This window comes from Gymnodraco acuticeps, unplaced genomic scaffold, assembly GCF_902827175.1.
Source record: "Gymnodraco acuticeps unplaced genomic scaffold, fGymAcu1.1, whole genome shotgun sequence".
Taxonomy (NCBI): domain Eukaryota; kingdom Metazoa; phylum Chordata; class Actinopteri; order Perciformes; family Bathydraconidae; genus Gymnodraco; species Gymnodraco acuticeps.
The window spans coordinates 1-144179 of record NW_022989865.1 but is presented as its reverse complement, the minus strand read 5'-3'; the positions used below and the strand labels follow the sequence as shown (position 1 = coordinate 144179).

General features: G+C 43.0%; 2 protein-coding genes across 2 annotated transcripts in view; both read right to left on the bottom strand.

Moving 5' to 3' along the window:
* Nucleotides 1-17592, bottom strand: part of cdk1 (cyclin-dependent kinase 1) — an 18834-nt gene extending 1242 nt beyond the window's left edge. Inside the window, exons 1-7 of the mRNA XM_034195868.1 lie at nucleotides 17470-17592; nucleotides 16802-16843; nucleotides 16255-16411; nucleotides 8426-8549; nucleotides 6854-7024; nucleotides 6568-6731; nucleotides 5769-5910 (exon numbers count right to left, since the gene is read on the bottom strand). Coding sequence (XP_034051759.1) covers nucleotides 5769-5910; nucleotides 6568-6731; nucleotides 6854-7024; nucleotides 8426-8549; nucleotides 16255-16411; nucleotides 16802-16841 — 798 coding nt within the window. The 5' untranslated portion in view covers nucleotides 16842-16843; nucleotides 17470-17592. The remainder of the gene's footprint in view (nucleotides 1-5768; nucleotides 5911-6567; nucleotides 6732-6853; nucleotides 7025-8425; nucleotides 8550-16254; nucleotides 16412-16801; nucleotides 16844-17469) is intronic.
* A 54217-nt stretch (nucleotides 17593-71809) lies between these two features.
* Nucleotides 71810-141941, bottom strand: LOC117532482 (heterogeneous nuclear ribonucleoprotein L-like; the record flags this gene model as incomplete). Its single annotated transcript, XM_034195835.1, is given in 12 exon segments — nucleotides 71810-74962; nucleotides 77850-77948; nucleotides 78100-78157; nucleotides 80067-80268; nucleotides 82220-82341; nucleotides 82615-82832; nucleotides 98704-98775; nucleotides 140011-140083; nucleotides 140666-140762; nucleotides 140863-140948; nucleotides 141608-141735; nucleotides 141832-141941. Coding segments are annotated over 12 exon segments (1321 nt in total), but the record flags the coding sequence as incomplete, so codon positions are not given.
* Between the last annotated feature and the right edge of the window lie 2238 nt (nucleotides 141942-144179).

Here is a 144179-nt window from a genome sequence, read left to right as displayed (position 1 = left end):
AACAACAATGTTTTAACAAATCGTATTAAATAATCTGATGACAGAACTGTAAACAGAATAGCTGAAACTTTAACTAAATAAATAACTCAGTTAATCATTAACCCATGTTTGTATAATTGAGTTAACTCCGTGTGTTGCTGCTAGCATACATAACACCTGACGTGGAAACGTTACTCGTGGATGGGGCTACAGAGCTGCTAGAAAGACAGTGGAATCCGGTGCATTCCTCCGTCTGAATGTGGTGCACTTTTGATAAATGTTTAGACACATTGCTCGTGTTACCGCCCTTACATGCTAAACTCTCTTGGCAAGGAGCATTGTCCACCTCAAGACGGGTAACATTTAACCACACCTTGGAGCGCTTCTCTCCGCCATCTCCTCCGTGTGTTGCTGCATGTAGCAGCTGCGTGTGTGTAAACTGCCCCGCCCCCCTCGCACACAGACGGGAGAGAGAGATCTCGTCTGGATTGGAAAGATCAAAAATACACCGACCATAGACGCATTTCTTTGACTTTTTGCATATTAGAAACGAGTTGGCGACACTAAGACTGAGATAATGTTTTTGTAGCAATAATACATGACCTTTCTCAACTCGCTACTCTGAGGGAAGTCGCTTTCATATGCCTTGTGAACACTCCGATAATGCCTCTCCACGTTACTTTTCTTTGGCAGAGCAACGCTTGCTTTAAAAATAAGGCAAATAACCTTTGAATGTGACATCACAACAAAATATTCTTCCTCCCATTCTGGGTGGAAGTGGTTTGTCTTTAGCTTCTTGCTCGGTCCCGCACTCATTTTGTTGTTTGTCTCTGGTTTGTCTCTTTAACTTAATTTGAGTTTTGCTGGCACTTGACTGATTTTGTATCGCTTTGCATTCTGGGTTAACAGACTGGAAAGCGATAGGTCGCTTTTTCTGTCAATTAAGTAAACTCCTGAATTAAGTGGCAGGGAGGCCAAGGGAGGAGGGATCAAAACCTGTTTTGTCTATTTTAACGGAGCTGGATTATTTTATTTTTTTATTATAAATCTACCAGCATTGCCCCCGCGGTCGACCGCGGTCGACGTACTGGGCACCTCTGATATACAGTATTGATTGTCCTTCCTCCTTATCTTCCAACCATTTGGACGCAGACTTGCATTTCCCCATAACGATGTTGTTTAACAACCGGCGTAAACGGGCCTTTGCGCGCTATCAAGCAGTGAGCGTGCGATGTCCTGTTCAGATGACGTCAAATCCAACGGGATGCCATAAATAAACTACACAGAATCACACTACACACCTACGCAATGATTACATTCAGGCAGACTGTAGAATACAACCTCTTTGGACGATTCATATACTTATTGAAAACAAGCTACAACATTTAATACCTTGGAAAATGCTGTTTAATACTTTTTAATAGCCTTAATTTTTGCTAAATTGATTTATCAATAGGGTTGGGTACCGAGAACCGGTTCGGAACCGGTTCCAACATCTTGATTCCAACGGCATCATTTAGAAATGTGAATTTCGGTTCCGCTTTTCGATGCCTGAGGAAATGTTTCTCGCCGCTCTCCGTAGCCTACTGTATGACTGCGAAGGGGCGGGAAATGTAGCGCTGTACCCAAAGTGTAGCGTTGTACCCATAGTACAACGACAACAACCCACACATTGCGGTTGTACCTACACTTCCTACAGCGTAACCTGAGACCAGGGCCGGCCCGTCGCACCGGCGTTATAGATGTTCGCCTAGGTCGCCAGATCTGGGAGAAATTTTTTTTTTTTGACCGTTGGTGCTCATCCTAATTTTCGGCCTTGATGTAACAACATTCATAATTAAGTAAATGTAACACCCTTTTCATCGCGGTTACACTTTTCATTTGCCCTGTACGATGGGCGCTGAAAGTGATGAAAATGGGGGCTGTTGGCTTATCTGGCGCCCGCAGCTCACAGCCAAAGTGCGAGTGAGCGTGGGAGCGAGCGAGGGAGAAAGGGAGGGCGCTGTTGTTATTAGCATCTGGTGCTAGCTGCTCTAACGGAAGAAGAAGATGTTTCTACAATGATGTGGAGGGAGAGTCCTCTCCAGTCAGACTGATAACTACAGCTCAGTGAGGTAAAGGACTCTTGAGTGTTTAGATAGTTCAATTTAGTCTTAGTTATCTCAGTGGGTCTCAAACGTTTTGATCACAATTTATGTAAACACATATTTCCAAGGCACTCCTTTATAATTATTGGGATAAAACAGGTTTGAAATCATTCCAATGTATACTATAGGACAGTAAACCAGACATATCGTTTTAAACTGGAGAGATACAAAAATATGCATTAATAAAATAGTAAAATAAGATATGAATGAACAACAAAAATAAAATACGTTACATGTATTTGTTATTTATTTGTTGTATTTGTTGTAGGTTATTGGTTATGTTCACATACTTATTTGATTATTAAAATGTAAACCGATCTTTTTCATATGGGTGTTTAGTAGGGGTGTAACGGTATCCGTATTCGTCCCGTACCGTCACGGTTCGGCACACGACGAATACGCCTTTTTTTTAATGAGTGGGAAAAAAGTCTGTCATTCAGGGCAGTATCCACTACACTATATATAATCCAGGGGGCGGTATTGCGCCTAAAAGCTGTTTGCCAGCCGCCCTTAAACAACAAATGAAGAACAAGAAGAAACACAACAACAAAATGAACAAAATACAAGAAGAAAAGTTAGTATGGCGATTTCAGATAACACAGGAGCTAGAACCCACCTGCTTCTTTTAAATCAGCTGTGTGGGAACATTTCGGGTTCCCTGTGGACTACAATAACGATGGAGTGTACGAGTGGTGGATCGGACGAGGACGGTGTGTCGCCGTTGTTCTACAGTGGTGCGGTATGCTAATGGGAACACACGCCAAACATGCTAAATCATATCAGAAGGCATCACCCAGATTTGCCAATCACCGGAGCCCGGCAAAAGACAGCAGCAGTTCAGCAGCTGATCCCCGCTGTTTTTATAAACCAATAGACATGAAAGCCGTGAGACCAAAATAAATAACGGAAGCTTTTGGCATATGTTTTTCAACGACTTTGCGCTCTTGAAACACTTTCTTATTATTTATGATGTCATATTTTCAAGACATTCTTTTTAGTTTTACAGCTTGATGAAACCTTTTTGTTTGACATCAACCATTATAGATAATATGGCCATCTGAGTGTACTGTGTATGGTTTGTTTTTAACTGTTTAATACAGTTCATTATTAAAAAAAGAGTTTTTTTTTTTTTTTGCTTTTTCTTGTTGTACCGAACCGTACCGAACCGTGACCTCCAAACCGAGGTACGAACCGAACCGTGACTTCTGTGAACCGTTACACCCCTAGTGTTTAGAGTTGTACCCCCTAGATCTAGTCTCTAGTAATTCTGCTTAAAGTGCACCAGATTGAAGTATTTTACTTTAAAATGTTCAAACATTTCTTCCCGGTATGCCTGAGAAGGCAGATACGCTTGTTTTTCTCAACAAGAACTGTTTTTAAATGGGGGGGGGGGGGGGGGTTTCCTTTAAAAGTTGGACTGTTGTAGCTTCAGTGGTTCTCAGGTTACAGTTACATAGCAGTGAATATAAACAGACTGATTAATGTGAATATTACTGGAAACTAACCTGTGTAAAAGTTTCTCGAATAAATGTAATTTTTTTTGGTGGAAGAAGCATGTATCATTTTTTTACCGGCCCCTCAAAGAATCGGAATCGAGAACCGTTAAGAACCGGAATCGAAAAGTAGAATCGGAATCAGAATCGTGGAAATTCAAACGATACCCAACCCTATTTATCAACTTTTAATACTTTTTAAGACCCCGCGGACACCCTGACACAACTTGAGATCGTATTTCGCAGAAACATGGAGGACTAAATTAAATGTTAAAAAATACATCACCTTCTCTTTATCGTACATGTTATTTTCAAAACAACAAAGAGCTGATGAACACACTGAATTTGGGAGAACAAATCCCCAACACCAGGGACGTGCACAGACATTTTGGGGGGCGGGTGCTCAAGTGAGAAAAAGGGTACTTCTCATAATCATTTATAAAAAGTGTTTTAAAACAAAAAGTTAAATATAGTTGCACATCTCTGACTTACTGACCAATGTATTTTAATACCCTCACACTCACGCAATTGTTTAATACTCAACAGAATTCTACAAAATAATCAGCTAACACAGAGACAATGGTCTTCTTTAGTATTCACTACGCACAAGAGCAGACAACAAACTAGTACAATTATTAATTATTAAATGAGCAGCCAACAATACAAATTATGAAGTTACCGTTTAAGGACATTACAGGCAAAAAGATCGTTTTTTCATGTACTTGTTATTTTGGTCTATTTTGCTTCCATGTTTTCTTTCACTCTAATGGAAATAAAACTTCCAAGAAACCCATATAAATGGTGTTAGTTTTAGCATGTCTGAATTCATCTATAGACTTAAAGCTAATCTGCATCTAAACATAACATTTCAGGGGAAAATACTGACTTGACGTAAGTAACTATCTGGGAAAGTTGTGGGGTGATGTGTTTTTTTGTTTGATCCTTTTCACCTGCAATGCCTTGGTAACTGCATGCAAATTAGCGCATTTTAATTAAGCCTAGTTAATGCCTAATTTGCATATCAATGTGGCGATTGTAATGACGTTATTAGATACACGTTTTACTATATTCGCTTTACGTGTCTCCCCTTAAAGGTGGGGTAGGTCATTTTGGAGAAACCAGCTCGAGTGCGCTAGAATTTGAAAATACACAACCCGAAAAAATCTGCCACTTCCTTACAGAGCCCCTCCTCCAACACACACGAACGCGCAAATGATAAGTTTGCATCGCTATCGGGATGTTAAGAGCATTCCATGGAATATAACAAAAAGTGTATCTCGAGCCGGTTTCTCAAACTTACCTACCCCACCTTTAAGTGCAGTACATTAGCCTGTATGCCCATGATAAATTGTCTTAGCTAAACCTTGAGCTAACTTATCCATTAGCTATTAGCCATACCATAGTTAACTATATTTGTTATTGTCTTTTAGCTAATTAGCTGTAAACTCGAGGCACTGGCAGTTTAGTCATTTATTCATCACCACTCACTTTCAAACAAGACAAGAAAAGCCGGCATAACATGGGACTGTAAAGTGGGAGGTGCTGCTACCTGTCTGTCGGAAGTGACTGCCGATGACTGTCCACAGCGCTGTGCGCGAGACGTAGAGGGAGGGAGGGTAGAGAGAGCATCGGAACTTCAGTCTAATCTCCCGTCCTGATATTTTAATTTTGTATTCAATCAATATATTTTTGGAAAGGGAAACTGTGCGCAAACAGCAGTAGATATATATATTCATTTATAAAAATAAAAGGGGGAAAAAAGGGCACTTTCTCTGGAGGAAGAAAAAGGGCAGGGGCTCAAGCCCACTTTGATGTCTATGTGTGCACGTGCCTGCCCAACACATAAAATGGAGCCCCCCAGAGGAGCACCTGAATGCACCATTAGCCTTGGTGCCACAACATGTATCAACATCTGTGTTTACGGAAATCAAATCAATTTTTTCCATTAGCAATGTTAAATATGGAAAGTTTGTGGGGCGGGTAGGAAATGTTTTCACTTCTTATAATGCATCCAGGATTTTTGAACAGTGTTAGTTTTGTCAGAGAGAGGCTGGTTTAAGTTGCTTTAATTTCTAAATAGTTCCTAACTTATATTCAGTAGTTGTCCTCAGATGTTATGTTTTTATATATTGTTAACTCATGTCCTTACCGCCAGGAGGTCCAGGCCATTCTTATCCAGGTTCTTCACCATTGACGACAGGTTGCCAGACTTCCATTTAGGGAAGGTGTTTTTGTAGTCAGGTAGGCTCTCTACCTCTGGCCACACGTCGTTGTTGGGGGTTCCCAGGGTCCTGGAGAGAATAGAAAGAGAGGATTCAGAGGGGGTACATGGTGGGCCTCAGGGCACCGGGACCCTCAGGAGCGAGAGCTTGGAGGAATCATTCTTCAGTATACGAATGAAAGCCTCAGGTGTTAAGCAGTTTTTGTCCCGGGGACAAGGCTCTGGAGAGTTCAGAACTTTCAGGGAGGGAAATGCCAGGCTCAGTCTACATAATAAAGGCTTACTATTGAAGCCAACTGTTGCTGAAATTGGCAAGTTAATGCTAAACCCACTCATTTTATTTGTGTAAAAGGGGGCCTTTTTATGTATTGAAGAAAAATACTAAATTTTGCATTTGTGTGTTTACAGAGTGAGTGATAAAACATGGTGTTATTTGCCACACTGCCTGCATTTACTGCACAGCAGATGCGTGTACATCCTGGAATCAGCACAGATATCCATCCAGTCTCAGTAAAGAAGGAACAGTGAGATATCTTTGGGTGTGTGGATTATTTATGCGTACATGTAGATTAGATGACGTCAGAGCCCATCACTACTGTAAGTACTAGATTTCAATAGCAGATACTTACTATTCTCATGTACTTGCAGATTTTTCACATTTTGCTTCATGTTTGGAAGTGAGATACTAACATAGGGACATGCATGAAGCAGATGTTTGATGCTCTACCTGAAGATCCTAAAGAGCTGGTCTATCTCAGAGTCTCCATGGAACAGAGGCTTCTTAGTGGCCAGCTCAGCAAAGATGGTCCCAGTGCTCCAAATATCCACGGGGGTTGAATATCGGGGGGAACCCAGGAGAACCTCGGGAGCCCGGTACCAAAGAGTTACCACCTGGAACACAAACAAGAGTTCACTTGGCACAGTGCTCATTGTGAAGCAGGATGCTTGTTGTTTGTCACTTCGACATTGCAGTTTCACTCCATGAATCCTGTGCTGTGTGAATGGATTCTCACCTCATGGGTGTAGACCCTGACAGGAACACCAAATGCCCGAGCCAGGCCAAAGTCGGCCAGCTTGATAACACCCTTGTTGTCTATCAGAAGGTTCTGGGGTTTAAGGTCTCGGTGGAGGACACGGCGACAGTGACAGAAGTAAATGCCCTCCAAGATCTGATAAAGGTAGCTCTATAGGGTGGAGAAGGGAGGAGGACATGGTTACCAGTGTGAGAGTGAATGAGCAGAAAAATACCATGATAGCTGCAGCATATTTGCCAATAGAGTGGTGCAGGGATTAGTCCTAAAGCCGGACATGAGTTAGCATTTTATAACTTCCAGGTTCTCATCTAGAAGTCAACGTATTTTTGAACGCGTTTGTAGTTAAGATTCCCAAAATAAGGTCTGTAGTTAACACAAACTGAAAATATTTTCACTTTTTTTTTTATCACCTTAAACATGCGAGTTAATTCGCCAATGGTGAATGTTAGAAGCTTCTACTTGTCACAAAAAATAGTGGTTGCCAACATGTTTCTAAATGAGACCACTAAACCTCATCATACATTAGCCGCCTTTAGCTTAGTGGTATGAGCATTCATGTGATTGTGCTGTAGGTCATTTAAAGCATGTTAGCTTTTCGTAATAGCAGTTACTTTTCAAAAATCATAAAGTGGTGTTAATATGTTGAGATCATCCCACTAAACTCAACATGTAATTATTATTAGCATTGGTTTTCCACAGAGATTACTTTCTTTAAATCATACAAAGTCCCATTGCTTCTTGTCCCTCGCAATGGGACTTCCAAGGTGGTGTACAAATATACTTAATCACTCAAATGAACAGGTTTTTAAACATAATCATTTAGTTTATTTTGCTAATTATTTGTTTTATTGTGATGAAAGATGCATACATTACCATGGGAACCTGTTATCAGTAACATGTCTACTTTGGTAATTGCTCATTTGCAGGTGAGATTCTGTGGCAGCAAAGATTTTAGAGCAGTACAGAAATAGCATGTAGTAGCTGAAATCATTATACCATGCAGTGTTTCCCCTAGGTTTATTGCTTTTTTAAATCCTCTAGAGCAGAGAGAGGAGCTGTGGACTATTGTTATTGATTAATGCATAAGTGTTTCTTAGGGTCAAAAACACTAAACTCACAACTTAAAATGAAAGCGTTAGTTTATTTTAATATAGTTTATTTAATAAAAGAGCACATGTTCAATGTGAATAGTGACAGTAGATATAGATTAGTTGCTATATATATAAAAATAAAACAAAATTATAATTGTTTTTTTAAACACCTTGAATTTCCCCTACAATGGTAGGGGAAACACTGCCATGGATGTTTTTAAAAGCTGCACATTTATATCATATGTATAGCATTTAAAGTATAATTTGAGAAACATTGAAGCATTTCAAAAAATATTTCTCTGGGAGATGGCGTTACACTTGAAGCATTTTAGCTCACAATGTTTCTTGTGGTTTTTCTTTCATTTCTTAATCTAATTCAAAAGAAAGACATAGAGCTGCAATAATATAGCTGAAAGACAAAGAAGAACTGCTGATAGAGTTTGATCACAAACACAGGTACCTTGACCAGCATAGGCTCCATGTACTGGCCTGAGGGGATAGAGTCCAGGTATTTCTTCAGGTCCATGGACAGGAACTCAAAGATGAGGTAGAGACGAGACTCCTGCATCAGAACATCCAGGAGTCTGGGATAAATACAATGACTGGTTTATTCCCAACCTTTTTCAACTCAGGGCCCACTTAAGCATCACATTCAACCATAAACAATACGGGGGCTAAATAAAGTTCTGATTGGTCAATTCAGAACATGTGACACGTTGTTAATCCACTAGAACAGACCGCTGTCTAGGACTGTAATGACCGTTGCTAAGGAGAGTCGAGAAAGAGAAAAGAAAAGAAGTTCAAATAAAAATCTTAATAATGAAAATGTTTCCACACAAATCATATTTCGCAAATTATTTGGCGTCAAATATTGAATTTACACCCTTTAATATTTTATTTGGGCTTTTAGATGAAGACCGCACACAGGTAATAAATATAACTATTCTTCTGGCTAAAATACATATTTATTTTTAAAACTCAATCAATGAGTAATATTAATTTAAGGAGTAGATTAAAAATACAATTTCTTTTGTAAATAAATAAAAACAGAGGATGTGTGATGGATAATGATCAGGGTGGATATGCGAGTGTGAAGAGATATATTCTAGTAGACCTCAACAATGGAATTATGATCAGTGGAAATGGCCATGACATGGGACCTTTAAAATAATAAGTGGCGACCCTTTTTCATTTTTGATTGTTTGTTATGTGGATTTGTAGTATTGTGTTACTGTATGTTCAATAAAGCTGTATTTTTGCTAAATGTTGAGACATTGCCACTGTATGTACTAGGCAGGGCCGATTTCTGGCATGGCCTAGGGCGCCAAATCTGGGGGGCGCTGCGCTGGTAGCTCTGGGAGGGAAAAAACATTTTTGACCGTTGGTGCTCATCCACATTTTCGGCCTTGATGTAACAACATTCATAATTAAGTAAATGTAACACCCTTTTCACCCCGGTTACACTTTCCATTTGCCCTGTACGATGGGCGCTGTAAGTGATGAAAGTGGGGGATATTGGCTTATCAGGCACCCGCAGCTCACAGCCAAAGAGCGAGCGAGCGAACCGGTACCGGCGCTGTTGTTATTAGAATCTGGTGCTAGCTGCGCTAACGGATATAAGAAGTAGATGTTTCTACAACCAGGGTGGAGGAGAGCTCTCCTGTCAGACATTTAACAAGCCTCGTCATTGGAGGCAGTCGCAATTTCTACAGGCTCGCACTACCTGTTAGCATCTGGCATCTGTTAGCATCTAGCTCTCCTGCTTACAAACTTTTAGCCATCCCTGCTTATACAAGTAGTAGTTTTAGTTGTCTGCGATCTGCGGAGGCCTACTCCCACCTGTCGAGTACAGCTGTACTGAGGTGTTTTTCGTCGGGAGACGTCGCGAAGAGACGGAGCGGCTCCACCTGTTGCTGCCTGCGATCTGCGATTTACGGAGGCCTGCTCGTCGCGAAGAGACGGAGCGGCTCCACCTGTTGCTTTCTGTGATCTGTGATCTGTGATCTAAGGAGGCCTGCTCCCACCTGTAGAATACGGCTATACTGGAGAGGTTTTTACCCCGGAGTCGTCGCGGAGAGACGGAGTGGATCCACGCTTCGGGCTTGGCCTGCTTCCACCGGGCGTGTGCTGCTGTGCGGAGGAGGATTTTACCACAGCTGGGGCCTGCTTTCCACCTGTCCTGGTTCTGCTGTTGCAGAGGCCTGCTTTCACCCCGGGGATACCACGGAGGGACCGGAGCACTTCCACGCTGCTGTTTTTGCCTGTCCTTGGCTGCTGTGCTGATTTTGCTCCAGGAACATCGCGGTTACTGTGTGCTGGTCTGGGAAAATGGCCCATATCGGGATTCTGCTGTGCCTGTTAACTGTTTTGGACTATGAGAAGATCTCTAGTCATTCTGAGAAGTCTACTGGATTCAGGTCTGTTCTGCCACCCGCAGTGGGCATCCCCTGCAAAGGTTCGGATGTGTTGCACAAACAATTACCGGTTGCCTTGTCACAGACAATCTGCTCGACAAAATTTGTTTGTCTTTTTTGTTTTCCTGCGATGATGGTTCTTCAGGACTGCTTCATAAGCTCTAATCACACTCTTCCAGTGTTTCTAAAGTAGATGACAATGTATGCGTGTCGTTTAAGAGGAAAATATGCCTGGTTTTGTTGTTGTTATTACTGTCAGGAAATGTACAACCTAACCCTGGTCCACCCAGTAGTAGTCAGATTGCTACTCCTGCTGATTTTGTCCGCATCTGGGCGAGCTCGACTGACGCTGACGTCATTGTTTTATCAGAAACATGGCTAAATAAATCTATTTTGGCCTCTGACATTGCCTTAAATGGTTATAATGTGTATCGTTCCGACCGGCCTAATAAAAGGTGGTGGCGTTGCCATTTATGTTAAGAATAAGTTCAGTGTAACCGCTGTAGTTTCCAAATCTATCAGTAAGCAATTCGAATTTTTAGCCTTAAATATAGAAGTGGCAAAGGGGCAACAGGTCATGGTGGTGGGCTGTTACAGACCCCCCTCAGCTGGCAAGGACTCCTTGTCTTCGCTAGAAAATCTTTTATCGCAACTAGACTACAAGGAAATAGTGCTACTTGGAGATTTTGATTGATCTCATTTTAACTAATGCTCCCTATAAATACTTATCTGTGGGAGTGTTTGCGAATGATCTGAGTGATCACTGTGTTGTAGCCACAATTAGGGACACTAAGGTTCAAAAGGTTAAACCTTGTATTATTATTAAGAGAGACATAAAACATTTTGTGGAGCAGGGTTTTGTTCATGATCTGTTTGGGTTTGATTGGGGAAAAATCGATCTGTGTGCTGATGTAGAAACCGCATGGTCTTATTTTTATCTTGGTTTTATGGAGATCATTGATAGACATGCACCCCCGCGTAAATTTAGAGTGAAGGGACGAGACAATCCTTGGTTTTCTGCTGAACTGTCCAGTCTCCTTCATGAGAGAAACAAGGCCTGGGCAAAGGCTAGGCAATCAGGCTCAGAGGTAGAATGGCTGCGTTTTAGGCAGCTAAGAAATAGCTTCACTTCACATGTCAAAAGTGCAAAGTCGAAGTACTATTTGTCAGTTACCACAGAAAACCTAAATAATCCTAGGAAATTTTGGAAAGCCATAAAATCGATATCCACCGGTGAGATCGTTATGAGCTACCTCCGTGCCTTACCACAGCATCTGGCTCTATATCGGACAGGGCTACTATGCTAAATTGCTTTAATGAGCATTTTGTGTCCTGCGGTTCTATGTTTGATTCTGTGAACACCCCAATATGTGACTCTGAACAATGTGGTCTGGAAAACCCTTTCAGTTTTACTCCTTTTACTGTTAATGTTGTTCATGAAGCCTTAACTAAGCTAGATCCTAAGAAACCGGCTGGCCCGGACAACGCAGAACCCTTCTTTTTAAAGATAGCTGCAGATTTTATTGCTCTTCCTCTTACTACTCTTTTTAACCTCTCCCTCAGCACAAATGCAATTCCAAAAGTATGGAAGTCAGCTTATGTCTTGCCTTTACTAAAAGGAGGGGAGGCAACTATTTTAAATAACTATAGGCCAATCTCTAAATTGTCAGTTCTGGCGAAGGTGCTCGAACGCCTAGTGAGTGAACAGGTAAAGGAGTTTTTATGTACAAATGATATCCTGTCTAAATATCAGTCAGGCTTCAGAAAACAACATAGCACCATCACTGCCACAATGAAAGTGGTGAATGACATTACAAGTATTTTAGATAATAAGCAGAGTTGTGCAGCTCTATTTATTGACCTTTCCAAAGCGTTTTAACACCGTTGATCATCGCATCTTAAAGCAGAGGCTACTCAGTATAGGCATGTCCAGCCATGCAGTGGGTTGGTTTGTGAACTACCTATCTGAAAGGTCCCAATGTGTTCACTTTGATGGGCTGTCTTCTGAGTGGTTAAACATTGCTAATGGTGTTCCTCAAGGTTCTGTTTTAGGTCCACTTTTATTCTCCATATATATCAACAGTTTAGGTGAAAATGTGGATGATGCTACTTTACATTTTTATGCTGATGATACCGTGATGTATTGTGCAGGTCCCTCCATTAAGGAGGCTGGTGTTAAATTACAGGCTGTCTTTAACATTATTCAGACTCAGCTTGCTGAACTTAAGCTTATTTTAAATGTTGATAAAACCAAGGTAATGCTATTTTCAAAAGCTAAAAAGACACCAGAGCCTATTTTGGATGTTGTTACTATGCAAGGACAAGTACTTGAAGTGGTTACCAGTTATAAATACCTAGGTATCTGGCTTGATGATTGTCTTACTTTTAAACTTCATGTCAATAACCTGCTTAAAAAGCTGAGGGTTAGACTAGGTTTCTTTTTCAGAAACAAGTCCTGTTTCTCTTTTGAAGCCAGGAAAAGGCTAGTCACTGTGACCTTTTTACCTGTGCTGGACTATGGTGATTTGTTGTTTATGAATGCACCTGCCTATTGCCTGAACAAGTTAGATGCCGCCTATCACAGCGCACTGAGATTTGTCACAAATTGTAAAGCACTTACTCATCACTGTACCCTGTATGCCAAGGCAGGTTTGCCATCACTTACTGTACAGAGGCTCAGTCATTGGTACACGTTTATTTATAAAGCTTTGTTGGGTAAACTCCCGTATTATATCTGCTCTCTGATAACACAGAGAGTTGCAAGCAGCTATTGTCTGAGATCGCATGATGTAGTATTGTTAGATGTGCCAAGAGCAAGGACTGTCTTAGGTAAGACAGCTTTTATGTGCGCAGCTCCATTTGCTTGGAACAATCTTCAGCAAGAATTGAAACTGAGCAATCTCATTCCTCTGCATGTTTTTAAAGCTAGGCTAAATGAAATGCTTGTTGATACTATGGGCACTTGTAAATGTCTATAACTATGTAAATGTATCCTGTAAATATAATGTATAATGTCCTTAATTGTTTTATGTTTCATGTGGAACCTATAGTATTAACTTGAGTATTTCCATTTTATGCTAGTCTGTACTTCTACTCCACTACATGTATTTAATACCTTTAGTTACTTCACAGATGTGGATGAATGATGTGAAATCTAATCAAGTGTTGAATCAGACTTTAGTTCCACCTGGAGTAAATCCACCAGCTACCCTGCAGTATACAAAGCCATTCAAACTAGCTGCACCTTCACCAGCTTTGAGAACACTTTCATGATCAATCATTATAAAACATATCATATCTATTATTCTGAAATGGACCAATCTGCACAATCACTACTTTTACTGTCGCTACTTTCACTATATTTTGATGAGAATACTTTTCTACTTTTACTTGAGTAACATTTTGAATTGACATGTAACAGAGTATTCCTCCACTGTGGCAGAGTCCTCATCGGGTCGGGTACCCGACGGGTGACCCGCAAAAAAAGTGATTCGCGGGTGGGTTCAAACGCTTTTTTCCGGGTTCGGTTCTGGGTAAAACAAAGATGATGCGGGTCGGGTCGCGGGTGTTGCATAATAAATATATTAAAATAATAATAATTTAGTTTAATGTTTAAATCCTCAGACCTCTCCCCCGCGGGACCGCGCATCAATCTGCTGCTGAGCGCGCCACATTCGAAATGGCTGAGGTGAAGCTCTCTAGCGGAGAATACAGCATTTTCAATAACTCTTCCTCAAGAGAGAAATCCAACGTCTGGGAGGCTTTTGTGTCATCCTAGATGGAGAAAATAACCAACATCCCACGCTTTTTGAGACAAATATGCAACTGCGTGTGTTAATAATTGCACGTTTTCACTGCTCATATTAATCATATTAATATGCGAGTTCTGGTCGGGTTGCGGATCTTGTGCCAACGGGTCGGGTTGTGGAACTAATTGGCAATATGTGCGGGTAGCGGGGCAGGTTCGGTATTGCACGTCGCGGGTGCGGGTCTTGAAAATCAGACCCGTGCAGGACTCTGCACTGTGGTACTTTTACATAAGTACCAGATACAGTTTTCTGTATTTGATATGTCTGTGTTATGTGTAAGAATGTGTAACGTTGCTGCCTTCTTGCAGGGCTCGAGCTTAAGGACGTCCCATCGTCGAAAAAAATAGTGTCGGGGAGGATAGAAAATTATTTTGGGACGAGAGTTCAAATAAAAAATACCCTGCTAACTCTACTACAAACGGCGATGAAAATGAAACCGACTGCACGTTTTGTGTAGCACACAGTTATTAAACGTCCTTGTCAACATAAACACACACAAAACATTTAGCAACCCGCGAAATACCCCCACACACACACAGTAAGTAGCTACAGCTGTGCCCGCAAATTCCTGGCCCGCAAATTCGCAGGTCTAGCTATGTAGGCTACTGAGTGTGTGTATTTCGCGGGTTGAGTGATGTACAATGGCATCCCGTGGAGGAATTCTGAAATGTTTTACCGTTAATCACAAAAACGCACAGCAGAACCAGACCCTGGAGCGCCGGCCTCTTTATTTACTTACTCCTCTTCTTCCCCTATGGGTAATAAGGCTGAGATGAGAACTCTCCATCGTATTTAGTCCTTAGCAATATGCTGCGCCTCTCCCCATGTAGGGATGGGTACCGAGCCCCGGTATTAAACGGATTGATTGTAAGATAGCACAACTAAACAGAGTGCAGACAGACTACTGAAGCCTCCTCTCCACATGAACTTCAACCTCTCTGTGAAGGTCAGGTTTAATGCAGTATGCTGCTTTGTTGCTTCTGGACTCTGTGCTCTTTCATTCCAGTCAAACTCCTCAGAAACCAGTATTTGACCAATAAACAAAACAATTGACAAAACTTTGAACTATGAAATATATTAAACTTTGGTGAGCTTCAGCGGGGTAATGCCATATAGGAGCTCCCTCACAAATACCCAGGGGTTAAATTGGGCTGGGGCTGTCCGGTGCTAAGCCCGGCACATAGGACGATGCTCTGACGTCATCACCCTCACACATTTGTCATATGTTTACAAAAAACGATATATATGTTAAGACTTTTCTCGTTCTTAATATAGACTATATTTAGAGTCAATATGTGTTGACCTTACTTTAAAATAGCAGATCTCTGTGACCGGATATAGTTTGGCTTAGACCCCGGCCCAACGAGGACGCATACAGTAAAACGCATACGCAAACGCAAAAAAGTCTTCCGTTGACACGCATTCGATTCATTAACGTGTCCGTTCACACTAGACCGCTGGAAATGCTGGAAACGCTGTAGTACATATGCCAGGCCTGTAAGTGGCGCTGCTGCCGCCACAAAATACACCAAAAGCAGCGAAGAAGACCCCGGAGCATGGTTGTCATGGTTGCCCTTCTGTTTATTCTCCGCAGTGGACGGCGTGTTCTCCTGCTGTATATCTCTCAGGTACCACCAGCAGATTAAACCCCCCCACTATGCATGGGGCCACCTTGAGGGGGTTTCAGTAAATTAAAGGGTGTTTCATGTTGTCGTTGCTGTGGACCTTCTTAATACCTTGGAAAATGCCGTTTAATACTTTTTAATAGCCTTAATTTTCACTAAATTGATTTATCAACTTTTAATACTTTTTAAGACCCCGCGGACACCCTGTTTATGTTAAAGGTCACTTTGAATGATTTTAACTAATGATAATGTAGAAAAACTAACATTTTAAATTCGGGACGGTCCACATTAATTTCGGGAAGGTTCTGGGAGGATGGTGAAAAAAGTTAGTCGAGAGCCTTGCCTTCTTGGCCAGGTCAGCATTGTAAATGAGATTTTGTCTCAATGTTTTCACCTGGTTAAGTACTTATTCTACTTCTGTTGTTGTGTGACCCATCTTACCGCACTACGTTGGGATGCTTGAGCTCCTGCAGCAGAGACACCTCTCTGACAGCAGTGCTGGGAACCCCCTCCTCCTCACTCTCCAGGCGGATCTTCTTCATCGCCACCACCTGCCCGGTGGCCTTGTGTCTGCCTTTATACACCACTCCATAGGTACCTGCACAACAACATGTTCACAGTTATGTTATTCTCTCAAGCATAGCCAGAGAGACTTTAGGAAAAAATACTTTAGTCTTGAACTTGTTGATTATAGGATCTACAATGGGAACAAAGCACTTATATACTAATAAAGGACTGGCTTATCTAAAGCCAGTTGAGTAGCACTTGAAATGTTTGGCTCTATGAAACCTGATGTACTTATATGATTCTGTTTTCTTCAAGGTTGTGTCTTCCTGGTCGAACGCAGTTATTGTAAGTCGCTTTGGATAAAAGCGTCGGTTAAATGTAATGTAATGTAATTGAAGGGAGCTAAGTGATCATGTACATGTACTTCCCCAGACAGGCAGCAGAAGCAACATAGTTGAAGGGAATACAAATATAGACAAACCTTCTCCGATTTTCTCTATCTTCAAGTAGTCTTCCATCATGCCTGAAAAAAACAAAACCTGTCATGTCAAAAGTGCCATTGCACCAGATATCATCAGTTATTCCCAGCTCATTTTTTAATCACATCAGTGAACTACCATATTAAAGTCAAAGTGACTCTTCTCTACAATGTGGCCTAAAAAACCGAACTAGAATGCGAAGGCTAAGACACCGTGTAACTAACTGTTAGTTCAGCCATGGACACATATATGTATCATACGCTTTTTAACTTGGAGATATTAGTTACTAAAAAGCCTAAATAAACGGACGTTGGTAGAATAATCGTGTAGTTAACATTACACGTTACTTTAGATGAATATGGCTCAGAACACGGTTTACATTGCCCCAGTCGTTAGCTGTTAACTAAAGCTTTTGTTTCTATTAGAATAACGACAGTGAGAGGTTACCTTTATGGATTTGATACTATAAACTGCCAATGTTCTTTATGTTGAGCAAGCAACGTAAGGTCACCAACGTTAGCTTAGCTAATGCTAAAACGTTACCTTCTATTCGTTTTCAGGTGGCAGCTGACCGTTTTTCAGGCCAGATGCAAATTATCCGAGTTTTCAACTGACCTGACGAATAGCTCAGTTCATATTTAAACCTGTATACAATTAAAATAATAGTTACCTGACTGTGCGTCGTTTGATGAGGTATGTACTCTGCACACAGACGGCTGCTGAATGCTGACTGACTCTTTTGAATTGCTTGCAGGAAAACAGCGGTTCAAAACAGACCAATGAGCTACACTCGATGGATTTGAAAACCGCCAATCAGGGAACGGAGTTCAGTCACGCGGACTGAGCGGGAGACGACGCGCCGACGTGACGTAACGTAACGTAAGGCAGTTCTTCTGTCTCCCTCCCTGCTGCCTCCCGGTTGTGGCTGTCACTAGTTTGGCCGTGTCTCAATTCAGGGGTTGTATCCTTCGGGGTACGCAGCCTACACGGTCCACGGAGGACCCAGCCCACGTAGACCGGGTAGGCTGGACCGACCGGCCTACGAAATTAGACGGTCTAGCCTACGGAGGGCTTCGTATTTACGTCACGTGATACGCGCTGTTCGGTTGCGCTGCTCCAGCAGCCTGCTAGCAAATTCTAACTCAGCTGAAAAGGATCCAGAAACTTTACTTGTACATCTTACATTTTTTTGGAGATCACCGGCGGCGATGAATTAAAGAGGACCATGGCCAGTTAAATACGATGAAGCTGTTCCTTTAGCCCCCACTAATGTTACATTAATAAGTTAACAAGTACATTATATATAGCTGATGTAATTTAATATTATTTAATATTTAAAATAAGTCTTAATTTTTCTGTACTAATAAAACTATGTTGTTTTTTTTTTTAAATGAACAAAAGCATGTTGTATAGATTGATTATCAACAATAGTAGTGTTCTAATCATAATAGCTGTGATTATAACAGTTTATATTCTCCTTCTTCCCCTAACCCTGCCCAGATGATGTCCCACTGACCCCAGGTCAGCACCTCCAAGTCCAGCAGCACTGTGACCCCCCGCTCTGCTGAAATACTTAAAATGTTGAATTAAACATTTTCTATGACCTTTTTTTTGTATTAATAAAATTAAACTGAAGACAGTTTAATGACCTAGAGATACCCTATTATTCCACTGCTTATGTAGGCCTACACATGTTGTAAATAATGGTTAAAACCTTAGTAAATGAAATAAACAATGTGTTTAACAATTACAATTTAATATTGTATTTTCATGTTATCACAAAGTAGAGGTGAGAATATATCCATCCTCTCTCTGCAGCTTCATGTCTTCTATTATTATAACTTTCATCATTGAGACAGAGGAAATCAATCATGTTATTTAACATCACCAGCAGTAACACAAATATCAGCAAAAGTGTGTTTATGGAGTTGTTTATTTGTATTGTATGTGCAGCAAGTATATAGAAGCAGCTGTTTGGGGAATCAGACAGACTCAAGCTATAATCGTTAGATATCTATTAAAGAAAGGACACATACAAAATCTAATTCTGAAAGTAAGACACAAGTCTAGGACGGCAGTGAGCAGAGGTCTGGGTGGAGGATGTTCCTGATCGCCGTTTTGCTTTCTCCAGCACCTCGGGGGTCCAGGTAGATGGAAGCTCTGTCCTGATGATCCTCTGGGGTTAGGGGTCCTTCTCCAGCACCACGGGGGGTCCAGGTGGATGGAAGCTCTGTCCTGATGATCCGCTGGGGTTAGGGGTCCTTCTCCAGCACCTCGGGGGGTCCAGGTGGATGGCAGCTATGTCCTGATGATCCACTGGGGTTAGGGGTCCTTCTCCAGCACCTCGGGGGGTCCAGGTGGATGGCAGCTCTGTCCTGATGATCCGCTGTGCACTTTTTTTCAGTACTGTTCTTATTATACGACAATGGTCACCATAGATATATATAAACACTAGATGACTCACCCGCACTGCTGGCCAATGGAGACCGATGAGACCGACGTTGCCACATGGCGGCCATCTTGCCACAGGCAGCTCGCTCATTCATAACATTATGTCTATGGTGCACTATTGAAATAACCGTAGATTGCTCAATTTTCAAACGGTTTGGTTCGTTATAAACATCAAAGATGTAGTTATGATACTGCATACTTATAATTATAATCATTAACTTGTTTTTTTCAACATGTCTTGTTGTCTCCTGTATCATAGCCATAATAATAACGTTTATAATAAACCAAACCGTTTGTAAATCAGTCAAGATTTCAGCGAGTTAAGAGTATTTGTGTGCAGATCACTCACCTTACAACAGCTGTAGCAGTAGTTGTTAACTGTGGTAAGATGGCCGCCGGTGAGCTACGCTGGCGACTCCCCCTTGAGCCATCTAGTGTTTATATATATCTATGATGGTCGCAACCGAGCCCCAGGAAGTCTGATGAGAATATTCGTGCTGGTCAAACGGCGGTACTACACTTCCTTTAGGTTGCTGGGCCCGGAAACACTTTTTCCCATTGACTTACATGGGGAAAGAGTGGTCTGTAAATCGTTGGATAATTTTTTTTAAACTAAATAAACTACCCAGTATGAACGTTTGTATAGCCCTTATTAAAAACATTCGTTGCTCAAGTTGTAAAAATGTACTAATAACGTTATTCTGAGAGTTATTTCCCTCGGCATTATGAACGCGCATCTAACCCACGGGACCGCGCCGCCCGGCACGTTCATGTTACGTGTTCAGTACTACATGAGTTTCTCTTTACCCATGGATGCACAATAACAACGGACCATATCGCCTTACTGCCAGCCCACGGAGCTGTAATAATGGATATATTGCACGTTTGCTGTAATTCATCATTTGTAAAATATTATACTACATGGGCTGTATGATGTAAATCTTGTACCGTAAATGTTGTATTAAATAAAGTTAATATTACCAACGTAGATTAACGTTCCTGTAGCTTCTTATTGCACTTGCAATTGTTTTAGTTACTTGTGGGCTACTTAACATGAATAATCACAGTTACTATCCTTTTACTCCATCACATTTCAAAAAGAAATAGGCTATTGTTATTTTAACTCCACCACAGTAATCCATCATCAGCTTTACTTTTTAGATAAAGTTTTAACTCACAATTGATCATAACAGGCTTCAACATATACATTTGTATATATTACCAAGTGGTTTCATGTACAACCCACACAAGTATCATGCTAAATGAAGCTCTGTTGCTTGGATATCACTAGATCCTGATGTCAGCGTAATATAAAAGTACATAACGATTGATGTGTAACTTAGCATAATTGACTAGCTAGCCGCTAGCTGCTAACTGCCGCCTCGTTAATATAAATCCAGTACCATGCTGTCATGAACGCGCGGTGCTGTTACGTGTACGCAAATTAACGTGCTTAATGTGAACGAGCCTTTTGGGCGGCGTGGTTAAAGTTGCGCATGCTCTATGAGTGCACATACGGGTACTTCTCAGGCATGCCGGGTAATCTGTGACGTTTCGCTCTCTCAAAAGTTGGGCCATTTTGTCATCATGCGCTAATGAGCAACTCTCATAGGAATGAATGAGGCCCCGCCTCCCACGCTGTATCCAGTTCTTATTATACATCCATGGTCACCTGCCCGATCGGTACTGCGCATGTGCGAGATGGTCCGCCATATTGGACAACTCCGGACGGCAACCCAAGATGGACTTTTGACACAGTGGCTTTTAGCAAAGCTCAAAAAGAAAACTCGAGAGAGATGAGTTATTGTTATTACAACGTGACTTCACTATTATTTAACAACTCTTTTTATTGGGTTCTTTTATTTGGGGTTAAGTACATTGTCAGAATAAGTGAGAAATGGATTTAACTTCTGTTAGACAGCTATCATACTGAATACATATTTACTGTGAATGTATGCAAACATGTATGGCATAGCTGTCTAACAGAAGTTAAATTCATTCCTCACTTATTCTGACAATGTACTTAACCCCAAATAAAAGAACCCAATAAAAATAGTTGTTAAATAATAGTGAAGTCACGTTGTAATAACAGTAGGCTTGTTTGAGACAAGCGAGACCTGCGCAGTTGCGATCAACGTCTTGCTAGTGCGTTGCATGATGGTTAGTCATTTTGTCCGACTTGCTCTGGAGGCTCGCCTACATGAGACGTTGAAATCTCGCGGGACAAAGACGCCCGCAGCCTTGAGAGCGAGGCGTGGCGAGGCGGCGCAGTTCCTCTCCACGGGCTGCGGAAGCGAAATGCTTGATGGGAAACGACTCGCTGGTATCTCGAGCTGAGCACTTATTGGTGGTTTTTACCCCGTGCTGCTGATGAAGCTCTCCCATTGGCTCGGCAAAACTTTTTTTTTGTTTTGTGTCAGTTTTACATCGCCACATCCATTCCCATTTTTCATCATTGTTCCACAATGTTTATCATCATGACATTAATATCTATATATTTGTATACTATACTTGCACTGCTTACCGTTTTAATACTTTATATATCTTAGCATATTCATACACACTGTTCATACTGCTCACAGGCTGATATCTAGTGTATTCATACCCCTCACTGTTTATTCATCATTCAATTCATTCTATATTTTATTCTGTCTATTGTGTACATTACTTTTCACTTCACTGCTTGTTGCACCTGGTTAGAAGCTAAACTGCATTTCGTTGTCTCAGTACCTGTAATATGTGCAATAACAATAAAGTTGAATCTAATCTTGAGCAGGAACAAATGTATTTACTTAGTGCATATCTGACATTAACGATTAAACACACGTGTGCATTCTTTATAAATGCAAACCGAGTCAAACCGACTCCGGAGGTGGCGGTATGCACCTTCAAGCTGTTTGCAATCCGCCAAAAAACCGAGAGAAGAAGAAGACGAAGCCGACTCCGAGCTGTCCGACTTCAGGCGAGCTTTTTGAGACCTCCCCCGGCTGCGATCGGCTATTCTCGTCTACTTTCGAGGCGAGCCGCAACGCGTCTCAAACAAGCCTAGTGTGTTGTCATGCGTAGAAATGGTGAATTACTGAGTTTAGGCACGTTAATAACGTTTTAATGAAGTTGACTACAGTATATTCATATTTGTCAGTGCTTTCATGTTAATTCGGCGAACATAAACATAAATGATCGTGGTGAAGATGATGATTAAATTGGGATAAAAAATCGGGTAGTGAGAGCTACTGAATTTCCTCCCGTAGTATGTGATATAAAAACAAATCGATTATTTGTGTAGTTGTAAACTCAAGTGGATGAAACTACATTTATTAGTGCTTTCATGTCAATTCGGCGAACATATGATACATTAAATGATCGTGAGGATGATGATTACAAATCGTTTGTTTGAGCTGGTCTGCATTTCCTGATGATAAAACAAACCGATGCTTTTTGTAGTTGTAGTACACCAACATGGATTAAATGTGTGTTTTTTTTTACCACAATGTTGGGGAAATTAATGGATAAAATGCACGGATTATTATTATTATTATTATTATTCCCACTCCGATCGGGACACTAGGTCCACCGTTTCCCCGCAGCGAGGCTCCCCCGTTGACAGTTTACGTGGGCTGGGTGCAGTGGCGGACTGGCCATCGGGACGAATCCCGATGGGCCGGTACTGAAGTGGGCCGGTCGGATAAGTCACTAGCACATCCTCCACTCCCCCCGTTGACAATTTACTAGCGGTACCGAAGTGGGCCGGTCGAGAGTCCCGGGATGATTTTTAGTCCCAGTCCACCACTGGCTACATGACCGTATGATCGCCCATATTGACGCACCTAATTCCTAAACTTCTAACAGATACAACATAAACCAATCCTTCAGCCTCATATGAGCTCTCAGACACGTTCAAAATTAAACTGTCATCGCTGTCTGAGCTTGCTGCTGTGTGCGCCATCGTGCGTTTACATGCAGATGCTGGGATCCTGAACGGTGCAGCTGGAGCGCTGTGCCCAGGGCCGCCTTAATGCACGGGCTGACCTGGGCTGAAGCCCAGGGGCCTACGGAGATCAGGGGCCTATCATGAGCCAATAAAAAAAAAAAAGTTTTTTATTTCGGATGTTTTTAAAAAACATTTAAATAAACAAAGTCTTGGCTTTCAGAATATGAAACTTTTATTTCCAAAATCACACGATAAATACATTTTTGAAGCTTGTAAAGGGAAGATGACAGCTCTCACTCGCCACTCACTCCCCCTCCCTCCGGCTGAAATTATGAATGTAAGGGGTATAGTAATCATAGATAACATGGCAGGGTCCATTACAGTTTGTTTTCATCTGGTTTCAAATAAACAAAGTCTTGGCTTTCAGAATATTAAACTTGTTTCGGCAAATTCAGATGATAAATACAACTTCGAAGCTTGTAACGGCATAATTACAAGCGGAGAACGGAGTAACTTGACGTCACCGCAGGCATAACAGCAGCCGGTGTTTCTCGTGAGTGTTTTCCCCGGGAAACAAACACAATACACACAAACGCAAAAATACACAAACACACACGTATACACAGTCACACACGTGAGCTTCCCCCAGACCAGTAATCCAAACGAAAATATCTTCCCTCCGTAGTATTTTGATCATTTGCTCCGCTAATCAATCAGATCGATGGATTCCAGAGATTTTTCTCAAAAATGATGACTCCGTAACGGTCAGTGGGCACCACTTAACAGCCAATCAGAATGAGAATATGTTTCACATGTGACTTACTTAGGAGTGACAGATGAAGGTTGTTTAGGAGAAAAAGTTTGAGAAGAAAAAGTTTGAGAGTGGCACTCGGGAAAGGAAATTGTTGAGGGAAAAGGAGTTTCGAGACAAGCAGCTATTACAAAAAATGCCGAAGCCAGGATGAGGAGGAAGGAGGACAGATGAGTTCTGTACCGAGCAGTAGCGGTGCCGGCCGTGGGGCCTCGGAGCCAAGTAGGCCGTCTGGTTCTGATAGCGATGGAGTAGCGGGAGAGGAAAAACAGACAGGAGGGATGTTGGAGGAGATGGAGAGGACGACGAGGACTTGCTACGTGGAGGGGAGCCAACGGCAACCAGACAAATACACGAGGGAGGTCCGATACGTCACTCATCTGGAGGAGATGACCAGGCGCGCGTAGAGCAGAGTGGAGAAGTGCGATCACAGAGCCTGCCGAGGCTATAAATGACTTTGATTTGTTGTTTAAATAGGGGGCCTACAAAACCTATCAGCCCCAGGGCCTGATGGCAGGTTAAGGCGGGCCTGGCTGTGCCCGCAATGACGTCACACATAATTTGGCGGGACTTGAAGAATCCCAGAGAAGATCCAGAAAATGGTCAACATTGAAGGGCAGATTAATTGTTATCAAAGTACAAATATCCAAAATCAGTTCAGTAACGGTTTTCAAGGGGACACTATTTACTCAAATTGATGTGTTTGGATGATGGGGGAAACTCGTGTCACAGGCTCTTTAAATCAACGTTGAATTATGGTCAAAAATGTTGATTTTTGGTTAAGGTTGAAGATTGATGTGGATCAACCTTAAATGTTGAAAATATGTCATTGAATCAACGTTGTAATGTGGTCGAATGTAATGATTGAAATGCCAACATTGAATCAATGTTGAATCTATGCTGTTTGCCTTTTCTTTTCTTTTTTTCTTGATGGGGGAGGGAGGGGGGTACTCTGTAGGGGGGGGGGGGGGGGGTAGTCTGTGTGTGGGGGTGGGAGAAATATCCCACATAAATCCGAAAAAGTGTTGAGGCCAAAATTGACCACCCATAAAACAGTTTCAGGCAATTTCGATTCGATTGGTAGTACTTTGTAGTGACACTATTTTGGGTCCCTAACATTCATTGAGCTAGGGACCCCCCCCACTAATTTGATGACGCTGAGTCGAATGGTAGGTGACATCAATGGTCTACAACTTTTCAATAAGAAGTTACAGATTTTTGAAATAGTTGCAGATTTTGCTTCTTTTTTGTTAAACTTTTTTTTATTTCAATTAAAAAACACTTTTTCAAACTCAGAAAAGGACGTTGAATCGAATGGGCTAGGTCTCGATTTTCTAGGACCTTGGGAAATACCAAAGATCACCGAAAAGATTGGAGTTTGACCCCTGTAAAAAAATGTTCTTTTTTTTTGTTTAGTCTTTTATCAAAATATATCTATTCCGACTTACTTTTTGACGCTGAATCCAACGGTGCTAGTCTCGAAGTTGTACGACCCCTAGTGGCCAAGATAATCATAAATAACTGTCTCAAAGGCTTGGAAACATATTTTTTCAAAATCAAACATCATATTCTGGGTCAGCGCGCTGCCCCGCACGTGCCCATATAACTTTCGTCAGCAGTATTATTCTTATTTTACCGGTTCTGCACTTTCGACCTGTTTTTGAGGGGCTTGCGACACTATTCATGTAGCGACATTCGGCAACGCCACCAGGACGGGTGAAAATGTTGACATTCTGGATTCGATGGGTGAAACATTTCAAACTTGCTCTCTAGCGCCACCTGTGAACATTCAGTTTTTCGAACAAATTTACAAAGTCCCAGCAGAGCGCAACTCTGACGGACCTGAAATTTTGCACACTTATCCGGGTGCAGCAGCTCTACATATTATCTCAAAATCCCCATCAAATCCCGAAGCTCCGCCTACTTTGATTTTTTGTAATTAGCATAATGTGAAAAACAGTGAAATATTAACTGAAATTCCAATTTCTTGATTTTCCACATCAAACTTAGTGCACAGCATCAGTGGAGGGTCAGACACATTACTGTCCAAAATGAGCACGAGGTGTGAAAAAATGTGGCCGACATCAATCAAAACGTATTAGCAAAAGGGTGTGGCCTACACATAAATGCTCACAATTCATCCAAAATGTATCCAAATATCACAGATTTCGGTGGATAGGTTCAGTGTGTCTTGGGGAATAGGCACAACAAACAATGTTCATTTCGGACAATAGACAAAAACACAACTAATTTATATCTCAAGAACCGATGGACTAAAAAAATATATGTTGTCATAGACATACTGGCAGGTTGAGTATAAACTGAGATTTAAAGGGTCACAACCAATGAAACATGTGGGCGTGTCCTATTCAGTTTTTTCTCGAAATCGAAGGGTTAAAAAATGTACCGAGCCATAAGTACGGGAAAAAATGAGTTACAGCCTTTAAATTCGGAACGCATGTCACAGCCCACAACCTTTTCCAGACTGTAGAAAAAAATCGTACGTTTTAGCAAATATGGCTCAGTAGCGCCCCCTATTGTGCGGTAGTCAAATATAGTTTCTTCGAACTACCCGAAACTTGGCACAGAGATTCCTCATGGAAATGCGGACATATTTCAAAATAGCTTCCATTATCCCCGCCCCCCATGAAGTCGGCCATTTTGAAATATGTCCATTTTAAGCGCATTTTCGCATACTTCTCCTAGGAAAATGATCGGAAAAATTCCAAACCAGGACAAGATCAGCCCATATCCAATGTGATGCTAAATTGCGAATGTATAGTTGACAGCTCAAACGGGGAGCTCGTAAGCTAACAGAACATGTACCAATTTTGACGATTTAAATGCCACAAAATCGCTAAAATGACTTTCGGACGCTAAACTTGGAACACACGTCACAACCCACGTCTTTTTCCAGACTGTACAAAAAAAACGTACATTTTTGTACACCAGCTCATTAGCGCCCCCTATTGTGCGATAGTCACATATAGTTTCTCCAAACTACCCAAATCTTGCCACAGACATTACTGATGGAATTGCGGACATATTTCAAAATAGCTTCCATTAGCCCCGCCCCCCAGAAAGTCGGCCATTTTGAAAAATTGGCGTTATTCATGCATTTAAGCGCATTTTCGCAAACATCTCCTTGGGAAAAGATCGGAAAAATTCCAGTCCAGGACAAGTTAAGCTCATATCCAATATCATGTTAAATTGCGAATAAAATAGTTGCTAGCTCAATCGGGGCGAACGTAAGCTAACAGAGAATGTACAATTTTTGACGATTTACATGTCTCAAATGACTCCAAACTACTCGCATATGTGACCCGCTCTATCGAAATCAGTCGGAAGTCGCAACGGCTCATTTCAAAATAAACGTGGATTTGCGTAAAAATCTATTTTTTCGGGGTTCGGGTGTTTTGTTTGATTTTAATTAAACAAAGTCTTGGCTTTCAGAATATGAAACTTTTATTTCCAAAATCACACGATAAATACATTTTTGAAGCTTGTAAAGGGACGAAGACAGGCACCTCTCCCTCACAATCTGCTCTTCCGCAGCGCCGCCCCCCTCCCTCCAGCGGAAATTATGAATGTAAGAGTATAGTAATCATAGATAACACGGCAGGGTCCGTTACAGTTTGTTTTCATCTGATTTAAATTAAACAAAGTCTTGGCTTTCAGAATATTAAACTTGTTTCGGCAAATTCAGATGATAAATACAACTTTGAAGCTTCTAACGGCATAATTACAAGCGGAGAACGGAGTAATTTGACGTCACAGCAAGCATAACAACAGCCGCTGTTTCTCGTGAGGGTTTTCCCCGGGAAACAAACACAATACACACAAACGCAAAATTACACACACACACACACACACACACACACACACACACACACACACACACACACACACACACACACACACACACACACACACACACACACACACACACACACACACACACACACACACACACACACACACACACACACACACACACACACACACACACACACACACACCAGAGAGGAGAAAACTTTGAAAGCCTTTTTCTCAAAATGATGACTCGGTGACAGTCATTATATAATGTGACATATTTCGCTTAATATTTGGAGTACAACAACAATCATGATATCATTAGAAAGCTAGGAATCTCTTCTTTACAGCAGTGTATACAACTCAAAATGTGTCTTCGGGTCAATGCGACTGATTTCGATGGAGCAGGTCACATATAGTTTCCAGATATTCACGAAACGCTGTATGCACATTGCTATTATGATGGCACACAAATTTACCAGCAACAGCTCTGCCTATTAATTTCCCACATGAACCATAAACACCCAATACATATAAAAGTCCAAAACAATGTATGGTGAAATGTTTTCCATCTTTGTTTTTCTATCTACGACTACAAACAGTCTTTCCACTACAAGCAGAACAGCAACACATCTTTCTATGCAATACAATGGGCTAGTTGCACAAGATGGCGTCTACCAACTTCCAGCGGCTGGGTGTGCGGTTGAAAACTTCCGGTCTACAGTAGAGCGGTAGAGGGAAGAGCGATAGATAGCATATAGATAGCATATAGATAGCGAGAGAGATAGCGTATATATATTATATAGGCACTATTTTACACTCAATGTCTCCAAGACCTACCGAAGGTTAACATCAGTGATGTACATCGGCTGGTACAAGCGGCAGGCTCAGCCCCGAGGAGCAAAAGAGAAAAGGGGTTCAAGATGTAGCTACATATCCAGCTACGTCGACAATTATGAAGGTAAGTGACAAACAAAGCTGTAGTTACTGGCTAACTTTGACAAATGTACAGTCTTGATACAGTGTAAAGCGTTTTAATGATGTACTATTACGTTTTTTTGGATAACATGAATGATAACCAATTCCCCACAGTTTCAAACAAAGATCTACCTTCAGGGAGAGTGAGCATCAGGGCTAGCTGTTACAGGTCCATGAGAAAGCATGAAAAGCCTCACGATCTCAGAGTAGGGAGGAAAATAAAAAGTGTTAATCGGTTCAAAGCCTCAATCAGGTTCATGTTCTGGGGTTTTGATGTGGCAAGAGTAGGTAACCTGTGATTTAGGATTCAAATAAGCCCAGCTAGCTGACGTGTTGCAACAGATTACATAGTGACAATACATTTGCTCACATCAACTGGTAGCTAGCTACACTGAACAAAAATATAAACGCAACACTTTTGTTTTTGCTCCCATTTTTGATGAGATGAACTCAAAGATCTAAAACATTTTCTATGTACACAAAATAACCATTTTTCTCAAATATTGTTCACAAATCTGAAAAAATCTGTGATAGTGAGCACTTCTCCTTTGCCGAGATAATCCATCCCACCTCACAGGTGTCGAGGTGTTGTGGTGTCTAGACAGTTGTGTTAAGTTAATTTATTTAGTTCAGTCCTTTTGTCTTTTGCCTTGTCTTGTGATTTCCTGTTTTATTTTGTAGTAACCTTTCCCTCTCGTTTCAGAGCATTCCTGCCCTGGTGTGTTTTTCCCACCAGTGTGATTGTCAGCCCCTCCCTTAATTGTTGCCACCTGTGTCCCCTTACCTAGTGTGTATATATAGTCTGCGTCTCCCTTTGTCTTGTGTCAGTTCGTCTTGTCTCATCAAGCCTGCCAGTCATCCCTTGATCGTGTGAAGTATATTTTTGATAGTCATGTAGATGTTTTTTGGTTTAGAGTTTTTGATCCTCCAAGTGAGCGTTTTGTATTTGACCTTAATTAAAAGACCTTGTTAATTCTAATCTGTTTCTGGTGTTGTGCATTTGGGTCCTGAGCCTCGTGACATTCTTAACAGTACGAACTGACCAAAGAATGGACCCAGCCGACCCAGACAGGTTCAGAGCAGCTCTGCGCTCACAAGGCACGCTTTTGTCTCAGCATGACGATCAGCTGAAATCAATTGACCAGGGAGTGAGAGAATTGAGTGGTCGTCAAGAAAGCTTCCAAACATCTGTGAACAGCCAAGTAAACCACCTGGCAGATCAGCTTGTTCGTGTCCTTGCCCACCTGGAAGCTGGATCTCAAACTGTTTCCGCGGCTGCACCCCTGCCTGAGGCTGTGATCCAAGGACCTACTTCTTCTTCATGCTCTCGTCTCGCATCTCCAGAGAAATTCTCCGGTGACTCAGGTGACTGTCGTCCTTTTTTAGTCCAATGCGACCTGCATTATCAACATCAGCCTTCTGCTTTTCCAACAGACCAGTCTAGAATAGCTTTCATGATAACACACTTGACTGGTAGAGCAGCAGCGTGGGCTACAGCAGAATGGGCTAGAGACTCTCCCCTTTGCAGATCACTCGGACTGTTTACTGATTCCCTTAAAAAGATTTTTGATCGTACAGCACCAGGGAGAGAAGCGGCTAAAGCTCTAGTTCAACTCAAGCAAAGAAATCAAAGAGTGTCTGATTATGCCATAGAGTTTAGGACAATAGCAGCAGACAGTGGCTGGAATGATCTGGCCTTGCTGGACGCCTTTGTAAATGGACTTTCAGGCCTTGTCAAAGATCACTTAGTCCCATTAGATCTTCCAGAAGATTTAGACTCTGTGATTGCTCTGGCTATACGAATAGATAATAGGCTCTGGGATAGACAAAAGGAAAGAGAACATCCTGCAGTTCGTTCACCAAGCTCCAGGGGGCCTCCTTGTGGCATCCGGATGAGGGAGGATTCGTTTCCAGGGGTCTGGATCAAGCCTCCTTTGACAACGCCATCCACCACATCAGAGGAACCCATGCAACTTGGCCGAGCAAGACTTTCACTGGAGGAGCGGGAACGGCGCCTCCGCCAGGGCCTGTGTTTCTACTGCGGGCATCGTGGACACCTGATGGCCGCTTGCTCACTAAAAGACGGGGCTCCCCAGGCAAGAGGAGGGCGCTGGTGAGCCGACTAACTTCTGACTACTCTCCTCGTACGCTGACTCCTATCCAAGTAAAATTAGGTAAGAAAACCTTAACACAGAATGTTCTCATTGATTCAGGAGCAGACGAAAGTTTTATGGACTGGAATTTTGCCAAAAGCTTGAACATTGTCACCATGCCCTTAGCTCAACCTTTAAATGCCAGTGCCCTTGATGGAAGATTATTGTTTCAAGTCACTCACCACACAGAACCCGTCCAGGTTATCATAAATCACAACCACACAGAATTCATGACATTCCATTTATTCGACTCCTCACAACACCCTATGATTTTAGGCTTCCCATGGTTGAAAAGACATAACCCTCACATTGACTGGTGTTCTGGTAGGGTGAAGGGTTGGGGAAGAGAATGTAATCATACATGTTTGGTTTCACCAGGAGAAGTTGAAGGGCTGTCTGTAGGAAGGGTTACTTCAGGTAGTGAGGTGGAGACGAAGGAAGTAACTCATGACCATGCCTCTGACTTACCAGACCTGCCCAATGTTCCCTCCTGTTACCACAACCTGAGGGAGGTTTTCAGTAAGACTCGGGCCTCTACGTTGCCTCCTCATCGACCTTATGACTGTGCAATTGACTTACTACCGGGTGCCCCCATTCCCAAGGGACGTCTATACTCAATTTCTGGTCCTGAAAGACAATCTATGACGGATTACATTGACTCATCTCTGAAGGCGGGCCTCATTCGTCCATCGTCATCTCCTGCTGGCGCCGGATTTTTCTTCGTGGGTAAAAAAGACGGATCCCTCCGACCCTGCATAGACTACTCTCCCCTGAATGATATAACGGTAAAAAACAGGTACCCTCTCCCCCTCATTTCCCCTGCTTTTGAACTGTTAAAAGGAGCTAAGATCTTCACTAAACTTGACTTGAGGAATGCCTATCACTTGGTCAGGATAAGGGAGGGGGACGAATGGAAGACTGGATTCAATACCCCCAGTGGCCACTATGAATACTTAGTAATGCCATTTGGGCTAACTAATGCTCCTGCTGTATTTCAGGCTCTTGTGAATGACGTGCTCAGACAATATTTGAATCATTTTGTGTTTGTCTACCTGGATGATATATTGATATTCTCTCCTGATGAAGAGTCCCATGTTCAGCATGTCCGCCAGGTCCTCCAAGGCCTTCTGGAAAACCAACTATTCGTGAAGGCGGAGAAATGTGAATTTCACAAGACCACTGTCTCATTCCTGGGCTTCATCATTGCTCCGGACCAGGTCAAGATGGATCCAAGCAAGGTCAGTGCTGTCGCAAATTGGCCCACACCCACCAACAGGAAGAAGGTACAGCAATTTCTCGGTTTTGCTAACTTCTACAGACGTTTCATAAGACATTTTAGCTCCATAGCTGCACCTCTCCACTCACTCACCTCAACCCATGTTCAGTTTTTGTGGACTCTACAGGCCGACAAAGCTTTCCAGGAATTGAAAAGACGGTTTACCTCTGCTCCTGTTCTCATCACTCCTGATTCACTACGGCAGTTTGTGGTGGAGGTGGATGCTTCCAATGATGGAGTTGGGGCTGTGTTGTCACAACGTTCAGCCAAGGACAGCAAACTTCACCCATGTGCTTTTCTGTCACGTAAGTTAACACCTGCTGAACGCAACTATGATGTAGGCAACAGAGAACTTTTGGCAGTCAAAACAGCGCTTGAGGAATGGAGACACTTTCTGGAGGGGTCAGAGCAACCATTCATAGTCTGGACGGATCATAAAAATCTTGAGTACATCCAAAAAGCTAAGAGACTGAACTCACGTCAGGCAAGATGGGCTTTGTTCTTCACTCGTTTTAACTTTTCCTTGTCATTTAGACCCGGTTCACAAAATGTCAAGCCAGATGCACTCTCTCGTGTTTTTGATCCTGAACCCTCGGCAAAGGAACCAAAGCTCATCCTTCCACTAAACTGTGTGGTTGGAGCGGTAACTTGGCCAATAGAAACAGAGGTGAAACGAGTTAACGGTGAGAGCCCGACACCTAGGGGTTGCCCCCCAAATAGGTTGTTTGTTCCTCAAACTGTGCGTCCTAAGGTCATTCAATGGGCTCACACCTCGCTGCTCACCTGCCATCCTGGGGTAAAAAAAACCATGTACGTCATCAAGCAACGGTTCTGGTGGACATCTATGGAGAAGGATGTCAAGGAGTATGTGGCCGCCTGCACCATCTGCGCCAGGAATAAGACCTCTTTCAGGCCCCAGATGGGTCTGCTCAGGCCGCTGCCTATCCCCAGTCGGCCCTGGTCCGACATCTCAGTGGATTTTGTCACCGGACTGCCAGAATCCAAAGGTAACACCACCGTCCTCACGGTGGTGGATAGATTCTCTAAAATGACACATTTTATTGCTTTGCCTAAACTGCCATCGGCCAAAGAAACGGCTGAAGTGTTGTTGCACCATGTTTGTCGTCTCCACGGTTTTCCCAAGGACATCGTGTCAGACCGGGGTCCTCAGTTTGTCTCCCGTTTCTGGAGGGAGTTTTGCAGCCTCATCGGGGCCTCTGTCAGCCTCTCTTCCAGTTACCATCCCCAATCAAATGGACAAACGGAGAGACTGAATCAAGAACTGGAAACCTGCCTCCGGTGCCTGGTGTCCCAAAACCCAGCTTCTTGGAGTAAACACCTCACGTGGGTATAATACGCCCACAACTCATTGCCTACCTCTGCCACCGGATTGACCCCGTTCCAGTGCGTCTACGGTTACCAACCTCCCATGTTCTCAGAGACAGAGAAAGAAGTCATGGTTCCCTCGGCACACGCACTGGTCAGGCGCTGTCATGGCATTTGGGCTTCAGCACGTCTGGTCCTCCTTAGGACTTCGGCCCGCATGAAAAAAGCGGCTGATCGGCATCGCCATCCTGCACCTGTGTACAGACCGGGTCAGAAAGTGTGGCTATCCACCAGAGACTTGCCCCTGAACGTAGTCTCTAGGAAGCTGGCACCAAGATTTGTAGGCCCATTCACTGTGGAAAAGTGTATTAACCCTGTGTCTGTTCGTTTGCGCCTGCCTAGATCACTCAGAGTCCATCCAACATTCCACGTAAGCAAACTCAAGCCGGTCAAGGAAAGCAAAATGGTTCCCGCTTCCAAGCCCCCCCCTCCTCCCAGGCTCATTGATGGAGGTCTGGTCTACACTGTCAAGCGTCTGCTGAAGGTCAGAAAACGAGGAAGGGGTCAGCAGTTTTTAGTGGACTGGGAGGGTTATGGACCGGAAGAGCGGGAATGGATCCCGTCTAGCTTCATCGTGGACCAGAACCTGATAAAGGATTTTTACAAAAGCCATCCTGAACTCGCTGGGCCGTCCGGAGCCGTCCGTAAAGGAGGGGGTACTGTGGTGTCTAGACAGTTGTGTTAAGTTAATTTATTTAGTTCAGTCCTTTTGTCTTTTGCCTTGTCTTGTGATTTCCTGTTTTATTTTGTAGTAACCTTTCCCTCTCGTTTCAGAGCATTCCTGCCCTGGTGTGTTTTTCCCACCAGTGTGATTGTCAGCCCCTCCCTTAATTGTTGCCACCTGTGTCCCCTTACCTAGTGTGTATATATAGTCTGCGTCTCCCTTTGTCTTGTGTCAGTTCGTCTTGTCTCGTCAAGCCTGCCAGTCATCCCTTGATCGTGTGAAGTATATTTTTGATAGTCATGTAGATGTTTTTTGGTTTAGAGGTTTTGATCCTCCAAGTGAGCGTTTTGTATTTGACCTTAATTAAAAGACCTTGTTAATTCTAATCTGTTTCTGGTGTTGTGCATTTGGGTCCTGAGCCTCGTGACATTCTTAACAGGTGTGGCATATGAAGATGCTGATTAGACAGCATGATTATTGCACAGGTGTGCCTTAGGCTGGCCACAATAAAAGCCCACTCTGAAACGTGCAGTTTTGCTTTATTGGGGGGGTCCGAAAACCATCTGGTGTGAGGGGTAGGGTTAGGGTTAGGGTAATGTTGTGAATCGAGTGGCCTGTGTTCGTCGTCCATAACATACGCCTGCCCATACCATAACCCCACCACCACCATGGGCCACTCGTTTCACAACATTACCCTAACCCTAACAAGAACCAAGGTAAGTACAGTATGTGTTCACAACCAATCCACGATTTAATGAGTATTTCCTTTGTGCCAAGAGCTGATTTAGTATGTTGCATCAACGACCTTTTCAATTAAATTGACAATTCTTTTGTGTAATTAATAGGGTGTGAAACCAGGCAGAGTGAGTGACATGGTGTTCATTTCCACTATGCCAAAGCAGTTTACAGTTGCTGACGGTGTAAGGTAATATCTATTGTCCTAAGTAATTGTATGTAGCCTGCTACAACTTTGTGATTGTTGTCTGAGTGTAAAATTGTTCTTAAAGTCCTAATTATCATATAAACATGTTCAAAGGAGTACACGTTACAAGGCCGTGCGGGGGGAGCTGCCAGACCCAGATGTCCTGAAAGTCAGCGAGGCATACAAGGACTTCTCAGCAGACATCGCACCACGAAAAAAAAACGAATGGCTCACTACTCAACTCAACGACTAACACTCTTTCAGAGGATATGTTGGAAATGCACACATTATATATATTTTTGGCATCTACTTTCTGGATATTGTACATCTGTTCATCTGTTATATAAACTAGCATTACTTAAGTATGCAGACTAATTGAAATGTTTAAATATGTATTTTTCCCCCCGATATAACATCAACCTATGTTTTGTAAAAGTTTATGAAATTAATCTGTAAAATGTTATCATAATGTGAATTTATTAAATTATGTATTTTCCTTTGTTATTTGTGTGTGCGTTTGTTTTGAGGATATCATTCATTAGTACCTAAACATAGTATGGTATAACTGCTTTTTGTAATGAAATACACAATTGGTTTGGGAGCAAAACATCTTTTAATCGTTGTTTCCCAGGCTTGCCGTAATGAATGGAAACTTATCTCCCGATTATAACATTGTGTAACTTGCTGCTGTTAAATACCGTCAAACTATGCGCAATATGTGCTTTATGTGCAATATATACTTTATATACATATGCCATCTTTAATAACTGTAATATATATACCGGGCTGCTAAATCCTAAGAACTGCTACAGGTTTTGATTTGTAGATTTGATTTGTTTTTTATCTGTATTTTTGAAAATTATGTAACTTTTTATCTTTTTTTTTTAGCATATTGTTTATTATATTATAACTTAGTACTTTTTTAGCATATTGTTTATTATATTACAACTTAGTACTTTTTAACGCATGTAAGGGTTAACCCTAACCCTAAGATATTCAACACTAAGCTGTCTGTGGCTCTTTCCTGCTGTAACGCTGCAAATGTCCCCTCTGTGGGACTAATAAAGGTATTCTGATTCTGATAACGGGACGAATTTGTCCAAAGGGGCACACAGCAATGTAGTGCCGACTTTCTTACACGCTGGAAGGCCAATCGCTTTTCTTTACCCCGAAATCCGCTTATTCTTGCTCTCGGTGTGACATAAACTGTCAAGCTGTCAAAGTTCTGTACTCAAACCGGAAGTAATCAGCCGCACACCCAGCCGCCGGAAGTTGATAGAAGCCATCTTGTGCACAGAGCCGATAGAACATGGATGTATAATAAGAATAGAACCATAGACTGTATATATAAATGGACGTAGGGTCCGTGACGTCACCCATAGGATTCTGCAGAGTTGCCGTGAAGCCCTTAGTAGGCGGAGTCGGCCACTAACGGCTCAACAGTGACGTCAGAGTTCAACTCCCGCCTTCTCCAAATAAGGGCAAAGAGGCGGAGCCGAGGCGGGACCTCCTGCCACCGAGCTGGAAGTTCCAGAGCTAGCTGAAGCTACCAAGCTAAGCTAACATGCTCCCCATCTGCACGCTGCCGTCGCATTTTACGTTTCTAAGGTAAGCGGACATGAAACTATTCAGCAAAACTATAAATAATAATCTAAGTTATTGAGTTTTTAGCATAATACTTCAGAATCTTAAAACCCCTTAACGTTTGTATGCAATTGTGCTAAATTCAACACTGGAATCAAGCAAATATTAATATGTTTGCATGACATTAGTTATTTATATTTTGATATCACTTAACTATACGTTTAATACATTTAAGTCAAGCTAAGGTACATGTGATGGTAGCTAGTTAGTGCTCTTACCTGTGAGGCCTCCTCCAAACAGCATAATAACCAGACTGTATCATTAAAACTAAGTACCAGTTCTAGATCCTTGACTTTAGACAAACAATTCAAAAGACAAAATGTATTTAAAGACCAATCTTTATTTGAATGTGCCTCTTAACCTGAGATATTAGTTATACAGTAATATTGACAATCTAAAAAAACTGAGCAATTCAACAGTCAACTTTATGTTTTTTATTGTCTAAAGCATTTATTATTTTCATTTTTCCCCTCTCATATTCAGTGTGGACGGATTGAGACAGTCTGGTGTCCAGAGAGCTGCAGAGATTTCAGGGAGAACCTCCGTGTGATGGACGTCCTGTCTGTTGGTTTTGAGAGGACTGAGGGTCTTTCCTCTGCGAGGAGGACCAGGCCTGATGGAGGAGCCCAGGCTGGGCAAAGCTGATACCAACTGCACAGGCCTACTCTGTCACTTTATTTGACTAAATGTGTTTACTTATACATTTAATAGGTTTACACCTTCTGTCCATATGTGCTTTTTATTTAAAACATTTGATTAACTTTTGGTTCACATTTCAATAAATTGTATTTGTATTTGCACTCCTTTTGTCCATTATTCTTACTGAAAATGTTAGATTACACATTCACATCTGACTGAAGATTGGCCCCATTTATTTGTGACGTTGCAAAACAAGGTACATGTTGTGAAGCTCATAAAGTGAGGCAAATATAAATAATCAGCTGATGGAGTGTAGATGTGGAAATAGCTGCATTCGATCAGCTGACTGTTTTTTACAATAAAAGTAGTTTCTTAGTGAATGTCCTGTACCGGTCTTAAAATCTCATAACATCAGCTTTTAATGTTCCTCTTGGATGTTCTTCTTGACCCTCAGAGAAGGAGAAAATGTTGTGTCTTTCAGGCATGTCCTTTCCTAACAAAAATGACAGGAAACATAAAACATATTATTGCAGAACAAGTGTGTTATTTATGAAAGCGGTGTGTTTGTGTGTTTAGGGGCTGTAGATATAAATATTTTGTAATTGTAATGTTTTTTATTTTATTTCAACAATGAGCTACAAAGACAATCAGATTATGAATGAACAGTATGAAGTTCATGAACATTGAAATATATGTTATTATCAAAATAATATGTAACTGTTATCAAAACGTAGTGCAGCTGTAGAAGCTTGCTCTGTTGTCTCACTGAAAGAATCACTTTTACCACGTTTTTTACAGACAATATTGAGAGATAAATAGTAGCAGTTCTCACTATGTGTTAAATATCTTTGCCTTCAATACATTAAATTAGAAAGTTGACAAAGTCATATTGCTAAATATCTAAATGTAACTTTTTGCATGGAAAAAACCCTCAACTTAACTGATGTGTAGGTGATCTAGTATTTAGTATTGTTTAATGGAATGTATATCAGTGTATTCAAGTCAATACTTCATTCATTTAAACCAATATCTTTCTTGATTCTTTGTACAGTAGGAAAAAAGAGTATTTGTACCTGTGCTGAAGTTCACTGCTGTGAGGAGTCCAGTTCTGTCTCTCACTCTCTGGTCCAGCCTGTCTGCATCACCTGGATACCTTAAACAAACAGATATATATGTAAAGTACCATGTGTACAAACAATATAACTGATTCTCTTCTGTTGAACATGTTGGATTGTGTATTGTCCGAGTCAGGGTCCTTTTTATTTTACTGTAACTTTGGAAGTTGTGTTACCAATGCTTACTGTTTATTTGATACCCATTTGGTAATGCAATTAATAAAAACAACAAGGTTTGGGTTCGTTCTTCAGATGACTGTGACGTTAACGTGTAAGCTCGATAATGAACTCCAGCCAGGGGCGGATCTACCCAACTGCCCCCCCACTGTAGAGCCTTGCCCCCCCCAGCTGCCCCCCTAACCTTTGTTTCCCTAAAACTGTACTAAAACAAACCTACACTATTTCCACAAGCTTCTCAAGCAACAAAACAAGCATTACATTAGTTAAAAGTGAATCATTTTTAAATATAATTTTAGGCCCGTTAAAAACGCAGCTACGGCCCTGCATTAAACTGCGGAGCGGCGTTCACACAGACCGCGGCTCACACCGCTGCAGAGGGAGCGAGCTGTCCCAGCACCTATGGATCAGCTTCCCCTGGGAGCATTTCCCTTTCCACTAGTTTTGTTTTTACTAAGGACGAGAGCTTGAAACTAAATATTAATAAAACGCTGCCGTTTGAATCAATATCGTTTAACAGACGGGCGCTGTTTGGGGCGTTACGTTACAAAATACTACGCAGACAGCGTTAGCTGGGAGATCGATCACTTTGCTAAACTACGCGGTAGCCTACTATTACATCCACGTAAACTACACATCACAGCCATGAGGCCAGATCAATGAAACCAGGATACATCCTTTACCGTAAAAACTGGATCCAAACACAGCTGCCTGTGTGCGCTTGATCAATACTTTCTGATGTTATATGATATGCTACATATTAGCTAGGCTACATGGCCCTAACGTGTAAAGTTATACAAGCATTTGTACCAGTGCTTTTCACAAGTAGACTCTTGCAGGCCAGAGTATAGGAGTGATTCAACAACAACACAAAGACATATGAGAAGTGATCTGGACGAAAAGAAAGAGGAAAAGGAAAAGAGAGTTCACTGAAGAGACCAGGAGGGTCAGAGCAGGAGGAAGAGGAGGAGATGAAGAGACCAGGAGGGTCAGAGCAGGAGGAGGAGATGAAGACATTAGTGAAGAAGAATAAATGTATGTGAGGAATAAAGATGAAATGTCAGAAAGAGGGACAGAGGCAGGGATCAGGAGGCAGATGAAACTCCAGCTGGACCACATGGTATGTTCTTATTCTCCTTACATATTCCATCACAGCAGCACAATCTAGCAGCTCTTAGTATTGACAAATATTAATTGAAATGTGTTGCTGCACAGGTCACCTTCAGCTCTCTGAAGAGATGGGTGATGTCATTTGTGTACTTAATTATAAGTTGAAATGTTGAGCTTGTCAATCTTAATCTGAAAATACAAAAACTGAAATATAGGTAAGAGAAGAAACGGACACTTTTGTGATGTAATTCCCTCAATGCAGATCACACATGGACTGATCCATTATTTTAATAGGAGGGTAAATGGTATGGCGTGACGGGGTTGAAACAAACTGAGGGACAATATTGCAATTTCATAGATAATTCAAGTATTTTTTCAGAATTTATTTTTGATCAGTTAAAGTTGACAAGCATATGATTATATTAGCAGCAACATTTCGGGATAATTGGCCATTTTGATTTGTTTGATATTAAATTAATATGTAATAATGCTTAGTGAGGACATGCAAATATGTCTGTCTAATACTAAGAAAACCAATTTTTGAAAAACTAAATATATATTTAGTTTGACATTGTAATGCAAAAAAACCTGTTCCATTAATTCATTGCTTTAAAATACATTTTGTAGTTTCCTTTCATTTAAAATGGTTGAGGTAAGCTTGGGGGACTCAAAGGGCACCCGATTGTTTGTCTGAACACCTTGTTTCTCTTGTGCATTAAGAACACTTGTGTTAGGGCATGAATTAACAATAAATAGGTTATATACAGTATAAAATACCACGTACTGTCCGCCCTCCCATGCCACCCTGGCATGACCTCTTGCCCCCCCTTTGCCCCCCCATGTAAAATGTTCTAGAACCGCCACTGACTCCAGCTCAACCAACCATATTGTAATATCTAAGTAATCATCTTGAAATATGACATTAATAATTGTAATATACACACATCTTATTGTGAGGTTGATTTCACATACACTACTTCGACATTAGCTTGTCTACATACTTGAGCATAGCCAATTTAAATTAACCTTAGATGCATACAGTTCTACCTACATAATAAAATATCTCTAAGTTACAAGGGTGTAACCTTATTTTATCAACCTTAAACAGAAGCCGTTTGTTCAACAGTATTATCCCACTTAACGCTTGTCTATTTCGTTTTAACCTTTATATATACAGTCTATGATTTTAACTTGGAGGCTACGATTACAATCGTTAGCACCGATGTAGCTACCACTAGCTTACATGCTAACCCAAGCCTTACCATTCATTACGTAGCTGATTAAAAATCATTAACACATAAATAAAGCACTAGAATTTCACTTACCGCATTCATGCACCGTCTGTTTTAACCGCAGAGCGAGTCACAATAGTCCGATATATAAGCATGAAGAACAAACAACCACGGCCGGCTACAAGTTGTGTTTCCTGGATGAGCTGAGCAGGCAGAGTCCCTGTAGCTAGACAAGAAGCTAACAGCGGCAGGCACTTGACAGAGCCGTCACTCAATGTGACCACGCCCTAATTTATGCACAAACTTTAAGACCTAATATAAATAAAAGGGTCGCGTTAGAAAACAATTCACTCACAGATCCATAATCATGAAGGTGGAATCTAACTATATCGATAATAAAATGTATGGAGCCAGGGGTAGAAACATGTTTTTTTCTGCTGTAAAGTTGGGCATTTTAACATGGGGGTCTATGGAAATTGCTCCTTTCTGCAGCCATCGCCTATCGGCCAATATATGAACTGCAGTGTGTGGCACTTCCGTATTGGCTTCCCGGCTCTACCCCACAGTTTGCCGCTTGGATAGAACACATAATTTAAACCAGCAGGATGTAAACAGAGGAGAACAGCCTGTCTGATTTAGTGTCATGTGATTATCCTGTAATGAGTAACATACATTGATCGGCTATATAAACAGTTCATTTATTGTCTCGATACATGTGTTGTGTAAGACATTTGAATCAATTTGATACGTCAATATTAAATGTTCCTTTATTTTGAAAAACGTTATTGTGAAGGACAAACCGGATGTCACATTTCCGGTATTGCCGGTTTAGGGAGAGACTTAATTCAGGTAGCTTGCCTTGGCTGTGTGTGTGCGCGGAGGTTTTGTCGTCAACAGACTCATTAAACTACCCACTTCTCGGTACATAGAAACCCTGCTCCACTTTGTCAAACGTGAGTAATATAGCAATTGGTGTGTTATACTGAAATGTGTTGACATTGTATGCTTTTCATTGGAACACGCGGTGGGTGTGTGCAGTGCTAATGCTAATGTTAGTACTAGCGCCACTTGTTTTTATGTACGTTTTTGTTGATAACCTCGCGAGTTTGTATCTTTCAGTGTTGAGGTGGGCACCGTTAGATTCTGTGTCTTTACGGTCATAAACAATGTGTTGGATGTGGAGCTAGGATAAGTAATAAGGGAGCTAGGAGTGATTTTCGGTGCAGTAATAGGTTAGCATTTTTCGCTTGGGGCTAATTCAGAGGCTCACTGTTAGCATTGTGTGTTTTTTTTGAAAAAAAATGATAAAGATCAGTTAAATGAGTTTTTTCCCGTTATATGGATGTAAAATATTCATAGTTTATTAAATATTAAGGTTCCTTAGACGTTGTTTCCTGCAAATGACGCGATTTCGGGTCTGTGGGGCCTAAGAGGATAACAGAGTATGTTTTTTTTATTTTTTTTAATTTTTTTCACAACAGTTGTATTTGGATGGAATGAATACCTATAGTGATAATTCAAAGTAATAAAATGATTTTTACAGTGAAAAAGTTCAAATGGAACTGATGGTTCCCAAATTACCCAGAGGTGAGTCCGCCTGGACTTTATTTTTCTAAACCTCTCTAAAAAGGTCAAATTTCACTTGTTTTGCATCAATCTTGATACAGGGTACTTATTATATGTTATAGTTTGGATTCCTAAAGCTTTTAATCTACTAACCCATCATTCAAGGGTGGTTTTTATGGGCTCAGAACAGTCTCATAATACACACATGCACACAGAAGGATTCACACTTGTATTTCATGATCCGCAAAAGGATTCACACTTGTATTTCCGGATCCACACTTGTGTTTTTCAATGCACACACAAATGTGTTCCGTTTCATATACATGTAAATAAAATCCAAATACAGAAAAAAGTTTTACATATGTATTTTTGATCCACACATATTTGTTTTCCATTTCAAACCTCTGCACCTGCAAACACAAACCGCTTTCTGTGCACGGATCGCTGTGCATTCGTGTGTGGGTTTTTTGAGACTCCCCTGACGCTCACCCGATTCGTACTTGTAATTTTTTCTATCTATAGCCAATCAGATGTCTCCTTCATTCTAAGCCAATTACATGAGCGCGCCCCCACGAGGGTATGATTTATTGCGTTCATGACGTAGCGCTTCATATACGCATTTTGCGCTGTCCGGTCAGCTCGCTAAACAGAGGGCGGAGACCAGGGCTCAGGACCGGACCAGGGCTGCTACTGGGGGCAGTGCCGGAGGGATGTGGAAGACTTATGTCGCCGCTGTGACCCTTGTATGGCTCGTAAGGGCCCCCCTGGTCGTTCCCATGCTCCGCTGCAACAGTTTCCCGTGGGGGTCCCAATGGAGAGAGTAGCAGTTGATGTGGTGGGGCCGCTACCTCTGTCAAACAGGGGTAACCGCTACGTCCTCACCGCCATAGACTATTTCACAAAATGGCCAGAGGCATATGCTCTCCCTGATCAGGAAGCAGTGGCAGTCGCAGATGCCCTGGTGGCGGGCATCTTCAGCCGGTTTGGAGTGCCGGAGACCCTGCATAGTGACCAGGGGAGGAACTTCGAGTCCCGGGTATTCGCCTCCATGTGCACACAACTGGGCATGCACAAAACACGCACCTCCCCCTTGCGGCCTCAGAGCGACGGACTAGTCGAGAGATTCCATCGCACCATGGGCCAGCAGCTGGCCATCCTCACGTCTCAGCATCAACGTGACTGGGACGAGCATCTGCCCCTTGTGCTCATGGCATGTCACTCTGTAGTCCAGGAGTCCTCAGCCTGTTCTCCTGTTCTCCTCATGTTAGGGAGAGAGCTTCGAACCCCTGCTGTTTTGGCGTTTGGTCAGCTGCCAGATTCCCTGGACACGCCTCCAGGGCCTGAGTACGCCAGGAGACTTCAGGACCGCCTTGAATCCGCTCACGCCTTTGCCCGCGATCAGCAGAAAAGTGCTGGAGTGAGACAGAAACGGAATTATGATACCAGGACAAGAGGGCAGCACTTCCAGGTCTACAGCCCGCAATGTAAAAAAGGCCGGTGCCTGAAACTCGACAGCCAGTGGGTTGGTCCCTGCGGAGTACTGGAGAGGGTGGGGGAAGTTGTCTACAGGGTGCAGCTGCCTTCCAAGGGGAGACAAGTTGTGCTTGACAGAGACAGGCTGGCCCTGTACAGAGGAGTCGCTTCTCCACATGCCCAAGGGACCCCGGGGTCCACAGCCTCCCCCTCGACACACCCACCCAGGTCCCCCGGCGGGTGGAGCAGCGTCCCCCAGTCAGTGAATGCGTCCCCCCCACTTTCTTTCCCTTTTCCCCGCCTGGACCAGAACCGGCACCCCCTGTCCCCCTGACCCCAGCCTCCCTGCCGAGAAGGCAGACACGACCCCCGGGTCGGTTCAGAGACTTTGTGTGGTAGTTTAGGTTAGTAGTGAGACCCCTCGGTTCCTGTAGAGGGCAAGAATGTGCCCTGGTCTCACTGGAAGGGATGGTAGTCCACCCAGACCTTCCTAGTTCAACTAACAGTGTTTAGTTACAGTTTTTTTTGTTCTAGGTTTTATTTGTTCCTCGTGGGCGAGGAACTTTGTAGTAGGGGGGTAGTGTAGCGACCCTGTATAGCAGGGGTCGGCAACAGGCGGACCGCGGTCGGAGCTACCCGGAGCTATAATCAATACATTAATAGGGGATTTTTCGGCGCCTCCCGCTTTTATAATGCTGATTTGGGTGACTTGTGTAATTCGTGGAGAACCGAAGAGTTTTCGTTTTGGGGGTGGGGGGTGGGGAGTCCGTCCGTCAGTCCGACTGACGGAAGACTTCTCACTTCAAAAAAGAAGAAGAAATCTAGACCGCAAAAATAATTAAACAAGCAAGTAGGCCTACCTGTTTTTCCTGGCCAAGGACAGGTTCCTTGAACACAACACGAGCGTAACGTGTCTTCACGTGGTATGTCTCGTCTGTAAGGAGTGCTGACAGAGAGCACCGGAACGCCGCTCCAGCTCTTGAAATATTGCAGTAGGCTACCCATAAGGAGCCGTACACATGCCGCAGTGTTTACGTGGCTGTGTCTTTAGTTGTAAGCACAGTGGCGACCTGTTGTTATTAGCATCTGGTTAGCTAGCTATGCTAACGAATTTAAAGAGCTTTTCTACAACCAGGTGGAAGAGAGCTCTCTCCTGAGAGGCTCAAATAACCTCAGCTCAGTGAGGTTAAGGCACACCTTGATATGATCATTTAGTTATTAATGAGACTAGAGGAAAAACAGGTATAAAATACTATATGACAGTAACAAAAAAGTTGTTAAAAACAACAAGAATAGAGTTTAAAAGGGGAGTGATTTGTAAAATATCCAAAAAGAAGAATCTGCTTACAGTTCTGTTTCATATGGGTGTTGAGAGATGTATCCATAGATCTCTTCATATTGCTCTCAAAGTGCACCAGATTGATGCTTTTAACTTCCATATTTAATCTTCCCCCTAGAGGAAGTTAGGTCCCCCCCCCCCCCCACTTAAATCATGTCCACATGGATAGGATACTAAATACATTTGCACACATCTTGTGTCCATATCTTTCTGTTTTGGTGGTCACACCACACCGTGCACGTGCATGCATACGTGAGTCATGGTGAGATATCTGGATTGGTTGCTTTTTCTTTGCACAGCATGAAAGAAAGGCGAAATGAATGGGCTGTGATTTTAGTTTCTTTAAGCAGAGGTTGGGTTCAATAATTTGTACGACCCTCGGAGGATGTTGTAAACATTGAAAAGAAAAAGGTCCCCACCCCTGCTGTAAATAATAATAAAAACCCTTGATTTATAACTTAACATCTCTGTCTCCTATTGATCAGAGTATATTATAAAGAATAACAGTTAACTGAAGCATTATAGCGCAGGCCTTTGTCAGACGGTATATTATGCTGTTTTTTTTCTGCTTCGAATAGTTCTCTTTTTTCACCATATGTGTTTGCATCCCTGTAACCAATGAGCACCTGCATGTGTATGAGAATGGCTCTGACACCATTTCAGCCCAGATTTACAAACTCCTGGCAGGACAAGCTCCAGCTCAATTCTCACACTGAATAAAAAGTGAGTGAGAGACTGCAATATAAGAGGGAAAGAAAGAGAAACTTTAAAACTGTTCAATTGTTATGATGTGTAAAGACTGATATTGTTCTATAATCATCTGAAACTGTCAAGTCATGATGTGAAACGGTTAACAAAGAAAAAGGGAAACTCAAACTGCTGCTACACTTTATTTTATTTATCTAAAATTAAGCACTTTTAAGATGCACATATTTTCAAAAGCTATTATATTTATTTTCTCTATTTTATTTTTAAATGCAGCCCGAGAGGAACATTACACATATCCACAGTATTTACTGTATATCTGTGTAGTTCAATGTTAATTGACAATAAATATTGTTGTTTTTGAATTGTACTTTCTTTATTTGATTGGCAGTCAGTTGTTGATTACATGCAGACGTTGATAAAGCTACAGCTACTTCAATATATATCACACTAATTCATAAAGCAACTTAGACATTTTGATGTTCCGGACCTTTGCATGGGGATATTTTCTCTAACTGGACCTCGTTGAATTTTAGTTGAATACCCCTGCTGTATAGGGTGCTGAGTGTGTCACTCAAGCATCTCCCGTCTCTCTGCCAATCACAGAGCTGCACAGTGATGCTGGTCGGGGTGCAGGCCTGTGGTTGGGGGAGCAGAGGGGGAGGGTGGGGAAGTTGTGACGTTGACCCTGCTTTGTGTGTGAGTTAGGGAGTAGAGTTCAGAGTGATGATGAACCTGCAACCTGTAACATGTAACCTGTGACCGTGTGCGAACAAAGGAGTTATTAAACCTTAATAACTTGAAGCCTGTTTCCGACTCCCTTTGTCGAACATTACAATACTATCATGTTTAATCATGTTTTATGCCGTTCGCCAATAGCCTACTTGATAAGTCGCTCGTAAAACACAGGAGGTATGGAAACTAAGAACACCATATGTGGTCAATTGTACATTTAACCCTCTATGGCATACTGTTGCCCTCAGGCAACAAACCATTTTTTTCGACCTCACACTGGCCCTCTAAATATTTAATTTTTTTTAATATACACAATGTCACCTGACATGCTGGTGTCCAATAAAATGAGGGAATTATATGGGTGTGGCATTTTGTCTGGGGGTGGAGCAGTCCTTTCTGCAAGCAAAGCTGCAGGGGACTCAGGGCCACCACTTGGTAAGATACATTTCACTTTTTAACATATTAGAAATGTACACAACTTAAAATAAAAAATACATGCATGTGCATGAATACGTAAAGAAGTATATTTGATTGTTTAAAGACTTATTATGTATTTATTAATTAGCTAAAACTATGTTTTTTTGTTCGTTGCCTCAGGGCAACACTGTGCCACTTGGACCACTTTTTTCCAGGCAATATCGTGCAAATGTGCTCAGCTGTAAAATGATAAACCTAATCAATGTTTTTACTTTACCATCTACTGATATTTACAGGAAATGGACACCAAACATGAAGGGAGAAGGGACAAACAGAAGGGACATGATCAGGCTGTTAGGGCTATTCCGTCTGACAGTGAAGGTCAAGATAGGGTCACACACACACACACACACACACACACACACACACACACACACACACACACACACACACACACACACACACACACACACACACACACGTGCGCGCGCACGCACACACACACACACACACACACACACACACACACACACACACACACACACACACACACTCATAAATGTGCGTCTGCTGCTGTGGGAAAACTGGATGTTGTAGTGCCGAGAGACGGGAGTCGGAGGCGGGGTATCAAAGTTACAAGCTATACTTTTATTTAGCATCTGAACACACATGTAAACAACTTCATGCCCGGGAAGCGAAGACCGGCGGAAACAGGAAGTCCGGCTCACTCAAATGTCCGTGCGGAACAATACCCCAACCCATAGATCCGTGGGTGAATAATGTCAATCACCACACAAGCCCCCCCAGTATTCACCCATAGTCAAAATCCTCGAAGTGCGCCACCCACGTGCCGATGAAAAGCGCGGGCGACGTCGGAAGCTGATGTCGAGGCGAGGGGAACGGCCTCGGGCCAGCGGGTCGTCCTGTCCACCATCATAAACAGGTAGGTGAAACCGTGAGAGGGGGGAAGCGGACCTACGAGGTCGACATTGACATGGTCAAACCTCCTCTCAGGAACCCGCAAAAAGTTCAAAAGGGGCCCTAGTATGGCGGTGGACTTTGGCCCGTTGACAGCCCATGCACGAGTCGACACAGGACCTCACGTCCTTCTTTAGCCCCTGCCACACGAACTTCTGCGACAACAACTTCACGGACGGCTTCCTACCGGGGTGGGAAAGATTGTGAACCGCCTCAAAAACGGGTCGACGTCAGTCCGCAAGGACCAGCGGTCGAGGCTGGCCCGTGGAGACGTCAAACCACAGCTTTGCGCCAGAGTCACCGACCGTGACCTCCTCCAGGCGTAATCCCGTGACCGAGGCCTTGAGGGTCTGGACCCCGTGGTCAGAGGCCTGGTCAGCGCCCATGGTAATCGAGGCCCAGCTGCACAGCTCCGATGACCGCTCTGGAGAGGCAGTCCGCGACCACGTTAGCCTTGCCAGCGATGTGTCTGTCGTATGTCCGTGGTGTACTCGGAGATGTACGAAAGCTGGCGTTGCTGTCGGGCGGACCACGGCTCGGCCTTCTTGGACATGCAGAAGGTCAGTGGCTTGTGATCCACGAACGCCGCAAACTCCTGGCCTTCCAGCAGGAAACGAAAGTGGCGAACCGCCAAATAGAGACCAAGGAGTTCTCTGTCGAAAGCGCTGTACTTGCGCTCCCTGGGAGTCAACTGGCGACTGAAAAAGGCGAGCGGTTGCCAGGCGCCGTCGACCCATTGTTCACGCACCGCACCCACTGCGTAGTCAGACGCGTCGGTGGTGATAGCGATGGGGGCCCTGTGTGATGGGTGAGCCAACATGGCGGCTTCGCTCAGGGCGGCTTTGGTGGCGTTGAAAGCGACTTCCCTTTCAGCCGTCCAGTCTAGTCTAGTCCAGTGGGCCGCCCGGCGGATGAACCGGTGATAAAACGTCACCATCCCGAGGAACTCTCGGAGCGCCCGAGCTGTAGGTGGTCGTGGAAAGGCAGACACGGCCTCCACTTTCGACGGGAGGGGGGCGGCCCCATCCTTGCTGATGAGGTGCCCGAGGAAATGGATGGAGGACAACCCGAACTGACACTTCGCCGGGTTGATAATCAGGCCGTGTTGGTTGAACCTCGTGAAAAGGACCCGGAGATGTGCCTGGTGCTCTTCGGAGGAGGAGCTGGCGACCAGGATGTCGTCTAAATAGACGAAGATGAATGGCATGTCTCTGAGCGCTGAATCCATCAGCCGCTGAAAGGACTGAGCTGCGTTGTTAAGTCGAAACGGCATACGCAGGAACTCGAAAAGCCCAAACGGCGTAATTACCGCAGTTTGAAAAAAACGGCGTTACTTGCCATGCTCGGTTCAGTCTCGGATCCTTCAACGAGACTTATGTCGGGGTCACCAATGTAGTGCCGAGAGACGGGAGTCGGAGGCGGGGTATCAAAGTTACAAGCTATACTTTTATTTAGCATCTGAACACACATGTGAACAACTTCATGCCCGGGAAGCGAAGACCGGCGGAAACAGGAAGTCCGGCTCACTCAAATGTCCGTGCGGAACAATACCCCAACCCATAGATCCGTGGGTGAATAATGTCAATCACCACAATGTATAATAAGAAGGAGGGACTACTGTAAACTCATCTAGAGACTTTGCACCGTGCTCTGATGCTGTTGCTTTATGCTTTATGAACAACAGAGAAACATATTCTTCAGGACCAAAGTTGGAATTGAAATAAAAAAGGAAAGTGAAACTTAAGCTCGTCACCCTCTTCCTCCGGTCCACATTAATACAAATGATCCCAATACGTATGATTGTATGAACTATGAAAATATCTTAAAATCAATACAAATGTATTTATTATAAACGTTAGTCCCCTATAACGCCAAGTGTATCATATTTGATACGTGAGTTTCTGAGACCTCTACGTCATCCAAATGACTAGTACGTTCCTAAAAGACCTGTTGTATGCAATGTGATACATGTATTCTGCCCTCTGGTGGATCATCCGGGCATTGCAGGCTGCAGAGCGCTTTTAATCACCAAATCCAAAATGGCTACCGTCATGTAACGGTTCAGACGCTTTTGGAAGCTTCATCTTTGCCAATATTGAATAAATTACGGTAAGAATTACTTTTATATTGTTACTGATATTTCACTATGAATATTTACTGTATTGAAGCAACTTATAATCAGTTTATATTTTGTAGCTTATTTCATAGAGAAATCGTGTTGAAAATGTATGTATCAAATAGTATACAGCAGGTTTTTGAGTACATTTCTCCGGAAAATATGTGACGTTGGAAAATATGTGTCGTTGTAGTACATTTCATGATGCAATCTGCATTATGCTTACCAGAATGCCAAAAACACTGTTTAGATGATTTAATTAACCTGTTAAGCCGAGAGCCCCCTCAGTCGGGGGCTGCGTGGTGTTTTTTCAAACACAGACATCACAACACGTAGCAGTACGGAGCAAAAACGGAACATCGTCTCACCTTAGCTGTTATTCTGATCAAAAGTCGATAAAAACGATAAAAACACGGCTGAAAGTTAATCCATAGGTTAATCCAATGTGTCTGTCAGTGTCTGTCACTTTTTGTGTGTATGCAGCTTCCAGTTTTGGCTACTCGTCACTCTCACTTCTTATTAGGTAACGTGTGTATATGTGGAACTTCCCCTTGATTCTATTGGCTCTAGCGGTTAAAAAGAGATGTCATAATTTGTGTTTGCATTTACTTTTAGATGGCAAAGAAATACTCTGTTGCTGATGCCATCAGCATGATTATGGATGGGAATTCAAGTGACATGGAGCAGTTAGGAGAAGATGAGGATGATGAGGACTGGAGTCCTAACGCAAAGCTTACTGAGGGAAGCTCCGATAGTGATAGTGAAGAGGAGGAAAGTGTTGACCAGATGAGCACAGAGTTGAGGAAAGAAGTAGAGGGCCCAACAACAACAAAGCAGTCAGCACGAGGCAAAGGGAAAAGGAAATAATACAGGTGGAGAAATGTACAATATGATCCTCCAGCTGTTGAATTTGATGAATGTGTTGAGGAAGCCTCAGAAGGTGTGACTGGACACCATACATGTATTTCAAACAGTTTGTTACAGATGAAATGCTACAGGAAATAGTAGAACAAACAAACCTGTATAGTGTACAGAAGCAGGGTAAGTCAGTCAACACAACTGCCAAAGAAATTGAGCAGGTTTTGGGTATGTACATGCACATGGGGTTAGTACAGATGCCCAATGTACGAGCCTATTGAGAGATGGAAACAAAGTACCATGCAGTTGTGATGTGATGTCTCGAGATCGATTTCTGACATTTCTGACACTGATTCACTTCCAGGACAACTTTAATGTGTCTGATGATGCAAAGAAAGACAAACTCTGGAAACTCAGGCCATGGTTAAAAAAACTACGCGAACAATTCCTATGCATACCTCCTGAAGAATGTCATGCAGTTGATGAAATTATGGTGCCGTTCAAGGGAAAGTCTCATCTTCGTGTTTATATGCCAGCAAAGCCTCACAAATGGGGGTTCAATATGTGGGGACGTGCTGGACAAAGTGGCTACCTTTATGACTTGATGTTTGTCAAGATCCAGAAAATCCAGACAAGGAGAGATCTGATGTTGCTGTTACTGGAGATGTTGTCCTGAAAATGACATCAACCCTTCCAGCAGGAAGAAATCACAAAGTCTTTGCAGACAACTATTTCACATCAGTTCTACTGGTCGACCACCTGAAAGAGAGAGGAATCCACTACATAGGCACTGTCCGAATGAACAGGGTCAAAGACTGCAACATAATGGATGAAAAAGAGCTCAAGAAAAAGGGAAGAGGGTCAATGGACTTCAGAGTAAACCAGGAAAACATCATCATCGTTAGATGGTTTGACAACAAAGCTGTGAACCTACTCTCCTCTTATGTTGGCATCGAACCAACTGGAAGTGTGAAAAGGTGGGATAGAAAAACCAAGACACACATTATGGTTCCCAGACCAGCCATTGTTGAAGCATACAACAAGTTCATGGGAGGTGTTGACCTCCTTGATATGCTGTCTGCACTCTACAAATGCAGCTTCAACTCCCGAAGATGGTACATGTACATTTGGTGGCACACTGTCACAGTGGCAGTTATCAATGCATGGAACCTCTACAGAAGAGACCAGAAGAAACTTGAGCCCAGGCAGGGGCGGATCTACCGGGGTGGCATGGGGTGGCAACTTCCACCCTAAACAATAGCCTTGCCACCCCAGCTGCCAGCTGCGAGTTGGCATCTTTGTTTTGAAAGAAAAGTTGTGGCTCATCGGACATTTATGAGAGAAAGTCTCTAATGTCCGAGTGCAAGTGAATGCAGCACAAGATGCACGTCATGTAACCCCTCCCCCGGTCCTGGCGCGAGAGTGGAAATATGATTAGGCGCATTCACACTGCGGTACTTTTCCCACAAAGGTTCATGTGAACTTAGTTCATGTGAACTCTTTAGTTCTCATGAACTAAGTACAGATCGCGTTCACACTGGAAAAAGTCCCTGGGGGTGGATTAGGCAAATGAAGCCGCTGACGTCACTTCTTCTTCTTCTGCTTTGGGTTTACTGGCAGGCCGCAAACCACTTCACGGCGTATACTGCCGCCCAAAGTCCCCGGCCGGAAGTCCCCGGAGTTGGGGACTGGCTTCAGTAGAAGCTGCTGGGACTCCCAGCAGCTTCTACTGAAGCCTTCCGAGTAAATCGCCAGAACGCCGACACCTCCTCATCTCCACCGCTCCCATGTTTTATTTTGTGTTGCCATAAATTAGTCTCTCTGCGTTTCTGCGCTGGGCTAATGCTAATGCTAATAATGCTAATGCGAGGATAATAAAATGGCGGCTTCACAAAACTTTTTGGGAGTTTTACGGGGCGTGGTTTGCAATCCGCCCAGCGAATCAGAAATATAGCTCTTTTCTCACAAGAGAGCCGCACGAAAGTCCCTGCTCTCTAGCAGGGACTTTCGTGGGGGTAAAAAGGTTTACATGAACTAATTTTATTACCGGCTCTTTTTGGTGTGAACGCGATAAAAGAGTTCACATGAACTAAGTTCACATGAACCTTTGTGGGAAAAGTACCGCAGTGTGAATGCGCCTATTGGTGGCGAATTCACTTGAACGGGGGGACGGCGCAAAACGAGAAGCATTCGGACCCAAGCACTGAAGGAATGAGGTAGTTGCGGTCTACAATGACAGAGAAGAGACTGTCAGTTTGGCTGTACTCAGCATTGAATCAAAACGCACTACAGCTGTTGATCTTAATAAGTTTGTGAGGCGTTTTGCTGAACAAAATAGTAATCGCCGCATTCAGCTGTAATAGACATGCCAACTTGATGCTCTGCTCACGGATGACTCGATGATAATAACAAACTGTTAAGATGATGAACTTGTATGCGTGTTAGGGGTGTAACGGTTCACAAACATTTCGGTTCGGTACGTACCTCGGTTTTTTGGTCACGGTTCGGTTCGGTACGTTTTCGGTACAGCAGAATTTTTTTTCACAAAACAAAACATATATATATATATTTTTATTATTATTATTAAACTGTGAATAATGTATTCACTCAAATAAATACAAAATATAATAAAATAAACATTAAGGTGCAGCATTTCGATGAACTGAAATAATCTGTATTTGAACTTTACTGTACTAGTACTCACAAAACATAAACTATTAGTTTTGGGTTTTTAATTATTATTAAACTGTGAATATTCACTCAAATAAATACAAAATATAATAAAATGAACATTAAGGTGCAGCATTTCGATGAACTGAAATAATCTGTATTTGAACTGTACTGTACTAGCACCTAAGCAGCCAGTTTGACATTAGGACTTGCTTGTCATTGTATTTTCATGTTTTTTTAAAGAAAGATGAACCTGTCCACATTGCTTGCCGAAAGGGCAGATCTGCTGGCACTAACAATGTCTCCTGATGTGGAGAAAACCCTATCGCTAGGGACAGAGGTAGCAGATACAGCCAGGTAGCGCTTTGCTAACATGGCAACATAAGGATATTTGGTGTTTGTAATAGCTTTGGCTCGGTCTGATCTTTCTGCGAGTGGTGGAGGCTTAAATGCTAGTGGGAGTTGGGTTTGCACTTCAGTCTTTTTTCTTTTGGTACCGGTGATATTCACGTTCGGGTGATGCCTTTTCAAGAGTGTGCAAGTTTGATGTATTGCCAGCCGCGTAACCAATTTTAGTTGAACAATGCCGAAAAACAGCTTTGGTTCAGTCCACCTGTCTTTGTCCGTCATCCTTGTACGTAACTGTGAAACCAAAATGTTCCCAAACCGGAGACTTCAATGATGCTGGAGGATTTTCGAGCTCAACTTTATCTGCGTTCGCCATTAATTTTTGACAGTTCCTCAAATTACTGACTACATATGAATGCATCCCTCTGACCAGCTCTCATAGTATGCCTCTCATCCAATGAAATGACTTGCTCGCTCTATGACGCGTTGAATCCAATGTGAGCAAATTACTCTGAATGCTGCGACGCAGCACCTGAGATTACTTCCAAAAAGTTATTCACGTTCTCAATTTTTTACGTTTAACGTTATATTCGTTCGGTACACTTCGGTACACACCTGTACCGAACCGAAGGGCCCGTACCGAATAATTTCGGTACGTGTACCGTTACACCCCTAATGCGTGTATATATTTTTTTCTTTGAGGGGGTCTGCCCCCAAAAAACAGTTTTAAGTCCTGAGAAAGTAAAATAAGACGGTGTGTAAAACTACACTGCCCAGCCAACAGAAAGTAACCACTTTGATTTAACTAGGCCAGTAGGTAAGGACCTTCCACTGGATAATAACTGCAGCGATGTTTTAGCTGAATACACGTTTTTTAACCCTAACTGATGCAGTTAGTCACTTCTTTAATGTTTGTTCTTTCTGATGTAAAGTCAAGGTTGTAACTGTATATCAATAATGATATAATTACTTGTTTTCAAATTTGAAGGAGGGTGAGCAAGCATCTTGATGAACATTCATCATTAACTCCTCCAAAAAATATAGTTTATTCAATAATAAATGAATATGTGAATCATAATAGTTCTTCACTATATCTGTAAAGCGTCTTTGAGCACCTGTAAAAACGCTAACAAATTAAATCTATTATTATTATTATTTATTAACAGTGATTGACAGCTGATAGGAATAATATGATTGTTAATAGTATCATATTCATTCAGACAAACATCGATGAGACAGTTAATTAATGTACTTATTGCAGCAGTCTGCATAGAATTGGTATCCCTGCTGGTCTAAGAGTGAGACAAACTCATTCAGTTATTGTTCAGTTAAAATTCATTAAATTACGTCTGCCACCTTATATGTAAGGCTTTACTGATGTGCCACAATAATATCACCTATGTGATTGAGTTAAAATATTAATATTGTGGCTTTCCAAGTTAACATTGATTGTAGGGGTGTAACGGTTCACAAACATTTCGGTTCGGTACGTACCTCGGTTTTTAGGTCACGGTTCGGTTCGGTTCGTCACGTTTTCGGTACAGCAGAAAAAATTATCACAAAACATTAAATATCTTTTTTTAATTATTATTAAACTGTGACTAATGTATTCAAATAAATACAAAATATAGTAAAATAAACATTAAGGTGCAGCATTTCGATGAACTGAAATAATCTGTATTTGAACTGTACTGTACTAGTACCTAAGCAGCCAGCTTGACATTAGGACTTGCTTGTCATTGTATTTTCATGTTGTTTAAAGAAAGATGAACTTGTCCACATTGCTTGCCGAAAGGGCAGATCTGCTGGCACTAACAATGTCTCCTGATGTGGAGAACACCCTCTCTAGGGACAGAGGTAGCAGACACAGCCAGGTAGCGCTTTGCTAACATGGCAACATAAGGATATTTGGCGTTTGTAATAGCTTTGGCTCGGTCTGAACTTTCTGCGAGTGGTGGAGGCTTAAATGCTAGTGGGAGTTGGGTTTGCACTTCAGTCTTTTTTCTTTTGGTACCGGCGATATTCACGTTCGGGTGATGCCTTTTCAAATGAGTGTGCAAGTTTGATGTATTGCCAGCCGCGTAACCAATGTTTGTTGAACAATGCCGACAAACAGCTTTGGTTCGGTCCACCTGTCTTTGTCCGTCATCCTTGTACGTAACTGCGAAACCAAAATGTTCCAAAACCGGAGACTTCAATGATGCTGGAGGATTTTCGAGCTCAACTTCATCTGCGTTCGCCATTTCGACAGTTCCTCAAATTACTGACTAAATTTGAACGCATCCCTGTGACCAACTCTCATAGTATGCCTCTCGTCCAATGAAATGACTTGCTCGCTCTATGATATATACCTGAGATTACTTCCAGAAAGTTGTTCATGTTCTCAATTTTTTACGTTTAACGCTATATTCGTTCGGTACACACGTGTACCGAACCGAAGGGCCCTGCCAAATAATTTCAGTACGGGTACCGTTACACCCCTAATTGATTGATATGATTGCGATTTAAATCAGCATATACTTCTGTCAGGGGATGCCACCCCTCAAAATCTCCTGCCACCCTCTTGCCACCCCATGAATATTTGTCTAGATCCGCCCCTGAGCCCAGGATAAAACCCATGGCCTTGCGAAGGTTTCAGGCTTCTGTTGGCACTTCCCTTACAAGTGCAGGAAAGGGCAAAATCAAGCATGGCAGACCACTATCCTCTCCAGAACCGGACTCAACACCCCCCCGTAAAAGGCAACACTCCAGTGTGCCTGCTGATGTGAGAAAGGATGGCATTGATCATTCCCCAACATGGGAAACCCGACAGAGATGCAAGCACTGCACAGGCAATCATTTCACGCATGTATACTGTGGGAAATGTAAAGTCCATCTGTGCCTCAACAAGGACAGAAACTGCTTTTTGTCCTACCACAAGGCAAATTAGAGCTTGTAAAAGGGCTCCTGTTAAAAAAAAAAACGGAACGAAATCAGTTGAAATGTTTGACGTCCCCGCCCACTCCAGGGTGCCTGCTTGTGTTTGTCTTAGCAGGTTCCTGGAGGCAAGGCAAGTTTATTTATTTCGCACCTTTCAACACAAGGCAATTCAAAGTGCTTTACAAAAAACGAAAGACATTAAGAAAATGGCATTTAAAATCAGTCATTAAAAAGAAAAGATAATAAAATAAACATTAAAAGACCATACCTACAGGGTAACTTGGACAGGGTCTGAGTCCGACCCTTGTCAATTAACTACAGGGGTCCCTCAGGGCTCTGTTCTTGGTCCCCTTCTCTTCTCCCTGTACACAAACTCACTCGGATCAGTCATTAGCCCGCATGGTTTTTCATACCACTGCTACGCTGACGACACCCAATTAATTCTGTCCTTTCCCCGCTCAGAGACCCAGGTCGTCGCACGCATCTCTGCTTGTCTAGCTGACATCTCTCAGTGGATGTCTGCTCATCACCTCAAGCTCAACCTTGACAAGACTGAGCTGCTTTTCCTTCCGGGAAAAGATTGTCCCACTCTTGACCTAACTATCAACATCGGCAACTCTGTTGTTTCCCCGACTCAGACTGCAAGGAATCTGGGTGTGATCCTAGATAACAACCTGTCCTTCACTGCAAACATTGCTGCTACAACCCGTTGCTGCAGATACACGCTTTACAACATCAGGAAGATACGTCCCCAGCTGACACAGAAAGCGACGCAGGTTTTGGTCCAGGCTCTCGTCATCTCACGCCTAGACTACTGCAACTCCCTCCTGGCTGGTCTACCTGCATGTGCCATCCGACCTCTGCAGCTCACCCAGAATGCAGCGGCTCGTTTGGTCTTCAACCTTCCTAAATTTTCACACACCACTCCGCTCGTCCGCTCCCTTCACTGGCTTCCGGTAACTGCTAGAATCCACTTCAAGACACTGGTACTTGCTTACCATGCTGCGAATGGATCTGGCCCTTCCTACATCCAGGACATGGTTAAACCGTACACCCCAGCACGTGCACTACGCTCTGCATCAGCCAAACGACTCGCTGCACCCTCGCTGCGAGGGGGACCCAAGTTACCATCAGCAAAAACACGTGGGTTTGCTATCCTGGCTCCAAAATGGTGGAATGAGCTCCCCATTGACATCAGGACAGCAGAAAGCTTACACACCTTCCGGCGCAGACTGAAAACTCATCTCTTTCGACTCCACTTCGAGCGATAGAACTATTAACAAAGCACTTATATACTAATAAAGGACTGGCTTATCTAAAGCCAGTTGAGTAGCACTTGAAATGTTTGGCTCTATGAAACCTGATGTACTTATATGATTCTGTTTTCTTCAAGGTTGTGTCTTCCTGGTCGAATGTACTTATTGTAAGTCGCTTTGGATAAAAGCGTCAGCTAAATGCAATGTAATGTAAAAGAAAAAATACATGGATAAAAGTTACAGTGCAGTCTAAGATATGAATAGTTCAATTAAAAGCAGCGGCAAAAAGAAAAGTGTTTAGTCTGGATTTAAAAGTAGTCAGAGTTGCAGCGGACCTGCAGTTTTCAGGGAGTTTGTTCCAGATATTTGGAGCATAATAACTGAATGCTGCATTACCATGTTTAGTTCTGACTCTGGGGACAGAAAGCTGACCAGTCCCTGAAGACCTGAGAGATCTGGATGGTTCATAATTTAGCAGGAGGTCAGAAATGTATTTTGGGCCTAAACCATTCAAAGCTTTATAAACCAGCAGCAGTATTTTGAAATCTATTCTTTGACACACAGGAAGCCAGTGTAAAGACTTCAGAACAGGAGTGATGTGATCCACTTTCTTAGTGTTAGTGAGGACTCGAGCAGCGGCGTTCTGAATCAGCTGCAGCTTCCTAATAGATTTTTTAGTGAGACCTGTGAAGACACCATTGCAGTAGTCGAGTCTACTGAAGATAAAAGCATGGACAAGTTTTTCCAAATCCTGCTGTGACATTAGTCTTTTAATCCTAGATATATTCTTTAGGTGATAGTAGGCTGATTTAGTAACTGTTTTAATGTGACTGTTGAAACTAAAGCACCCAGATATTGTTCTAAATTGTATTAAAGTAAACAGGTATTATCTTGAACTGTATTGAAGTGAACATGTATTATTTGGGACTGTTTAAAGTAATCCTAGATAAATCTGACACGGTGTGAGATGTCTTTTTTAGCTGTTCTGTCGTCATTTCCTGCTATCTTCTTCATGCAGTCAGTCAGAATGAATGAATGAATGGGCGTTTCTTTGACTATTTATAGGCAAATATGGGCGTTACGTGAAGCCTGCAAAAGCTGCGCCACATTTCGAGTTGATTGTGATTTATAAAGGGAAATAAGAAGTGCCATACGCAAGTTCTGTGCCGGTACGCAGTCTTTTATGAATCGGAAAATGTCGGTGCGTATTTATTTGCTTTGTCCTACGTAAGCAACCTTCCTACGCCAATCCTACGCAAGGCTTTATAAATGAGGCCCCAGGCCAGTGGAACACAATCTACAATATGGAACTATGGAAAGCAGTTGATATGATGGCATTTAACACAGCTGGGGAACAAGCTACACGGCTGTTTAAAGTGAACAGATACATAACATACACAGCTGCTCTGCGCATACAATTATGGGGTATATCTATACCCGTATTTTAATTTACATGATTGTAATATATTATTTACATTCACAGTTAAATATCTCATACTTCTAATCATTTGTTTTAAGCTGCTGTACAGTGTGGTATGAACATGTATAAGAGGATACATCCTGTCGCCTAGCTGTCCACATTCAGGCTCACGTTGTGTTTGTATGGTCTATACATGAATTAAAACAATATGAGTGGTACAGATGAATGACTGCCATTCTCCTAAAGTGTGTTAGTTAAGATTAAATAATGTCTTTACATTGGCTTAACATCTGTCATTTAAACCGTGGCACATTCCAGACTACAAAGAACACTTCTGATATGTGTAGCCATTTGTTTTTAACTGAAAGGTATTGTAGGAGCCACATTTGAAGTATTTTTCTGTGTTTGTTACGGTACATGTTTTTTGAGTCACTATAGGTGGTGGGCGTGTCATTGGATTTGTGTGGTGACGTTTGTGGTTATATCCGGTTGCTTTTACCTGCGCACTTTGTGATAGATGGAGGGGGAGTGAGCTGGAGAAGGACCATTTTTGTTGACCGCACGCACGCACGCACGCATACAAGAATATACGCATATGGATATGGAATATTGCATTTTTGCTTTGGAAATAATATTAAGTCAACAAAAAGACTTGTACCACAGCGTGGATCTACGGAAATCGAGGATATATACGGAAATTCCTAGGATCGATCTGGGACGCTGTGTAATTAAAAAATAACTAATATACAGTACTCAGCAACCTGTTCCTGTTTTTGTTTTCTTCAGCCTATGTATCTTTATTATTACTTTTTGTTTTGTTACTTCCCATTGTAAAGCGTCCTTGGGTTTCGTGAAAGGCGCTATATAAATTGAAATTATTATTATTATTATTATTAAAAGGAAACATTGAAACGCTGTGTTCGCCGCTGTATTGGAGAGCGGCTTAAGGAAACTGCGTACTGCCGGGATGATAAAGAAAGACTGACGAACAATCCACACAGCATCAGGAGCGAGCGGTTCTTCATTCATGCTGTGTAAATGTTTGTTAGAACACAGTGTGAATAAGTTACTGCTGCGTGTCCATTGGGGACTGACTTGTTGCTTGTGTGTGTTGGTTTGTGTCGCTAGAGGTTGTGTGGATTGGAGCATTTGTTGTTCATTCATTAAAACATTAAAGGGATATGTCAATAAGTGGATCAAATTCAGATGTCAATGTGGCAAAAATGGATGAACAAAAGAGAGAGTCGATACTCACTGTTGTGGAAATAATTATCATAAGACGCCAATTAGTAACATACAGGACAAACCTCGATGTCTGTTTACCTTCTTTAAGGACACAGGCGGCTTAGCCAATAATGTTATTGTTCCCATTCTGTGACCGGTCAATACTGGGATACAGATGGTCTGTGTTGTGGGTACACTGGGACACTTCCTTCTCTGTATTTGTGGACTCCAAGGTAAAATCTTCGAGGTCATAAGTGTCCGAGGCAAGTAGCTCTGTGTTCCCACACTGTTTAGGCTATCTCCTCAAATATGTTGTTTACTCTCTGCGAAACCAGTTAGATGGGCTGGCAAGAGAGAGGCTCTCCAGAATTGACGTGGCAACTCTACCGTGGAGTCAGAACCTCTGACTCTTGGATTTGTGATGTGAATACTCTGGTACCAACTCCAAATAAATCACAGTGGTTTGACATCAAAGCTCCGACTCTTCCCGTGTCTCCTTCCTGAGTCGGTGACTCCACTGCATGCTACACAGAAGTTTCCTCTACACTCACTGCCAAGGCTTTGGCAAATAAAATGGAAAAGCTTCAAAAGGAACGTCAATAAAAGGTTCACAAAATGAAAAGTGTGATTAAAACAATGAAGGATCTCATGCAAAGGGATGACAACGCCTCACAAATACAAACTCAACTTGAACATTTAATTCAACTGGTTAAAGAAACCACCCTGTTACGCAAGTCTGTAATTCCTCTTCTTCCTGCAGACGAACAGGAAAAACAAAATGTATGGTTTGCCAAGACACTGAAATACAATAATGGATTTATCGACGCTGTCAAGCAATGGCTTTCTGAAACTGGGAGACAAGCGAGCAGCACCATCGCACATGTTCCCTCAATTGAGATATCTGATGAACCCCAGCAAAGTAGGCCTATGTCTCATGTTTCAAAACACTGTGGGGAAAATGTTGAAACTTCTGAAGCACAAGAGGAAATAAAACCAAGCGACAGTGTTTCAAACATAGGAAGCATTGGGTCTTGCAAGCGGAGCTCTGCTGGAACCAGTGTTTCAACTACATCATCATGCATCAAAGCTGAGGCTGACAAGGCCGCTCTCATGGCACGACAAATGTTATTAAAAGACAAGCATGCATTGGATGAACAAGAGGAAGAGCTCAGGAAAAAGAAGGAACAGCTCAGGAAACAGAGGGAGCAACTGGAAATGGAAGTGGAAATAGCCGCATCAAGGGCTAAAATGAATTTGCTAAGACGCTCTGGAAGGTCTCGTGCTGCAAGTAACACATCTGTGAGTCCCAATGGCATGCATTCTTATTTGGAAAGGGGACGAAATGAAGCCACACTCAGTGCTGGAGCAAAAACATTTGTGCCTGACACAAACAGGCCTACAGGTGGCCAGTCTGACGTACAGTTTTCGCACAGAGAACATGAAGTAGAATATGGACATTTGCAACATCAAGCCACAAGAAGCTCAGAGGCCAGTATACATACTAGTACTACTACTAGTGGGACGGGTGGCGCAGTGGTCTGTGCATCTGATCATCAGATCAAGGGGGATGCTGGGGAACTCCAGTTCGAAACCCGCTCCTGCCGCCACTGCGTCAGGCCGTTCTGTCCTTGGGCAAGACACTTCACCTGGATTTGCTCCTGTGGGTAATGTCTACAGTACATGTATGATACTAATGTGTATCATACATGTTTTACATCATTGTAAAAGCGCCTTGATGACCTCGAGGCGTGAAGATGGACGGTGTGGCGCAGTGAGCTGTGCAATGATCATCAGATCAAGGGGTGAAACCCGCCGCTGCTGCGTCTGTAAAGCCGTTGTGTCCTTGGGCAAGACACTTCACCTGAACTTGCTCCTGTGGGTATTGTCCACAGTACATGACCATTGCATGTGTAATGTGTATTTGTAAAGCGCTTTGAGCATCTGGAAAAGCGCTATAATAAATGTAAGGAATTATTATTAAGGAATTATACATCAAAGTTCATCACAATCACATCCACAGTTACAGCACCAAAGCAATCACCCAGCAGCACTGGCACCAAGCAGCAGTGCTCAGAATCCTTTAATTAATGTCTTGGAAAGACAAAATGAAATAACATCCATGTTGGTTCAGCAACAGTCTCTTTCTTTTCTGCCTAAAAGAGAAATTCAGATTTTTGATGTCTCTCCGTTTCAATATCAAGCATTCATAAGAGCTTTTGAGCACAGCATTGAGGAGAAGACTCACAACCCTAAAGACTGCCTGTATTTTCTCGAACAGTACACCAGGGGGCAGCCTTTGGAGCTTGTCAGAAGCTGTCAGCATATGGCCCATGACAGAGGATATGCCAAAGCAAAGGCTTTGCTACAGGAGCATTTTGGTAATGCACAGAACATTGTTTCAGCTTACATGGAAAAGGCTCTTTCATGGCAGCCAATAAGAGTAGAAGATGTACGAGCTCTGCAAGCTTACGGTCTCTTTCTGAGAGGATGCTGCAACGTCATGGAAGAGTTGAACATGCCTAGTAATATGCTAGCCATCATAAAAAAGTTGCCCTACAAATATAGGGACAAATGGAGAACTCTGGCCTATGACTTGCAGAAAAGGCAGGGCCGGAGAGCTACATTCATGGATATTGTTAACTTCATTGAAAGACAGGTGGATATTGTGAGCGATCCACTGTTTGGAGATATACAGGATACTCCACCAGCAGCCAACAAAGATGTGAGGAAAGCTAAGTTTGAACCTCGTTCAAGGATGAGGGGAAGCAGCTTTGCTACTACTATTACGACAGCGGAAAAGAAAGTGGATCGTGGAATAAGAATGAAGGAGAGAGGCTCACTAGATACAAGTGTTTGCCTGCTTTGTGGAGGTGGACATATACTGGATCTGTGTTTTCAACTGGAAAGAAAGGCTCATAGTGAGAAAATCGCTTTCTTGAGGGAACATGGTGTGTGTTTTGGATGCTTGTGTATTGGGCACATTTCATTTCATTTTTATTTGTCCCGCTCATGGTACGCAAAACCAAATGTACAATAATTGCCACAAAACATGACTCTACCAAAACACCATTGAGCGAAAAGGAGCAGGGAGAAGAATAAAATCTTATGTGACCTGCCCCTTTCTAAAAAAAACAAATACATACAAATAGATGGTCTGCCCTTCATAATAATAATTTGTTTTTCTTCACAGCCAAACATAACAGTATCTTAGGATACTAAGAGAAACACACAAAAAAATACTTATTTCCCATTTGACGGTTAACGGAAAGAAACAAAACAACACCAACACATCACATGTATAAGGAAAAGAAAAGTGCAACACCCTCATCTGAGTCCTACTGGAGAAGAAGGTGGAAAGCGACGCATGATGATAATAATAACAACAATAACAATGGCAATGGGACCCGCAAATACAGAGGAGACATCACATCAAAAACATGAAGGACCAGAGTACATAGACTTATTCACATTCTGCTTCATATAGTCCCATCTTTCTTCATTTATACAACTTCTTTAACTGAAAAATACAAATACAATTCTTTAGATCCTTTTGTTGAGAATTCCACAATTGTACACCAACCTCCGAAATACACATTTGTTTAAGAGTAGTCCTTGCATATGGATACTTAAAATTTAATTTCCTTCTACATGAGTAAAGACTGCAGGAAACGCCTCTCGTGCAAAGTATGCAGTCTGAAGCACCCAAGCATACTTCATATCTATCAGAAAGAGAAAGAAACGGACACAATGCAAGCTAAAGGAAAAGCTATAAGCAGTGCAGAAGAACAGACATTCTCCTTCGGACAATGCGTCAGGAGAAAATAGTTGGAAGTCACATTGTTTCTGACCTGCATGTGGCTGGATTAGACAGCAGTCATTATTGTGAGCTGCCTGACAGCTACACCCAGAAAACTATGCCAGTTCATCGAGGCAACATTCCTGGGCAGAAAAACCTTCAGAGATGGCCTCACCTGAAACATGATTGATTCAGATGTGGACCTGTTGATTGGGACTAATGATCCTGAGGCACTGGAGCCATGGGAAGTTATTCGGAGTGTAGACGGGGGCCCATATGCAGTCAAAACTATGCTGGGTTGGACTGTCAATGGACCTCTCAGAGGAGACAGGAGTAGTGAAATGACTTGTGGACAGCCAGATGTCACTGTCAATAGGATATCTGTTGCAAACCTTGAAGATCTGTGGGAGCAGCGGCTAAAGGCTGATTTCCCTGAATGCAGTCAGGGTGAGCAGATGGGACTGTCAAGAGAGGACTGTCACTTTATGGAGTACGTCACAAAGACTGCTAAGTTGATGGATGGCCATTACTGCATTGGCTTACCTTTAAGGAAAAGGGCTGTTAGTATGCCAAACAACAGGAGAGTAGAAGAACAACGTACACTGAGCCTCAAGAGAAGGTTTGATAAAGATGCTTAATTTCATGCTGATTACACCGCTTTCATGAATGACATCCTTTCAAAGGGCTATGCAGAGAAAGTGCCAGTTGTGGATCTGGAACGCAATGACGGCAGGGTATGGTATATAGCACACCGTGGTGTATACCACCCAAAGAAGAAAAATATCAGGGTCGTATTTGACTGTGCAGCTACATTCCAGGGAACATCGCTGAATGCGCAGCTCCTACAGGGACCAGATCTTACCAGCACACTGGTTGGAGTCATGACAAGATTCAGAAAGGAACCTGTTGTACTTATGGCAGACATTGAAGCCATGTTTCATCAGGTTCGAGTACCAGCTGAGGATTCAGATCTGTTGAGGTTTCTCTGGTGGCCAAATGGAGATCGTCATCAGAACTTAGAAGAGCACAGAATGGTTGGAGCTACATCGTCGCCAAGTTGTGCTAGTTTTGCCCTTAGAAAGTGTGCAGAGGACCATTGGGAGCAGTTCAGCCCCAAAGTAATCAACACTGTCCTGCACAATTTCTATGTTGATGATGGTCTAACATCTGTGGTCTCAGAGGAGGAGGCAGTCGCACTCTATCATGACCTTTGTGCACTTTGTGCTCAAGGGGGCTTTCATCTCACAAAGTGGATTAGCAACAGACGTATCGTGCTTGCTGCTATACCTTCGATGGAGAGAGGGAAAGAAGTTAAGAATCTGGACTTGGATAATGACACACTCCCTGTGGAAAGAGCATTGGGCGTACAGTGGTGTGTTGAGTCAGATGTCTTTAAGTTCAAGATCATGATCAAGGACAAACCCATAACCAGAAGAGGGATCCTTTCCATGGTCAGCTCAATATTTGACCCATTAGGAATATTGGCACCTGTGGTCCTATCAGCCAAGATGATTCTTCAAGACTTGTGCAGAAGGGAACTTGGTTGGGATGATATTATACCAGCCTCAGCTGCACAAGAGTGGAAAAGTTGGCTGAAGGAGCTCTGCAATCTCTAAGAGTTTAAAGTTGACGGATGCCTAAAACCGGTGGATTTTGGGGAAGTGACCTCTGCTCAGCTACACCACTTTGCAGATGCAAGCGAAGACGGCTATGGAACAGTGACTTACCTGTTATTACATAACATCAAAGGACAAGTGCACTGTGTCTTCATTATGGGAGAAGCTAGAGTGGCCCCATTGAAACCAATAACCATCCCTCGAATGAAATTGACGGCTGCCGTGGTTGCAAGTCGTATGGACAAGATGTGTAGGAAGGAGCTCCAAATGCAACTTAAAGACTCCATCTTTTGGACTGATAGTACTTCCGTAATGAAGTACATCAGTAGTGAGACCTTTAGGTTTCGAACCTTCGTCGCAAACAGGGTTTCAAAAATATGCAGTGTATCAAATCCATCTCAGTGGAGATATGTTCCCACCGCAAGCAATCCTGCCGACTGGGCTTCCAGGGGAGTCAAAGTGGAAATGCTCCTGAAAGATGACACATGGGTGTCTGGACCTCAGTTTCTCACTGGACCTGAAGAACAGTGACCTGGGAACCCTGATGGCTCTGAAATAGCACCAGAAGACCCTGAGGTCAAGATAAGTCTGAATGTGAACGCTGTGCAGGTTGAAAAAGAGATGGATGCTGTAACCCGATTGATCAATCACTTCTCTTCTTGGATCCACCTGAAGAAGACGGTTGGTTGGATCCTTAGGTTGAAAAACCTGCTGCTGTGCCTTAGTCGGAAGAGGAAGCAATTGAGTCTGACTCTTGCTCAGTCTGGCTTGAATAAGGAACAACAAGACCGAGAGATGAAAAAGGAAATGCAGACTATCAAGGCTCAGGTGGTCTCTGGTTTTCTTTCTATTGAGGACCTCCGAAAAGCTGAGAAAGAAATTATCTGCTTTTGCCAAAGAAAAAGGTTTCCTGATGAAATCAAAGGCTTGCAAAAGTGATAAGGTGTGAAAAGGACTGGTCACATCTACACGCTCAACCCAGTACTTGAAGATGGTGTTCTGAGAGTGGGAGGACGTCTCAGTAGAGCAGCAATGCCTGAAGAATCTAAACATCCTGCTATATTGGCAACGTATCACTAGGCCACCAGGGTGGGTGGAGGGGGTCAGGAGGGGGTCAGGAGGACAGGACTGAGCTGACCGCCCAGAGGCACAGCAGAGGACCAGGAAGGGATCTTGGGCGGACGGCCCGGGGGCAAGGCAGAGTTCAAAAAGGGGGATTCGGGCGGACGGCCCAGGGGCAAGGCAGAGTCTAAGGTGGGGGACTCGGGCGGCCGAGCATGAGGGCGAGGGCAGCGGCAGGAATAGTCAGGGGGCCGGGATCGCGGGCGAAGACCACGGCTCACAGAGGGCCGGGATCGAGGGCGAAGACCGCGGCTCTCAGGGGGCCGGGCTCGAGGGCGAAGACCACGGCTCACAGAGGGCCGGGATCGAGGGCGAAGACCGCGGCTCTCAGGGGGCCGGGCTCTCAGGGGGCCGGGCTCGAGGGCGAAGACCAGAGAGCTCCGGAGGCCGGGCAGGAAGGCGCTGACGGGCCAGCGCCGGAGGCCGGGCAGGACCCGGTGTCGGCCGGACAGGAACCGGAGCTGGTGGGACAGGCCTCGGCAGGATCCCCCACGGAAGAGGACACGGGATTGGCAGGACCCCCGGCGAGACAGAGGATGGCGGGGCCTCCAACGGAACAGGACAAGGGGTTGGTAGGACCCCCGGCAGGAGAGTAGACGGCGGGACCTCCAACGAGACAGGACAAAGGGTTGGCAGGACCCCCGGCAGGAGAGTAGACGGCGGGACCTCCAACGGGACAGGACAAAGGGTTGGCAGGACCCCCGGCAGGAGAGTAGACGGCGGGACCTCCAACGAGACAGGACAAAGGGTTGGCAGGACCCCCGGCAGGAGAGTAGATGGCGGGACCTCCAACGGGACAGGACAAAGGGTTGGCAGGACTCCCGGCAGGAGAGTAGTCGGCGGGGCCTCCAACGGCATAGGACAAAGGGTTGGCAGGACCCCCGGCAGGAGAGTAGTCGGCGGGACCTCCAACGAGACAGGACAAGGAGCTGGCAGGACCCCCGGCAGGAGAGTAGATGGCGGGACCTCCAACGGGACAGACATACGATTGGTAGGACCCCCGGCAGAGGAGTAGTCGACAGGGCCTCCAACGGAACAGTACATGGAGTTGGCAGGACCCCCAGCGGAACCTCCAACGGACGAGGACATTGGGTAGGGACTCGAGAGGGGACTCGAGAGGAGACTCGAGAGGGGAACCAAGGGGGAACTCGAGAGGGGACTCGAGAGGGGAACTAGAGAGGGGACTCGAGGAGAGACTAGAGGAGGGACTAGAGAAGGGAACTCGAGAGGGGAACTAGAGGAGGGACTAGAGAGGGGACTAAAGGAGGAACTAGAGAGGGGACTAAAGGAGGGACTAGAGGAGGGACTAGAGGAGGGAACTCGAGAGGGGACTCGAGAGGGGACTCGGGTAGGAACTTGAGAGGTGACCTGAGAGGGAACTGGAGAGGAGACTTGAGAAGGGACTTGAGAGGAGACTCGAGAGGAGACTGGAGAGGGAACTGGAGAGGGAACTGGAGAGGGGACTCGAGAGGGGACTCGAGTGGGACTCGAGAGGGGACCCGAGAGTGAACTGGAGAGGGGACTCGGGTAGGAACTGGAGAGGGGACTCGGGTAGGAACTGGAGAGGGGACTCGGGTAGGAACTGGAGAGGGGACTCGGGTAGGAACTGGAGAGGGGACTTGAGAGGGAACTTGTGTCGGTCGGTACGCCGACAGGACACGGGGAGCTGGCGTCGTCTGGGGAGCCAGCAGGAGACGAGGTGCTGGAGTCAGCCGGTACGCCGACAAGACTCGGGGAGCTGGCAGCGGCTGGGGAGCCAGCAGGAGACGAGGTGCTGGAGTCGGCCGGTACGCCGACAAGACTCGGGGAGCTGGTGTTGGCTGGAGAGCCAACAGGAGACGAGGTGCTGGAGTCGGCCGGTACGCCGACAAGACTCGGGAGCTGGCGTCGGCTGGGGAGCCAGCAGGAGACGAGGTTCTGGAGTCGGGACCATGACTGCTGGAGCCGGTACTTGAGCCGGAACCATGGCTGGAACTGGGGCCGGAACCATGGCTGCTGGGCCCGGTACTTGAGTCAGAATCATGGCTGGAACTGGGGCCGGAACCATGGCTGTATGGGCCAGCTCTGGTGCAGGGACCACGGTTGTAAGATCCAGTTCTGGAGCCGGAAACATGGCTGTAAGGTCCGGAGCTGAAGCCTGGATCATGGCTGTGTGGGCCGGTGTTGGAGCCGGAAACATGGCTGCTGGGGCCGGCACTGGAGCCGGAACCATGGCTGCTGGGCAAGGAACCGGAACACGGATCCATGGCTGTGTGGGGTGGTACTGGAGCACGGTACCATGGCTATGTGAGATGGTACTGGAGCACGGAACCATGGCTGCTGGGTCCGGCACTGGAGCCGGAACCATGGCTGTTGGGGCCTGTACTGGAGCCGGAACCATAGCTGCTGGGGCTCGGGCTGCTAGCCTGGCCTTGCGACGACTCCTCTTAGCAGCCTCCTGAATACTCCGTGGACCTCCATAAGCCTGACGAGTTCCGGAATACGACTCCTGGACAGGAGCAGGAACTGGGGCAGAAGCACGGGTTGACTTCAGGCGGAACCCACCAAGGCGTATGATGCCAGGTTGGGAATTGGGAGACAGGGAGCTAGCATGCCTGGAATCACATGCTTGAAGGAAGTCCAAAATCCAGTCAGGTAAAAACTCAACAAAACATAGTTTCTCTGGTGCCAACCGGAGCGCCTCTACCAGAGCGGCCCTCTTCTGCCGAACACTGGACGCTCCCTTCCACCAATCGAAGCAGCAAGCCAGATAGAAGGTTAAATGCTGTAATTCAACCTCCCATGGATCATCTGCTGGGTCCATTTTGTGGTCGGTTCGTTCTGTCAAGGTGTGTGAAGCAGGTAGGACCCAAATGCAGAATAAAGTGACAATTCCTTTATTTCAAGGCTAGGTGATAACAACGACAAAACAGAACACTCACCGACGAACAAGTCATGACAAAAGACGAACCGACAAAGACAGACAGAAAAACCAGAACTTAAATACACACAAGACTAATCACAGAAACAAGACACAGGTGAGGAGGGAGGAGAAAACACAGGGACACCAGGTGAACACAATCGGGTAAATTAGACACACCAGGGAAACTAACGACCGGGAACCACAGACAGATTTAAACAAGACACAACGCAGACAGAAACAGGCAAGACAGGAAGTGAAGACCTTTCAACATAAAACATGAAACAAGATAAGACAAAACACCATAAAGACAGATCGTGACAGAAACGATGGATTAAGGAGTACTTGCCTCTACTCCAGGAACGACAGAAGTGGTCAAATGTCAAGCGCAACTTCATACCAGGAGATATTGTGCTCATAGTCGATGACTCAGCACCTCGCAATTCATGGCTTACAGGAAGGATTGTAAAAACCATTCCAGACAGAAGAGGACTTGTACGTCAGGTGCGAGTTAAGACAAAAACTAGCTATCTGGACAGGCCTATCACAAAGATCTGCCTTCTACAGGAAGCAGAAGAGCCGTGAGAAAAGTAGTGGGTTATTGAACTTCATAGACCTTGACAATTACGTTTTTTCCGACTTTTACAAACTATATATATTTTTTTTTTCTTCTATTTTTTGCCTAAAGAAGAAAAGGACACTTTAACAAAGAACGTTTTTAACCTTAAAAGTGTTTTCCTTGATTGTCTCCTACATCATTTTTCAGTTGTGTAATTATTAGGTTGATATAATTAGGGGCCGGAATGTAGGAGCCACATTTGAAGTATTTTTTTGTGTTTGTTACGGTACATGTTTTTTGAGTCACTATAGGTGGTGGGCGTGTCATTGGTGATAGATGGAGGGGGAGTGAGCTGGAGAAGGACCATTTTACAAGAATACATACAAGAATATACGTATATGGAATATTGCATTTTTGCTTTGGAAATAAAAGGTCAAACGCATACTTTTGGAAAGACTGAGTTTTTGCGCGTCCACAATGTTTTTCTCTTGTTTTGTCCATCGATGCGCTTTGTTTGGAAGATTACTGCCGCAATAGGTATGTTATATACCCTTTTGACATTATAGTTTTTCTTTCTGTTGGAGAAGATGGTTATTCTCAATGACTTTAAATGTGTAAAAACTAAACAATGAAGACCCTCTTTATGTGAACACATGATGTGTGAGTGTGAATGAAGACCAGTGAGAGGCCTCTGCGATGAGCTGTGTGAAGCTGGACCTCACAGCTCCAAACCTGAATTTATTCCATTTCAACATGTACATATAAATTACAACCACAGAGATTCTTAGATTAAGTGTTCTGAGTGTTCTGTTAGTGATTACAGACAGTTAACAACATTACATCTTTACAGAGTCAGAACCATGAGAAACCTGCTGATCTGTCTCATACTGTCAGTCCTCACATCAGCTTTATCAAACCACATTAAAGGCTTCAAAATACTTCAAAAAGAACAAACAAAACTTTTGAAATACAGTTAGATTCAAGTTCTGTAAGAGACGTAAAAACAACATCAAAATGACTCTAACTGCAAACAAAGTAGGATTCATCTGATGAGAACCTTTCACAACCCTTCCTTATTTACACATTACATACAGAACGCATGGCTTCATTCACAATTATTCAAGAAAAGCTTGGAGCAGTCAAATCTGCAGTACAGGATGGAACAAACTGCTCTGCTATGCGTGTCCGATCATCCACTGTGATTTAAGGTAGCTTACTAATTCACATGTTTTATGCAAAACACATCAACAAATCTTGCATCAACATTAGATTTGAAAAATAACATATTGCAGGATAAAAAAGAATATGCTTCTTAAAATAACAAAGCAAAACAGCCATTAATATGACGTCATTACAGAAGATTTCCATGTGCAGTGAAAATAGGTACATATTTGTTTCTGAAATGAACACAAGCACAGAGGTGAAACTTTTAAGTTACTAAAAGGTTGAATGTACACATATCAAAGATCAGCCGGTTCCTAAGCAAGTTGTGTGTTTCATGGAAAAGCTACTTCCTTGTTCTTTGACAAACTGCCCTTACAGTGGTTGTTTTCTCCATTTTAAGAAGTAGTGCATGTGTTTAATAGATGTCCTCTTTTTAAAACTTGGTGTGTTTGGTTGCAGCCTGACTCCACTGTGGTGCTTAGCACAGTAGACCTGCAGGAAATGGCCCCTGAACATGAGAACTGCCCCTTGTTAGAGAGCAGTGTGTTCAGAGGTGACTTCATGCTGCAATAGTGGGTGTGTCAAATTCAACCAAATAAGTCCTTACAAATTCAACAATCCTGCCTTTCTCATCATCTTAACAAATGTATTCCATGAGTTTCCTCTGACGGCATGATCTTTCACTATGTTGCAAGAGAAAATACACATTAAGGAACTAAAACAAAAGGTGGGACCTTTCGGCAACAATCAGACTGAATGGATGCGTCAGGTCCAACGTTGCTAGCCAAAGCATCTCCAAAGCATCTAGCAACAACTGTGCTCTCATGTCCATGCTCGAGCTGGTTTAAGGCTCAACACATAATCATTTGATCAATGCTGGGATAGGAAATCCAACTGAGCTCATGCTCAGATTCTGATGTGTTCAGGCTTTATACTAAACACATACCCATCAACAGTATCTTAACAGTAATGACTGGTAATAATCAAATTACCAGTATCTTAAATGTGACAATACCAGATTTAAAACAGCAATATGTTAACTGAGATAAAGTATTTTACTTGTTGATACCTTTGCAGCTCATCATTTCTCACTAGCTCTGCCGTGTGTGCAATAACTGGCTTGAAATCATTCCATTTATAACACGTAATGCTTTCAAAGTAGAACCATCAAAGTCTGAAATCCTGCTTTCATTACACCCCAAAGTTGTAAAGACATGACATAAGCACATGAATAACTTTGCTATTCCTACTGTAGAGCTTCACCAGTAACACCTGTCTAAAGGAGGGTGCTAGAGAAAAGTTCATAGAAGCTTTAAAACTAAAAGGTCTCCCTTGAAAAAGAGATGGATGATCTCAATGGGACCACCTGGTTAAATAAAGGTTTGAAATGAAAAGGATTCCTCCATGATATTCTGGCCTGAGGTGGCACTGAAGGGAAGATCTCAGTGCCCAAAATGTTAACAAGTTACCCAGTAACAAGAATGAACTCTGCTCAGTAAATCTCATCTGCTCATTTGAATTTGATACTTCTAATGTTTTCTTATACTTGGGATGGTGGGACTGTGGAGCTATAAATAAAAACATCACAACAAGTCTCCTACGTACGTGAAAGGTCATTCGTTAACAGTACACACCACTCCGGGCTCTAACAGACAGTGGACTGACACCTCTGTCCTTAAATGGCACTAATGAAGCCAACATGAGAACTTGTATTCAAATCAAAGCCACATTTACTTTATTTACAATTTAAAACAACACACCATATTTATCTGTTTTTAAATATTACAATATTGTTTCAGTCACCACCTTTACCAAATTAACTGGACTTAGGTTTGGAACAAAAACTTCCTAGAGTGAGTGAGTTAGACATTATAGAGTGGTTCAGGAATGAGTCCTAAAACATGACTTAGCATTTTCCACTTCCAGTTCCCTCGTCTCCAAGTCAAAGGTTCATAGGACATGTTTTTATTTAGAAGCCTGAAATCATATCTGTGGTTACACAAGCTTTAGAGATGTTCTTGTTTTATTCAAAGATATAAATTAAGTCTGTAATTACGATACTTCAGCTTCTATGCGTCTTAAAAACAGCGGTAGCTAACAAGAGACTAAATAAACCTAAACATTATCATGCGGAGTCTGCCTTTATCTTAGCGGTGGTGACGGGCATTCATGTGACTGTGATGTAGTTCCTTTATAGCCAAAAACGTTTTACTTCTGTCAATAACATTTACACGACAAATATCATAAAGTGGTGTTAATATGTGGAGATGATCCTGCTGAACAGAACTTCTAAGTATCATGACTGTTTGTCTGACAGAGATTATCTTCTGCAATCATATGGAGACATCCCATTGTCTTTTTGTTGAGGGAGCCCTTGCGAGGCTAACTTCTGGGTTGGCCTACAGAAACACTGCACCACTTTCTAGAGTAGCATGCTATGCTCTGATTGGTCGGGGGATGAGTGTGTGTGTTTGGTGTGACAGTGTCCACCACTCATCTTATCTCCTAAAGGCCACATCTCTCTCAGTCTGTGTTTCGTTTGATCCTCCACATCTGGGTGTGTCTCAGGCTCCACCCCCCTCTCTGAGGTCAGAGGTCAGCCAGCATCAGAAGCCTCTTCTTATTTTATAGATGAGATGAAGTGGAGAAGCACAGTTTCAGGGTGTATGGGTTGGATCCATCTGAAACCACACACACACACACACACACACACACACACACACACACACACACACACACACACACACACACACACACACACACACACACACACACACACACACACACACACCACACACACACACACACACACACACACACACACACACACACACACACACACACACACACACACACACACACACACACACACACACACACACACACACACACACACACACACACACACACACACACACACACACACACACCACACACACACACACACACACAGACACAAACTATTGGACACCCTTGGCCAGGCAACATCACAGATACATGAGTAATCAGCCATGCCCTATTTCTTCTATATTTCTGTGTTGTGTCTTCATTGGTATTTAGTTAACAGTTACTTTAGTTAGTCAATGAAGCTGACTCTTTGAGGGGGATTTGTGTATTATGTCACATAAGTGTTATATTTTCTTTTTTTGTAAAGATATGTTTTGGGCCAGAGAGTGCCTTTATCAGAGACACAGTGTTGAAAGAGGGAGGTAACTAATGTGTGCTTTGCTTTCATATGTTAGCTTATTCTGTAGCAGAGGTGGGACCAAGTCATTGTTTTGCAAGTCCGAGTCAAGTCTCGAGTCTTTGCGCTCAAGTCCGAGTCAAGTCTCAAGTCAGGATGGGCAAGTTCAAGTCAAGTCCAAGTCCTAAACTTTGACAAAACGAATCTTAAACAAGTCCTTATGTGCTTTTCACCAAATGTAATGACATCGATCAACAGAATAATACTTAATAATCAAACTGCTCTTTATTAGTCACATTCATAATTTAATAATACATTTTCTCTCTGCTGGTAAAGTAACGTGTGTTTTTCTAATTTAAGAGGGATCAGTAAGGTAAGGCTACCGTGACGGTTTGATTCAGAAGGAGTTTAATGTATAAGATCCCTGATGTTGAGGTAACCAGAATGTTTATTTCCACTGTGTACAACATGTTGTAAGGGACCCACAATCTATCTTTATGCAAGGGATAATGTGCAGCGAGGCGGTCTCTATGGGGAAAAGAACACCTGCATCTAGATCCCTCTGCAGGTGGTACTTTAACTATATTTTGATGCTGTCTTAGGGAAGACAGCTTTTAGATGCGCAGCTCCTCTGTCTTGGAATAGTCTGCAACTGAAATGGAAACTGAGCAATCTGGTGCCACTAAATGTTTTTAAATCTCGGTTGGATGCTAGTCAATCGGAAGCTGTTGGTACCTGTACATGTGGATAGTTATGTAAATTGTAATCCCTGTGATGATGATGTAAGATGTCCTTTTGTTGTTCTGTTAATGTTTTTATGTTTCATGTGGAACTACTTGAGCAGGTCTCCCTTGAAAAAGAGTTCAATGATCTCAATGGGATTTATCTGGATAAATAAAGGTTTGAAATGAAATGATGCTAATACTTTTCTACTTTGAGTAACATTTTGAATGCAGGACTTTTTATTGTAACCGAGTATTCCTACACTCTGGTACTTTTACTCAAGTACAAGATCTGAACTTCTCCCACCTCTGGCAATAAATCCTGAGTGGTTGCCAAAAAAAAATCCCTGCTCTGAAGGTTATTTTCATTTTACAAATCCTGCACTCAGCTTTGCTTTCTCCAATATCATTGAAAAGCAGCCAGATGCTGCTTCTTTTTTCGGTTTTCGCTCATTTCTTGACTTTTCCCGAAGCGCATGTATTTAAATCCGGCTCCCCGTCTCCCCGTCGCTCTGTGCAGCTGGCCTGTACCACTACACATGCTGTGCCCCCCACCCTTCTTTCACATAATGGTATGATCCTAGTGTGTCCTCGCATATGATTGGCCGCATGGTGGCCCAGCTAAATAAAGACCCGCCCCTGCCTGCAAGGATTCTCAGCAAGAGTAGGAGCGGCTGAAGATTCTGCTTTCCCCGACGGGAGTCTGCTCTTCTAACGGCAGCTTGCGATCAGCGTGTTGGAGACCTCTGAATTAAAGTATCAAGTCACCTCAAGTCAGAAGGCTCAAGTCCAAGTCAAGTCCCGAGTCATTGGTGTTCAAGTCCAAGTCGAGTCGCAAGTCTTTTGTGATGTTGTCAAGTCGAGTCTCAAGTCATCAAATTGGTGACTCGAGTCTGACTCGAGTCCAAGTCATGTGACTCGACCTGTTCTGTAGTATTGCATGTCTTTTTTACCTGCTATGCCACTGTTGCTGTACCAATGTAAATGTCCCTGCTGTGGGAATCCCCAGTGTGTTTGCTCTAACCACTGGGCTATCCAGCAAACACTTTGACATTTATTTTCATCTGTGCAATGTCTCTTTAGTACATCTTTTGGTCTCACGTCTTTAATAGCCACATTTAAGGAATAAAATAGCATGTGTTTATGTCAATATGAATATCATAATGTATAAACCTTGCACATTTTAAAGATGTCAAATCTAAAAACATCTGTCATCATGTCTTTGTCCTTAAACATGTCCTCAGTTTGTCTCTGCTCAGCATATTAGGGTATATGGTCAAGTAGAATGGATGGAAGGGCTCATTCTGTATCTGTAATCACTTTAATGCTCTTAAGATCTATTAACAATATCACAAAACAAAGGGCGAGAACACCACAGATAAAACAGAGCAACACTCCGACACAGTCTGCATGTTGAAGAGATTGGGGTCCTGTAGGGGAACTCCGTCCTCCTCCCTATCATAATGTTCAGTATGTATTTTACCATGATGACTTAAATGTGCAACAAATGAACCATGTTCAAAATAAGTGGTCAAGTAATATGTGGCTATCAGCAGTATGGGGAGGAAATAACAAGGCTATACTTAATATACATAGATCTAACTTTCCAGTGCTATTACAATCAGGCTGAATGAGAAACTGAGTGTTTGAAGAAAGACTCACTGGGGATCCGGATCTGATAGTGGTTGAGAACAGTAAGAACCTCCACAGCCTCCGTCTTACTGTCAAACTCCAGCAGGCCAGAGATGGTCTTCGAGGAGGCTAAGGGACACACGAGAGGAGTGATTACAACTGCACACAACAGGGGGTTGAAGGTGAAACATCAGTTCACAAAGAGAAGTCAAGTAATGAATCATTTCAAAGACATTATAATCTTTAACAACAACTTTAACCTGAAGAAAGTTCTACTCACGTTTGGCATCAAACATCTTGAATTTGACAAATCCTGGCACGTCATGCTCCGTACACAGCTGCCCACACACACACACACACACACACACACACACACACACACACACACACACACACACACACACACACACACACACACACACACACACACACACACACACACACACACACACACACACACACACACACACACACACACACACACACACACACACACACACACACACAATATGAGGCAACACTTATGCATCTAATGCCAGAGATAGTCGGATTCGAGTGCCGATTTTCGGGACTCGTGACTCGACTCGGACTCGCGCACTGATTGACGCGACTCGGACTTGGACTTGTGAATTCTCGCGCACGATGACTCGGACTCGAATTGTACATTGACGCTCCGACTTGGACTCGGACTTGAGCAAGTTTTCTCTGGAGTCTGATGTCCTCTATCCTGGCGTGTGCACCTGCGAGGCGAGTTCACGTACTGGGCCCCGCTATTCCAGTCTAGAGATGTCTAGAGACACACCCCGCATTGTGCTGTATGCTTTCACACATTCTGCTTCCACATTGGAAAAGAGCAGCGCAAAATGCTCGTTATGTGGAAACAATATTGAAGAGAAGGCTCCGTAACATATTACTCTAAGGATCGAGTTCAGACATGGCTGTGTTGAATCAGAGTAACGTGATCTAATCAATAAATACAGATTCAGCCGATAACACGAAATCACATGGCTACTTAACATGCAGAATGACATCATTTTGCATGCTAAGTAGCCATGTGCTTTCTGGGGCTAAATCTTTATCAGTAAACCGATTTAACCGGTAAAGTTCCTTCAAAATAAGAGTCCCGATCTTATTACTATCAAAATAAAAGTGCACTATGAAAACTTTACCATAGGAAAATATTGGCATACAAATATAATCACTTCTCTAAAAGGAAACTCATTTTAAATATAGTTTATTTATATATAATTACAATAATATTGATATTAGTAATAAGCTTTATATTTGTATAGCACCTATTACAAGAATTGTAGCCAAACTGGCTTCACTGCAGTTGAATAGACAGATTAGTATAACATGACAGGATAAAAGCAATGTAGAGGAGCAGCTACATTTCAACACATATATCCACGAAGATTAATAAATGAAGACTTGTGACTCGGACTGGACTTGGACTCTTCTTAGGTGACTTGGACTTGGACTCGGACTCGAACACAGGTAATGATGACTCGGACTCGACTCGGACACTCCTTGGTGACTCGGACTTGGACTCGGACTTGAAGAGTGGTGACTCGAGAGTGACTTGGACTCGTGAATTGGTGACTTGACTACAACACTGCTAATGCACAACTTGACTGATGGTGTAGCCTTATGTGGAGGGGTGTTTAACACACACACATGTCCACCTGTCCCCAGCAGCACTGAAACTCTTCTTTCTGCATCATGACATTGTGTGAACATCAAATATTACCATGCTCATTTAACCACTACTTTAAATAGTCCTAAACAACATTTGCCCGTATTTCCTAAATCAGCCTGTTTTTAAAATATAAGTGAATATCTAACAAAATATATTATGGCAACATTTACAAATAGATGTTCTCTTTATGTACATATATCTGATTTATATGTGCATATTTGTTATTTATATATTTTGGGCATTGGTCATACATTGACATACATATCGCATTTGTATTTTTAATATACATATGGCCTTTCTGTACCAGCTTTATGGTAAAACTAATGCATAATTGTGTTATTCTATTTGGGGACACTTCAATACATTTGAATGATAGGCATAGTTTAGTTTGGGAGATGTCAAGAATCCAGGCCTGGCCCAGAATATGAAGAATACAAAACTGGTAAAGTAAGAGCTGTTGAAGTGTAGTAGAGGGACAGAGACACAGAGACTGACAGGCATGTCAGAGGTTAACTACTTTCCCTGGATAGAAGAGTGGAGCAGCATACCCTCAGTAGGTGGTCCTGCGATATGCATGGAGGGACGTTGTAGTAGTGCAGCACTGCAGACGGAGGCTGGATGATGTTTTTGGACGCCTGCCCCGCGCTGCTGAAGCGGTTATTCCTGGTCATGGCAAAGTCCTTGTAGCTGCTGCTGCCGTCCTCCAACTCAAACACCTGACTGGGGATCACTGCGTGCTGCTTAGACACACTGCACACACACACACACACACACACACACACACACACACACACACACACACACACACACACACACACACACACACACACACACACACACACAACACACACACACACACACACACACACACACACACACACACACACACACACACACACACACACACACACACACACACACACACACACACACACACACACACACACACACACACACACACACACACACACACACACACACACACACACACACACACACACACACACACACACACGTGTTGCATTAGGGCAGGGGTGGCCAACCAGTCAGAGGTTAAGAGCCACATTTTTTCTATTTTACTGCAAAGAGCCACATCAAACACACAGTCACTGATACCGCTTGTTTCAGTTTTTTGTTTTCTGGAGACAAGATTTCAACCACGTCACTGATGCATTTTTGTGGCATTGGGATATTTTTTTTTTAAATCCTCTGGAGCAGAGAGAGGAGCTGTGGATTATTGTTATTGATTAATGCATCAGTGTTTCTTAGGGTCAAAAACACTAAACTCACAACTTAAAATGAAAGTGTTTAGTTTATTTAATAAAAGAGCACATGTTCAATGTTAAAAGTGACAGTAGTTATAGATTATTTGCAATTTGGTGCTATATATATATTTAAAAAAAATAATAATTATATATATTTTTTAAACACCTTGAATTTCAGGGGGGGGGCACGGGGCTCCGTTGGCGGGGCGCAGCGCCCCTCCAAGACAATGGTAGGGGAAACACTGGATAGTGTTTAATCAACGATAGGTTTTCCCCCCCTCAAAGGTGATTGGTTCACTGCATCACAGGTATTATTGTGATTGGCTCTTGGGCCACATCAAAATTAGACGCGCTGTCATCCTCTCATACTGACACCACACATACACACGTAGGGAGAGCCGGGACGAAAGTAACACGGGACGAAAGTAACACGGGACGAAAGTAACACGGGACGAAAGTAACGGAGCGATTTTATCCGAGCCCAAACAACTTTGACCGGCCAAATTACGTCAGAATGATCAGCATTCAATACTTAACAGACCTACTAAATATCAGGTTTAACTGTCAGGAGTAGCTAGCTAGTGTTGTCACGATACCAACATTTTGGTTTCGATACCAAGTCAAGAATTGCGATTCCGATTCTTTTTCGATACTTTTCTTAAAAAAAGGGAAACAGTCTTAAATGTAATTATTGTGCTTTATTTCACACCAGAACCATAACCATAACACACACTTTTAAACAATGAGAACAATAAATAAAAGAAATGACAAGAATTCGTATTAAATCAAATTAATACATTTCTTACAGACAGGCCTCGTGGTGTCCGTAGGCTTGCTCTCACTCTCAGAGATATCGCTAAAATACTTCCAAATGTCACTTCTGGCGTCTTTTTTGTCAACAAACTGAGGCGCAGCGGCAGCTGCACTCCCACTTGCAGCCATGCTTCTCGTTTTCTCACGTGCTCTGGCAGCTAGCGCGTGCACGAGAGAGGGGAGGCACTTTAGCGTGCTTGAGAGGGGCGGGACTGCAGGCACGGCTGCAGTGCAGGGAGTGGAAGCAGAGCGCTGAACACACACGGCTCTTATTAAACGGCGCTTTCTCACCGGAGTACTTTTCCCCGTCATTCTTAAAGTACCGATACTAATGAAACGGAGGAATAGTAACGTTTTTAACGGCAGGGTATCGCGGTACCTTTCAAGTATCGGTACACCGTGCAACACTAGTCAGGAGTCAGTGTCTCTCCCCCAAACTCACACATATACAATTCGATATGAACTGAAGAGCCGCATGAAACTAGGCAAAGAGCCGCATGCGGCTCGAGAGCCGCGGGTTGGCCACCCCTGCATTAGGGTTAGGTGGTATAACTCTGATTTACACAGATATGAAACATTTAGGATGTATTCAAATATTGTGTGTGTGTGGACCTCCTTCCTACCAGACATTGAGTCTCTTGCCAAACACCTTGATGGAGTTGAGGTGTGTGATGGCTCTGTCCACAGCATACTCATCTCCCATCTCCACCAACGCTGTGCCAGGAACACTCTTCATGAACTTCACCTACAAGCACACATGCACGCACACACCGGCATTCACACACACACACACACACACACACACACACACACACACACACACACACACACACACCACACACACACACACACCACACACACACACACACACACACACACACACACACACACACACACCACACACACACACACACACACACACACACACACACACACACACACACACACATGCTCTTAACTGAAACTGTTAAATTGCATCATTATTAAAAATAACTTTGAGAATACAAAACACACCCACCTTCTCGATGTTTCCGTAGAGGCAGAAGAGGTTGAAGATGCGGGTGCAGTTCATCTTGGATGAATGGAGGCCGCTTACCATGGCAACAGAGCTGGGGGTGTGTCCAGAGTAGGAGGAGGAGGACTGTGGCAGAGGGTAGGACACCATGTCTGGGACATCCACCGAGCTCATCTTGTACCTGCTGCTGCCAGGCAGAGGCAGCAGGGGGCAGGGGGGGCCTGAGGAGACACTGCAGCTCAGATTCACCCCAACCAGTTCACTGGCAGTGAGGAGAGCAGCGCTTCCTATGCTAGAGGGGTCCCACTGTTGGGACCCCCTTATAACCTCAACTCAGTGAATCCCTCTTTTTACCTGCTATGTAGCAGAAAAGTATTTTACTCACTCACTCACATATTTTAATTATATCACAGTGTGATTCCTACTTAATGTTTATATCTATTTACTGGCTTCCAAGTCCTTGCTAAGCTTGGGAAATGTCCTTATTAAGAATATGTGTTAATGTTCTTCAGGGACGTGCACAGGTACGGGTTATTGCTGCCCGGGCAACGGCCCGTTTGCCCTGACCTGCCCCTCTGGAGAGAGCGCGAGTTTTATTTTTCTGTTGTGGCCGAATCAACATGATAAGCCCACAATTAGTATTGTAGCGTCTCGCTGCGATAAAACACACCTTAGAGGTTTCTCAATTCTCAAATTTCCCCTCCTCGACTCCCATCCTCGACTCCTATCCTCGAGACTTAGTCCCGCCCACAGGAGATGCGAGCGGAGGACTGAGGAGGGGAGCCGAGGAGAGAGGAGGGGAAGCAGCAGGCGGTTAGAGAAATGAGAACTCCTCTCCTCTGAGCGGTCATTTTAAAGAGACGTCCATTAATGATGACAGGAGGCACAGCAGCCCTCTGTCTGATGGACAGATGTGTTCATGATGACTTATATATTTACTTTGATTCATTCACAGTGCGGTATAATGAGACAACAGGCTACAGATGCGGACATATGCACACACATATATATAAATATATACAATTTCAGAATCAAACAAGTATGAGAGCACTCTCATAATAACGTAACACAATCAGAGACTGGATATATATATATACCCCCCCCCCTCCCCCTACCCCTCTCTCTGGTCGCTGAAATGGGGAATTGAGATTACGGGCAAAAAGTTGTACAAGTATTAAAAGTAAGCAGAGGACACCAAACCAACTGAGACCTGTCTGTCCGCCGCATCTACGCACTGCACAACACACACCTACACACTGTAACACACACACACACCTACACACTGTACCACACACACACACCTATACACTGTACAACACACACACCTAGCTCCTAAAGCATAATCAGGCTACAGCCGTTGTGTATTTTATTATGTGAAGCACTAAATGGTCTTAGAAAAAATATCGACTCTTTGTTTGTAGATATCTACTAAACTAAAGCAAATAAAAAGAGTAGGCCTGTTATACTGAGTGATATATATTTTACACACTGCTCTGCTTTCTGCATGGACCTCACAGCTGTTCTCACTGGAAACATCGCATTGCGATGAAAGCAGTTTCTAAAATAATATCCAGGGGATGCATGCAGAGCCGTCATTGGCTGAGATAACTCCGGCCGTGCGTCACGCCTCCACCGTTCCCGGAAATGCATCCGCGGAGGAGCCGTGGAGGACCTCTATAGCCTCATCCCAATACCCCTCCTCGACTCCTTCTTTCCCTCACTCGCTTCTCTTCCTTGCGTCTTAGCTCCGCCTCCGTAAGATGCGAGCGAGAGACACGAGGAGGTGACGCGAGGACAGAGGAGTCCTCAGGTATTAATTGGGATGTCCTCGTTCACTCAAACGTCACTTTTAAACGACGTCTGTTAATGATGACATGTGCACAGCTGTATCCCCTCTCATCGGGCTTAACTGAATAATCCTTTAGAACCGGCCCATTTGTTGTTAAATATGTATTTAAATGAATGAATCTTTCTCTTGTTAGTCAAGGAATTCAATGTATGATAGTTGGTCCTGCTTTTGTGTTCCGTTTTGGTGTAAAATGTAGCCTACATTTAAATACAAATATAATTATAGTAATGTGAAAGCCTTTTAGAAATGAATTGCACATAATAATTCCCACGGAGCTGTGAGCACTTATACATTTATGTGACGCTTTTACACTCATCTTCCAGTTCTCCATTTTCCTCTGTTGAAATCGACCAGCTGTGAAGGTGGGGGCGGGGCTTTTATACGTGAGTAGTGAAAGCACTTCCGCTTAGTCTGCTCACATGTATCCTCCCTTTCGTCTCCTCCCGCACCCCTCCTCCCTCACCCCTCCTCGACTCCTCCGTGTGCATTTCAGCTATTGGGACGTCCTTCAAAATGGCGTGTCTTGTTCGATTTCCGGGTCAAGTCCCGGAGGAGGGTAAGAAAGGAGTCGAGGAGGGGTATTGGGATGAGGCTTATGTGGAGGACCCATCAGTGTCTCCTCGGTTATAGCTGCTCCAGAGAGCTTCCTCGATGCTCGATGCTCGGTCCTCGAAGTGCATTTAGAGAAATGAGATGTCCTTCAACATGGCGCGCTAAAATTCATTTCCGGGTCACTACCGGAGGACCGAGGAGTCGAGGAGGGGTCATTTGAGTATTGAGAAACCTCTCTTGTCAGCGCTGTCATCTTAGCTGTACACTTTACGAATATAATAGTTTTTTATGGACAACTTTACCATTCAATCTCGTCCATCTGATCTTGCAGCTGTCACTCCTCGGCTCTTGGTAGTTCATGCATTTATCAAACCTGGCAACTCCGGGCTTCCTGGCAGCTGTCAATCAAAGTCCAGTGGCTCCGCCCCAAAGTGCCAGAAACTTTTCACACGCACGTAGACACACTCGAGCGAGTGAAGCTGACACTCCCGTGAGCGAGCAAGAGGGCTCTCTCTCCTCGCGGGGGTTTAATCTGCACGCGAGGGTCATTTTAGGCGCGTGTAAAAGCACATTTTCCGCTCGTGAGTAGCTTGTTTTACGCGCTAGAATATTGATCCAAATCTGACTCCATAGCTACATGTTGGCTTATCTGGCACCCGCAGCTCACAGCCAAAGTGCGAGTGAGCGTGGGGGCGAGCAAGGGAGAAAGGGAGGGCGCTGTTGTTATTAGCATCTGGTGCTAGCTGCTCTAACGGAAGAAGAAGATGTTTCTACAATGATGTGGAGGGAGAGTCCTCTCCAGTCAGACTGAGGCTGATAACTACAGCTCAGTGAGGTAAAGGACTCTAAGTGTTTAGATAGTTCAATTTAGTCTTAGTTATCTCAGTGGGTCTCAAACGTTTTGATCACAATTTATGTAAACACATATTTCCAAGGTACTCCTTTATAATTATTGGGATAAAACAGGTTTGAAATCATTCCAATGTATACTATAGGACAGTAAACCAGACATATCGTTTTAAACTGGAGAGATACAAACATATACATTAATATAATAGTAAAATAAGATATGAATGAACAACAAAAATAAAATACGTTACATGTATTTGTTATTGGCTATGTGTAACGGAGGTGATCTCTGGGGCCATAGATCTCGGCCTCCGTTACGGATTATGTAACTTTGTTGGTGGCGAAATGTAGGTAGTGTGTGCATCTGTATGTGTTTTAGTTTGTCTGTCTCTGTTTGCTGGTTTTATGTTAAAAGTGTTCCCTTTCCCCCATGTCTGTGGCTGTTGATTGTGTGCACCTGGTGCCCTGTGTTGTCTCCTCCCCCCCCCCACCTGTGTCTAATTGCTGATTAGTGTGTGTATTTAGTCCCTGTTGCCCTGTCTGTTTGGAGGCTGGTAGTGTGTGGGAGATCCCTGTGGTTGGTGACGGTGTGCACATGGTCAGCAGGATTGAGGCTGTGTGTCATGTGTTCATGAGTTAATAAATGCCCACACCGGGTTGTATTTGGACATTCTGCCTCTGCCTCCTTGCTTGGTCGGGCCGCTCAATTGTCAGCTTCACACTATGGTAGGTTATTGGTTATGTTTACATACTTATTTGATTATTAAAATGTAAACCGATCTTTTTCATATGGGTGTTTAGAGTTGTACCCCCTAGATCTAGTCTCTAGTCATTCTGCTTAAAGTGCACCAGATTGAAGCATTTTACTTCAAAATGTTCAAACATTTCTTCCCGGTATGCCTGAGAAGGCAGATACGCTTGTTTTTCTCAACAAGAACTGTTTTTAAATGGTTGGACTGTTGCACTGTTGTAGCTTCAGTGGTTCTCAGGTTACAGTTACACAGCAGTGAATATAAACAGACTGATCAATGTGAATATTACTGTAAACTAACCTGTGTAAAAGTTTCTCGAATAAATGTAATTTTTTTTGGTGGAAGAAGCATGTATCATTTTTTTACCCTGCCCCTCAAAGAATCGGAATTGAGAACCGTTAAGAACCGTGAATGTAGAGAGGGACCAACAAGCCCTCCTGTCTTCACATAACTCGCAGAGACGGCATTTAACCCTTCACATTCCAACATAAACTGAACAGGCAGATTCGAAGGATTTATTTCTTTGGAAATATTATTTTAAATACAATTAAATCAAGTTATTTTGGTAAAACTAATGAAAAATGTAACAACATTGTTGTTATATGTTTTCAAATATATATTTTTTAAATATCTTGGGGCCTAGAGGGCCATGACGGCTCGCCACTGGTTATTTACAAAAAAACACCTAAATATACTTGTCGGTGAATTCGCCCTGTCTTTCCGGAGCTGCGGCCTCTGCTGGGCCCGCTGGCAGCTCCTCCTGCCCGACTGACTGCTCTCGGTCCGCGAGGTCCTTTCCGATTATCAGACGGCAGTCAAAGCAGCCAAAACAGAGTATATTTCTCTGTTAATCTCCAAAAACAGCCATAAACCTCAAGTTCTTTTTAATGTCCTCAATTCGATCATTAATCCTTGTGATGCTTCTCAACTACTCTCTGCGATACATTTCTTACATTTTTTATCGAAAAAGTATCTGCTCTTAGGCTAGCCTATACTAGTGCTACCCCAGATTCTGCTCCCTTTCTGTGCCCTGCTGTCCTCGACCATTTTGAGCCTGTATCCCTCTCTTCTCTCTCGGAAGTAGTCAAGCACCTGCGGCCGACAAACTGCACCTTAGACAGCATTACCTCTCGCTTCCTTAGAGATGTTTTTGAATCAGTTGGAGCAAGTGTTTTATTGCTTGTAAACACCTCTCTTAGCTCAGGATGTGTCCCAGCTGCCTTCAAACATGCCGTGGTTAAGCCACTACTTAAAAAGAAAAATCTCGATCCCTCCATTCTCGCACATTTCAGGCCCATCTTCCAGCTACCCTTTTTATCTAAAGCCCTGGAGCGAGTAGTCTACGCCCAGTTGCAGTCATTTTTAACCAAGCATGGTATCAATGAAAAATGTCAGTCTGGCTTTAAACCTATACATAGCACTGAAACAGCCCTTTTAAGAGTTTTTAATGATCTGCTCTTAGCCGCCGATTCAGGCAGCCTAGCTGTTTTGGTGCGGTTAGATTTAACTGCTGCCTTTGACACTGTGGATCATAGTATCCTGTTGTCACGGCTTGAACAGTCCGCAGGCATTACAGGCTCTGCCCTTGCATGGTTCAGGTCTTAATTGACGGACCGTAGCTTCTCAGTGCAGTTAGGTGTCTTCTCCTCTGCCAAAGCCCTTCTTACCTGTGGGGTTCCCCAAGGCTCGATTCTGGGCCCCATCCTTTTTCTATTTCTATTTTCTTTTTCTATTTCTATTCCCCTAGGTTCAATTCTTACAAAACATAATATCCCCTTCCATTGTTACGCTGATGATGTACAGATCTATCTGCCTCTCAATCAAAATGCCAACTCATTACAGCAGTTGAAGGACTGCTTAACAGAGATTAAATCCTGGCTGAGCCAAAACTTCCTCACCCTTAATGAGAGTAAGACCGAGGTCATCTTTTTTGGACCCCAACCAACAGTCTCCCCGGTTGATATTCTGGGCTCCCTCAATACAAATATCCTCCCCTCTGTCATGAACCTGTAGTCAAGACCTGCTTTTTCAAAATACGACTATTGGCTAAGACCAAGTCGTTTTTATCTTTTAAAGACCTAGAAAGGGTTATTAACGCCTTTGTTACCTCGAGACTGGATTACTGCAATGCTCTGTATGTGGGTATGGACCAGGCCTCAATTAGACGCCTCCAGCTAGTTCAGAATGCAGCTGCACGTCTTCTCACTGGCCATAAAAGCGTGACCACATCACCCCAATTCTGGCTTCATTGCACTGGCTTCCAGTTCGGTTCAGAATATATTTTAAATTCCTTTTATTTGTTTTAAAGCCCTAAATGGGCTGGCTCCTGCCTATATAGCCGAACTCCTCCATCGCTACACCCCAGGCAGAGCCTTAAGGTCGGCTGATCAGCTGCTGCTGATAGTGCCTAAGACCAGGCTTAAAACCCGAGGGCATCGAGCTTTTGCAGCAGCTGGCCCTAGGCTCTGGAATACTTTGCCCCTCCATGTGAGGTCGGCCCAGACCCTGGGGGTTTTTTTAAATCAACACTTTTTCTCTTTGGCTTTTGTTTAATGATCTATTTATTCATTTATTTATTCATTTAGTTTCTTTATTTTAATATTTATAACATAACATAGGATTTCATAAAGTATTTTTAAAATAGTTTATACATTATTCAAATATAGGAATAGTAGATAGGATTACTTAAAATATAGTACCTTATATTTCATATTTTTTCCCTTTAGACCCTTGCGGTTTATTCTTAAAAATCCTTACCCTTACCCACCCCCCATTTCCCTCTGCTGGTCTATGGCCTTGTAGAGGGTAACGGTCCCTCTGCTGGTCTATGGCCTTGTAGAGGGTAACGGTCCCTCTGCTGGTCTATGGCCTTGTAGATGGTAACGGTCCCCTCTGCTGGTCTATGGCCTTGTAGAGGGTAACGGGGTACAGAGTCGCTTAGATAAGCGGGGGAGTGCATCTGACGAAGAGATAGGTTGTTGTGCTCCCTATCTCTGTTTCTTATCTATATCTAATAGAACTGCTCGGGTCTTGATAGATTGAGTGGGGAAGTTCATGAGATCTTTCTAGAGGGTTATCAAGAATAACTTTTATCCAATGACCTTTTCCCTCTCTGTCTGTGTCTGTGTATTCTCTTGTTCATATTAACCCAGCCAAATCTTTGTTCTTGTTTTGTATCTATATCTACGCCGGGATCCGGAGTCGAGGCTGATCCTCTTGCTGTAGTCCTGTGTCCTGGATCCTCTATCCTGAGTTCTGGATTAAGTCGTGGCCTTCGGGTCGGGGCTGAACCTGTCTCTGCGGTCCTGCCTTGGGTCTCGTCATGCTGCTTCCCTGATGGCTTCCACAGGATTGTAGCTGACATCCTCGTGGATTCATCTTCTTATTACAGACACATGCATTTCCTAACATTTGGTCTATATGCTGTAAAATGTATTATCTAGAGACCCTCCAGAAAAACGCGGGCTAAAATCCTTGATTATGCGATCAAACATGCAGGGTTTTATGTGATTTTATGCGGTGAAATTGCGGATAGTTGCGAAATATGCGGAAAAAATAAATATTGGGCTGTCTTATTTATTTATTCTCTCTCACACACAACCTGCCACTAACGTTAAACCCCTTTACTATTCAATTAAACACATTCAATGTTTATTTATTGTAAAAGCAATTGCGCTATTTTAATCACACTCTCTCTCTCTCTCATACACACACACACACACACTTTTACGCCTCATTCTGTTTTCATTTACTCGTTCGTTATCTGACCAGTTTCAATCTTGTAGGCTACCCTCGAAAGGGTTTTGGAGGTTGATGCCTCGGTGAACGGGAGTTGTTTGACTTTCTTGTCCGCAGCAGCATTTTCGAATGTTTGAATGAATCAAAGTGGGTCGTCACCGTGTATTTTCTCTTATGCGCCAACACACAGTTGCACGGGGTGCAGAATAGTTTCCCCCCACTTTCGTGCAAGACATCTGGGTACTGCTTTGCCCGGTCTTTAGCAGAAATGTTCGTCGGTAAATGAGATGGATTAGATTTTTTCATCTTGGTGTTTTCTCTCTCGTGTGAGCTCCACACGTTCACTCTACGGTGTTGTTCAGGGTCGGCGGGTGCTGTAGGCTAGGGAAGGCTAAGCCTTCCAAAATATTTGTGTCACTGCATCCTAAAAATTAAAATATAATGTATAATGACTGTGTCTTTGACATGAGCACTGCTATGCAGCCACCTGTGCCCTGTACTACGAAGCCAGTTCAACAGACCCTGGATATGTTTGAGTTACAAACTAACTAACAACAACAAACTAACAAACGAGATTTCGCTAAGTGGTCCTACGACGCTGGTTATCAACTCGGTAAATCAAGCCAGAGATTCTCTCTCCAGCTGAGAGCGCGGTCACGTGAAAGGGGCGGGGTTAGCAACATTTGACCAATCAAAAACGGGGACAAGTGTACTGACAGTGCAGCTTCATACTTCATTAATGAAAAGTAAACTAATATTAGACAAATATGAGCTTTAAACATCCATGACTTAAACATATAATCCAGGATACAAGCCACATACAAGAAGAATACAGAACAAGTTAAAAAATAAATAAACTACCGAGTGTCTGAAAGCGTACAACAGTTTTATGATATCACTGCCCCGTCTAAGACACGAATCTGACTTTAATTACATTTGAGTTGAGTGTTTCGTCAACTTAATGTGTTGCTTAAAATAATACTTCTGCATACAGTAATTGTGCACTGTAAGTGTTGCACGGCCAGATACGGCTCAGCTGACTCAGATAAGGAAATGATTAGGATATTATATGATCGATTGATGTGATTGATGATGTAAGTGTGACACGTCGGCGTCTTCTCTGTATACGGCAGTTTAAACTGTATTTCCTTTCTCCTGTAATATGACTTGAGAGATTTAAAACTCCGCACACTGAGCTCTGATTGGTCAGCAGGCGGTGCTTTCACTGAGTTGATCTCTTTTCTATAGACGCCGGAGGCGGGCAGCGCAGGTACAAAAAGTGATTTAGCCTTCCCAAACCTAAGCCTCACGCGCCGCCTATGGTGTTGTTACCTTCTGTGATGCGCGAGCTGATGACGTCGCGTCGTCATCATCATCACTTCACGTTAGGGGTGTTGAAAATAATCGTTTCTACGATGTATTGCGATGCGGAACGTGACGATTCGGTCTCGATGCAGTGACCGGAAGATAATCGGTTATAGCGTAGTAACGTTGCTTCCTGATTTTCCGGCCGCGGCTTTACTATAAACGGTTATTTTCTTCTGTCACTTTAATATCAAATCGGTCGGTGACGCAGAGATCAGGGAACAGACGTGACAGCGGCACAGCAACACCAAACACGGAGCAGTCTGCTTTATTCCACCAACACAAGAACACCAGTCCATAACCAACAGCAGAAGAACCCGCTCTGAATCACTCCGTGTCGCTGCGGCACAGGGATTTATGTTTTTCAAAATAATCGCGTTACAATCATGTCAGGTTTTTGGTGGATTTAATGAAGTCTTGGATTGCAGAGTATGAATGTCCTCTAGCAATTTTCAGACGATATATACGTGTGTAAAGTTTGTGAAGGCAGGAGGAAAAAAGCTTCCGCGATCACCGTCTCCTCTCCGTTCCTCCAAACCCCTCCCTGAAAATAATGAGTGACAGGCTGATAGTGACCTGATAGAGAAACTTTATTATTCACTTAATCACTGAGATATAATGAAGCTAATTTAATCTCATACATTCATGGGATTTATGTAACAGTAAGACAGAGAATGTAAGTGTGCACCCACAGTATTTTTGTTTGTATATGCTATTGTAAATACTCCTGTCTGCTGTGTTCAGACTCAAGTCCTGTGTGTGATGCCACATTCAGGACATTCAGTGTCCTTTTTTTAACAGAAGACCTTAGCTAGAAGCTGCAGCTAGACTGCAGAAGCATTATTTTTTAGTTTTTGAGGATGGAACAATTTCACACACAGATATAGGGAGGCTAGACCTATACAATTCATTTATTTTGGTCTATAAATGAATGTCAAGACATTTATGTTATTGATTTCTGAAGCACTTTCTAAATAATAAAAAGAGAGTTCATATGTATTTACTGCATGTATGCATTGATGAAAAATAAGCCATGTGCAGTAATATAGAAAATTGAGGATGCAACGCATTGGTAAGAATCGCGATGCATCGTGATATCGAATCGTTGACAGGATAATCGTAATCGAATCGTGAGACCAGTGAAGATGCACAGCCCTACTTCACGTCAAGACGAGTTACTTTTTTTCCCCTCAACTTTGTGTGGAAAAATGCGGGGATTATGCGGCCTTTTGATAAATATGCGGCCTTTTAAAAAATCTGCGCCATTTTGCTGATTATGCGGTAAATTCTGCGATCGCAGAATCGCGTCTTTCTGGAGGGTCTAATTATCTCTTCGATTTACACACGGCATCTATTGCACGTCTGTCCGTCCTGGGAGAGGGATCCCTCCTCTGTTGCTCTCCCTGAGGTTTCTCCCATGTTCCCTTTAAACTGTGGGTTTTCTCTGGAAGTGTTTCCTTGTACGATGTGAGGGTCTAAGGACTGAGGGTCTGAGGACAGAGGGTCTAAGGATAGAGGGTGTCGTTTTTCTCATACTGATATTCTGAACAATCTGTGCTGTTGTATTTGCTGTAAAGTGTCTCTACTGTAGGCTATTTTTATTATATGTACAGCACTTTGGCTCGACCAAAAATCGTTTATAAATGTGCTATATAAATAAAACTTGATTTGATTTGTAATCGTGCTTCTGTCTTTCTGTGTCTTTTCATCTGTAAACTCCCTCGCCCTCTCTCTCCTCTTGATCGCCCTCTCTCAGGAGAACACTTCACTGTCCTGCTTCATTGTAGGATTTCTGCCATGTCTCTACTTCAGTTTGACCATCTCTGTTATTAAGTTATGGAATACTAAATAAATAAGTAATTAGGTTCCTTACCGCAGTGGCGAGCCGTGACTTGTATACCTAGGCCCTCTGACCCCCCCTTCCCTCGAAAAAAAAGAAGAGATATTACGTCTCAACGTAGGTACTTCAGCGGAATATCAAAACAGTGGTCCGGGGTGCAAAACGCATCAATGACAGCGACCCTCTACCACACAAAACAACACCATTTATATAAACACCTATCATGACAGGGCACCCGCAGCCAAGTAACAATTACAAATGAATTAAGTCGGCACGGCGGCCCGCATTGAAAATGACTTAGGCCTACCTTTGATGATCAAATCACTTAAACACAAAGTCCATCCTCCTGTCCTTTTGGATGAAGCACTTGATGGCGGGTCATTCAGTTGATCCTTTGCCACTCCAGTTTATCATTGTAACTCAATCTTGAAAATGACTCGGTTAATAATTTCGCAACGATGTCATCTTTATCACTGAAGTGAGCCATCATGAACGAACTTATGCTAATCATAAATCTATCGATCATAAATCTATCGATTAGATTTATGATTCAAAAATAATAAAAGTAGGATAGACATGTGGATATTATCCGGCTGAACACAACGTGCATTTATCTAACAGGTTCGTTTTCCACAGACCTTATTTCGAGCTATTTTCCAAAATCGTATGGAGAAATCCCATTGTTTTCTGTCGAGGGAATCCGAGCGAAGCTTACTTCCGGGTTTAGGATGCGTCACTGCACCACTTGCATAGACCTCACAGCGGGCGGAACCTGTCATATAAGTCCGCGAAATAAAGCCCGCCCATTTAGAGGGAAGAGATATGATTGGTCAATTGTACTGTCATTTGACATTACTCTCTCATTGAGTTACGGCCCGTCCACACTACAGCGTCGACAGCTTCAATCTGCCCATTCACTTTGAATAGGGTGACGTCACGTTGCCTCGCTTTTTCGCCGAACTGAATTGTGGGTAGCATAGCGCTCCGTCTCCGCCGTCTCCGCCGTCAGAAGTTGAACAATGTTCAACTTCTGACGCCGGAGACGCCGGAGTAGCCAGCGCCAGCCAATCAAATCCCGTTTCGGAAAATCTGACAGCTCAGCTGTAGCCAATCAAACCGCGTCTAAGCTGGGAGAGATATCCCGCCGTTCATTTCTATATTTCAAAAAAAGATGGAGGAGAAACTAATTATCGCCGTAGCAAATCACCCGGTTTTGTATGACCAGACCCTCTTCACCTACCGGGATACAAACCGGAGGAACTAGGCATGGAGGGAGGTGGCAGAGACAGTGGGTGAAACTGGTAGGTTTTCGCCTGTTTGTGGAGTTTATATATATTGCTCCCATAAAATCCCGGGGTTTTTTTTCTTTGTAAAATCGGGGCGGGAGATTTATGTGATTTGGTTGTTGGTCACGTTGCTTGAATAAATCCCCAAACTTCAGACACGCCCAGCTCCAAGCTTTTTTTGAAGCGTAGTGTGGACGCTCCGTACGGCCCGTCCACACTACAGCGTCCTCTGCAGCGTCGACAGCTTCAATCTGCCCATTCACTTGGAATGGGGTGACGTCACGTTGCCGCTTTTTTCGCCGAACTGAATTGTGGGTTAGCAGAGCGGTCCGTCTCCGGCGTCTGTGTCCACACCAGCAGCTTTGACCAAATCTTGAAAATCCTGGAGCTGGGCGTGTCTGACAGCTTGGGGATTTCGCGACCAACAACCAATCACCTGAATATCCCGCCCCCGACATACAAAGCACAAAAACCCGGTTCTTCTCCACTATTGTCAAATAGGAAGGGCTATGATGAAATTTATTTTTTTTAACATTTTGAACATTATGAGATTAATGTTTATGGTGCTATGTTATGCTATACATTCCATGCGGCTAATGATACTGTCTATGCTTGCTAGCAACGAAGTAAACCTAGTAACGAAGTAAACTAGTAACGAAGTTAAACTGGATATAAAATCCCCAAACAAGCGAAAACCTACCAGTTTCACCCACTGCCTCTGACACCTCCCTCCATGCCTGGTTCCTCCGGTTTGTATCCCGCAGTAAGTAAATAGGACTGGTCATAAAGAAACCGGGTGATTTGCTACCGCAATAACTAACTTCTCCTCCATTTTTGTGGTATATAGAATTAACTACGGGTCTGGTTCTCCCAGGCTTGCACGCGGTTTGATTGGCTAGTGCTTGAACTGTCAGATTTGCATAAACGGATCTGATTGGCTGTCGCTTCCAGCTCAGCCTCAAAAGTTGAACATTGTTTCAACTTTGGAATCCTGAACATCCTGGAAATCCTGGAAATCTTCGGCCTCGCCCCCCCACAATGCAGTTCGGCGACAAGCGAGGGGAAAGTGACGTCATCCCCATTCAAAGTCAATGGGCGGAGACGCGTTGGAAGCGGTGGACAAATCGCCAAAAGCTGCTGTGTGGACGGGCCGTCAGGCGTCAGAAGTTGAACAATGTTCAACGTCAGAAGTTGAACAACAACTTCTGACGCCGGAGAGCCGCAGGAAGTAGCCAGCGCCAGCCAATCAAATCCCGTTTCGGAAATCTGACAGATCAAGCCGTAGCCAATCAAACCGCGTCTAAGCTGGGAGAGATATCCCGCCGTCCATTTCTATATTTCAAAAAAAGATGGAGGAGAAAACTAATTATCGCCGTAGCAAATCACCCGGTTTTGTATGACCAGACCCTCTTCACCTACCGGGATACAAACCGGAGGAACCAGCATGGAGGGAGGGTGGCAGCGACAGTGGTTGAAACTGGTAAGGTTTTTCGCCTGTTTGGTGGAGTTTATATATATATTGCTCCCATAAAATCCCGGGGTTTTTTGCTTTCTATGTCGGGGGGCGGGAGATACATGTGATTGGTTGTGGTCGCGGTGCTTGAATAAAATCCCCAAACTTCAGACACGCCCAGCTCCAAGCTTTTTTTGAAGCTGTAGTGTGGACGCTCCGGTAAACTCGCAGGGACGGCATTTAAACCCTTCACATTCCAACAGAAACTGAACAGGCAGATTCGAAGGATTTATTTATTTGGAAATATAATTTTAAATACAATTAAATCAAGTTATTTTGGTAAAACTAATGAAAAATGTAACAACAAAAAAATATTAAAAAAATATGTAAAAAAAAAAGTTTTTTTTTAATGTTTTCAAATATTATTTTTTTGAATATTTTAGGCCCTCACAGAGGGCCTAGAGGGCCCTGACGGCTCGCCACTGCCTTACCGTTACTGCGCTCATAAAGAATGATATGAATAAGAATAATGCATATTGAACTAGTTTAATTAATCAGTGAGTTTATTTAAGGTAATTAGTTAGAGGCCCTATTTTATCAGTATGTCTGCACAGCAGTTACAATGGTCAAACTACATTAGAACAGAATTGTTCCCATGTTCTCTTTAATAGTTACTAACATTAGATATTTTAATGAGATATGGACCGCAAAACAAAAACATGTCCCTGGTTTTTCCTTTTATGACCGAATGCAAGTAGTCGCCTTAGCTTTTTTTTCTTATGAGATGATAATGTGAATTACTATTCAAATTAGTTAATGTAAAAATCGTTTGGTTTATTTTGCATTAAAAACAAGTTAGAATTTTCAAAAGGTCTTGTGTTTTTTTTTAGGGGGGAGGCCCTTTTTCCAGTTTAGAGCAATAGCCCCTCCAAATGTCTGTGCACGTCCCTGATGTTGTTAGATACACTCTATGTGCACCAACAGTTTGACCTCCACCTTCTGTTGAACTGAGAGCTTCCTAATACTGAGTCCCTAACTGACAGAATGCTTCTTTCACCAGCACCGAGCTTGACCCCCCACGTTCTCCTCTCTGTGTTTAAATATGCCACGCAAACTCTATCTGCGTCTTTTACTCTAAAGACCGTTTGTTCTCTGTATTTCTTTCTTTCAAGACATAAAATACGACAAAGACAGCTTAATGTTTGATTCTTTATCCACATTTGGTAATAAACAAAGAGGAGATCTGTAAGAAACAGCTCATTACTTAGCTAAGCTAATTAGAGAGCTGACGGAAATAGAAATATCTCATGAACTTCCCCACTCAATCTATCAAGACCCGAGCAGTTCTACCAGAAGTACACGGTTAAAGGCACAGGCCGGCGCATGCCGCCAATGGAATCCCTTGTCATATGAACCTTTGACCCCCCCAATGTATCAGTGAAGAGACACATGTGCCAGCTCCTTATTAGAATAGTATTTCTTCTCTTCTCTGAGAAACAAGGGTATGAAAAGATCAGCCAGAAACAGAGGAAAAGAGGCACAACGAAACTACGTAAATGCACTCTCCTAATATTAAACAGTAAGAGGTGAAGAAACACAAAGCCAGAAATTGAAATGAACAGGCCTCCTTGTGCTTACCCTAGAATCGGGTGTAGTTTATGAAGAGGGGATATGGGGATACTAGTGAAGAGGGAATAAAAGTGAAAAGGCCCAATTTACTAAACGTAATAGCACTCTCCAAAGAGACAGAAAATCAAAGTATACGCCGAGAGGCACAACGAAACTACGTAAATGCACTCCCCCGTTTAAATTAGTACCAAGGAACAGGGGTGAAAAACTAAACTAATCAAAAGTAGGAAATGGGAAGGCCTAAGAAACCCTCCTAGATTAAGTTTAAAGGAAAGAACTGGGGAACAAAAAAGTACAGGAGGAAAGGCCCAACGAGTCAACGTCAACACACTCTCCTAGAATAGTTCAAGGTAAAATGGAGGAGGAAGAATTATAGCAGGAAACAGAGCTGAAAAGGCGTCCCGAGAACGCTTTCTCTCTAGACCAGGGTGAAATTGTAGGATAAGAAACAGAGATAGAGAGCACACCAACCTATCTCTTCGTCAGAATGTACTCCCCCGCCTGGATAAGCGACTCTGTACCCCTTCCCCCTCTACCGGAGCTACCGGAGAGCCTTCTCACTCACACTTCATACAGTGTGGTCACAGCCATGAAGAAGAAGAGGAAAGACTACAGCACTGAGAAGCTGGTATACCTACCTGCTACTGCACCTGACTATTACACATGATAGTCTTCACCTATGCTGGTGTGTGTGAGAGTCAAGTTTCACCTCAGAGGTATAGGGACTGTAAAGGAAGTAGCAGCCCCGTGTAAAGCAGCAGATGCAGTTACCATCTTACCATAGCCGTTATCACTGTAGGACGAGGGGTGTTCTCCTAAAATGGCCTGTCTCTGCCTTCCCTTTCCACGGTCTGAAACACACACACACACACACACACACACACACACACACACACACACACACACACACACACACACACACACACACACACACACACACACACACACACACACACACACACACACACACACACACACACACATTAACACACACACACACACACACACACACACATTATGAGATATGGACAGTCATTTGGTGTTTACCTACACAGTGGGCTTCATTGACAGATGCATTTCCATTTACAGACTCCACAGTAAAATGAATTGAATGAAAAGGTATTTAGTCCACACCATGCCAGGTGAGTGTGTACTGTGGGACCCTGGTGTACAGAGCAGCAGTAAGCCCCCGGGCAGGGTGGGGGTCTTACTGTGCATTTAGGTTTGACTAACCCTGGCTTTAGTTAACCACCTGTGTGAAATGATGGTCTGACTGCTTGTTTTTGTAACACTGTGCTTGTGTTCCTAGATTTCAGCAATTAACTGTGTTATTAGAACATTCATTTATTTATATAATCAGTTTTTTCAATACACTTTATGGTAAAGACGGAAGTGAGCAAATAAGAAATAAACTGCTTTGAGGTGGCTTTATTGAGAGAGGCAGTACAGAGAAGGTGATATGAACAGAGTATGAAAGAGACAGTACCTGTCAGGCATCAAGATCTGTCTTTTTCTCCTTCAGCACCAAAGAACCTGCGTTACATTATCATCATAATGATAAAACATCATCACTGTGGCTCAAGCATTACACACAAGCTTAACACTGCATTGAAGGCACATTGAAGAAACCCCCACCCCACCCCACCCCACCCCAACATACAATCACTGGTCATCAGGTCATGCATTGCAGTGTCCTAATGGAACACACACACACACACACACACACACACACACACACACACACACACACACACACACACACACCACACACACACACACACACACACACCACACACACACACACACACACACCCACACAACACACACAACACACACACACACACACACACAGACACCCACATACAATAGAGGTTTCTCAATACTCAAATTTCCCCTCCTCGACTCCTATCCTCGACTCCTATCCTCGAGACTTAGTCCCGCCCACAGGAGATGCGAGCGGAGGACTGAGGAGGGGAACCGAGGAGAGAGGAGGGGAAGCAGCAGGCGGTTAGAGAAGAATGAGAACTCCTCTCCTCTGAGCGGTCATTTTAAAGAGACGTCCATTAATGATGACAGGAGGCACAGCAGCCCTCTGTCTGATGGACAGATGTGTTCATGACCACTTATATATTTACTTTGATTAATTCACAGTGCGGTATAATGAGACAACAGGCTACAGATGCGGACATATGCACACACATATATATAAATATATACAATTTCAGAATCAAACAAGTATGAGAGCACTCTCATAATAACGCAACACAATCAGAGACTGGATATATCCCCCCCCCCCCACCCCTCTCTCTGGTCGCTGAAATGGGGAATTTAAATTACGGGCCAAAAGTTGTACAAGTATTGAAAGTAAGCATAGGACACCAAACCAACTGAGACCTGTCTGTCCGCCGCATCTACGCACTGTACAACACACACCTACACACTGTAACACACACACACCTACACACTGTAACACACACACACCTACACACTGTACAACACACACCTACACACTGTACAACACACACCTACACACTGTACCACATACACCTACAGCTCCTAAAGCATAATCAGGCTACAGCCGTTGTGTATTTTATTATGTGAAGCACTAAATGGTCTTAGAAAAATATCGACTCTTTGTTTGTAGATATCTACTAAACTACAGCATACAAATACAAAAAGTAATGTAGGCCTGTTATACTGAGTGATATATATTTTACACACTGCTCTGCTTTCTGCACGGACCTCACAGCTGTTCTCACTGTAAACATCGCGTTGAGATGAAAGCTAATATAATATCCAAGGGATGCATGCAGAGCTGTCATTGGCTGAGATAAGTCCGGCCGTGCGTCACGCCTCCACCGTTCCCGGAAATGCATCCGTGGAGGAGCCGTGGAGGAACCATCAGTGTCTCCTCGGTTATAGCTCCTCCAGAGAGCCTCTTCGATGCTCGATGCTCGGTCCTTGGTGTGCATTTAGAGAAATTAGATGTCCTTCAACATGGCGCGCTGAAATTCATTTCCGGGTCACTACCGGAGGACCGAGGAGTCGAGGAGTCGAGGAGGGGACATTTGAGTATTGAGAAACCTCTCATGTATACATCACTTCAGGGGACATTACATTACATGCATTTCCTGGAGACTTATCCCAACCTTAACCATAACCAACACATGCCTAACCCTTACCCTTAACCTTACCCTTATCCTAACCCTAATCCTAAACCTAACCAAGTCTTCACCCTAAAATGAATGATTCCCCTCATGGGGACCTCCATTTTGTCCCCATAAGGGAGGCGAGTCCCCACACGTGATTTAGGTCCCCACAAGTATGGTAATGCTAGGCCACACACACACACACACACACACACACACCACACACACACACACACACACACACACACACACACACACACACACACACACACACACACACACACACACACACACACACACACACACACACAGTTCCATGTGTGGCTTGTTGACAGAGGAAGAACCTTTCACATACTTTGACCTTTTCCTCTTTCACTCTGATAACTTTGGTATATCTTTGTCTGATTTTTTCTGCAGCATTTGCAATGCACGTGCAGTCTGTCATTTACACACAGCTAGAAGGAACAGCATGGATGTGTTTATGAGTTAGTAAAGCCTAACAATAATTGACGTCTCTGCTTCACACTGTTGAGCTCCTCCACACTGATTCCAAAATTACGCCATCAAACCATCTGGATTTTATCTGGTGTCCTCAGTATGAACCCTCCATCACAGATGTGCCCTCACACACCACCTCAGCTGGCTTATAACCAGTGTAATCACACTTGGCCTTATCAACGCTAGCTCCATGAATATACTAATACAACTTGCCAAATGTGTTGTGCTCTCGGTATGCTGATTTATCAAAGCAACCATGTTCGTCTGAAACGCAATAGGGTGGTCTCCAGCGATGATCTCCAACTGATCCTTGATCAACAAGTCCTCCAACTCATACGACCAAATAGGCCGATTGTTCAGGCCCAATTATTACGACCAAATATGTCGTTTGTTCAAGCGCTTAATACGTCCTATAATTACGTTTTAAAGTGTTCGCCCTCTAGTGCTCCCGTTGAATGCAAACGTTACAGAGGGTCGTTTATTCACAAATAACCCTCTCTGTAAAACCCTAAATTGTAGGATAGTTTGGCCATTAAAACGCTTTTTGATTAGATTTCTAGCGAGAAGTGTATATTGTACTTTTAGAATCCACATCTAGTCGATATGTAGGATCTATAGTTTGATAGATATTACGAAGATGATTTGAGGTATGCGGAAGCCTCCATGTAAAGTTAAGGGTTGAAAACAGTATTTCCGGTCTCGACGTTTTCATAATAAAACCAATGATCAAATGATTTAACAGTGATATCTGCACAGGGTTGGGTTGTAACGGAATACATGTAACGGCGTTACGTAATCAGAATACACAAATCAAGTGACTGTATTCAGCTCGCGTTACATTTGAAAAACTTTCATAAACCTGAAGTGAATATATTTTGGATTACTTATTGGAATTATTGGTGGAAAGATGTTATTGAACATTTAATATTCATTACTAAAGGTACAGCCGAATCATCACAGCGCACAAAACCTATTACCGCCGCAGATGGACCAAAAAAGGGAGCGTTTGAAAAAAAAAGGGGCGGGTCCGCTCAGTGAAATGATAACAACGAAACATGGAGGAACAGAAGTCTGCGTTTAAATCGTGTGTGTGCGTGTGTGTGTGTGTAGAGGTGTGTGTGGTTAAAACACATCAGCCTGCGGTCGCTCTTAGCCTTTCTAATAATTCTGAAGGTAAACACAGTGAAGGCGGTGCATGAAAGGCACTGCGCGCTCCTCTTCTCAGAGGCTGAGTTAACGCTCCCGCTGCCTCCTGGTGCTGCAGAGATTTCATGAAGTGAAGGAGGTTTTCCTTCTACAAAACAGCTGTGGGCAGCAGATACTGTGAGCAGGGCCGCCTTAATGCACGGGCTGACATGGGCTGAAGCTCAGGGGCCTACGGAGATCGGGGGCCTATCATGAGCCAATTAAAAAAAATTCAAATATATATATTTTTTATTTCGGGTGTTTTTTTAAAATTTTAAATAAACAAAGTCTTGGCTTTCAGAATATGAAACTTGTATTTGCAAAATCACACGATAAATACATTTTTGAAGCTTGTAAAGGGAAGAAGACAGCTCTTCCTCGCCACTCTGCTCTTCCACAGCCCCACTTCCCCTCCCTCGGCTGAAATTATGAATGTAAGGCGTATAGTAATCATAGATAACACGGCAGGGTCCGTTACAGTTTGTTTTCATCTGATTTAATAAAAACAAAGTCTTGGCTTTCAGAATATTAAACTTGTTTCGGCAAATTCAGATGATAAATACAACTTTGAAGCTTCGGCATAATTACAAGCGGAGAACGGAGTAACTTAACGTCACAGCAGACATAACAACAGCCTGTGTTTCTCGTGAGTGTTTTCCCCGGGAAACAAACACAATGCACACAAACGCAAACATACACAAACACACACACGTACACACACGTACACACACACACACACACACACACATACACACACACACACACACACACACACACACACACACACACACACACACACACACACACACACACACACACACACACACCACTCGTGAGCTTCCCCCAGACCAGTAATCCAAACGTAAATATCTTCCCTCCGTAGTATTTTGATCATTTGCTCCGCTAATCAATCAGATCGATGGATTCCAGAGATGACTCCGTAACAGTCAGTGGGCACCACTTCACAGCCAATCAGAATGAGAATATGTTTCACATGTGACGTATTCAAATTGTGAGTGATTGAGTGACAGATGAAGGTTGTTTAGGAGAAAATGTCGGAGAAGAAAAAGTTTGAGAGTGGCGTTCGGAAAAGGAAATTGTTGAGGGAAAAGGAGTTTCGAGACAAGCAGCTATTACAAAACATGTCGAAGCTTACAAGTTATTTTAAACCTGTAGGCCAGGATGAGGAGGAAGGACAGATGAGTTCTGTACCGAGCGGCAGCGGTGCCGGCCGCGGGGCCTCGGAGCCAAGTAGGCCGTCTGGTAGGGAGGGAGGCCCGATACGTCATTCATCTGGAGGAGAGGACCAGGCGCGTGTAGAGCAGAGTGGAGAAGTGCGATCACAGAGCCTGCCGAGGCTATAAATGACTTTGATGTGTTGTTTAAATAGGGGGCCTACAAAATCAGGGCCCCAGGGCCTGATGGCAGGTTAAGGCGGGCTTGACTGTGAGTGTCACAGACATGAATACATAGATCAAGGCAGACTGGTGCACACACTCTCCTGTTTTGCCAATCCGGTGCTTAAACAAATATAGCTCTACACCCCTGGCCGAAATGTCCTTAAAATGAAGTCCGAGTTCGACATTTGAATTCATGTCCTGCCAACACTGGCAGGACAGAAGGCGACACGCCCGTTAAGGCGTGTCCCTCACTCCTCACATCCCAAGCTGCATCCCCAAAAAGTGTATTATGTTGTTACATCGTTTCAGATGTTATGTTTTAGTTGTGCTCTTGATAAGCCATTAAAACAGTAAAAACACGTTCAGTTTACTTTTGCTTTTTGTGTCTCCTGTTCACCAAAACATACCCATCTGTGATGGAAAAAGAAAGTAATCCAAAAGTAATCTAAAAGTAATCTGAATACGTTACTTTTTTATTCCGAGTGTTCTTGCTTTTATATTTAAAAGTCATCACATAACGGCATTGTAATACACGGTTCGGCTGCATTAAATATTACATATCTGCCGTAGATATTTATTTATAGAGCCCTGATTAGAAGACCTTTTGAAAACTGTAAGAAATGCCGCCAAAACTGAATACGTGACGTGGATCATAAATATATTATTTCTGTTATGTTGTGTAACTGTTTAATGGTGTTATCTTTATTGCTACCCTCTTCCTCGTCAATCAATGTATAGTGTTGGTCCACAGCGCAAACGTATTAGTTTAACAACATCCGCATCTAAAATTGTGGCATAGATACGTTATTTTCCCCTGTGCAATTCTCCAACCCAGTCTCACATCTCACATCACATCGTCATTAACAAATACCGGAAACAGACCGAAAACATTTTGAAAAAATAAAATTGTTCGGCTGCATTAAATATTACATATCTGCCGTAGTTCTCTATTTATAGAGCCCTGATGAGAAGACTTCTAGACAAACATGAGGAACTGCCGCCAAAACTGAAAACGTGACGTGGATCATAAATATATCAGCAATTAAACAACATCTTACATTTCTTTTCACACAATACGTCTCCTTGCAGTATCAACACTAATTCGGCTGACTTTTACATTTGATCCAATTGTTATATAGGTGAGATGTACACCATAACGGTGCACAGCTGATAGAAAGGGACACCTGGTGGTTAAAGCACGTTATTGAATTTTGTTGTTGAATACGTTTTATTTGATGAAAACATTTACATATTAAGAGTAGCCTACATACAAAATAGAAAATATGAAGAAGATACTGTAGTGATCTCTACAATAAAACAGTTTAGTGCAGGACGTCCAAAAATCTTAATAGGAGGATGTGCAAAACAGACAAACTAATAAGGCTTTATTTAAACATTAAAGATTACTTTAAGTTAAGGTCTTCTTTTGAATAAGAAAAAAACGTTGGGGTTATCCACAGATAAATATGAGGTCTGACAAAGTACTTAACGTCCAATATATTGCATAGTTTATTTTGGCACTTGACAATCACCTTCCCTGAATTTTACTCAGGTGTAACTAAAGTCTGATTTAAGGGTTGTTTATATTTCACATCATTAATCAGAATCTGCAAAGTAACTCAAATAAATGTAGTGGAGTAAAAATACCAGATTAACCTCTGAATTGTAGTGGAGTAGAACAAAGTAGAATGCTGCTGTAACAAAAACATTTCCCAACTTGGCATCAATAAAGTATATCTTATCTTATCTTATTTTAAGATGATCGATGGCTACTGCCATATTTTCAAAATGTGCCTCTGAACCTTGACAAGTGCATGTTTCAGGCTTATCAATGAACAACAGGAGGGGTCACAGACATAAGACCAGCTGATAAAGCTCTTCTGACCTTAGCTGTCATGTGGGTATATTAATGCTGCCCATTTATTAGTTATATGTTTTACATTTGATAACACCACTGTGTTTCGTATCCCCTAAACCTCCAGGGTGTACACAGTTTAATACTGGCAACTTCTAATTGTGGGAAATACGAAAACGTCTTATAAAGAGACGTGCCATAGAACATGTTGCGAAACACACAATAGCCAGCATGTGTAGTTCTGGGGGGGGGGGCTGGACCCGTCCAATTCCAGTTTTGGAAAGTCTGCCGTGGTTCCATTCCATTTCAAAGAGCTGTTGACGCTCAGCGTAACCTTGTCGCACTGCCACTCCAACATCCAATCACAGGGCTTGATGACTAATCACGGGGTTTGTAAAGCAAGGTGGATGTTGTAGTCCCAAACGATAGCTGGGGATTCTGGGTAGTAGTGTCTTCGGAAACTGTAGTGTCTAAACTCCTAAAAAACTATTTGTTTCTCTGAATCGAAGGTTAAAAACACAAAATCATTGTACACAATTTAAACCAATCAATATTGTGTAATTAACAAGGATAAACTGATGTTAGTGGATGAGTAATGTAGATATCACTGTGTAATCATTTGACAGTGAGGGGAATATATCCGGTTTTATTATGAAAACTTCGAGACCGGAAAAACTGTTTTCACCCACGCTAACTTTACATGGAAGCTGCCGCATATACCAACACATCCTCACTCCCAGGTCGGCCTATGTTGACGTTATGTCAAGTCCCCTGTCGGCTTTTTCCAACGCAAGGGGGGGGGCCTTAGCGGCCATTTTCAACGCAAGGGGGGGGCCCTTAGCGTCCATTTTCAGCTTTCCGGGATGTCCATATGCTTCTATGGACGCTCATGGAAGCACGGCATTCGTTTGTGTCGGCTGCCCTTAAAGGCAATGTGAGCGTCCATTCTCATTGGATAACGGAGAATTGTACACCCGGAAGTAAGTATTCCCCTTACTGTCGATTGATTTTATAGTGATATCTGCACTACTCATCGACTAAAAAACACCAGATTATCCTTGTTAATTACACAACATTGATTGGTTTAAATTGTGTGCAATGCTTTTGTATTTTCCCCTTCGATTCGGAGAAACAAATGTTTTTTCGGAGTAAAGGATGGCAGAAGACACTACACTACCCAGAATCCCCAGCTATCGTTTGGACTACACCATGTGCTCTGTTTGACAAACCCCGTGATAGTCCTCAAGCTCTGTGATTGGAGAGTGTGCTCCGAGGGTTACGCCGAGCCTCGAAAAGCACTTGAAATGGGATGGAATCACGGCAGACTGTCCAAAACTGGATTTGAACGGGTCCACCGCGTCCCCCCTCCCCCACCCTGTCCCCAGAACTACAAATGCTGGCTATTCTGTTTCGCAACATGTTCTGTATCTATGGCACGTCTCTACTGGGAGTTGTAGTTTTAAAAGACGTTTTCGTATTTCCCATAATAAGAAGTTGCCAGTATTAAACTGTGTACATCCCTGGAGGTTTAGGGGATAGGAAACACTCACATTTAAAACATATAATTAATAAATGGGTGAAAATGGCTTGTGCCCATAATGGGCAGCATTAATATATATATATACACATGCCAGCTAAGGTCATAAGAGCTTTATTTAACAGCTGGTCTTATGTCTGTGACCCCTGTTGTTAATTGATAACATTACATTACATTAATTGATAAGCCTGAAACATGCACTTGTCAAGGTTCAGAGGCACATTTTGCAAATATGGCAGTAGCCATCGATCAGCTTAAGATAAGATATACTTTATTGATCTCAAGTTGGAACATTTGCGTTACATCAGCATGTGTAACAGTTAAATATGCAGTGGTGTTTATTTGTAAATCATTTAGTATAATCACACAAATTCTGTGTTTTATATTCAACAATTCTGTGTTCTTTATTGATTGTTCAATACCTGACAAGGTCGGAGATGAAATATCTACATACATCTTATAAGAGTATAATACATTATGTATAATATCAGTTAAAATAAGTGCTTCAACATAGTTAACATTGCTGGAGGTATGCACACATATTGATAGATGTCTTGTAATGCACTATTGAGGAACCTGCGACCCAAGTTTTTCATTCAATGCATAACTACACCATAGTTGTGTAGGCCTATATGATATGTCAATAAACCTTAGAAAATCTTGAAATGGATGTGCAAAATAGTCATTATATACAGTCTTTAATTAACTATTAGTAGAGAATAACGAGTAATAAATATACTTTATAGGGATCCTATTAATATCTAATAATAAAAATAATGAAATTCAATAACATGCTTTAACCACTAGGTGTCCCTTTATATCAGCTGTGCACCTTTATGGTGTAAATACAGCCTATCTACCAATTGGATCAAATATAAAAGTCAGCCGAATTAGTGTTGATACTGCAAGGAGACGCATTGTGTGAAAAGAAATGTAAGATGTTGTTTAATTGCTGATATATTTATGATCCACGTCACGTTTTCAGTTCCTCGTGTTTGTCTAGAAGTCTTCTCATCAGGGCTCTATAAATACAGAACTACGGCAGATATGTAATATTTAATGCAGCCGAACCGTGTATTACAATGCCGTTATGTGATGACTTCCAAAGAGAAAAGCAAGCACACTCGGAATAAAGTATTATTGTATTTTTTAAAAATGTTTTCGGTCTGTTTCCGTTATTTGCTAATGACGATGTGCTGTGAGATGTGAGACTGGAATTGCACAGGGGAAAATAACGTAGGCTATCTTTAGATGCGGATTTTGTTAAACTAATATGTTTGCGCTGTGGACCAACACTATACATTGACGGGGAAGGGGGTAGCAATAAAGATAACACCATTAAACAGTTACACAACATAACAGAAATAATATCGATAGCAGCGTCCCTAGCAACCACCTTGGTAACAATGAAAACGTTATGGACGCAATTTCCTGAAGTAATCTTCGTAATAACTAGCAAACTAAAGATCATGTACATCCACTGCACACATAATCTGAAATAACAACTCATATTTCTCGCATCAAATGACATCAAAACGCATTTTAATGGCCAAACTAACTTTAAAATAGGCATTTTCCATCGAGAATAAAACGAAGTTCGGCCATGTTTTTTTTTTCTGCAGGGAGAAATGTGAAGATCACGTGACGTCAAACAGAGCACATGGTGTAGTCCAAACGATAGCTGGGGATTCTGGGTAGTGTAGTGTCTTCTGCCATCCTTTACTCCGAAAACATATTTGTTTCTCCGAATCGAAGGGGAAAAATACAAAAGCATTGTACACAATTTAAACCAATCAATGTTGTGTAATTAACAAGGATAATCTGGTGTTTTTTAGTCGATGAGTAGTGCAGATATCACTGTAAAATCAATCGACAGTAAGGGGAATACTTACTTCCGGGTGTACAATTCTCCGTTATCCAATGAGAATGGACGCTCACATTGCCTTTAAGGGCAGCCGACACAAACGAATGCCGTGCTTCCATGAGCGTCTATAGAAGCATATGGACATCCCGGAAAGCTGAAAATGGACGCTAAGGGCCCCCCCCTTGCGTTGAAAATGGCCGCTAAGGCCCCCCCCCTTGCGTTGGAAAAAGCCGACAGGGGACTTGACATAACGTCAACATAGGCCGACCTGGGAGTGAGGATGTGTTGCATATACACGTTATCCTGACGAGACCTCAGATCATCTTCGTAATATCTATCAAACTATAGATCCTACACATCCACTGGACGTGGATTCTAAAAGTACAATATACACTTATCGCTAGAAATCTAATCAAAAAGCATTTTAATCGCCAAACTATTCTACAATTTAAGATTTTCCAGAGAGGGTTATTTGTGAATAAACGGGAGCATGTTGTTTCTTACACGACCACTAGAGGTGCTACACTTTAAAACGTGGCTATGGGTCGTAATCTAAGCTGCTTAAACAATCGACCTATTTGGTCGTTTTTTGTAGGAGGACAGGCTGTCCTTGATAGTTGCCGTTGCTTTGTTAGCCAAACTCTGCCTACAAGTTAATGTCATCATAAGTTTGTCCCAGTTAATAAGGTACTAACTCTATACTAATTCTAGCCATGTTTCGAGTCTGTAATGTGCTCACACTAGACAAAGGTGATGCAGAAAAAACTAAGAATACCATCCATACTGAAAAATCACGCAGGTACTTTCATATAAATACTTGGGTGAAATTATAGACCATCTGCTATCCTGGAAATACTCAATTGATTATGTCTGCAAAAGGACAAAAAAAAGAATTTATGTTCTCCAGCGCCTTAGGTATTTCGGGGCAAGTATACCAATTAGTCTGCAGCTTTTCTCACTTGTGATTCTGAGTGTTCTACAGTACTACATGGTACAAGTGTTTGTCCTCCGCTTTGGAGTCAAAACTGCTCCACCAGTTGAAAATCTGCTCAAAGATTATAGGTCAACCCTGTGAGAGACTCTATGAATCAGCCTACCATAACAACATATTAACATCATCTCTGACCCCAACCATGTCCTGAACAGCCAACCTGAATTGTTTCAATCTAATCGGAGTAACACTGAATGAGGTCAAATGTACGAACGAGTGTCTGAGCATGTCTCTCTTCAGTGATCATGTTGTTATGTTAAATGTCTGTTTCCTTGTATCATGTCTTATGTGTCCTTGTTTGATGTTATAAACGGTGCTCCTATGAAGCAGGTACATTTTCAGACTGCATCTGACAATACATTTTAATGTATCGTATGGTAGAAAGCCACAGAAGCATGCAACCTAACGGTGTGTTGTTGATGACTGCAAGGGACAGAGGTGTGGTCAGATGTGCCATAGAACCAGCAGAAACACATTCAGAACCCGGGCTAACAGCAGTGTGTTGACACACACCCTTTATCATTTCCTTTCCTGTATCCTCCCTGCTGCTTGAGGTCACGCTCTACACTGTTACAGTGTGTCAGTGAAGAGTAGGGGGGTTGTCAGCCGCCGTGCTGTGAGCACAACAGCTTTTCACAGTGCAGTGCTTGAAAGCACTTTGTTATTTTGTTTGCAGAAATACTTCAGACTCATAAGAAGTGATCAGCTTTATACTCTTAGAGTTAGTATGTTCCAAAATATTGAGACCTCCCAGAAAGAGATTTCAAAGAACCATAAAACAAACAAAAGAAAATCCCTTGCAGACCATATCTGCTGGAAGTTTTATTACAAACCAGACGCTCCACTAAAGTGATTACAAGCAGCACATCAGACAAGAAGCAGCTTGCAGTCTCCCGGAAACTCCAGTAGGGCCTGGTGACACGTGTCAGAGGGGGGGGGGGGGGGGGGGGGGGGGGGGGGGGGGTTTGTCTTCTTCTCTCCTACCTTGTGCAAGCTGATGTGACGCAATATGAGCCATGCAACAGCTCACACTGTGGATCACACAGGTTTAATGTAAGTGACTGTTCACACTGTCATATATTGAACAGGGGAAGAGAAAGCCAAGAAGAGAGGATAGGAGTACACAAAGAGTGAAAAGGAAATAACAGAAAAAACAAGACAAGGAGTTGCTTTAAGAAAAAAGAAAAGGATGCTGAGGAAGCGAGTTGTTAAATTAATGAAAGAAAAAAAAGAAGGAAATGCGATTAAATCGGAATAAGAGAATGATAAAATGATAAATAAAAAGGGTATAAATGGCTTGTTGAGGGAGTGTTCAGCTTTTACAGCCTCTTACTGAACATTTTTAGTACAGTGAAACCTGCAAGACTCTCCCTGGTGAGTCAGTGTTTTCGGCTCTCGGTTAAATAAAGTAACATGAAATGAAAAAGATGATGTAGGAAGGCAGAGCAGAAATGAAACAACAGTGTTTCTCTTCTCTCTGTAAGTCCAATGTCTACTAATCGAGCAGTCAAAGAAGCAAGACCTTCTTTCACAGCCCATGAACAGGGTGCGTTCAAAGCACGGACCCTGCTACCAGCTGAATCATCCCCAGAGAAAGGCCATTACCTTTACAAGAGAACAGTGCAGATTCAGAGTCCACAGGGCTTTATGAGGACTTCTGTTGGCCATAAAGCATTCAGTGAGGTCTGAGTGGATCCTGGAAGGCTCAATCGCCCCTGCCATTCTGGATTCACTCCTGCTTTTAAAAGCAATTTTTCTGGTTAGTCCAGATATTGTATTCACTGTTATTCATCTGCTGGTCTTTTCTCTTCAAATTTGACTCCACTCAGCTGATTATTAATCATCACATCTGAAGAAATATGCTGGCATAAGGGATGTTAAGACAAAAGTCAATATTAAATTGAAAATAATAATATCTGATCAAAACTGACGTTTTCATGTATTTTTGTTTAGATTATAGTTGTTTAATACCAGAAGGGGTATTCGTTTTATTTTGAATAGCGTAGTCTACTTCTTCGTTATGGATGTTTCAACAGTTCAGGTGTTTAACAGTCTTATGGCCTGTGAGATGAAACTGTCACTGAGTCTGGTGGTTTTAGTCCGGATGCTGCAGTAACGCCTGCCAGATGGCAGTTTGTGGCTGGGGTGATGGAGGTCTTTTGTAATCCTGAGGGCCTTCTTCCTGAGCCGCTGAGAGTAAAGGTCCTTCATGGATGGCAGCTTCGTCCTGGTGATGTTCTGTGCAGTTTTCACCACCCTCTGTAAAGCCTTACGGTTGAGGGCGGTGCAGCTGCCGTACCATGCCGTGATGCAGCTAGTCAGGATCCTCTCTATGATTGTGCAGGGTCCTGAGAGACACAGGGAACTTCAGATGAACTCGAACCTTCACCCTGCTCTGTGACGTCCTCGTCAGGCTCGTCTTCATCTTTTTCCTCCTCTTCTACTCGCTACTGCATTAGCATGCTAGGTTAAAGGCTAACATTGCTCGCTAGCTCAACAACATCCTCCGTGACCGCCGCCACTGTTCCTTGTGGTTGTTGCTGGCCTATTTCGTCACCTTTTGCTTTTTTGAAAAAGCTATTTATTGTTGGCACATTTTTTAATGCAGCCGCCACTCTCTCTCTTCTTTTTCTTTCTTTTCGCAGCCCCGCTGGGCGTTTGGCTACCGGCACCATCCATTTTTTCTGCTCACGTGACAAAATGTGACATGAGTGAGGGTGGGGCTGTGATTCGGCTATACACCGCCGCCGCGTAGTAATACATTTGAGCGCATACATAGTGAGACCTACAGTACAGAGACGGTTTAGAAAATATATTAATTTGACCCTATAGAAAAGCTGTGTTATTTATAGCGAAGAGTGAGTGTCATTTAAAACAATGTATGATGAGTGAGGTTGTGCCCGAAAAAAAAAAAATCTTGTCACTGAGGGCCCTCTTTGCTCAAGGGCCCCTGGGCACTTGCCCAGGTTGCCCATATGGTTAATCCGGCCTTGTCTATGATGCACCTGTAGAAGGTCAGGATCCTCTCTATGGTGCACCTGTAGAAAGTCAGGATCCTCTCTATGGTGCACAGCTCGTGTATGGCCACGCAGTCGTGAGTGAACAGGGAGTAGAGGAGAGGGCTGAGCACGCAGCCTTGAGGGGCTCCGGTGTTGAGGATCAGGGTGGAGGATGTGATGTTTCCCACCCGCACTGCCTGGGGTCTGCCCGTCAGGAAGTTCAGCATCCAGTCACAGAGGGCGCTGTTGAGCCCGAGGCCTCTGAGCTTGATGACCAGCTTGGAGGGCACAATGGTATTGAATGCTGAACTGTAATTAATGAACAGCATTCTCACATATGTGTTTCTTTGGTCCAGGTGTGAGAGGGCAGTGTGGATGGGGAGGGCTATGGCGTCGTCTGTGGACCTGTTTGCTCTGTAGGCAAACTGCAGGGGGTCCAGAGAGTCAGAGAGGGAGGAGGTGATGAAGGTTTTGACTAATCGCTCAACGCACTTCATAATGATGGAGGTGAGTGCTACTGGGCGGCAGTCATTGAGGCTGGTGATTTTTGTCTTTTTGGGGACAGTGGCTTTGGAGTCAGGTGAGTCAACATGAATATTGAAGCAGAACATATGGAGATATGGAGCAGAGTTGTGTTGGGAATTCAGAGAAAGCAGGGTATATGTCTCGTCTGACACGGGTGCAGTTCTGATGGAGAGCACCAGAACGTCGCTCCGGGTCTTCCAAAAATTGCAGTACCCATAAGGAGCCGTTCACATGCCGCAGTTTGTGCGTGGCTGTGTCTTTAGTTGAAAGCCCGGTGGCGATCTGTTCATCTGTCATACTGATCATACAGTCAATAACTTTGTTGTTATTAGCATCTGGTTGGCTAGCTATGCTAACGAATATAAGAAGCTTTTTCTCCAACCAGTGAGGTAAAGGCACATCTTTATATGATCATAGTTAAAAAAACAAGAGTATAAAGTAAACAGGTATAAAATACTATATGACAGTACAAAAAAGTTGTTATTAATAAATAAGAATAGAGTTTAAAAGGGGAGTGATTTGTAAAATATCCATAAAGAAAATAAAATCTGCTTACAGTTCTGTTTCATCTGGGTGTTGAGAGATGTATCCATAGATCTCCTAGTGTTGCTCTCAAAGTGCACCAGATTGATGCTTTTAACGTCAACATTTAAAAACAAATCTTCCCGGGGGAGCATGCCCCTGGACCCCCCTAGAGGAGGTTAGGTCCCCCCCACTTAAATCATGTTCACATGGATAGGAAACTAAATACATTTGCACACATCTTGTGTCCGTATCTTTCTGTTGTGATGGTCATGCCACAACCGTGCACGTGCGTGCATGCGCGAGTCATGGTAAGATATCTGGATTAAAAGGTTGCTTTTTCTTTGCACAGCATGAAAGAAAGGCCACATGAATGGGCTGTGATTTTAGTATTTTTAATCAGAGGTCAATCATTTGTACGGCCCTCGGAGGATGTTGAACCAATTGAAATGGCCCTTGAGAGGAAAAAGGTTCCCCACCCCTGCTATAAACGAACTATAGCCGAGTACAGCAGGGTCGCATGATTTAACGTCACGCCAACTTAATATCGATATTCAAAAATACGCATTCAAAATGTTACAAGTTGAAGCATTTGTTTTAACAGTAACTGCAATAGTGCAGGTACTTGCTTTCAAGCAGAACAGGGCAAACAAACTGAGCGGGAGTATTTACGTGTTCGGCGTAATGACGTACAACCTCCTCCACAACTTCTGTAGTCCTATTCAGCCACTTGTTAACCACTATCGTTTTTCAGACACGTAAACTCTTCAAAAATAACCAGTGGGGTCACTGCTGATGTATTTAATGTCGTAGAACAAAACATGATCCGTCTCTTAAATGTGTCTCAACCACAGACCTTATTCTGAGCTATTTCCCAAAAACGAGTTCAAAAAACCCATTGACTCTGAGATGAGGGAACCGGAAGTGGTAAAATGCTAACTTTTAGGACTCGTTCCTGCAACACTGCAACTGCATTAGTTTGTATGTGATCACGGTAACAAATTGCAATTCCACCACCGCGGCCATGTTTGCGTGGTTTTTCCATATATTAGTATCCGGGGGGTGTAGTTTGGTTGAGGGAGAAGTATTCCTGTGTGTTTTCCCAAGTGATGCAGAGAAAGTCCAGATTATTGTCAGTAATGAATTCATTGAGAATGAGACACTTGCTATTCAGAGACCAGGTGTTAAATTATGAAGGTAGATATGGTGCAAAATGCGAGAGCGTGTAAAATCTGATGTGAGCACGTGCAGAAAAAAAATCTGAGCTTGTGTGCATACATTCACACTTGTATAAAATATCCATGTATCTGTGAACCAAATTTGAAGTCACAGAAGAAAAAAGAAAAAAAATGAACTTAATGATGAAATGGTCACTTGCAGAAAAAAATATATTTTTAAAATATATTTTCCATTACAACTGCAACTTGGTTAATACAACCTCTCAAATCAGTCATTACAACTTCACGAATCTGCTCTGTGGCAGTATAAATCGACAAATCTGCGGCCTTGACTTTTGCTACACTTCTTGCGATGAATGTGTCGCAAAAGTAATTTTCACATGTAGATGTGGGGGAGGGAGGGGGGTTGGAGCGAAGGGGCGGAGCTATCAGAACGTCGAGGCTCAGGTCAGTCACACAGTCACAGCCATAGTCAGGTCGAACCGGAAGACTGCGGGGCTAACGGTTTTGATTGATTGATTGAAAAGTTTATTAACAGCTTGTATATTGGGTACAGTACAGTACAGCTCAAAACATACAATTGTTAAGGGGATGCAGACCAGAGAAAGACTTTCGTCTTGTTTACATCAGGGTCCCCCATTTCCAATTCATCATATCATTTAAGACATATAAGACATATTTGACATACAGATGGCTTATTTACAATTTACATACAGGTGGTTTTTTACATACAGATTGCTTATTTACAATTTTCATTTTAGATTTCGTTCTAATACATCCTAACCGGACATTTAAGACATACCAAGTCTACAGATATACAGTTAGTAACAGAGTCTAAAATGCGAGTATATACATAGATGGGGGGGGGGAAGCTGTCCATTGTACGACAGGTTAATGGAGAGAGAAAGATTATCTTTCAATCCCGTTTGAATTGTGCCACGAATTACACACGGTCCGTGTCTTCATGCTTATATCGGACTATTGTGACTCGCTCTGCGGTTAAAACAGACGGTGCATGAATGCGGTTTTGCGGTAAGTGAAATTCGAGTACTTATTTATATGTTTATGATTTTAATCAGCTAGGTAATGAATGTTAAGGCTTGGGTTAGCGTGTAAGCGAGTGGTAGCTACATCTGTGCTAACGATGCTAATCGTAGTCTCCAAGTCAAAACCATAGACTGTATATATAAAGGTTAAAACGAAATCAATTCAATTCAATTCAATTCAAAACCTTTATTTATCCAGGTGAAATCCCATTGAGATCAATGATCTCTTTTTCAAGGGAGACCTGCAGCAGTAGGTTCCACAAGAAGACATAAACAACAGAACAACAAAAGGACATCATACAGCAAAATGTACAGGGATTACAATTTACATATTTAACCACATGTACAGGTACCAACAGCATCTGATTTTGTAGCATCCAACCGAGCTTTAAAAACATGTAGTGGTACTAGCTTGGTAATTTTCCATTCTTTTTGCAGACTGTTCCATGTTAGTGGAGCTGCACATCTAAAAGCTTTCTTCCCTAAGACAGTCCTAGCACTTGGCACATTTAATAAAACCACAGCATGCGATCTCAGGCAATAAGTACTTTCAATTCGCAGAGAGATCAGGGAGCAGATATAAGATGGTAGTTTATCCAACATGGCTTTGTAAATGAAAAAGTACCAGTTGTTGTGGAAATAATTATCATAAGACGCCAATTAGTAACATACAGGACAAACCTCGATGTCTGTTTACCTTCTTTAAGGACACAGGCGGCTTAGCCAATAATGTTATTGTTCCCATTCTGTGACCGGTCAATACTGGGATACAGATGGTCTGTGTTGTGGGTACACTGGGACACTTCCTTCTCTGTATTTGTGGACTCCAAGGTAAAATCTTCGAGGTCATAAGTGTCCGAGGCAAGTAGCTCTGTGTTCCCACACTGTTTAGGGCTATCTCCTCAAATATGTTGTTTACTCTCTGCGAAACCAGTTAGATGGGCTGGCAAGAGAGAGGCTCTCCAGAATTGACGTGGCAACTCTACCGTGAAGTCAGAACCTCTGACTCTTGGACTTGTGATGTGAATCCTCCGGCCGTTAACTCCAAATAAACCATCATGTGTTTGACATCAAAGCTACTGCTCTTCCCGTGTCTCCTTCCTGAGTCGGTGACTCCCACTGCATAGCTACACAGAAGTTTCCTCTACAAATTGGCGTTGTCGGCAGGATGCCAACAGATCTTCAGATTGTGGTAAGTGTGATTTTCAAATCTACTTTGGACATTGCCTTATCAGAATCTGTGATTGACGGTATCCTAAAATTACCTGTGAAACTGATCGGCTGCGTTTCCTTTTGGTTAATGAACATTTGGGGATGATAAACCCAGGAGATCAGTGTCTGGGGACTCAGTCGTGGCTTATTTCCTCTGTGTGTGCTGCTCGGGACGGAAGTGCCATACAGGCATACACAGCTCATGTTTAGAGATACCTTAAGGAAAGGGCATCAGTGAAGTGGAGCTTCTGTGTGAATTGAAAGCAATGTAAAAGATTTGTATTGGACAAATCGCCGGATTTTGGGGGTCTTAGTGGCTAAGCACAGCAGTTGAAAATAAGCAGCCAGATATTTGCTGCTATCACCTCTCTGTAACAACACGGCTCCAGCTGCAGGCTTGTGTGTGTGTGTGTAAAAGAAACCTCACCGTGTGTGTGTGGGGCTGGAGCAGTGCAGGCTGAGAGGAAGAAAGTCACAGCTTATTGCCTATAGGTTTTAACTCACGGCACCACCGTCCTTCAAACGGGACGGTCTAAAAGCACTCGTTGTTTAGGACCCGCTTTTTCTCATGGTTAGACGGGCCAGCACGAGGTGCGTGCATCACCCGATGTGCTACGGCTCTCTGGAGCAGGTGGCGGTCAGGAGTGCATACATACAATTATAGGCTAATTGATCAGAGGTGTGTAGTGGCAAGCAAGCATAGGCAAACTGTGTTTCACCTTGAGGTGAACTCGATGGCGAGTAGATATAGGCTGGTCGTACGGACTACAGTCAACTGAGCTGTTGTTTGGAGAGAAAGGGCAGGGAAAAGTCTGTGGGCTCCGATCGGGGGGGCACAGCGCCACTAGAAACAAATAGCCTAGTGGTTGTCGCAAGAGGATAAGCTAGTTATCACTCTTGGACGGCTTTCAGGCACCGATAAATCACTTGTATACAAGGGTGAGGCGTGAGAAGACGCCGCACTGGAGAGAATTCCCCACCCCCTCTAAGATCTCTAAAATCCGGACTAAATTGAGCTGATGAGCTTTGCTGTCGCGCTGGTGTTTATTAAGAGTTCATGTTTTGTTTGTCTGATTGTTTGTATGGGGGTCTATATTGGTTTGTCCCGCCGTCTTGTGTATGTTTTGTAACAATAATGAATCAGTCCATAGACAGGGTAAAATGAACTAAACTTTAGTTATCTCACCAAAAGTAAATGACCTGAGAAAAATAAAAAGTGTTTTTATGTCCTGCCTCTGAGTGCAGGGGAAAATGTAAACAAGAAGCCCACTGTTCAGGGTGAGCGCTAGGTGTAAGAAGAACATAAGATTATATTGCTTTAAGAATCCATTCTTAGATGGTATTGCTGGTATGTTAAGATATCTTTGTGACCTTGTATAAACCCTATGCCCGTCCTGCGCCCCGAGACCCTCAGAGACCTGCCTGAGGAGATCAGGGTTGCAAAATCTGGTTTTAGGTCAATGTTGTATTATTTGTTTCATTTATTCTTAATCTATGTATTGTATAGTAATAATGAATAAAAACGTAATGTATTGAACACATTCCGAAACAAAGCAGATAAGCAGAACAAGACTCAGACATAATACTAATTGTTGTTGAAACCTTTTGCGCTGTTGCAGCAAAATGGAAACTGTGTTAATTATTCTGTTCCAACTGGCCACTGGAATCAGGTAATTAATATAAGTTGAAGTTCAATTACAGTTTAAAAAATAGTTTAACACTCTTTATTAAACTGCTTGAAAATATTTCTAGTATCAACCAATTGGTCTCCAGAGACAATACTAAAATTAAAATAGTTGTTAAACTACTGACAAGTTTTCTGAAACCGAGCTTATGAACAACAGAGTAAAGGTCGCTGGTTAAGCCAGGATCAATATATTTGTTGAAGTTTTTATTGTGTGCATAATAAATGTGTTAAATTAATTGAGCAATTCTTTAAAAGTATAATGTTGCAATTTCTTTAAAATAAGTAATTACAGTTACAAAATAGGTGTTGTTTTCCAAGGGCCTCTCTTTCACAGGCACTTTGAATCATGACACTCCCAAGTCCTACAGAGATCAGTATCACTTTGTGTTGCAAGCCAAATCCAGGGGTTCTACTCGAGCCCAATTTTAAATACCATAAAGAAAAGTATTGAACCCAGCTCGAGCTAAATGTGAAATGTATTTAATTAATGTGCAAGTGTTTTGATTTATTTAAAATGTTCCAGTCTAGCTTCCTTCGAGTTTAGTATAAACAACAGTTTGGTTCTCATAACATTCTCACTGCTGTACTGTCCCAAATGTTTTAAACCTTGGGCAGACAAGCACACACACACACACACACACTTTGGATGAGTAATCACTTTATCCAAATTGTAAATTGTTGCCTTCTTTAAAGTTATTAGTAATTCAAGATTAATTATTAAATTAAATTAGGTACATAACAATAAACAAAATAACTTTGACTTGATCATTTTGTTCACAACATTAGACCTTGTCCTCTAATCTCTACTAGAACCTAATCTTCTTATCCTTTTCATTACAGAGCTGGGGAAATGGTGTATTGCTTAGATTCTGACCCGTGCAAAGTCCAATTTTGACTGACTTTAGTTTTAATGTTAATTTGATTTCAACCCATAAGTAATTATTTAGATTAACTCAACATTTCACATGATGATGGATTAGTGCTCCACATTTATCCCACTAATTTGTTGTGCAATTAGGCCAATGGTAAAGAGAGACATTGATGACCTTGTGTCCCTTTTGTTGGTACGTGGTTCCATTCTGTCTATGGCCTTGGACGGCTTCACTAAGAATCACCCAGTTCTGACACAGTTCTGAGTGCAGTCACAGAGATGCTATGGCTGCTCTACATGAAATGACATTAATGGTCTGGTCTGAGAATGGACACCATTACCTGCTTCCAGAGACAATGCCGCTCCTCAAACTGAACAATACTGTCTAACGTGGGCCACTCCCCCCACCAAGCCATGAACTGAAAGAACACCTGGAAGCCTCCCGGTCACACCAGCACCAACCCTTGGGTCAGTCAGATGGGACTAACGGCTTAACTTAGGGCATTTGGTTCAGAAATATGACTCTCGTTACCGCAGAGTGGGTTGTTTTTTTAAGGCTATTCATACTGCTATGCAGAGGATGCCTGTAGGTTGGCAAGCTGTTAAAAGCCCCTACTATTTTTTAAAATAGGCCTAAATGTCAGGGGCCTCTTAAATGTCTAGTTCTACATGTATTCCCATTATATGGACAATGTTTCCACCTGGTGAAACTGAAGGCTGCACGGTACTCAGGCTACAATACGACCATTCTGTTCTGCTCTAACAATTCAATTGATAGATTCTACATCAAAACAATTAGCTTTTATTGTTTCCAATGATAACGTCATTTTAAGAGAAGGAATGCAAACCAGTTTTCAAATGTAAGGTTTTGAATGTGTTTGACATTTCTCAGTAAAAACACCCTCAGACACCCACTATCATTTATGCTATGCCATCAGTAGTGACTCAGATGTTAAGGGGAAGAAGCTTTTCCTCCCAAATCAGATATGCTTTGTTTTTCAACAAAGGTATGCATTTTCTGCATAATATATGTTTCTCACAATTGTTTGTTTTTTTGTAAGCTGCACACAGGTGATACTGAGTCTTCTCGAGTAATAGATTACACCATGCTTAAATAGACTCCCAAGTTATTATTTCATATGTGACATATGTAAGAAAGGGGAGGGAAGAGTCAATTATATTGAGTAATTGATTTTATATTGGAACATTTATTTCTCAAACCTGTTTTATGGAAGAGGAAAATATTTCTGATAAACTAATATGTTATCAAACGGTAAATGGTGAATTAATATAACATTTAGAATCATTGAGAAGGAGTGATATCCGCAGGGACTAGCTCACCTTTAAATTACAATAACATTTCTCTGCTTTGGACTGATGAGTTTATGATTCTTGCATGTTAAATGACTAACACAAACCTTACATTTATGCATGTGCATGTCTCAGGAAGGCTCCCAAATAATTCTGAGGGGCCTATCCTATTTTTGTATTTAAATGATAATGTGCTAATCCATTACCTTGAGTTGTCTGCACTCAGGAAAACATCCCTATCAAGTGTTAACCCAATAACTACAGTAGGACAGCTCTGAAGGCCAAGGGTCAGAGAGAGAGCTACGTGGGTCCACGCCAGCCACTGCAAGGTCGTAGTCACAGGAAAGGAGAAACGGTAGAAGCAGAAGACAACAAGTGATGTGTCCTAATCACCAACAGAAGTAGATGACAACAAGTGATGTGTCCTAATCACCAACTTGCACCACACTTGCACTACATACACCAAAACACACTACACACAAGGTATCACGGGCAAGTGCCAGCTGAGCGGTTCCATATGCTCTCTGGTTCCTCGTTTGTGTTACCGGTGTGCGGAGTCTGACATTCCGTGTCACAAAATCGACCGAAGGAATACACACACACACCCCATGGAGCATTCCCACCTCGTGATGACGGCTCGCCTGGGAAAACGACAACGCAACCGTGAGCAATACAACTGGCCTGGCCCAGTGATGTGGGGTTTAGCTCGCCACAAGATTACGTTTGGTTGTGCGGCGACAAGCTCTATCAAGTTCTGGCTCCCCTCTGGATAGGTACATGCACTCTAGTGGATTTGAATCCAGCAATCAGGCTTAACAACACTACTCTTTAATGTATTATCCATGCATAGAAAGACCTACAATGATGTTTCAAGTACTGGATTAATTTCAGTTTTGGCCCAAAACAAATATTTATAATATTTCATATAACAATTATGTAGCATATTTGATCCTCAAATTAGAGAAGTATAATTTAAAGAAATTGATATTCTCAACATTAGATAAACACAGAAGAATCCTTTCCAAGTACCATAAGTAGCTCAGGTAAGTATGGCTAATAGGAATACTTGATAGACTTAATTTGGTACAGATCAGTGGTAGCATTTACAAATGTAATAATTCAAGGTTTAAAAATGTTTAATCCTTCCTTTCCAGGTTTTTTACAAAAGTCTTTGAATATTTGCCTAACTTTTCCTTTTCAGATTTTGAACAATGTACTTGACTAAAATGAATGTATTGATTTCACTAAGTGCCTTACTCTTGACTAAAGCGTATTTAAGTAAACGTAAAAGTAATCCTAAAATTGAGGACACTGCACTTTTGCAGATTACAGATTGATCAAATCACCATTGTGAATTCTATACTCTAACTGTACATTTTTAGCTGGATCTCTTACGATCCTGAGTTTTAAAATGCTTTTGACTAGTGATTGCCTTGAAGTAAATCTTTAAAGCGGCAAGCTGGTTTTGATTTTATAGTTTGATGAATGAAATTAACTAATGGTAAATGATCAAATATATTAGTTTAAAAACAAATATTTAGCCATTGTGCACCTGTGTTTTATGTGTGTTCATTATTATGCTTTTGACAAAAGATGATCAAACACTGATGAGAGATGATTTTTCCTATTATGATTGGCTGTATCAATCATTGTGATTGAATGTTTCAATCTTATTCCACTTTGTGATATAATTGATGTAAGGTGAGACCACACTCGAACCTGGAGACGCCTATTGAGTTAATTATTGACCAAATTATTATTAGACTAATGTTTTTAGGTTATCATAAATGATAAAAAGAGAGGACTGTTGTGGAAATAATTATCATAAGACGCCAATTAGTAACATACAGGACAAACCTCGATGTCTGTTTACCTTCTTTAAGGACACAGGCGGCTTAGCCAATAATGTTATTGTTCCCATTCTGTGACCGGTCAATACTGGGATACAGATGGTCTGTGTTGTGGGTACACTGGGACACTTCCTTCTCTGTATTTGTGGACTCCAAGGTAAAATCTTCGAGGTCATAAGTGTCCGAGGCAAGTAGCTCTGTGTTCCCACACTGTTTAGGCTATCTCCTCAAATATGTTGTTTACTCTCTGCGAAACCAGTTAGATGGGCTGGCAAGAGAGAGGCTCTCCAGAATTGACGTGGCAACTCTACCGTGAAGTCAGAACCTCTGACTCTTGGACTTGTGATGTGAATCCTCCGGCCGTTAACTCCAAATAAACCATCATGTGTTTGACATCAAAGCTACTGCTCTTCCCGTGTCTCCTTCCTGAGTCGGTGACTCCCACTGCATAGCTACACAGAAGTTTCCTCTACACCAGTGACTGAGCCTCCGTACAGTTAGTGATGGCAAAACCGCCTTGGTATACAGGGTACAGTGATGCGTAAGTGCTTTACAGTTTGTCAAACATCTCAGTGCACTGTGATACGCAGCATCTAACTTGCTCAGGTAATAGACAAGTGTTAAGCGTTAAGTGGGATAATACTGTTGAACAAACGGCTTCTGAGGTTGATAAAATAAGGTCATCCTTGTAACTTAGAGAGATATTTTATTATGTAGGTAGGAACTGTATGCATCTAAGGTTAATTTAAATTGGCTATGCTCAAGTATGTAGACAAGCTAATGTCGAAGTAGTGTATGTGAAATCAACCTCACAATAAGATGTGTGTATATTACAATTATTAATGTCATATTTCAAGATGATTACTTAGATATTACAATATGGTTGGTTGAGCTGGAGTTCATTATTGAGCTTACACGTTAACGTCACAGTCATCTGAAGAACGAACCCAACTTGTTGTTTTTATTAATTGCATTACCAAATGGGTATCAAATAAACAGTAAGCATTGGTAACACAACTTCCAAAGTTACAGTAAAATAAAAAGGACCCTGACTCGGACAATACACAATCCAACATGTTCAACAGAAGAGAATCAGTTATATCGTTTGTACCAGCGACGTGCAGTCAGGGGAGGCAGAGCCTCACCTGTCATACTCCAATGTAATGGAAAAACAACTAAAGAAAAACTAAATAGTAATAATAATAAAATGTCTCCACTGATCTGTGTTGTAAGTGTGATTTCTGTATGATTCCAATCGCTTTTTATAGTCAAAATCAGCAAATTTACCGAGCTCCGCTACAACTACATGGGAGCGATGAGGAGTGAGGCAGGGACGAGCTCTGTCTCACGTAAGCCCACAGTAACTGGCTGGAGCGCGGGCACTAATGTAGCGCGGGCACTTATTTTGTGAGCGCGCTCAAGCCAGTTACTGTGGGGTGAGGTGAGGCACAGATGAGCTCTGCCTCACCTCAGAATGCGTCACCCCACAGAAACTGGCTGGAAAGCGGGCCCTAAGCGCATGCCTGTTACCATCTCACTGTATGTCACCAATGTAATGTTTATAGATCCCTTTATTACACGTGTCCCCGCCATCCATAGTCTCTAAATAACTCATTTCACGTATGATATTTAGGCTCGCCGTACAACGGCAATGAAAAAAGCACCAGGGGAGGCAGCCATAACCTCTGCCGCACTGAAGGGGGAGCACGTGAGCCCACAGGTTCTTGTTGCTACTGTTATTCTACGCAGAGACGGTAGACGCAAACAACAAGCTAGACTTTTGAAACTACAGGAAGATAAGGAGGACTTTTACAAAAAAGTAATAGAGATTGTTGTCCAGAAGGATAGCATGGACTTCATCTTTAAATCAAGGTAAGACCACAATTGTAATGAACATGGGAACTTACTAAGAAAGAACAATCCAATATTTCGATTGTGGGTATCCTTTTGTTGAACAGTCTGTTTAAAATGAATCGAAGCTCTAAAAAAGCTTTTGAAAATAACCGAACATTTCGATTAAGGTCAAAATATAATATTTGTAAATCTGACTCTGTAAGAGTCAGTGCCTCACCAGCCATAAACCTCACCGCACGTCACTGGTTTGTACACATGGTACTTTACATATATCTGTTTGTTTAAGGTGTCCAGGTGATGCAGACAGGCTGGACCAGAGAGTGAGAGACAGAACTGGACTCCTCACAGCAGTGAACTTCAGCACAGGTACAAAGACTCTATTTGCAATACTGTACAAAGAATCAAGAAAGATATTGGTTTAAATAAATGGAGTATTGACTTTAATACACTGATATACATTCCATTAAACAATACTAAATACTAGATCACCTACACATCAGTTAAGTTAAGGGTTTTTTCCATGCAAAAAGTTACATTTAGATGTTAACAAGCAATATGACTTTATCAGCTTTCTAATTTAATGTATTGAAGGCAAAGATATTTAACACATAGTGAGAACTGCTACTATTTATCTCTCAATATTGTCTGTAAAAAACGTGGTAAAAGTTATTCTTTCAGTGAGACAACAGAGCAAGCTTCTACAGCTGCACTACGTTTTGATAACAGTTAAATATTATTTTGATAATAACATATATTTCAATGTTGATGAACTTCATACTGTTCATTCATAATCTGATTGTCTTTGTAGCTCACTGTTGAAATAAAAAAAACATTACAATTAAAAAATAATTATATCTACAGCCCCTAAACACACACACACACCGCTTTCATAAATAACACACTTGTTCTGCAATAATATGTTTTATGTTTCCTGTCATTTTTGTTAGGAAAGGACATGCCTGAAAGACACGGGATTTTCTCCTTCTCTGAGGGTCAAGAAGAACATCCAAGAGGAACATTAAAAGCTGATGTTATGAGATTTTAAGACCAGTACAAGACATTCACTAAGAAACTACTTTTATTGTGAAAACAGTCAGCTGATCGAATGCAGCTATTTCCACATCTACACTCCATCAGCTGATTATTTCTATTTGCCTCACTTTATGAGCTTGTGCCTTGTACTGCAGTTTCCAACGTCACAAATAAATGGGGCCAATCTTCAGTCAGATGTGAATGTGTAATCTAACATTTTCAGTAAGAATAATGGACGAAAGGAGTACAAATACAATTTATTGAAATGTGAACCAAAACTTAATCAAATGTTTTAAATAAAAAGCACATATGGACAGAAGGTGTAAACCTATTAAATGTATAAGTAAACACATTTAGTCAAATAAAGTGACAGACTAGGCCTGTGCAGTTGGTATCAGCTGTGCCCAGCATGGGCTCCTCCATCAGGCCTGGTCCTCCTCGCTGAGGAAAGACCCTCAGTCCTCTCCAAACCAACAGACAGGACGTCCATCACACAGAGGTTTCTCCCTGAAGTCTCTGCAGCTCTCTGGACACCATGCTGTCTCAATCCGTCCACACTGAATATGAGAGGGGGAAAATGAAAATAATAAATGCTTTAGACCAGGGGTGCCCAACCAGTCGATCGCGATCGACCGGTCGATCGCGGGGAGATTCCCAGTCGATCGCGAGATGTGTCTAAAAATAGAACAACAATATTCTGTTTTATCGTTAATGTCCTGCAACATAATCTTCCTGTGCCAGAATAATGCACTTGATCGCATCAAAGCTTTGTGATTGGCCGGCGTGACCCCATGTGTCGGGGCGTGGCTGGTGAGCAGTGGGCAGTGCACTAGTTCGCTAACGTTGTCCGTGTCAACAGGAGTGACAGTCCGCACACACACAAGACCGGCAGAAGCAAAACATATATAATTTTCACTCCGAGTGGGAGGATGATTATTTTTGTATCTATTCCAATTCAAAGTGCATCTGCAATACGAGCGTGGCTTTATCGAAGAAGGGTCATTTAGGAGCGGCATTTCAAAACAGTGCACAAACGCTACGAGACGGAATTCCCTCCTAATTCTGCCCTACGCTCCCAAAAGGGGAGGGGCCTGAAAGGACAGCTAAATGCACAGCAGTCCATTTTCACCAGGCCCAACAACAAGAGCAAGGCTGCTACCATAGCATCTTATCGTGTCTGTCACGTTCTTGCGAAACACATGAAGTCTTTCAAAGACGGCGAAGTTGTGAAAGAAGCTTTCCTGGAGGCTGCCGATGCGTAATAAAAATAACAGAAGCATTTCAACAGGTTTTTCATATGATAAAAACTCAAGTTAGATACCGTTATTAATCAGCTGGAAGTTTGAGTTTGTTTGAACTTATTCATTATAATTATTGTAGAAAATGGTATAAGAATGCAAACTTAAATTGATTATAGTCTATTATCAATTCAGGTTAAGAAACTAGTGTTGCTTGCATCCTATTTTAAAGGCATTTATTTTTATAATCTACTAAAATGCAACAAAAAAGGGTTTGATTCTATTAATGTTGTCTTTTTTATTGCACTGTTGCAGCAGATTCCTGTGTAGCTTCAGATCTGAGTTGTCTTATTGGTAAGCCTCATTTATACTTTTGTAGCAACACTATTTTTATATAATGGCAAAGAAAGGGTTCAGAGTCTTTTCTTTTTTTCCTGTGTCATATGTGGAAGCACTGTTCAATGTTTCTTGAAAACATTACCCACTTATAACAACACTGTTGTGTAACTTCAGTTCAATACTTGTATGTGTGTAAATTAGAAAGAGGTAAGATAAAGGATCTGCAGTGTTTTATGAAGTATTCATCGTACAAAGGTCAGTTTTATACAAGTAGAAGTGTGTATTTACCTGGTAGTAGGCTGTCAGTAATGGCTACGCCTCTCTATTTGGACTGGTAGATCTCGGCAGACTAGCAACTTTAAAAGTAGCTCTCGGTTCAAAAAAGGTTGGGCACCCCTGCTTTAGACAATAAGAAATATAAAGTTGACTGTTGAGTTGCTCAGTTTTTTTAGATTGTCAATACTATTACTGTATAACTAATATCCCAGGTTAAGAGGCACCTTCAAATAAAGATTGGTCTTTAAATACATTTTGTCTTTTTAATTGTTTGTCTAAAGTCAAGGATCTAGAACTGGTACTTAGTTTTAATGATACAGTCTGGTTATTATGCTGTTTGGAGGAGGCCTCACAGGTAAGAGCACTAACTAGCTACCATCACATGTACCTTAGCTTGACTTAAATGCATTAAACGTATAATTAAGTGATGTCAAAATATAAATAACTAATGTAAATTCCAGTGTTGAATTTAGCACAATTGCATACAAACGTCAAGGGATTTTAAGATTCTGAAGTCTTCGTTCTAAATAGAAAATAGCATGGATAATTTACAAAAGGCTTTAAAAACACAGCAGGAGCCCAAGACAATTATAAAACTTATCATTATTTCAGTACAGTTCAATTGGTTTTATTTTCATAAACGGTTATCAACCGTTAGTGCCAAAGCAGTAGGCTATAATATATGAATTACTGCTGTATAGACTACAACCACTACTTGTTTAGCTAGCATAAACTCAACAAAGCTAGCGTTAACTGGCTAACTGATGTTATTTTGACGCTAAACTGCACGATATAAAACGGTGGTCTTCAAAGCGGATTTAATCCTCAATCACAATAATAATATTCAGGGGAAGTAATGGGCAAAACTTACCATTGATTGACGCGCCATGTCAGCGGACTGGTAGCGACACGGACCGTTAGCCACGCAGTCATCCGGTTCGACCTGACGGCTGTAGTCGTTCTGATAGCTCCGCCCCTTCGCTCCAACCCCCCTCCCTCCCTCCCTCCACACCTACAGGTGAAAATTACTTTTGCGAAAGATTCATCGCAAGAAGTGTAGAACAAGTCAGGGCCGCAGATTCGTCGATTTATACTGCCACAGAGCAGATTCGTGAAGTTGTAATGACTTAATTGAGAGGTTGTAATGGAAAATATATTTTTAAAAAATATATTTTTCTGCAAGTGAAGATTTCATCACTAAGTTCATTTTTTTTCTACAAGCTACAAAACTTCTTTTTTTCTTCTGTGACTTCAAATTAGGTTCACAGATACGTGGATATTTTATACAAATGTAAATGTATGCACACAAGCTCAGATTTTTTTCTGCAAGTGCTCACATCAGGTTTTACACGCTCTCGCATTTTCCAAGTTTGAGATGTTGTTGAGTTTGAACAGGCTGGGGTGCTTTGGGAAGGGGACGTAGGCAGGCCCGAGTGCACTAGTTGGTTGTTGTGATGAAGACATGGTGGCGGGGGTGTGTAATTATCAAATAGAAAAATACACTATAATATGCCAAACTAATACAACTAAAATATGAACATAGGATCAGCATAATAAAAACATTAGAGAAGTGAGCAAGGGGTGCAGTTCTCATTCATAACATTAGTTTTGATTTCTCCATATGGGATGCGCCTCCCCGCGTAATGCCTCAGAAGCATCAATCTCATTAGGCCAATCCTGATTGGCTGGTGACCTTGACGACCAGGGAATCCATCCACCCTTAAAGTAGCATGCGCTACGACGCAGCGTAATTCAAACACGGTGGTGGCAAAGTCCATAGGGACTTGGCTTGGCAACTGGAAGGTCACCGGTTCAAGTCCCTGAAAGACCAAATGCTACAGAGGTATCCCTGAGCAAGGCACCGTTCCCTACACTGCTCCCCAGGTGCCGTACATAATGGCAGTCCACTGCTCCTAACACTAGGAAGGGTCAAATGCAGAGAAATTGTTTCGTTTACTAGTTCCTGTACTATGTAATGATAATAAAGTTGTATCTTCTTCTTCAATCTTTTCTCGCTTTGGAGCACATCTCTCGGTTTAAGTAGCCTGGCTAGCTTAACTGTAAATAGACTGAACCATTTAAAGCTAACTTTCGGTCCCGGACGCTTGCCGGCTACATTTGTTTTCGAGCCTCCGCTCTTCACCATATACTGGAGTGTTTCTGGGTATTATCACAACAGTTAATACTCTATACTCCTGCCTTGGGCTGGAACATGCCGGAAGGCTATCGAAACCCACGGTTCGTGCGGAAACTGTGCCTGCTTCACCGCTAGCACGCCAAGCTAGACTGTCGGGACAAGACCCCTTCATTTCTATGCCAGCCGGCAACCGTGACAAGTAGGTGGCTGCTGCGGAAGCCGAGCCGTGCGCTGAGGCTAGCTGAGGCTCTCAGCTAGGGCTCAAACAGGCTTACAAATCGGCAGCTTTAGCTGTCAGGGCGCTCAATGTTTCCTCGATACTGACTGCATACCAAGCAGAGCTGTGCGAGGACATGGTGGATAAACCTGAACCTGCTGTGCGGTCCAAGCCACGGGTAAATCGCTTTGGATGATGGTCGGGCAAGAGAGAGCCAGGTGGCTTATTCTAACGAACCTATACCAGACAAGGAGAAAGAGGATATTTTGGACATGCCAATTGTCCCAAATGGCACATTTGGGATTAAAGTATAACACAGTCTGATGCATTACATTTAACTTGTTAGACACTTTTATCTTTAATCTGAAGATGAGCGCACCATCGCCCTTGATGCTGGATGGTTTACAGAATAGGTATCACGATGAGACACTTTGTGTGAATAATGAATCTGTCTTCAGTCAATAACCCCCCAAGGCGGAACATACGATATATCATGTAATTGGATAACACTCTCCCTCGGTGTGTGACCAGTGATTCCTGCTCACAGACAATGCTCAGTAATGACTCCCTTCTGTCTGTGTCCTTGCAATGTGCCTCCAATGAAAACACATGATAGTGTATAAATGCATTTATTCAGTGAAGATTTGATCTATTACATTAATCTCATCACACAGCTACACCAAATACAGTGCAAAGCCTGCTACTGTACAGAAGAACATTGATAACTTTAATTTCATTTTACAGTCCAACTGTTTTGATGTTTTATAAAGGCCCTGATGCATTCCAATGAATGTTAATCCAAACACATATGAGCTACATAATGTGAAAGGCTCATCTATGCACATGATTATTTTTGAAATGATAAAGACCATGATTTGAATTGAATTACATTTCCTTTGGATGCACTTATGAAGTGTCCAAAGTCCGCAGCTTTGGTCTTATTATGTATTGTTTATGGCCCTGTAGCACTGTAAAACAGAATAAATCATTTAAATGTAATTCACACAGCCCAGAGTCCGACTGGTGCTGATTCCCAGTAGGTAGCTGGTCTCTTCAGTGGACCACTGCTGCTTGTTAAGTTTCTCCATCGTTGTGTACAAACTGGATAAAACGCCGGCTTTTTGTTGTTGTTCAGGAGTTGATCCCGCCCCTGCCCCCGCCTCGACGTAAGCGTGACGTATGCGGTGCTTTTGCTCTAGCCGGACAATTTTTTGGTGCTTGAAACTAACCGGATTCCGGAGCTAAGAGGCTGCTCCGCTGTGGTGTGAACAGGAAAACCCGGTGCTTTTCAAGCTCCAGCTCCGAACCGGCCCTGAAACACCGTTGGTGTGAATGAGGTAAGAGAGCTTCAGGGGAGGCGCAGCGTGAGAAAAAAATAACGAGAAACAGTGAAATCTAGCTAGTTAACTTCAGCTAACTTTATGCGAGCAGCAACATGGATCGATTTTTAGTGAAGTTACCTAAAGTGAGAGAGGAGACAGCATCTGGCAGAAAACGTCACTTACACACTTTTGGATGTCTGTGGAGACCGAGTTCCCCCAACTCGCCAAAAAGGCTGTAAAAGTGCTCATTCCCTTCACCTCCACCTACCTGTGTGAGTGCGGGTTTTCCGCAATGACTTTGATCAAAAGCAAGTACCGGTCAAGGCTGCAGCCAGAGGATGATCTGCGTTTATTCCTGTCTACATTGCATCCCTGCATCATCCACCTGTGCGCATCAAAGACGCAGACTCATTGTTCCCACTAAAGTAGGGGTGAGTGTAATAAGGAGGCAAAGTTGTTATTCAGTGTGTTGCCGGGAGCATAAGGATTTATCCACGATGTTGAACATTTCAAATTTCCAAAACATTTTTTTGTTTAAAACATAAAGATAAAAAGGTTTAAAAAAGTTATCGTTTAATGTTTTAAGGAGGTGACGCTACTCAGCCAATCAAATCGGTGCAGTCAGTGAGTCAGTGCGATAGATTCAAACACACACACAGAGACGAGACAAGAGGAGAGAAACAGTCGGAGTCATTTAAAATGGCGTGCTCAAAAAAGAGGAAGGTAGACAGTGAAAACAGAGCATTTAATGACATTTTCTCTTACTGGACCTCTTTAAAATGCAATTGAATAGCCCTGCATTATAGCAACAACAACAATAATAATAATAGCAATAATAATTGGGAGGGGGGGCGCGGCTGTTCTTATGTTCTCTGAGGGGAGGCTCACCTTCCCACACTTTGAAAACCCCTGCTCTAGATCAGTTGTTCTCAAATGGGGGTACGCGGACCCCTAGGGGTATGTTGGAGTACTGCAGGGGGTACGTGAGATTTATTTTATGTTAATGAAAAAAACAACAACAAATAAGTAATGCATTTAAACAACTACTAATAGTAACTACTTTATTCAAAGGTTTACAGTTATTCTGGATAATAAAATGGGGGAAATAAACGGGGTGCTCTCTTTTCCTCTCCCTCTCCTGACAGCCCGTCAGTCTCGTGCAGCTCGCTGAACCTGTAATAAGTGACCCGACAGTAAAGAATAAATATATGTATAACTAGTATAGCTAGTTCCAGAGTAGATAAACTAGCTAAGTGTGTTAGGTCTAACTGTGTATTTAATTTTGCTCCACTCAACGGTCCGTCACAGCAGCGGAGCTGTGATCATGCAGAGCTGCGTGTTCTCCGTCAGCAGCAGTTAATCTGATATCTGATCTCTCTCTCGCGTCCGGTTAGACTTCACTTGCGTTTATGTCCAAATCTATCAGATCTAGCTAGTTCTAGTTAATGATATGACTGCCTGCTTATCAAAGGACCTAAACAATAAGCGTTGCTTGGCAACGGCGTGTGGCCGCAGAGTATAGCGCAGCACATTTAATAAAACAACATCATGAGATCTCAGGCAATAAGTACTTTCAATTCGTCGAGAGATCAGAGAGCAGATATAAAAAGGTAGTTTACCCAACATGGCTTTGTAAATGAACATGTACCAATGACTGAGCCTCCGTACAGTGAGTGAAGGCAGACCTGCCTTGGCATACAGGGTACAGTGATGAGTAAGTGCTTTACAGTTAGTAACAAATCTCAGAGCACTGTAATAGGCGGCATCTAACTTTTCCAGGCAATGGGCAGGTGCATTCATATAGATCAAATCACCATAGTCCAGCACAGGTCAAAAGGTCACAGTGACTAGCCTTTTCCTGGCTTCAAAAGAGAAACAGGACTTGTTTCTGAAAAATAAACCTAGTCTAACCCTCAGCTTTTTAAGCAGGTTATTGACATGAAGTTTAAAAGTAAGACAATCATCAAGCCAGATACCTAGGTATTTATAACTGGTAACCACTTCAAGTACTTGTCCTTGCATAGTAACAATATCCAAAACAGGCTCTGGTGTCTTTTTAGCTTTTGAAAATAGCATTACCTTGGTTTTATCAACATTTAAAATAAGCTTAAGTTCAGCAAGCTGAGTCTGAATAATGTTAAAAACAGCCTGTAATTTAACACCAGCCTCCTTAATGGAGGGACCTGCACAATACATCACGGTATCATCAGCATAAAAATGTAAAGTAGCTTCATCCACATTTTCACCTAAACTGTTGATATATATGGAGAATAAAAGTGGACCTAAAACAGAACCTTGAGGAACACCATTAGCAATGTTTAACCACTCAGAAGACAGCCCATCAAAGTGAACACATTGGGACCTTTCAGAGAGGTAGTTCACAAACCAACCCACTGCATGGCTGGATATGCCGATACTGAGTAGCCTCTGCTTTAAGATGCGATGATCGACGGTATCAAACGCTTTGGAAAGGTCAATAAATAGAGCTGCACAACTCTGCTTATTGTCTAAAATACTCGTAATGTCATTCACCACTTTCATACTGAACACCTCGCCTCCGACTCCCATTCATCGGCTCTACACTGGTGACCCCGATGTTTTCGAGAAAGTTTCCGAAGACTCAATGAACATGGCTAGTAGCGATGTTTTTGTAAAGCTGCCGGAGTTTTGGGAGCATGCCGCTGCGGCGTGGTTTGCACACGTGGAGGCGCACTTCGCCTGTCCGTGATGGGGATTTGAAATACTACCATGTAGTAGCAGCGCTGGGAAGCTCCACGTCATCCAGGTTGGTGGGATTTATCGCTGACCCCCCACAGCATGGCAAATATGAGGCGATTAAAGCCCTTCTCCTTAAGACATTTAGCTAATCTGCTAAGGAGAGGGCCCGCCAGATTCTTGACATTCAAGGCCTAGGGGATAGCAAGCCATCACAGCTCATGGAGAGGATGCTAAATCTGCTAGATGGGGAAGATCCCCGGATTTTATTCATGGAGACATTCCTACGCCACTTGCCTTCCCGTGTCCAGACGGCACTAGCCAACACGTCCATTACAGAGCCCCGTGCATTGGCTGAAGAAGACCTTTTTTTCTTGGCTACCCAGCAGCCCGGTGCAGAGGCGCTAGCTGTGACACTCAGCGCCCCCGCAACAGTAAAGAAAGCTTGGGGGAGACTGGACACGACAGCAGCAAGCCAGCATGGAGACACAGGAGAGTGTTTTTACCACGTGCGGTTCGGGACTAGCGCGAAGAAGTGGGTCGCTCCCTGCAGCTACAAGCCTCCGGGAAATGGAGGAGCCAACGCTCGGTAGTGGCCCTGAGCGTTGGCGGCACGAGCAGGCTTCTCTTTGTCAGCGACAGAGTCTCGGGAAGCTTGTTTTTGTGTGACACGGGAGCTCAACGGAGTGTAGTTCCTGCTTCGAGGGAAGACGTCGCTCGTGGGGGACATGGACCGCGGTTGACGACGGCTAATGGCGGCCCCATTCGCACATACGTCGTGAGGCCTATGTGTTTGTGCATTTATTTTCCCCTCCTCGGGGCGGATTTTTTATGTGCTCATGGACTCCTTGTGGACGTTAAAAATAAACGCTTGATTGATGCCTTGACGTTTTCCTCCCTCGTGTGTACACTTGGCGAGGCAGCTGTCGGGCTCGCTGTCGGGAGCAGACATTTTTCTTCTTCCTTGGGCCTCTCCTCTACACTTCGTTCCCAAGCCGAACGGTGGTTGGCCCCCTTGTGGGGATTAACGACGCCACGACACCTGACTAACCCTAACCGCTACCCGGTGCCGCACATCCAAGATTTCTCGGCACATCTGGCCGGTACGTCGGTGTTTTCTAAAGTGGACCTGGTGCGTGGTTACCACCAGGTGCCCATGCATCCCCTGGACGTCCCTAAGACAGCAGTGATAACGCCGTTTGGACTTTTCGAGTTCCTGCGGATGCCTTTTGGGCTCAAGAACGCCGCCCAAACGTTCCAGCGCCTGATGGATTCGGTGCTGCGGGACCTGCCGTTCGTGTTTGTCTACCTGGACGACATACTTGTCGCCAGCGCTTCGGTGGAAGAGCACCTGTCACACCTCCGAGCCCTTTTCGCGAGGCTCAGCCAACACGGGTTGATTATCAATCCTGCAAAGTGCCAGTTCGGGGTGTTTGACTTTCTCGGACACAGCGTCACCAAAGGCAGTGCAGCACCCCTGCCGGCGAAGGTGGAGGCTGTTGCGGCTTTTCCTCACCCACTCACAGCCCGGTCGCTCCGTAAGTTTCTGGGGATGGTGACTTTCTACCACCGTTTCATCGCCCGGGCCGCTCACATTATGCAGCCGCTGTATGAGGCTTTGAAAGGTACGACCCCCATCCAGGCAATAGAATGGACGGCGGAAGCTGCGTCTGCTTTCACGGAGGTCAAGACCGCGTTGGCTCAGGCGGCCCTGTTGGCGCATCCATCATCCACGGCTCCCATCTCCATTACCACAGACGCATCGGACTACGCTGTTGGTGCGGTGCACGAGCAGTGGGTGGAGGGCGCTTGGCAGCCACTCGCCACTCGCCTTTGACCGAGAGCTCCTTGGACTTTATTTGGCCGTGCGGCATTTCCGTTTTTTGCTGGAGGGCCGTGAATTTACGGCGTTTGTCGACCATAAGCCGCTCACTTTCGCCATGTCTAAAGTGGCGGAGCCTTGGTCGGCACGTCAACAGCGGCAGCTTTCCTACATCTCGGAGTTCACCACAGACATTAAACACGTGGCTGGCAAGTCGAACCTGGTTGCAGATTGCCTCTCTAGGGTCGTCATCGGAGCAGTCCAGTTGGGCCTGGACTACACTCGCATGGCGGCGGACCAGGTCGCAGACCCCGGCGTCCAGGCTCTGAAGGTGGAGGGCGTGGGGCTGCGCTTGGAGGATGTGGTTTTCGGCGACGCGGGCGTTACCCTCCTGTGCGACGTTTCCACGGGCCTGTCGCGGCCAGTCATTCCCGCCAGCTGGAGGCGCTCTGTGTTCGAGGCAGTGCACGGACTGTCACACCCCGGTGTTAAGCCTTCGGTGCGCTTGGTGGCCGCGAAGTCTGGCATGGGCTGAAGAAGGACGTGAGGACTTGGGCTGGTGAGAGCGTGGCTTGTCAGCGCGCTAAGGTGCACCGCCACACAAAGGCCCCTTTGGAGCATTTCCTGGTGCCTGAGAGGAGGTTTGACCACGTCAATATCAACCTGGTTGGTCCATTGCCCTCCTCTCAGTGCTTTTCCTACCTCCTCACCATGGTGGACAGGATGACCCGTTGGCCGGAGGCGGTTCCTCTCGTGTCAACATCAGCCGCAGACATTGCCCGGGCTTTCATTGCCCGGGCTTTCATTGCGACGTGGGTGTGTCGTTTTGGCACCCCGTCAGACATTTCCTCGGACAGGGGCTCACAGTTCACGTCCGAGCTCTGGAACGCCGTGGCGAGTGGTCTGGGGGTTAAGCTGCACAGGACTACTGCTTATCACCCTCAGGCTAACAGCCTTTGTGAGCGGTTCCATCGCTCCATAAAGGCGGCCCTCAAGGCGGCCCTCAAGGCGGCCCTCAAGGCCGCCCTCAAGGCCGGCCTTACGGATGGTAATTGGGTCGACAAGCTGCCTTGGGTGATGTTGGGCCTGAGGACTGCGCCTAAAGAGGATCTGCAGTGCTCTACGGCTGAGATGGTGTACGGTCAGCTGCTGAGGGTTACTGGGGATTTCCTCCCTAATACATCGGCTCCCTGGTCGGCGACAGCCCAGCGGGCTTTCCTACCGGACGTCGCTGGGTCTTTTGCTCTGGTCCCTACTACTCAGCACGGTACCCAAGTGTGCCGGGTTCCCGCGGAGCTCCGCTCGGCGGGGCACGTGTTCATCCAGCACGACGCGCACAGAGGCCCCCTACAACCCCCTTACGATGGCCCCTTTCGGGTTTTGGAGCACGGGGACAAGCACCTGGTGGTCGACCTGGGTGGCAAAGCCGAGCACGTCTCGGTGGACCGGGTGAAGGCTGCTCACCTGGACTTGGGCCAGCCGGTGGTGCTGGCCCGACCTCCGCGACGGGGACGCCTCCCAGCTGTGACCCCGGTCACGGATTACCTGTCTGATGTTTCATGATAATAAAGTGTGGAGTTCCATACTGAACACCTCGTCTTAGCCGGCTAATAAGCTATATAACAAGCTAAGCTAACAAGCACACAAACACCTGCTAACGGGGTTAACATGTATAATATTATCATTTTAGACTTCTTGGAAGTTATGTTAGTACATTCAAGCGCACAGCACAACATTTTAATTGTCTGGTATTTGTAACAACATTCCCTAAAAGGCACAATCACCACGAACACGGCTAAAGGGTCAAGTACAGTAACTACAACTAGCTATGGTTGTAGACTAGCAAAGTGGACAAGTTGCTGTTAGCTGACAGTGAGGCACGTACCTGTCCATCAAAGTGACCATGCCCTCATTTATGCAAACACTTTAAGACCTAATATAAATAAAAGGGTCGCGTTATAAAACAATTCACTCACCAATTAATAATCATTAAGGTGGAATCTAACTATATCCCGAATAATTGTTATAGCACCCAGGGGTAGAAACATGTTTATTTCTGCTGTAAAGTTGGGCATTTTAACATGGGGGTCTATGGAAATTCATCCTTTCTGCAGTCATCGCCTATTGGCCAATAGATGAACTGCAGTTTGTGGCACTTCCTTATTGGCGTCCCGGCTCTGCCCCAGAGTTTGCCGCTTGGTTGGCACGGACAGTTGTAATGGTGTTTTATAAATGCATAAATCAATCAAACAAAATGAAATTACAATACTATTATACCTACAATACTAACAATGCTATATTATTTGTGTTGAACAGCAAAACTACACTTGTTTTGTTATTAAATGGGCTGGGCCATATAGATTGATATCGTATTCATATGAATACGATATCAAACAAGTGTGTTGTTCTTGTTTCAAAGCCTGTATAACAATAAAGTACAGTTCAAATAACATTTAATGATGCCTCTTAATATTGTTATGCTATTTATAGTAGGGATATGTTATCATTGTTGTTATATGTGCTACAATAGGGGTCTGTAAACTTGATATGGTGACATCCCTGATCCAGAGGAGGTAAAGTGACAGAGATCAGCCTTTCATAATGTAGCCTGGCATGGCCACACTTTTGAATATCAACATGTCTGTCCACAGCGGAGAACTTTCACCAGAAAGATCTTTCAATGACATTTCACAATGAAAACGTATTCAAAAGGCAGTTTAGAGGAGACATTAGCTGGAAGAGGTGCATGATGGTCACTAATAAAAGTCAAATTTAGAATCTGACTGAGTGGACCAGACAGCAGGCCATGCAAGGCTACCTCCCCAGACACAGTAGTGTTAGAACACTGTGTGGAGCAGACAGGTGGAGGTCCTGGAGACAGAGGGGAGGCTCAGGATCCTGGGCATGTTGAAGCAGCAGCTGCATGGCGGTCAGCAGGAGTGAGATCCAGCTCCCTTTATCTTTTTTGCTGGGTTGCAGAAGTTAAGATGGAAGAAAGCTGCAGTGTATGGTCAGCCTGACATCCATCCCTCTTCCTCTGTTCTCTCTCTCCCTCAATGTTTATTTTGCTCTCTGCCTTCATTATAAGTGGAGGTGCAGGCTTGTGATTGGCTGGTGTGAGAGTGATTAGATTGGAGATGAAGAGACGAGCGGCGGAGGAGTCTTGGTGTGATGGATGTTTATGGTCCAAACTGTTTAAGACTACCTTCTTAACCCAGAATGACTGAGGAATGAGGATCTTGACATAGTTTCACAAATGACTGACCATTCTTATCTATTGGTGTAACGTTAATGGAGGAAGGCTGCGGTGCCACGACACAGAACTCAGAGTCAAACTGCGTTCACGTCTCAGGATCTGCAATACTGTGAAAGTAGAGTGATCCCAAACGTGGTCACAGTCTGCCCTAAGTGTAAATAGAGAAAAAGAAAAAGAGCGAGACAGTGTTTGTCTTACCTCGCCTGACCAGGTAGGGTTTGGTGTAGTCCCAGCTCTCGTTGTCATTCGTAATCACGTTCAGACGTGTTGGCTGTTGAAACAAAGAAGAGAGATTCATCAGCATCTCTCCACATTGCTATTTGATGCAGATGACACTTCCTGCCTATTGCAAACTGCTGTTGATGCATTTCAGACAAATCTAATCAGCTGATACTTGCCTTAACTAACTTCAGAAAAAGCATACATTTTGCACAGTGCATACGAAACAATCAAGGTTCTCAAATATAAATATATTAATTATATCTACAATTAGGCATGTGGCTAGATAATAGACTCACTTCTTATGTCTTGTATTATATAACAGGCTTTCTACATAATAAGATGTTTTTGCTCTTCTCCCGACAGGCTTCAGTCAGAGTACGATTATCAGATGATTCAACCAATCACCTACCAAGGCTTCTTTTGGAAATGCCCACCCTTTCCCAAACAGATGTAATGGCAGCTACTGATGGTTCTGCTTAACAATCCATTCTGAGCCTCAGGTGGCTGACTACAAGCATTTCCCTTAAGAATCTAATTTAATTTATTGTTTAGTGACTTTGAAGAGCAGCACAAAGTGCTTGGACCTTACAGGACGACCTCCTTGTGACTGTGGCTGCCTTCTGTCTCTTACCCTTGCATATTCAATCTTGAGTGTACAGCAGCCAGCATAGATGTCAGCTCCGTTCAGAGCAGCTTTGGCCTTCTGAGCACACTGAACTGACTCAAACCTGAAGGAGTTGGGTTAAGGACAGAATATGGTACATTTCAACACACAGATACACACACATGTAGAGCCACACTCGTTCACACATGCAGCAGCAAGGATACTCCACCATGGCCTGGATTCCATTTCGTTTAAAGATGACGATCCTCAGCACACTGCCGATGGGGTTACACACTGTGTACAGAACATCCTGTACCGAAAAAAAAAATGCAACATTTGACACAATCTACACATTTCGAACGCTGCAGTGTGTCTGAACCCGCTGTGGTTAGTGATACAGAAATATAACTCCTATACAACAAGTCTCCAGGTTGTTATTTAGGGACCTAGTGAGACCTCTAAAACTCAAAGTCTATTTTGTTGGTGTAAAAGTGTCATCATATAGTGCCCATTCTTTCTCTGGTATGAAGTAAGACCAGGCTAATGAGCAGCTCTATGGTCAGAAAGTAGACATAATATGAAAAAGTATTATAAACATGCGGCATCATTTTTATTTAATTGTATTTATGAAGAGTTTCAGAAAAACATGAAAGAGATAACTAAGTAGGGGGTGCATGTGTGTTTGTGTGTATGCGTGTGACAGTCTGCGTGTGTATGTTTGGGAGAATGTGTGCATACAGTATGTGTGTGTTTGTGACAGTGAGTGTGTGTGTGTGTGTGTGTGTGTGTGTGTGTGTGTGTGTGTTTGGGTGTGTATGTTTTTATGACATTGTGTTTGTGTATATTTGTGACAGTGTGTGTGTGTGTGTGTGTGTGTGTGTGTGTGTGTGTGTGTGTGTGTGTGTGTGTGTGTGTGTGTGTGTGTGTGTGTGTGTGTGTGTGTGTGTGTGTGTTTGAGTGTCTGGTTACCGTGGTGATGGGGTACAGGGGGTTCTGTATGGACAGCAGCAGGACCTTGTTGCCACTGTTGGGGTTGTCAGCGTTGGTGGGCCTTGTGATTCTCTTGGATGTGGAGTAATTAAAGTACGCCTGCTGACCTGATGAACACATGGAGGAAAATATAGTACATAGAACATGCTACAGACAAGCATGTGCAACTGACCGGAGACATAAGGACATCTCAGCAGTCCCACCTGCGATGTACACTGGCTCCTTGGCTCCACAGGACACACAGCGGTCAGCGCTCTCCACTGCAGAGAACTCCACCAGGGCCTGACGCTTGAACGGCATCATCATCACATAACTGAGAACACACACACACACACACACACACACACACACACACACACACACACACACACACACACACACACACACACACACACACACACACACACACCCACACACACACACACACACACACACACACACACACACACACACACACACACACACACACACACATTAATTTCACTGACTACTTCCACTCCTCCGCTAGCCAGTATTCATGTCATCTACTCTTTGGTAACATCTCAGTGTCTCCGTCCTCACAGGTCAAATCAGGTCTGAAGAGGAGGAAATTATTGTTTGGGTAATGGTTCTCAACCACAGTAAAGTAGAAATGTGTAATTATGTGTGTGTGTGTCTTTCACAGTATGCTTTTTAGTGCAGCCCTTTTCAGGTGATTGAGCAGTTAATGAATACTGCAACATGCAGGGAATATAAATAATGAAGAAGTAGTGGTTTGGAGTGGAAACTGCAGTATCACAAAAATGTTTCCTTTAATTATTCACAACGTGTAACTATCTTTACACTTAAGCTCCCGAAGTACACTGCAGTACTTCATTACACCAAATTATTAATTAGTAACTGAGCGGTTTCCTTTGTTCACAAACACATCTTCCGGCGCAGACTAAAAACTCAACTCTTTCGACTCCACTTCGAGCAATACAATTACTAACAAAGCACTTATATACTAACAAAGGACTGGCTTATCTAAAGCTAGTTGAGCAGCACTTGAAATGTTTTGGCTCTATGAAACCTGATGTACTTATATGATTCTGTTTTCTTCTAGTTTGTATCAGTAGCGTAGGCAGAAATGTACTTTAGGGTAGGCCTGTAAAAAATAGGGTGGGCCAGATTTTTCTTCTGCGCATCAGAAGCTAACAACAATCCCCGCCGGTAGCAGATTACTTTTAGAATATTTTTGGAATACTTTCTTTTTCCATAACAGATGGGTATGTTTTGGTGAACAGGAGACACGTATTTTACTGTTTTAATGGCTTATCAAGAACTCAAACACAACATCTTGGTGTCATTCTGGACAGCTCTCTCATCTGCACCACACATAAAACACATCACCCGGACTGCATTCTTTGTACTGTCTTAAAACCTTTCCTTGGAATATGTTATGAATTGTATGGTTATTATTATTATTATTATTATTATTATCTGAAACGATGTTATAACTTTTAAAACTTTTTCCAGTCACTTGCCCCATGCATTCAGCAGCAGCAGGCCATTCACTTTGATTTCATCCTGTTATAAATGTATGGGCATAGATATGTCTCATAATTATTTGTGTGAACATAAAAATAATTTGGGTGTAAATATGTGATTTGTAAATGTAAAACAACATCCACAAATGCATTTAAAAGATTTGAAAACTCACAAATACATTTGCAAGTGTAAAACGGATCTGCAAATACATTAAATATGTTCACAAATAAAAAAAAGATCTGTGAATATCTCTTTAACATTTACACCTTTTGATCAGGCATTTGTGAATCCAATTTGTATTTGTGGACCAAAAATGCGCTTGCATCCGCGAACAGAGATTTGAGATCCGTGAACAGAGATTTGAGATCCGCAAGCGCATTTTTGGTCCACAAATACAAAATGGATTCACAAATGCCTGATCGAAAGGTGTAAATGTTAAAGAGATATTCACAGATCTTTTTTTTATTTGTGAACATATTTAGCGTATTTGCAGATCCGTTTTACACTTGCAAATGTATTTGTGAGTTTGCAAATCTTTTAAATGCATTTGTGGATGTTGTTTTACATTTACAAATCACATATTTACACACAAATAATTGTTATGTTCACACAAATAATTATGAGACATATCTATGCCCATATAAATGTCATAATTTATTTTCTGTTTTTACAAGTCTTTTTATTTCATTATAGTGTACAGTAATCGATGCCATTTCATTTATATTGTAATATCACAGTACCACAGTACACTCACTCCACCCGCAAAAAAAAAAGCTTATCAATATAATTTAAACAACAGAGCCATGAAGATAAATATAAAATGAAAAAAAAAAAATAATAATAATAATAATAATAATAAACCCACATCAAAGTAAAACAAACAAATAATTATACAATTAATTATACAATACAGCAACAATATAGACAATGACAACACAACTAGTATTTGCGGCCGTCAGGAAAAATAGTCACAGAGTGCACCATTCCATCACTGGTCATATCTCAGATATATTTTCCAGATAAGAAAACAATGGCGACCACA